This window comes from Schistocerca americana, chromosome 7 (genome assembly GCF_021461395.2).
Source record: "Schistocerca americana isolate TAMUIC-IGC-003095 chromosome 7, iqSchAmer2.1, whole genome shotgun sequence".
Taxonomy (NCBI): domain Eukaryota; kingdom Metazoa; phylum Arthropoda; class Insecta; order Orthoptera; family Acrididae; genus Schistocerca; species Schistocerca americana.
This window is the reverse complement of record NC_060125.1, coordinates 237,346,826-237,491,004: the sequence shown is the minus strand read 5'-3', so window position 1 is coordinate 237,491,004 and position 144,179 is coordinate 237,346,826. Positions and strand designations below refer to the sequence as shown.

The window sequence follows — 144,179 nt, the reverse complement described above, 5'->3', positions numbered from 1 at the left end:
CACAATCAACTGTGACATATCGCATTTTCTCGGCAGTAGCTAGATGTTTTAACTGAAATGACGAGACGAAACATTAATTTTTTCCTTCCCAGGACTCCAACCCGGCACCTATTGCTGTTTTATTCTAGAGAAAACGAACGTTAAATATGGGTTTGTTGCACCAGCAGCGACATGTGAAAATGTTTGAACTAGAAATAATACGACGAAGAGTTCAGTGCTGACTGGGAATAGAGCCTCACATATATCGTTGTTGACTACACACAAAGATACGTCAGCTACCGAATTTTTCTCCACCAGCAGCTCGGAATAACATCTTGAACTTACAGTGATCTCGCAAATAGTTCTGTGTCTCACTGGGAGTCAAAAACGTCAAATATCGTTAGTGTTGACAACGAATGAAAATACATTAAAAATCGAAATTATTATCCACCAGCAGATAGGTGTTCTCATGCTAGATCTTGATAATACATAATGAAATCTTTAGTGCCGGGCCAGGATTCGAACCCATTCACGCGCAATATGTGGAGATGTTGAAGAATCTGCAGTTTTGACAAACAACAAATTGTAGCCGAGCCGTATTGTCACAAAGGGAACAAATTCCGCGTTAAGGGCGGTCTGAGTTGCATTCCCAGTTCAGAACCAATTTTATCGACATACAGAAGCTCAGATAAAAGATGGAATAAGTGTCCTGTGAGCCTACATAGCGTTTGTTTCGTCACTAGAAATAAATAACTAGTATAAGAAAGGTTAGTGGTGATAGAGTTTCTACATGTCGCCACTCCAGATTTTATTGTGGCTCAACCTAACGCCTACTTGGTAGAGAAGGAATATCATTTTTAATGTGAATTTCAGACCACAATGCAATTATATCTTCTTCACTTGGTGTAGCCAGAAAAGAATGGAATCTGTCTCTCCCTATCTAAAATCACTGACCGAAGTTGGAATCAAACCCAGAACACAGATATATGAACCTCTCATCAGCCCAACAGACCACCAAATCCTCTTCTTAGTGGCTCATTTTTCTATCATAGCGCCGTTGTGCCACACTGGCTGAGAATTGTGGCACACAGGCTGGCTGTATCAATTTGCAGCATGTTCAGTAAATTCATTTACTTGGTTGACCGAATCACCATGAACTAGCTGCCTCGGCTATCCAGTGCATACATTCAACTTCATTTTGTAATCACCAAAAGAAAATCACTTAACCCTGCCACCAACACAGAACTGCCAACAGTGTAAGATGCAGAAATTTAAATAGGAAGTGTTCCTTTCCACTTGAGCTACTCTATTGCGTTATCTGTTTTTGAAAACGTCGTGCAGTGCAAAAGCAAAGGTATAACTGTTTGTCTCTCATAAGTATTGACCTGGCCATATGCATTATCCCACAGTGCTGTGGAATGCAGAAGTTCTGGAGGAATTGTTGTTGACTTCTGGAGGTGTTACAGTTACGTGTCGGCTAGCAGCGTAATGGTAAGTATCGCGCACGCTAGATAAGATGTCGCGAGTTCGAGTACATTCAGTGCCATAATTTTTAAAACGCAATTCTGTTGTCTGCTGAAGTTATCAATCTAATGGAACTTGTAACATAATTCCCTTCACTTCTCAACCCAAAATAGTCGTATGTGGAAAAAAGGCTAACTTCTGCGACGTTTTGTTAATTTCAGGTTTAACAGACAGCCAGACAGTAGATGCATCTCGAAACTTTTGTATTATGTATGGGTAGAGCGCATCGTGCCAAAATACGCCGGAAAAGTATTTTCTACATTAGCTGTCGTCTGGTAGTGGCATTTTATTCTTCTTCCAACCTTGTTTGAGAACTTTAACTCAGAACAAGTTTTCTACATGCATGTAATCAATAAACTGCATGTGCATTTTCAGAGTGTTATAGACAACATCAGAGAATTGGCATATATCGTTGATGATTAATTTCTCTCTCCTGTTTACTATTGTTTCACAACATTAAAGGAAACCTTACGAAAATTGTGAACTGTATTATAAAAAATGAAATAAAACTACCCACGATAACCCTGTGACGAAAGTCTGTTTTAATAAAACTGAGTATCTGTACACAAGTGTGTGTCTATCGTCACGAATTGGTAAAATACTACTCACTTAGATTATGATTGGGTCTGTGTTTAATTGGTATGCTGTGTCATACTCAAGATGTACGCAAATGTGGCATTTCATAAATAAAGTTATGTTTTCCTAGAAACCCAAAATTTGCTTGCCAGCAGCGGAAAGAGGCGTTACCTGTTGTGCAGCATTGTAAGTTTTTCACCATTGCACTATGAGCCGGAAGTACTTTCTTGCGATTTCCTTATCGATGTTTGATCTGACTGTTAGTAGCTCTTTCACAGAAGGGATAAAAACGCTGCAATAAGTGAGACTGGAACTGCGAACCACAACATACGCTGTTTTGTAGGTCAGCGCGTTACCACAGAGCGGGCGAAGGATTGTGTGTCTTAGCTTCCTCTTACGAGGCCAATAGTGGCCAGAACGCGTAAACCGCTATATAAAAGACGAGATTAGTTGCGATTTCCACGTGCAACGACTTTCCTGGGCTGAAAACCGTAAATTTACGATCTTTTATTAGACATCATGCGATAATAACTCAGAGTATTCAATGGAAATTACAGGTAAAATCAAGTGAACTTAGAGGCTTAATTTCGTGCACACCAGGAAGTAACTCGTCGATCACAGAGTTGCCAAACATACATTGCCTTGTTGCCAATTCTCAGTTACAATACCAGCAGGAAGAAGACGAACCGCTGTGATCCTACAGTGGGCTGGGAAGTGACCATAGCTGGTGTCTCCAAGTCGCGGCTGCAACGGCTTGGAATACGTAATGCGTCTGATTCGCATTTCTGTAACTAGGTTTAGGGACTGGAGCGTACTTACTAATAATATACAGAACTGACCTCATACTAAGCATCATAAATCAGTAACTCTCATGGTTGTTTTTACATTTCTTTCGTATGTGTACTCAAAACTAAGAAACTCATTCACAGACGTTTTCGTGCCTCGCCGATAGTCGAGCACAACAAACAAATAAAAATAAAAAAAGAATGTGTGTGTGTATGTGTGTGTGTGTGTGTGTGTGACAGACAGAGAGAGAGAGAGATAAAAATAAAAAAGAATGAGAGAGAGTAAAAAATTGTAAAGAAATTCAATCAAGGTATGTAAAGAAATCTTTCATTAAAATGACACGTTCCACATCATTACGAAATATCGTGTTCATGATCTATGAAACAAGAATCAATCTAACGTAATCTAATCTAATCATATCATATTGATGACTAGCCATGAAGAATCATGAATTACCGAAGTTTTTGCCAAAACCAGTAACCAAATCTAAACTTGAAAATAAAAGACGACAATTTTTGTAAAAAACTGGGACTTATGTCAAGACCCTTTCGTCCCTCTTAATTAACCACGAAAGAAGTCTGATATACCTCTATTCTGAAGTAACAAAGTGTGCATGCATTTAAAGATGAAGTGCATGATGTGAAGTTCTGTGACAGAGATACGAACCCAACACGGTTCTTTCCCTGTCTACGGATTCCTTTTCATGTTCATATCAAACATCAGTAATTACTCGTAGATTACATTAAAACTAAAGTAATTGATGAAGACGTTACTTGATAACAAAAACGCGCTGCCTTTCTTCATTTACCTGCGCCTAGAAATGGTTATCGAGTACTGCCAAACCAAAAGGCAAGAGATCTTACTGCCTTCCGATATACGTCGCTGTCAGTTCTTCCATATGATTTGGTCGACATGACATGTTTCAAGTTGTGTATGACATACAATGTTTTAGAAAATCAATTGTTTTCCTTTGCAATAAACAGAAAGATTTTCATTCTAAGTATCCAAGTACAAAATTTTCGCAATATTAGTTCAAATTTAATATTAGCTTCTATAATGTAGGAAAGTATTTCACAGTTGCAAAACTCGCATCCGACTCATTGACCTTACACTTAGCCGCTGACCATAAATTCCAGCTCAGAGTGACACCAGATTAAGTAACCTCATGTAGCGAAGACTGTTTGCCACTGCTCTTTCTCACCGGAAAACACGCGGTTCACTCATTGGGCTCCATAAGTACACTGTAACAGTAATTTCTGTGTGTATGCAATGCATACGGATTAGAATTTAGTGGTGCTCTCTCTTCCACTTCTGTATACAATATGCCTGACCTAAACGTGCCCTTTATCATTGCAGGCCCTGGGCAGTGCAACATCATACTGACAACAGTAATGTGCTTGTACTGACTGTTCGTTTTACCCGATTTTGTAATCATTTAAATAAAACAACATGGCCTTCCAGTGGTAGACATTTCGTCCCTCTTTTCCTTCTGTAAAATTTGTCAGTAAGCTTTTTGCCTTCCAGACAGCGAAATGCGGCAGAGTACGGCCGGTAAACGATTCACAAACCACGATTTAGTGCCGTTAAGACGATTTCGTTAAACATTGTCGTAGCTGAAGGAATTTAGTTTCGTCTTAATTGTCTCAATCAGCAATGTTCACAGACATCTCAAATAGGAAAAAGCTCATTATCCAGGTACGAAGGTTGTAAAACAAACTTCCCAGAGTTTGTGTTAGGTTGATCTTTTCGTCTGATAGCACTGCGTAAGTATTTTGTCTATGAGGTATCACAAGTAGTGTTCCTGTATCTGTGGGAATCATTGGTTGAAAACGACTTTACACCAATGGGTACAGTACTGCTAAATATTCTAAATGATCATCAACCTAAGTCTGAGTTCATCCGTAAACTGAGGCGAATTTATAATATTGAAACTGGATTGTGTATCCGTGTCTTCGTTGAGTGGGCATTGGAATGCGTTTACACATACGTATGCAATACTATGAATACTTCGAACGCTACAGTTAACGTCGCTCTCATAAATTACTTTTGTTTTTTAATTCTTCTGGGTCTTCAGCGTGCAATATGTGTTGTAGATACAGTCTCAGAACAAAAAATTGACCGCCGAGTCGTTCACGTAAGGTGGGCAATACAGTCGTGCTCCTCTCAGAATCCTATGTCCAGCAATATGCTCGATCTGGCAACATTGTAGACTGCGGTACTTCCCAGAGGAAGTCTTGACTTCAGTCTTAGTACATTATTCTTGACTACGACCATAGTCTTGAAGTAAAACGCGAGACTAGCTAATACATCGTCTGATAACTAAAAGCACACGTCGACAACGTTTTTATCGCCCTTTTCCTCTCGGTGCTGAAGCTATGAGTGTAATTCAAGCGAATCTACAATAGATTTCGCTTTCTGTCACACTGGTAATAACAGTTTAGTCCAACAATGTTTTAGTGAAAGATTTCTTTGCCGACCATCTGCCTCTGAACACTACATGCGTCTGAGATCTCTGGGACCCGTTTACTGCCTACCGGCGGGGGCTGAGGCACTGTATTGTCTCGCCTTCTGCCGACAACGTCTGCTCAACTCCGCACTCTCGAGCATGTAAAACGCTTTAATGTTGTTGAGTGGTGACCCATAAAATCTGTCTACGATTTGTTCAAATGGCTCTGAGCACAATGGGACTTAACATCTGTGGTCATCAGTCCCCTAGAACTTAGAACTACTTAAACCTAACTAACCTAAGGACATCACACACATCCATGCCCAAGGCAGGATTCGAACCTGTGACGGTAGCGGTCACGTGGTTCCAGACTGAAGCGCCTACGATTTGTGTTTCACTCTTGATAGCAAAGGAGGCAAAAAACCGTTTTTATTTGATAATTATTTTATTACACTAGAATGCAATACATCAATGTGGCACAGAATTAATTTCGTTGTTTCTGATCCAGTGCACTACAATTAAAGCGTCACATTCTGTTCTTCTTCCTTTCACGGGAGGTTCCTCAAATAATTTATTATTGTCATGGCTTCATATGTGTTAGTCAAGGCACAGAGAGTAAATGCAATGTAATGTATCTGATTTCTTTCTTTGATTCTCTATGGTAAATGAATGCAAAAGATTGTGTCAATACCTATCAGAACCTGCTCTATAGCTACTCAGGCAAATTGCTTGTTTTGAGGTCTATACCTTAATTGAGAAGTGAACGCTGTTCACAAGTGATATTTGAAATATTCAATTGGATTTAAGGCGACAAAATTGCCCATATGTGAAGCTACCCAGAGAAAAAGTAAGTTGCTAGAGCCGCTGTTAGCAAATGTCTGCAGGGAGCTCCTAATTGCTACTGTGGAAATTTAGCATAGAGGCCCTAAAGTAATCAAGAGGTTCATTTCCTTCATACTTATCACCCTGGCATGTGAATCATGAGTGAAGAACAATACTGAAATTCGTATCGCAGATGGTCGATTCCAATTTCTTCAGAGACGCTGGTATTGCGAAGCAGCTTGGCAGTCAGAAAGTCAAGATCTATGACCATTAACACAACTTACTGAGTCGAGCTACCAAGAGGATTTGATGTGTAAAGGTTTCCTTCCGATTTTGATACAGAATTTTTTCTGGAAATTCGCAGCTCCATAAAATATATCAGGAATTTTTTCTGGAAATTCGCAGCTCCATAAAATATATCAGAAAAAAAGCTCGCATACGCTGGCCCCTACCACGGTTAGAACTGACGACTGACAAGTGCGGTACCACCGGGCTACGGACACACTGCTGCCTGTACGTCACTCTCATCATGGTATTTGTAGCTCAGCCTCATACCGCATGGTGAAAGATAATAAAAGTTGTCACTTAATGTGAAGAATGGCATTTCTTTATGCAAAAAATTGGATTTTCTCTCTCAGTGTCATAAGTTACATGAGGATTATATAGCACTAGTCATTCAAATGGAAAGGGAATATCAAGTGAATTTAGCGAGTCAATTCAGTACCATACGTGGAAGTGATTGCACTGTCACAGTGTTGCCTAATGTTTGTGACGATGTTGCCAATTCTCAGCTGCGTTAGGAACATCTCTGTAGCGGTATGCGAGGAGAATCCCGTGCTCGTGTCATAGGAGGATATGGAGAGGAGGCGCGGGGTTTGGTTAATATGCAGCGTTTTCTCCTACCAGTTGTGTCAAACATTCAGGTGTATAATCTTCCATCACGATTACAGTTTCCTACAAAATATATACGGATAAAACACTTACCTTGTTACTTTGTGACAAAATATTGTTTCAGTACAATAAAAAGTCTTTGGAAATCGCTTATGCTCACCTGTCACAAAAGTAAGACAACAAACACTTTGCTCCTCGAAATCGATTGCACCTATGTGCAGTCTTGTGACGTTTAAATAAATCGTCTTAACGGCACTAAATCGTAGTTTGTGAATCGTTTACCGGCCATACTCTGCCGCATTTCACTGGTTGGAAGGCAAAAAGCTTACTGACAAATTTCACAGAAGGAAAAGAGGGACGAAATGTCTACCACTGGAAGGTCATGTTGTTTTATTTAAATGATTACAAAATCAGGTAAAACGAACAGTCAGTATAAGCACATTACTGTTGTCAGTATGACGTTGCACTGCCCAGGGCCTGTAATGATAAAGGGCACGTTTAGGTCAGGCATATTGTATACAGAAGTGGAAGAGAGAGCACCACTAAATTCTAATCCGTATGCATTGCATACACACAGAAATTACTGTAACAGTGTACTTATGGAGCCCAATGAGTGAACCGCGTGTTTTCCGGTGAGAAAGAGCAGTGGCAAACAGTCTTCGCTACATGAGGTTACTTAATCTGGTGTCACTCTGAGCTAGAATTTATGGTCAGCGACTAAGTGTAAGGTCAATGAGTCGGATGCTAGTTTTGCAACTGTGAAATACTTTCCTACATTATAGAAGCGAATATTAAATTTGAACTAATATTGCGAAAATTTTGTACTTGGATAGGTTAGAATGAAAATCTTTCTGTTTATTGCAAAGGAAAACAATTGATTTTCTAAAACATTGTATGTCACACACAACTTGAAACAGGTCATATCGACCAAATCATATGGAAGAACTGACAGCGACGTATATCGGAAGGCAGTAAGATCTCTTGCCTTTTGGTTTGGCAGTACTCGATAGCCATTTCTAGGCGCAAATAAATGAAGAAAGGCAGTGCGTTTTTGTTATCAAGTAACGTCTTCATCAATTACTTTAGTGTTTATGTAATCTACGAGTAATTACTGATGTTTGATATTAACATGAAAAGGATTCCGCAGACAGGGAAAGAACCTGTTCTTGGGAAACTACTTCTATAGTGACCAAAAGGCATCACATGATCTTCAAGTGCAGTGTTCCAGCAGCGGTATGAAGAAAATGATAGTAATAATGACGGTAATAATCGAATTATCCGGTAACTTCACACTTCCCAGTGGATTTTCTCGAACTAAGAAATTTGCTGAATTTGTGAAAATTTCAAAATGGCTTCACATTGAGCCTGTGATGCCTAGAAGAGTCTTTCCATCCTGCTGGCATGAGAATAACATAATCTCCGCTTCAGAAGCTTGCTTCTACTTAACCATTTAATAGACTCGCGTTTTTTCCACCATGACTAATTTTGTAAGCTAAGAACATCACCTGTTACAGCACACTCCTGGGGCTGGGAAATGTGGCCACAGTGGTTTGGCGGAACGAACTATCACAGGTGCAATGCGTGGGTTCAGGCATTTACTTTTAAGAGGCACAAACAAATTTACTTTACCCCTGGTAACATCAAGAGAAAGACATTATAATCCAGAATTCGCATTAAACATCGCGTTCCTTCATTACCAACTGGGCAGAGCCGGTTTACGTTGGGAAATGACATAGCGGAAGTCATAGTAAAAAGGAATATAGTTGCCAGTAAACTTAGTTACATTAGAAAATTTTATTTTATATGATGAACCGATAGTCATTTAAAGAACAGGGCTCTTTCTTTACTTGTACTTGATTGAACTAGAGAAGTTGAAAAATTTGGCGCTGGACTGTGATTCGAATTCGTATCTCCTCTTTCGAGGATCTGAATCTCTCGTAACAGTATAGTTCAATCATGTCGTTCCTTTTCTCAAGACTGCAATCTTCTCTAGGTCTCCTCCAAACGTAAGTATGTGGGTCCATATCCTGATCCAGTACAAAAATATTCATAATTTCATTTCAAGCCCTATCACGTGCACACCGGCCTGTTAGCGAAAATTAACGTACATTTTTAAAGTCTGTTCATGTGTTGCCAACAAGCGCAATAGGTGTCGCTATTTCTGGTCAAACATGCACACATCTTACTATTGGTGAGTAAGCAACTGATACTTCAGCTATGTCCGTGGATGCACGGTAGGAGTGCAATTCTATTGTCGCTTAGGCACAAAAGATTGTATCCTTATTTTAGATTCAAACACCCAGCGGCTGGTAAGAAAAACCGATAAGAAACATATAATTTTACTTAGTTCACAATCCGATTACGAGTTGGGTTCGTATCTCCGTCACAGAACTTCACATCATGCACTTCATCTTTAAATGCATGCACACTTTGTTACTTCAGAATAGAGGAATATCAGACATCTTTCGTGGTTAGTTAACAGGGACGAAAGGGTCTTGACATAAGTCCCGGTTTATTACAAAAATTGTCGTCCTTTATTTTCAAATTTAGATTTGGTTACTGGTATTAGTAAAAATTTCGGTAATTCATGACTCTTCATGACTAGTCATCAATATGATATGATTAGATTAGATTACATTAAATTCATTCTTGTTTCATAGATCATGAATACGATATTTCGTAATGATGTAGAACGTGTCATTTTAATGAAAGATTTCTTTACATACCTTGATTGAATTTCTTTACAATTTTTTACTCTCTCTCTCTCTCTCTCATTCTTTTACATTTTTATCTCTCTCTCTCTCTCTCTCTCTGTCTCTCTCACACACACACACACACACACACACACACACACATTCTTTTTTTTTTTTATTTGTTTGTTGTGCTCGACTATCGGCGAGGCACGAAAACGTCTGTGAATGAGTTTCTTAGTTTTGAGTACACATACGAAAGAAATATAAAAACAACTATGAGAGCTACTGACTTATGATGCTTAGTATGCAGTCAGTTCTGAATATTATTAGTAAGTACACTCCAGTCCCTAAACCTAGTTACAGAAATGCGAATCAGACGCATTACGTATTCCAAGCCGTTGCAGCCGCGACTTGGAGACACCAGCTATGGTCACTTCCCAGCCCACTGTAGGATCACAGCGGTTCGTCTTCTTCCTGCTGGTATTGTAACTGAGAATTGGCAACAAGGCAATGTATGTTTGGCAACTCTGTGATCGACGAGTTACTTCCTGGTGTGCACGGAATTAAGCCTCAAAGTTCACTTGATTTTACCTGTATTTTCCATTGAATAATCTGAGTTATTATCGCTTGAGGTGTAATAAAAGATTGTAAATTTACGGTTTTCAGCCCAGGAAAGTCTGGCTGTCTGTTAAACCAGAAATTAACAAAACGTCGCAGAAGTTAGCCTTTTTTCCACATACGACTATTTTGGGTTGAGAAGTGAAGGGAATTATGTTACAAGTTCCATTAGATTGATAACTTCAGCAGACAACAGAATTGCGTTTTAAAAATTATGGCACTGAATGTACTCGAACTCGCGACATCTTATCTAGCGTGCGCGATACTTACCATTACGTTGCTAGCCGACACGTAGCTGTAACAGCTCCAGAAGTCAACAACAATTCCTCCAGAACTTCTGCGTTCCACAGCACTGTGGGATAATGCATATGGCCAGGTCAATACTTATGAGAGACAAACAGTTATACCTTTGCTTTTGCACTGCACGACGTTTTCAAAAACAGATAGCGCAATAGAGTAGCTCAAGTGGAAAGGAACACTTCCTATTTAAATTTCTGCATCTTACACTGTTGGCAGTTCTGTGTTGGTGGCAGGGTTAAGTGATTTTATTTTGGTGGTTACAAAATGAAGTTGAATGTATGCACTGGGTAGCCGAGGCAGCTAGTTCATGGTGATTCGGTCAACCAAGTAAATGAATTTACTGAACATGCTGCAAATTGACACAGCCAGCCTGTGTGTCAGAATTCTCAGCCAGTGTGGCACAACGGCGTTATGATAGAAAAATGAGCTACTGAGAAGAGGATTTCGTGTTCTGTTGGGCTGATGAGAGGTTCATATATGTATGGTCTGGGTTTGATTCCAACTTCGGTCAGTGATTTTAGATAGGGAGAGACAGATTCCATTCTCTTCTGGCTACACCAAGTGAAGAAGATATAATGGCATTGTGGTCTGAAATTCACATTAAAAATGATATTCCTTCTCTACCAAGTAGGCGTTAGGTTGAGCCACAATAAAATCTGGAGTGGCGACATGTAGAAACTCTATCACCACTAACCTTTCTTATACTAGTTATTTATTTCTAGTGACGAAACAAACGCTATGTAGGCTCACAGGACACTTATTCCATCTTTTATCTGAGCTTCTGTATGTCGATAAAATTGGTTCTGAACTGGGAATGCAACTCAGACCGCCCTTAACGCGGAATTTGTTCCCTTTGTGACAATACGGCTCGGCTACAATTTGTTGTTTGTCAAAACTGCAGATTCTTCAACATCTCCACATATTGCGCGTGAATGGGTTCGAATCCTGGCCCGGCACTAAAGATTTCATTATGTATTATCAAGATCTAGCATGAGAACACCTATCTGCTGGTGGATAATAATTTCGATTTTTAATGTATTTTCATTCGTTGTCAACACTAACGATATTTGACGTTTTTGACTCCCAGTGAGACACAGAACTATTTGCGAGATCACTGTAAGTTCAAGATGTTATTCCGAGCTGCTGGTGGAGAAAAATTCGGTAGCTGACGTATCTTTGTGTGTAGTCAACAACGATATATGTGGGGCTCTATTCCCAGTCAGCACTGAACTCTTCGTCGTATTATTTCTAGTTCAAACATTTTCACATGTCGCTGCTGGGGCAACAAACCCATATTTAACGTTCGTTTTCTCTAGAATAAAACAGCAATAGGTGCCGGGTTGGAGTCCTGGGAAGGAAAAAATTAATGTTTCGTCTCGTCATTTCAGTTAAAACATCTAGCTACTGCCGAGAAAATGCGATATGTCACAGTTGATTGTGCTTCGATATCTATCTTATTAGGTTCTGGGTTCAGATCCCTGTCCAACACAAAGCTTTACCTCACGGCATTTCAAGTAAGTTACTTGTTAAGAAGCAATATTTAACATCTCTCGTAGTTCGTTAACAGGGACAATAGGTGCTGGATAGGAATTCGGGTCCGTTAAAAACGTTTGCGTTATGTAATTTAATGTTGGTATTTGGTAATTGATACTATCTAAAATCAAGGTATATCACTCTCTGTATGCCTAATCAGGAATGACTGTTAGTTTCCGTCAGTCACGAAAAATTTTGCTTAGTCTGCATGACCTGGGTTTGAATCCATATGTAGAACGAGACGGTTCATCGTGTCATTTGAAGTTCATACATATTCTCAAATAGTTGCTCGTGAATAACTTAAATTTTTAATGTCATTTTGTGTTAAATAATAAGTACGGTATGTTACTTTGAAGAGGAAATCATGAATACGACGAAATTACTACGTGCATTACCTATCTGACGTAATAATGAGAGTGGTGACATTTCAGGTATGTCATTTATTGTAATAAATGTGAGCTTACAAGCCCTAAGGACAGTCTTATCTGTGATAAGGTGTTCCCTGATATTTGTAGTATCGTAGTATTACTTTACATCTTGAGTTATTGGGATACAGAGAAGTGTTTTCTAGTGGTGACTGGTTGGAACCATTTTCAATAGTCAAACGACTGTACCAAGGAGCGATTAGAGGACCTGCTAGACAGCTGCGTTATGTGGATTGCATGCGAATCAGGCGAAAAGCAATTCAGGTCGTTCGGATACTTTTGAGTATGACTGTACATGTACAGACAAACAAGGGATTTGGCCTACAATTTCAGAAAAATTGAATGATGTATTCAAGAGAAAGAGCTTCATAAATTGAGCAAGTCAATAACGAGTTGTCCTCATCTGGCCCTTATGCAAGCACTTATTGGCCTTGGCATTGATTGATATGTTGGATGTCCTCTACTGGCGCGCTAGATCGCCAGAATTCCGAGATGGTTGGAGGCTCCTGTTTCAAACGATCTCAAGTGGGGAGAGACCTGACGACCTTGGCGACAACGTATGGTTTGACAAGCATGAATACAAGCAGTAGAAAATGTCACTGTTTGCGGGTGGGGATTATCTTGCTGACGTGTCAGTAAAGGATGGCTTTCCATGAAGGGCAACAAAACGAGGCATACAATATCACTGTTGTGCTGTAAGGGTGCCACCGATGACAACCAAAGGGGTCCTGCTACGAGAAGAAATGACACCTCAGATCATCACTCCTGGTAATACACTCCTGGAAATTGAAATAAGAACACCGTCAATTCATTGTCCCAGGAAGGGGAAACTTTATTGACACATTCCTGGGGTCAGATACATCACATGATCACACTGACAGAACCACAGGCACATAGACACAGGCAACAGAGCATGCACAATGTCGGCACTAGTACAGTGTATATCCACCTTTCGCAGCAATGCAGGCTGCTATTCTCCCATGGAGACGATCGTAGAGATGCTGGATGTAGTCCTGTGGAACGGCTTGCCATGCCATTTCCACCTGGCGCCTCAGTTGGACCAGCGTTCGTGCTGGACGTGCAGACCGCGTGAGACGACGCTTCATCCAGTCCCAAACATGCTCAATGGGGGACAGATCCGGAGATCTTGCTGGCCAGGGTAGTTGACTTACACCTTCTAGAGCACGTTGGGTGGCACGGGATACATGCGGACGTGCATTGTCCTGTTGGAACAGCAAGTTCCCTTGCCGGTCTAGGAATGGTAGAACGATGGGTTCGATGACGGTTTGGATGTACCGTGCACTATTCAGTGTCCCCTCGACGATCACCAGTGGTGTACGGCCAGTGTAGGAGATCGCTCCCCACACCATGATGCCGGGTGTTGGCCCTGTGTGCCTCGGTCGTATGCAGTCCTGATTGTGGCGCTCACCTGCACGGCGCCAAACACGCATACGACCATCATTGGCACCAAGGCAGAAGCGACTCTCATCGCTGAAGACGACACGTCTCCATTCGTCCCTCCATTCACGCCTGTCGCGACACCACTGGAGGCGGGCTGCACGACGTTGGGGCGTGAGCGGAAGACGGCCTAACGGTGTGCGGGACCGTAGCCCAGCTTCATGGAGACGGTTGTGAATGGTCCTCGCCGATACCCCAGGAGCAACAGTGTCCCTAATTTGCTGGGAAGCGGTCCCCTACGGCACTGCGTAGGATCCTACGGTCTTGGCGTGCATCCGTGCGTCGCTGCGGTCCGGTCCCAGGTCGACGGGCACGTGCACCTTCCGCCGACCACTGGCGACAACATCGATGTACTGTGGAGACCTCACGCCCCACGTGTTGAGCAATTCGGCGGTACGTCCACCCGGCCTCCCGCATGCCCACTATACGCCCTCGCTCAAAGTCCGTCAGCTGCACATACGGTTCACGTCCACGCTGTCGCGGCATGCTACCAGTGTTAAAGACTGCGATGGAGCTCCGTATGCCACGGCAAACTGGCTGACACTGACGGCGGCGGTGCACAAATGCTGCGCAGCTAGCGCCATTCGACGGCCAACACCGCGGTTCCTGGTGTGTCCGCTGTGCCGTGCGTGTGATCATTGCTTGTACAGCCCTCTCGCAGTGCCCGGAGCAAGTATGGTGGGTCTGACACACCGGTGTCAATGTGTTCTTTTTTCCATTTCCAGGAGTGTAATAATGCCGTGTGGGGCCTCCCGTCGGGCAGACTGTTCGCCTGGTGCAAGTCTTCCCCGTTGCCGCGGGTTGAAATGATGATGATAAGGACAACACAACACCCAGTCCCTGAGCGGAGAAATTCGCCGACCCAGCCGGGAATCGAACCCGGGCCGTTAGGTATGACATTCCGTCGCGCTGACCCTTCAGCTACCAGGGGCGGACAGCACTCCTGGTTCCCGGGCCATATAGCGGGTGACAGTTTGGTGTCCCACCACGTCTACAGTCAAAACTTCGGCCTGGAATCTCATTGACTGGAGTAGAACTGTCTTCGTTGTAGAGTCCCGCTTCAAATTTAGTCCTGATGACCAGCGGTACCCTTATCACAAAGCAGTTCCTACGCCCCATTTTATTGCCCTTCATAGCAAGCCATCCTGGCTTGCGCTTCTGCAAGATAATGGCCACCCGCACATGACGAGTTTCTACTGCTTGTCTTCGCGCTTGCCAAACCCTTCCTTGGTCAGATCTCTCCCCAGCTTAGAACGTCTGGAGCAATATGGGCTGGGCCTTCCAACCAGCTCAGTATTTTGACGATCTAACACATCAGTTGGTCAAAATGTGTCCCTGAGGAGAACGTCCAATAGCTCTGTCAATCAACGCCAATTCAAAAACTCCTTCGATAAGGACCTGAAGTGGACAATGCATTGTTGACTTGCTCAGTTTGTTAAGCTCTTTCTCTTGAATAAATCATCCAATTTTTCTCAAACTGTAATAGTTTGTTTGTTTGTACATGTATATCACATCTACCAATTTCGTCCTATTCGGATAATGCCTTCGGGGTGCATTGTCTTTTGTCTTCGCGTGTTTAACTTTTTTTTATTTTGCTTCTGAACAAAAAGGTATTTGGGTTGGTAAAGAAAAACTGGACACCTTATAGCCTACATCAATGTTGCGTCTATGTCAGTGGTTCCCAACCTGGCGGTAATTACCCCTTAGGGGTAAAATGAAATTTTCTGAAGGGTAGAAAAATTGAAGGATTGTTTTCTGTTTCAGTCGCGAAACTAAATTATTTTCAAAAGATCATTACTATCATCACATTTTGTAAGACTCTGATATTAATTATATAAGTGATCAATCATTACCTTTTCTCCATTAGTAGCATTAATGCGGTGGAGATTACAAGTTCCTCACACAGTCCACCCACTACGAACATATGTTGTGCTTTGTTCTGTACATCGTTGATGATAAAAGTGAGACATGCGGAACAAATGCTTAATATCTCAAGAAAATATCTTCTCCAAGTTTTAGAAAGTACCTGCAGCTGTCTAGAAATTGCTTTATTATTCACTTCGAGACAGTTAAATGAATTAATTGACAGCACGGCACAGCAGTAGCTACATAAAGGCTACTACAGTGCTGGACACAGTTTTATTGTTATTATTATTATTATTATTATTATTGGAGTGGTTAGTCAGAGAGCATTAATGGTTTGAAGTCGTCCAATTTCTGACAGTTCAGAAATAAGGAGTGCAGCAATGAAGCGATTTACAAACAGTACGTATAGTGCACACACCTGAACTTGTTTGATTTTAGATTGGATTGCCGCGAGCAGGTCAAGCAAGTGCCGCAACGGAGAGGAATAATGCAGAGGAAGCATATTTTGTAACGAGTGTGTACCCTCACTGTAGGTAGTTAGGTTTCTTTTCCGAGAAGGAATTGTGGGTAGCACATGCTTCGTCATTCATTCTATCACACAAACACACACACACACACACACACACGAAGTATCTTTAATCTTTCTAAATAAAAGTGTTCCAAAAAAGTCTTTCATTCTACAGTTTAGTTAGGTGTTACGTGGGAGAGGGCCGGCAACAAATGACTGTGGCTGGGCTAGCCTGTGTCTTGTCGCTCAGGTGGATGTCGCAGTGGCATCCACTTGGCTGCAGCCACAGAGCATATAAGTAAATACAGTGGCCTTCATGCCACGTAAGGTGTGTCAAGCTTACTGCTCCCTCAGGGTAGCCAGAACCACAGAGATGCTGGTTGCTCCACGCAACTCGTATCGCATGACACATGGAGAGTGACATTTCAATTCATCCGATTTGTCTAAAAAAATTGTATTATGTACATGAAGCGAAGCTACATCCATCTCTGTAGTTAGTTTCCCAGTAAAGCTTTTCATGTAAAAAAAATAAAAGCCACTGTTTTGGGATTCACGCATGTTCTCCACTATGCAGTCTTTCTCAATCATTTTGAGGAAACTCTTCGGTAAGAAAACATTTCTCCGCTACTTATACCAACATTGCCGCTTCATAATGAACGTTTTTTTCTTTTAGTTATGGTCCATAGTTATTGTTATACTTCAAAGTAAAGTACAAAAGTGTGCATAATTTGAAAAGTTTGCAGTGAAAAATGTAGTTGCACGCCAGTTTACATTTCATGCATTTTAAGGGGAGGGTAACTATCTTATCTTTTGGTTCATTGCATTTTTGGATCCATAAAAGTGTTTAAAATCCATCCCTGGGACGATTTTTCCGAATACGGAACGGAAATGTTTGTTATTCGCGGTTGAACAAAAAAATGCACCTACCTGAAATCGGCCTTTTTCACGCACCAGTTTTTTTTTCTTTCGGAGGACGAGTTATTGTGCCGGTGCTTGGGAGGAAACACACAAAATTCAAGTGAAAGTTTGAACGCGTGTGTTTGGAAGTGATCCCCCAAGCATTTGCATTCTGGTGGCAAGACTGTGGAGATTGCGACTTTCCTGGCAGTGATCAGCTTCAACGAAGGGTATTCAGCAATTCTGAAGGCCATGACAACGATGGACGTCACCCTGGGACTCTGTTCGATGCAGTTCGCCAAGCATTCGGACGACCACCGGATTCAACCGGCCGAAAACCACTTGTTACCGGCCGTACGACCGGCTATGGAGCAGCGCAGGATGGCCCACATCGAGCAAACGCCCTCTATGAGGAAGAGGAAGGACTAGTTTATGGACCTGAAATAGCAGATTGAACTAAGTTGCATAATATTGCATTTATACGTGGTCAAAACTTCAAACGCGTTTTTCTCGAAATGACTATTTTTTATCGCCCGGTATGCTAACTTCAAATCTACTGAACCGGTTGGCATGATTCTTTGTTTCCGACGAAGCTAACTAAATTGTCTGGGAGTTGAACCACTTTTATTCCGATCCGTCAGCTATGACCGAAAAAATAAAAAATTCGATGAAAAAACCCTATTTTTTCAAATGGCCTCCATTTTGTTTCCTATGTTCCAAATAACTTAAGCGAGGTACAACTCCTAAAGAATCTAATATACTTGGCTAACGTCAACTCAGTTTTGATTTCAGACGATCCGGCTGTCCTGTGACATACCGCGCGTGGAGGTCTACATCGAGATTTTGTTTCGTTCCGACGGCACTTCCGCATTTACTCTTCGACAGTTCCGGTCGAAAAAAATTCTAGTTTGTAGAGGAAATATCAATAAACATGTTGACAAAATTTGACATTGACATCTATAACATATCCCGGGAAAAAAATTCTCCAAGAACATGCTTTTTTCGGGCCAAAGATAGTAAACCTCCCCTTAAGGGTCATAGTTATTGTGACATTTACGTGAAAGTAAGACACTGCGTGATATTCGGAAAAGTGTACAATGGAAAACAGAGGTAACTTCGTTTTGCTCTTGGTGTATATTACATAATATGTTGTTGCATATGAAATTTAGCTAACATATTGAGTTGAGACTTGTGTAGAGGTATGTATCTGTCACCAATCTCGAGAAAACTGATCTGATGTAGCACATTCATTTGCGATCGTGCCGCGCCAGCGACAAAGTCAGAGTGAAATATCCACAACATTCCTCACATTTCGTAAACGGTTTCAGATATCGAAATGAGGTTTTGGCAAATGCAAAGAGGAGAGTATTTTTCCATATAATTATTATGTAAAACTTCATTACCTACCATGTTATTCGAATAACTACAGGCGTTTTCGGTGAAAGAATGTAATTTTTAAGGGCCTACCTTGTTTTGTGGCGCGAGATTTAATTTTTCTCTAATGAAAAGTACCACTTCTTCCAGCCTTGGCAATGGTTGGATTACTGTTGCTTTCGTTGCATGTAATAATGCAGGTAGACCTGGTTTGGAGTCATTTGAAACTCGTGAAATTTTGGCTTACCGTACTATACCTGTATCTGAGATTATTATCTCTGGTGAGGGTTCTTATCTTATGCCACCCGAGAAATGCTATGGGTTTTGGAACAACATGTGTGAAGACATTACGCATTTTTTTGTACCGAGGATGTTCTTTTTCGTAAGTTACTGACTTTACTTTTCATCAGTTCCTCACTTAATAAACTTCATAAACCACTATTTCAGAATTCTCGCGCATCTGTGTCTGCACATGTTAGTGGAGCAAGACAGTGTAATCTCCGCTGTGTTTTGGCAAAAGAAGCAAATTTTGACATGGCAACCAGAGAAATGTGTAGGTTTCATTCAAAATTCGCCACCCATGATATATCTCTGGAAGTTAGAAACGATTAACAAGCCAGAACAAAATAGATCGCTGCATTTTCGGCGGAATTCTTTTAAGATACTAACGAAAGTAGAGGTGACAGTATATCTTTTTGAATGCTCAGCATGTAAGCCTGGGGGTGAAGGGGCTCCACTTGATATTTACAAAAAATGTGAACATACGCTTCAATTTAGAATGGCACTTTCCCCTCCAGCGCTCAGCATTTTCCCTATAGCGTTCCTTGCGACTTCCCACCACTGCCATCTCCCCATGCTTCCCCAGCCGACTTCGCATCTAGCGGCCATGGCATTTTGTGCGTACGAAAGTAAAATAAATGTCGTATGACTAGGGCCTCCCGTCGGGTAGACCATTCGCCAGGTGCAAGTCTTTCGATTTGGCGCCACTTCGGCGACTTGCGCGTCGATGGGAATGAAATGATGATGATTAGGACAACACTACACCCAGTCCCTGAGTGGAGAAAAATCTCTGAACCAGCCGGGAATCGAACCCGGGCCTTAGGATTGACATTCTGTGGCGTTGACCACTCTTTTTTTTTTTTTTTTTTTTTTTATTCGTTGAGTTTGGTCTGCACGGACGTCACAAGACATCCATTCACATTGATCGTTGATTACTTTACTCAGTTTTTTATTACAGAGAGCGAGCACCCCTCTGACTGAACACGCTGAGCTACCGTGCTGGCATTCGGCTACCGGGGATGGACCGCACAATAGTAACGAGCTATGACTGTATCGTGATTGTACAGTGCCGACCCACGTACGTCAGTCGTGAACTGTCGAGTATTATCGTACGCCTTCGGTCCCCTCTGTACGTAAACAAAGTTGTGTCTCGTGTACTGCCATCAGCAACTGTAGAAGATGCTATTGTTAATTTGAAATCTAACAAATCTGAAGCAAGCCCGATAGACAGGTGAGGTGAGGCAGTGAGTAAACAAGCAGATAGAGATAAAAACAGCAGTGAGACAGGTGCTGCACTAAGTGCGGTAGGTACCAAAGGGTGGGGAGGGGAGTGGGGGAGGTCTGGGCACAAACCACGTCCTACAGTCTTTCATCACACAAATTTCATGACTTTTGGAGCCTCCACCCCCTTCCTTGTCCCAAGTGGTCTCATTTGTGTGACCATCCCCCTGGTGCAATGTAACGTAAGTGTAGAAATTATTAAATTACAACAGCACTCCCAAAATTATTTACATATTTCTATATAAAGTCTTTTTTTCATAAAATCAAGAACAAATCAAATGTTTTAGAAAATTTACAAAAAGTAATAAATCAAATGAATGATGAAAAATTTAATCTTCTTGTGTCCATGGACTTTGTACCCATTCCCCCATATTATTTATGGTTGGCTTTGGATAATGTTATGAACATCCTTTGTATCTACATCATCTTCCCTGGCACGTCTAGCTGCAATTCTTTGAAGATGAATCTTCCTGCTGGGCGTATGTTATTACATTTGGTGGTTAGTGTTTTTGTATGGTGAAAAATATAGGGCACAGATGCCACACGATCTTGTAACTAAGTATGCGTTGCCAGTGGGGCAACAGCCATCGTACGGATCTTGTTTCAAATCTGATGAAGCTCGTAGATCCAAAGATGTTCATTTTTATTTTTTACAATTGCCGACGGCAGAATCAACGCCACCTAGGTGACGTTGGCTGAATGCGGAACTAAGCTTTGTTTACATTCTGACGGGACAGAAGGCGTCCGGCAAAACTCGACAGTACGCGAATGACGCACGTGGCTCGGCATTGTACACTCACGTTATTGTCACAGTGTGTTACTACTGCTGTGTATTTTTAGCATTTGCTGAAACGGACAGTGATCGCGCACATATGCTTTATCGAGGAGTACGCTCAGACGGAAAAGTCTACGATAATTCAGATCTGTCGAGGAGAAAAACGAAAAGGTTTGCTAAAACCGTTAGAAAGAGCTCTGGAAACAGCAGCAGCCGCAGTAGGAAAGAGTGTAAGGACAGTGCGTAATGTTGTGCACGACATTGAGAAAGCCAGACGGAGTGGTCAGAACATTGTGACACCAAGGAAGAAGAGACTGAGGAAGAAAACGAAGTGTCTCGATGACTCTGATAAGTGTTTACTGAAGAGAAAGTTCTTGGAATATTACGACGTTAAAAATCACATCGAAAGCTTTACAGTTGGATGAAGGAGGATACAGTCATTAACTTCACGGTGAAATGAACCACTTTGCAAAAATAGACTAACATTTCTGGTTGAGAGAGTGTACATTGTAACACGGCGTGCATGCTTCCTTAGAATTTTGAGAGAAAACGAGAAAGTTGCGAAGAAGCCCGTCGTGTATACTGATGAAACATGGGTATATACACACTATACAGTCAGTAAATGTTGGCAGAGTAGCGACACACCGCCGGCGGTTCTAGGCGCTTCCGTCCGGTACCACGCTGCTGCGACGGTCGTCGGTTCGAATCCTGCCTCGGGCGTGCAGTTGGAATGATATGGGACTCCCAGCCATGAACATTATTGAGCATACCTGGGATGCCTTGAAACGTGCTGTTCAGAAGATATCTCCACCCCTCGTACTCTTACGGATTCATGGACAGCCCTGCAGGATTCATGATGCCAGTTCCCTCCAGCACTACTTCAGACATTAGGCGAGTCGATGCCACGTCGTGTTGCGAACACTTCTGCGCGCTCGCAGGGATCCTACACGATATTAGGCAGGTGTGCCAGTCTCTCTGCCTCTTCAGTGTATAATACTTGCATAAACGTAGCGAGTAAGCTTATGTTTTTCAGCGACCACGAAATCTTGATCCATTAATTTTACACGGTAGTCAAAGTGCATTAATAGTGTAACTCTTCAGGCTTTCCCGGCGAGATCTTGACTTGTGGAATAATCGGGTCTACTGCCGGATGTTTGTGTCGCTGTGGCACCGCAGGCAGCACCTGAAGAAGGCAACGAGTTACGTGGCCGAAATATTGTGCCAAAGCGACACTAACATCCGGCAGTAGACCCGATTATTCCACATGCATTAATATTGTTGTTTAAGCATTTGCAACTGTAATGTCTAATGCCATACCTGTTTTGTCATACATACATAAAAAGAATAGTTGACCAGAGCCCAAAAATGAAAGAGTCAAGGTTTGTTATAGTAGCTGTACAGAATTTGCCATTTTTATGCTTTACATGAAGCGTAGAGTCTGGTTTCCATAATTTAACAGGAACAGTTACCACACTTTTTTTTCCTTCCTCTGTATTGATTCGTCTGGGAGGTGTCTTCAGTCTATCCCTGTTCGTCTGATAGTACAGCCTAGTTTACACAATTCGGCTTGTTAGTCGTCCAATGCTTTGCAACGCATTATAATTTCACTGCGACGTCGATCATCAGGTGCACCACCAAAAACTGCAATCTCCTTTATGACTTCAAGTAAACCGGGCCTACTTTCTTCTTTCTAGGCCGACCAACAGTATTTCGAATTTTAAGAGCTGCTGCTAAGTCGAAATTACTTTCACAAATTTCTAGACTTTTTCCTGTCGCTGATATTTCTTTTCATTATGTTTCTTTCCCGTTGAATGTCTTTCCTTGATGCTGTTACTCTTCTTGTTGCTTCATCTGTCGCCATTCCAGCATCGCCTGCTAACATCATCAAGCTGTTGAACTGATTCTAGTACTAAAATTTTATTCCTAAAAGTATCCCGACTAGTCGTTGATTTAGATACTGTTTGAGGTAACGCTTTCACTTGTTGCATACCAATATCTTAAGCGTTTTCCGGTATGTGTGGTTTCTTCCTACAATTACATGCAAGCATGTAACACGTTGAATTTGGGCATTTCACACCAACATGTAGCGACTAAACCAACCATATGTATTTTTAATTAAAAACTCCAAATTTCTCGGTAAAAATTCTTTTGCAGCAGCTGAAACATCCAGTTGCAAGAAATGGCACAAGCAACATACTGAAATCAGGTGTGATACCCCTTCTTACAATTTCGTAAATAGTCCAACCATGACAGAGGCACTATCTGTAGCAGTGCCCAATACATTTTCAAGTCGCAAATCGAATCGCTGAAGTGTCTTCTTTACAGCAGAGACAATAGAGCTTCAGCATTACATTCGTGCAGTTCAGCAAGGTCAAGGTATGTAGACACTATTTTAGGTGAAACTTACTGTAATAAATTATAATCAATCCCAAGTATTTACATATTAAACAGGCAAACAAAGTTGACACTCGGCGCGGTGGGTGATGGGAGCGACTGCAAAGGCATTTCCAATTTACAGCCGCTCCCATCAGCCAGCGCGCGAAGTGTCAACTTTAGATTCATCAATTAATAAACTAAATGGTTGATCTTTGCAATCTTGTTTTAGAACGTCAGTGAAACGCGGTGCTAATACGTTTTTTATAAATGAGCTGCACTTAGATCGGTGCAGCTGAACTTTTTCGATATCTTTTTCATGACTGTCATTAACTACCTCTCCCAAATGGCCAACTACACGCATACTAGAATGCATGGCTGTGGATAATGTAAGTCTTGCTTCTTCCGTTTTTTGATTCGCAATGGGCTCTGACTTAAAAGCAATTTTAGGCTGCATAGTTGCAACCTGCAATAATTTACTTAGTCAAAGAGTGGTCAAAGATGTAAAACCTGATTAATGAATGACTAATCAATTATTGAAAAAGCTTACCTTTTTATTTTGTAGATGCATCTTTGACATCCCATGACACTTCAAATCTCCACAGTGACTCCTTAAAACTGTACCACAAAATTTGCACTTCGCTACCTGACCCGTAGTACTTTCAATAACTTGAAGCCAACCTTTTACAGGGTGTTTCAAAAATGACCGGTATATTTGAAACGGCAATAAAAACTAAACGAGCAGCGATAGAAATACACCGTTTGTTGCAATATGCTTGGGACAACAGTACATTTACAGGCAGACAAACTTTCGAAATTACAGTAGTTACAATTTTCAACAACAGATGGCGCTGCGGTCTGGGAAACTCTATAGTACGATATTTTCCACATATCCACCATGCGTAGCAATAATGTGGCGTAGTCTCTGAATGAAATTACCTGAAACCTTTGACAACATGTCTGGCAGAATGGCTTCACATGCAGATGAGATGTACTGCTTCAGCTGTTCAATTGTTTCTGGATTCTGGCGGTACACCTGGTCTTTCAAGTGTCCCCACAGAAAGAAGTCACAGGGGTTCATGTCTGGCGAATAGCGAGGCCAATCCACGCCGCCTCCTGTATGTGTCGGATAGCCCAAAGCAATCACACGATGGTCGAAATATTCATTCAGGAAATTAAAGACGTCGGCCGTGCGATGTGGCCGGGCACCATCTTGCATAAACCACGAGGTGTTCGCAGTGTCGTCTAAGGCAGTTTGTACCGCCACAAATTCACGAAGAATGTCCAGATAGCGTGATGCAGTAATCGTTTCGGATCTGAAAAATGGGCCAATGATTCATTTGGAAGAAATGGCGGCCCAGACCAGTACTTTTTGAGGATGCAGGGACGATGGGACTGCAACATGGGGCTTTTCGGTTCCCCATATGCGCCAGTTCTGTTTATTGACGAAGCCGTCCAGGTAAAAATAAGCTTCGTCAGTAAACCAAATGCTGCCCACATGCATATCGCCGTCATCAATCCTGTGCACTATATCGTTAGCAAATGTCTCTCGTGCAGCAATGGTAGCGGCGCTGAGGGGTTGCCGCGTTTGAATTTTGTATGGATAGAGGTGTAAACTCTGGTGCATGAGACGATACGTGGACGTTGGCGTCATTTGGACCGCAGCTGCAACACGGCGAACGGAAACCCAAGGCCGCTGTTGGATCACCTGCTGCACTAGCTGCACGTTGCCCTCTGTGGTTGCCGTACGCGGTCGCCCTACCTTTCCAGCACGTTCATCCGTCACGTTCCCAGTCCGTTGAAATTTGTCAAACAGATCCTTTATTGTATCGCTTTTAGGTCCTTTGGTTACATTAAACCTCCATTGAAGACTTCGTCTTGTTGCAACAACACTGTGTTCTAGGCAGTGGAATTCCAACACCAGAAAAATCCTCTGTTCTAAGGAATAAACCATGTTGTCTACAGCACACTTGCACGTTGTGAACAGCACACGCTTACAGCAGAAAGACGACGTACAGAATGGCGCACCCGCAGACTGCGTTGTCTTCTATATCTTTCACATCACTTGCAGCGCCATCTGTTGCTGAAAATTGTAACTACTATAATTTCGAAAGTTTGTCCGCCTGAAAATGTACTGTTGTCCCAAGCATATTGCAACAAACGGTGTATTTCTATCGCTGCTCGTTTAGTTTTTATTACCGTTTCAAATATACCGGTCATTTTTGAAACACCCTGTAAATGTGGGTCTTGAAGTCAAGAATCCCGAAACTTTTGCGTATATTGTGGTTTCGGCATAGTTATACGCGTATGAAGTCGTGAAATAATACCATACAGTGAGAGTCACTATTGTCAAATGCACAAGACGAACGACAACAGTCGAGTTACTTTTTCTGCGCATCTGATGTGACGCACCCCGCGTGAGCCAACTAGTGGTCAGTGGTTATTCGAAGCGACAATGAAATAAGTGAGCACCCATTGTTTGAAACCGGTTGCTGCAGTCCCTGCACCTGCGCAAGCCGCCTTCGCTCGTGAAATGAACTATACTAGGTGCTACTAAATACTGTTCATTCTACAGGGAATCCCCGCATGTAGTCTATGGAGTGTGATGGTTCGTTTGATGTCAGATGGTAATGCATCAGTGTTGTCTTCGCAGTAAAAGTTAAATGCTCCTGAAATCAAGTAAAGTAGAAATAACATATTTCGAAACATATAAATAGCTAGTGGTTGAGAGATCGCGTTTTTAGTAACTGCCGGCCGAAGTGGCCGTGCGGTTAACGGCGCTGCAGTCTGGAACCGCAAGACCGCTACGGTCGCAGGTTCGAATCCTGCCTCGGGCATGGATGTTTGTGATGTCCTTAGGTTAGTTAGGTTTAACTAGTTCTAAGTTCTAGGGGACTAATAACCTCAGCAGTTGAGTCCCATAGTGCTCAGAGCCATTTTTTTTTAGTAACTGAAGCCAAATTCTACTCAATCATTATAAAATCCACCAGCCACTAGAAGCAACATTTCGCCACTAAAAAGAGGGTGGAAACCACTAGTTTTAGTGGGAAATCCACTCAGTTGACAACACTACTTTCGGCGCATGTCAAAGACGGCCGACGCGCGAGCATGAACAACGATCACATCGCGCGGCTGCCACGTACCGAAGTCATAGAAACAAATTTAAACCTTAGTAAATAATAATGATATAATGGGTAATGTTTTAAAGTTTTCATCAGAGTTGAAGTTCAGAGTTGTAATACGAAACAAAACAAAACATTATACATGTAAAATCATGAAGCTTATGACTTCCACACCCCTTGTCCCACTACACCACACTTAGTTGCCCCTTGCTTACTTCCATGTTCTGTAGCTGCAGCCGCCAATATTTCCTAAGGCCTGTTCCCAGCCACAGCTGCAGCGTACAGTCGGTGACAGCACGGAAAGACGCTTGAAAGGAAGTAGGACGTCAAACGGGTCGGCTTGGTGCGGGAGAGGCTCCATTGGATTTTTTAATTTCCACTGTTTATACTTTTACAAATAAATTCGTAAAACTTTGTCACTGGATTAAAGTCACTTACAAAAACAGGACGCAAGAACTGCAAAATCGTGTAAACGGTAAAAGTACCGGTGACACATTCTTTGTGCACGAGAATCCTTTTGAAGTGTGTTCAGCTATAGATTGTGATATCTCAATGAGCTGCGTCAAACCACATCGAGAGATAAAGGACATCATAAAACAAAGAACGACTGAGTCGCTTTCAACCACAGGGAAAAAACAATTCAACCGTGAGTGCAGTCGCCTACAGTGAATTAAAATCAAGTGTTCCTCAAGTTGGAATATCGACTAATATGGACAAAAAATACAAAACAAACAGTGCCACCACGCAACATCCAAGTACCGGCAGGCCTAATAACAGCTATCTTCAACCATCGAAAATGTGTAACATAAACCTATTTGCAGATAGTCAAGGATGGAACATAACAGTCTAGAGCCAGTCACAATATAACTTGCATAGTGAAACTAGGCGTAAAATTTCAGGTAGTGATATCCATGAACTGGCAACGGCCTTGTCGCAGTGGATACACCGGTTCCCGTGAGATCACCGAAGTTAAGCCCTGTCGGGCGTGGTCAGCGCTTGGATGGGTGACCTACCAGGCCGCCGTGTGCTGTTGCCATTTTTCGGGGTGCACTCAGCCTTGTGATGCCAATTGAGGAGCTACTCGACCGAATAGTAGCGGCTTCGGTCAAGAATACCATCATAACGTCCGGGAGAGCGGTGTGCTGACCCCACGCCCCTCCTATCCATGTCCTCCACTGAGGATGACACGATGGTCGGATGGTCCCGGGAGACCATTCGTGGCCTGAAGACGGAGTGCTTTATTGGAGTGATATCCATGAACTATGACATGAAAACAGCAACAACAAATAACGACTTTTTTGTGTTCTTAGCGGGAACAAATGATGTAGCAAACGACGAAATGAGAGATGTAGTGATCTCACTTAAAAGAAGGCTACATGAGCTGAGAAGTTCAAATGTGATCGTATTCTCTGTTCCACATCGACATGACTTAACAGTCTGGTCGTATGTTAATAAAGAAGTGCGAAGCGCAAATAAAAATATCTTAAATATATGCACGAGATTCAAAAATGTTACATTTGTGTACATAAGCTGCGTAGGAAGAAGATTTCACACATCCCATGACTTACATCTCAACAGACTAGTGAAGGACCTAGTTATAAAATGGATCCAAGAAATAGTGACCAGCAAATTGGATGTGTAGCGTTGTGCTACCGAGTCCATCACTTTCAAGGGCAAAAATAACTAATACTTGGGAGAATCAACCACAAAATGCCAGGTCAGGCAAAACAGTACATCGGCAGGGCTAGAGCGATGTTTTTTTAAGACAACAAAACCTTCCATTCAGAACTGCAAATTAGACAGCTACAACCTAGCTATGATCCACTGCAGAACACACAATAAAGGTGGTGGTGTCGCCATCTATTCAAGAAAATGTAAGTTCATAACCACCACAGAAAGAGTGCTATGGGGGAACAATTTCTGTGTTGACAAAGATTTCTAAACTGCAATTCTTAAAATAACATTTTGCACTGTTCCTTTCTGTGTCATAGGTGTATATAGATCCCCCTGCAGAAACTTTGATGCTTTTCTGAAATCACTTGATGGAGTTTTAAGTAAATTAATGACAGGCTGTAGAATTGTAAATCTTGTCATACTGGGAGATCTGAACATCAGCACTTTACATGATGGTCAGGAAAGCAAAGGATTTACAGATTGTGTCCTGTATTATGGGGCTAAAGATCTTCGTGGATTGGTAACCACCAGAATGGCTAACACATGTAGTATAGTAGTTCAACTGAAAATGTTATCACAAATTATGACCACATGATCTCAACAGACATAATAAATGGCCACCTCTCAGATCATTTAGGCCGGACACTAGTGTTAAAATGTAATACCAAATTTGAACGTAGAAAAATGTACGAGCACAGGTTAATATTATCTGCAAACAACATTACTATACTAAGACACAGTTTAAGCCAGGAATCATGGGAATCAGTTTGGACTACCATTGGGATCAACAATAAATGGAACATGTTCACAGAATTATGACGGAGCACTTAAATACAGCCATGCCATTAAAAAGAGGTGAGACTCCAGAAAAAAAAAAACCTGTTCCATTAGATTTTAAAACAAAAGATCTTGAAGAAAAAATGGAAAACATGTATAGCTTACACAGACTGACTAACTCAGAGTTACATAAAGAACTCTACAAGAAGTACAGATATAAGTGCTGCAAATTAGTCAGGAGATTAAAATCAGAAAAAATCGGCCAACAGATACGAGGATCACATGTTTCAAAGACTTGCTGGCCAATTGCAAATAAAATCAGAAACAATAAAACAGAAACTAAAGTTAATAATGTACAATTAAGAGTGAATAATGAAGTTATCTCTGATCCTCTTCTAGTCAGCAATATTTTTAATAATTACTTCATAGATACTGTCAAAAATGATGTCTCTATGAAACAGGATATACAGCCCTCATTTGATTGACGTAACAAACAGAACTGCAGTACACTACCTGCAGGAAGCACATGTGACATTCTGCAGCTTATTGATAACGTCAGAACAAAAATCAGCAGGATTAGATGAAATTTCTCCATATCTGTTGAAGAAATGTAAACATGAACTAATGAAACCACTTTTTCATCTAATACACTGTGTTTTCGAAGATGGTGTGTTCCCTGACAAGTTCAAACTATCTGTAGTAAAACCAATACACAAAAAGGGGGAAATAAAGCATGTACAGAACTACAGACCCATTACCCTGATCTCAACTTTCAGCAAACTGATAGAGAAAATAATATTTTTAAAAAAATCTTGGAACGTTACAACAATGCTGACATATTAAGTAATTTCCAGCATGGTTTCAGAAGAGGTCAAAGTACCACGCCAGCAGCAGTACAATTTGCCCATAATGTACTTGAAAAAATAAATGAAAAATCCCAAGCAGCAGGAGTATTCCTGGACCTCTCAAGGGCTTTTGATAGAGTACATCATGATGTGCTCTTATCAAAAATTGCAAAGAGTGGTGTCACTGAAAAACACATGCAATTGCTAGAAAGATATTTAAAGTGTAGACAACAGTGCACGGAGAGTATGTACTCTAATGGAGAAATACTGGAGATGAGAAGGTGAAGTATAAGGAATATATATATATATATTTAAATCCTGTCTGCCTAATAAACTACGAAACTAGAGTGAGACAACAGCAAACGTGAAAGAACATACATATCATTTCATGTTTATATCCGTACTATTCTTATGCCTAATAGTGATACAGTCAGAAATGAAGCACAGCAATTGACTAGATTTTTAAATCTAAGATGACTAATTTCTATGTAGAATGTAATGTACTAAAGAGGCGCCTGCAAAGATTTTGAAATTGAGAAAAATTTTCTCTAAACTCTCGTTCAGAAAATCTTCTATCATACGCAGTTTATTATTTCGTTCTTGTTGATCATTATCAAAGAAAGCAGCAATGTAAGTAACAACAAATAACAGTCTCTTGCCATTGTTTCGCTAATGTATCTAAAAACAAAGATGATGTGACTTACCAAACGAAAGTGCTGGCAGGTCGATAGACACACAAACAAACACAAACATACACACAAAATTCAAGCTTTCGCAACCAATGGTTGCTTCATCAGGATAGAGGGAAGGAGAGGGAAAGACGAAAGGATGTGGGTTTTAAGGGAGAGGGTAAGGAGTCATTCCAATCCCGGGAGCGGAAAGACTTATATTAGGAGGAAAAAAGGACAGGTATACACTCGCACACACGCCCATATCTAACCGCACATACACAGACACAAGCAGACATTTTTGTGCAGTTGGATATGGGCATGTGTACGAGTGTATACCTGTCCTTTTTGCCCCCTAAGGTAAGTCTTTCCGCTCCTGGGATTGGAATGACTCCTTACCCTCTCCCTTAAAACCCACATCCTTTCGTCTTTCCCTCTCCTTCCCTCTTTCCTGATGAAGCAACCGTTCGTTGCGAAACCTTGAATTTTGTGTGTATGTTTGTGTGTCTATCGACCTGCCAGCGCTTTCGTTTGGTAAGTCACATCATCTTTGTTTTTAGATATTTTTCCCACGTGGAATGTTTCCCTCTATTATATACAGGGTGAGTCACCTAACATTACCGCTGGATATATTTCGTAAACCACATCAAATAGTGGCGAATCGATTCCACAGACCGATCGTGGGGAGAGGGGCTAGTGTAATTGTTTAATACAAACCATAAAAAAATGCACGGAAGTATGTTTTTTAACATAAACCTACGTTTTTTTAAATGGAACCCTGTTAGTTTTGTTAGCACATCTGAATATATAAACAAATACGTAATCAGTGCCGTTTGTTGCATCGTAAAATGTTAATTACATCCAGAGATATTGTAACCTAAAGTTGACGCTTGAGTACCACTCCTCCGCTGTTCGATCGTGTGTATCGGAGAGCACCGAATTATGTAGGGATCCAAAGGGAACGGTGATGGACGTTAGGTACAGAAGAGACTGGAACAGCACATTACGTCCACATGCTAACACCTTTTTATTGGTCTTTTTCACTGACGCACATGTACATTACCATGAGGGGTGAGGTACACGTACACACGTGGTTTCCGTTTTCAATTACGGAGTGGAATAGAGTGTGTCCCGACATGTCAGGCCAATAGATGTTCAATGTGGTGGCCATCATTTGCTGCACACAATTGCAATCTCTGGCGTAATGAATGTCGTACATGCCGCAGTACATCTAGTATAATGTCGCCGCAGGCTGCCACAATACGTTGTTTCATATCCTCTGGGGTTGTAGGCACATCACGGTACACATTCTCCTTTAACGTACCCCACAGAAAGAAGTCCAGAGGTGTAAGATCAGGAGAACGGGCTGGCCACTTTATGCGTCCTCCACGTCCTATGAAACGCCCGTCGAACATCCTGTCAAGGGTCAGCCTAGTGTTAGTTGCGGAATGTGCAGGTGCACCATCATGCTGATACCACATACATCGACGTGTTTCCAGTGCGACATTTTCAAACAACGTTGGCAGATCATTCTGTAGAAACGCGATGTATGTTGCAGCTGTTTGGGCCCCTGCAATGAAGTGAGGACCAATGAGGTGGTCGCCAATGATTCCGCACCATACATTTACAGTCCACGGTCGCTGTCGGTCTACCTGTCTGAGCCAGCGAGGATTGTCCACGGACCAGTAATGCATGTTCCGTAGATTCACTGCCCCGTGGTTTGTTAAATCCGCTTCATCGGTAAACAGGTAGAACTGCAACGCATTCTCTGTTAATGCCCATTGACAGAATTGCACTCGATGATTAAAGTCATCACCATGTAATTGCTGATGTAGCGACACATGAAACGGGTGACGATGCAGTATGCGCATGACACTACTTTGACTCAGTCCACCGGCTCTCGCAATGCCCCGTGTACTCATGTGTGGGTTCATGGCAACAGCAGCTAATGTACCAACTGCACCTGCTTCTCCTGTGACAGGCCTGTTACAGACCCGTTCGCGTGCTACAACCATACCTGTTGCATACAGTTGGCGGTAGATGTTTTGCAATGTGCGGCACGTTGGATGCTCTCTGTCCGGGTACCGTTCTGCATACACCCTGCAGGCTTCAGCTGCATTTCGTCGACACTCGCCAGAGATGAGTATCATCTACGCCTTTTCAGAGTTCGAATACACCATGGTCACAGTTCCTACAACACTATACTATCACAGACGTCTGGTAACATGGTGTACTACAGTTGGTCTGCATGCGGAGACGAATGCAGAATAACAATAGCAGCAAGCGCTACATGCGGACACTGCGACAGCTAGACCAAACCACAGCAGTGCACTACAGCCACACTCGTAAACACGGTCGTCATCGTAAACATGTCCCTGCAGATGCTGCTCACCGATCGTGGCCCATGTTTGTTACAACACGCAACTGAACGTCGAGGGTTTAACGCGTCAACTTTAGGTTACAATATCTCTGGATGTAATTAACATTTTACAATGCAACAAACGGCACTGATTACGTATTTGTTTATATGTTCAGATGTGCTAACAAAACTAACGTGGTTCGATTTAAAAAACGTAGGTTTGTGTTAAAAAACATACTTACGTGCATTTTTGTATGGTTTGTATTAAACAATTACACTAGCCCCTCTCCTCACGTTAGGTCTGTGAAATCGGTTCGTCAGTATTTGATGTGGTTCACGAAATATATCCAGCAGTAATGTTAGGTGACTCACCCTGTATATATATAAAATATATTCTGGTGTTCCTCAGGGCTCCGTTTTAGGTCCAGTCCTATTCATAACTATGTAAATGATTTCCCAAGTTATCGTGACAATAAGCAGATGATACATCTGGTCTCTGCTATGCAGACAATGAGCCCAACCTAGTTGAAGAGATACATAATTTTATTGAAAATGTAAGAGCTCACTTCGAAAGAGAGAACCTAAAAGTAAACATAGAAAAAACTAATGTTATTCATTTTAAACCAAGTGGTCCAAACAAACAAAATACTGTGATTGATCAAATTCAACCAAAAGCCTGTACAGATTGTAAATTTTTAGGTTTATGCATAGGTGATTGACTTTCATGGAAGCAGCAAGTTGATTATGTCTGTAAAAAAATAACATCAAGTCTATATGTATTATGAAGATTATTACCATATCTTAATTCTGAAACCCTAAGGACTGTATATTATGGATTAGTGCATCCTTTCTTGTCTTATGAAATAGTACTGTGGGGTGGGACATGCCAAACTAATATGAAAAGAGTTTTCATACTGCAGAAGCGAGCTTTGAGGATCAGAGCAAAAGTAAAACCAGGACGTTTTTGCAAACCCTTATTCATTAGACATAATATTCTCACAGTTTATGTCATGTATATACTAGATACTATAAGGCTAGTGAAAGAAGTCACCATGATCAAAAAAAGAAACATGGATATTCACAACTACAGAGCATGGCATAGAAAAGCTTTTCATATGTTTAACAGAAGATTAACTTTTTCAGTGTAAAACCCCTATGTCAAAGGAGCTGTTTTTAATAATTTGTTACCAAATAAAGTTAAGATATTAATGGGGGATAGTTTTAAAAGGTAAGTCAAGCAGTGGCTTATCCAAAAATGTCCTTACAACTTGAATTTGTCATGAATTAAAATGTAATCAGACATATAGTAAGCTAAAAAAATTGTAGCTGTAGGAACTTTATACTTAGTTGAAAATGGACGTGCATGTAAAATTATGTCTTATGAGCAATAAATTGAATTGAAAAAGTATGACCAGAAAGGTTTCAGGATTCAAACCCATAGCAGTGGAAGTTCAAAAACATCACAAAATCTTTTTTTTTTTTTTACATGTGAACTTTCATCATTTTTTGCTATAGGTACACTACTCTTCATAAGTAAGAGAGATTCCTCGATGAATTTTGCACAGCATACAAACTATACTTACAGGTGTATGAAACTCTAGAATTTATTTAATTTATGAAAAAAGGAGTGAGCTGTTACATTTTAAACTTCATGTTTAGAAAAAACTCAAATTTTATAGTTAATTGTCTCAATGTTTACCACAGTTCTTAATAGATTTGGAAAATTCTTTAGTTTCATTCACCTGTAAGTATGGTTTGTATGCAGCCAATGGTAAGTGAAAAAATGATGAAATTTCACATGTAAAAAAATTTATTTTGTACTTCCACTGCTATGAGTGTGAATCCTGACAAAGTTTTACAAAATTATTTGTAAAAGTATAGACAGTGGAAATTAAAATGTCCTGTGGTGCCTCTCCTGCTCCAAGTCGGTCCATTTTGTGTCCTACCCCCTTAAATTTCTTAGATATTTTACAATAATAAGAAGAGGATGACTCAGTTTGGTTATAAGGCTCCTGAACAAGGGGAAGAAGAAAAAGATTGATAATAGTTTTGCTGCACATGGCGGTGAAGGGTGTTATAGCATTTTAATTAACACACATCTTATAAATGACAACTAAAGTCAGGCTTCATTTTTGATTAAACATTAGTTAGTTTACAGATATTTTGCAATTTATACAAAGTGATACACAAAAAAAGATCATACAACATGTTAAAGAAACTTCTGTATTGTCTCTGGAATCAGGCACACTATTCGAAACAGTACTGTCAGTCATTTCTTCCAACAAGAGAGCAAAATATTACAAGAAAATATTTCTTGTTGTAGCTCATTAAATGTTTCAACGTAGGCCATATTTATTATTGGCAAAGCAAAGGAACAGAAACTCGTGCCAGATGAAAGAAGTGCGCATAATATCAACAAATTTACTTGCTGTCTTTTGTATTGAACTATCATGCAGAAATTATTTCTTTGGTTTAGGCACAACAAAAAGACAACTTACTTTTTAGCTTCTTCTGAAGCACACACACATTCACACAAGCACAACTCATGCACACACAACTACTGTGTCTGGTTTCTGTGGACAGACTGAGTCATATCTGCACCTGATGGGACAGGAATCTGATGGTGCGGGTAAAGTGGCCACATGAGGTGTAGATGGTAGTGATAACACATAGGAATGGGCGAAGGTATAGTGCTGCTTGTGGGGTGTGCAAGGACATTGTGGGGCCATGCTAGGTTTGCTAGGTGCAGCTGGATGGGAGGAGAAGTGGGGGGGGGGGGGGGGGGGCTTGTGGAAGAGGAGAGAAGGAAAACAATAAGTGGGTGCATTGGTTTAACAGAAAGCTGTGTTGTCCTGGAATGAGAGCAGGGAAGGGGGATAGTTAAGTGGAGGATGAGGCCAGGGGAACATAGGCTATGTTTCAGAGAGAGTTTCCCCCTGCACAGTTCAGAAAAGCTAGTGATGACAGGAAGGATCTAGACAGCACAGGCTGTGAAGCACTCATTGAAGTGACACACATTATGTTGGGCAGCAGTTTCAGCAACAGCGTTGTACCAAACTTGTTCCAAAGGAGATCTCCCCTACTTTGTCTCTCCAGTCACTTACCACCTCCCACATACCAATCATCTGGACACAAAGGAGCATTCCTCCCATGACTCAGTAGTACCCAGCACAGGAGCAACTGAATCACATTCTCCACCAGAGTTTTGGTTCCCTTTTGTTGTATCCTGAAACGAGGAATATTCTACCCATTATCCTTCCCACCCCTCCTACAGTGGTAGTCTGCCACCCACCAGACCTACGCAATATCCTTGGCCATCCCTACTTCCAACACCTTACCTCATTGTACAGCTGGACCACCCAGGCACTAAATATACTGTCTAACACAGTATTTCTCACTTCAGTGACTGCTTTACAGCTTGTGCCGTGTGGATCCTTCCTACCAACACTAGCTTTTCTGATTTCACTGGTAGGAATTTTCTCTGCAATATATCCTATATTTCTGAACCCCACTGGCCTGAATCTTCACTAGTTTCTGTTCTCCACTTACCTATCTCCTTCCCTGCTCCCACTCCAGCACAACATAGCCTTCCATTTCACTGACATACCCACTAGTCCATTTCCCCTTCTCTGCCCTCCTCCTTCCCACCAACTAAACCTAGAGGCCCCACCTACCCCCACCATGTCCCTGCACACTCCCCACAAGCAGAACTACACCTTCCCTCATCCCACTCTGCTGGGGGCCCTCATTCCTACCTCATGCTGCCTCCTTACCCCCATTGCTGGATTGCTGCTCCTATCAGGTGTACAGATATGTCTCAGTCCAGTCACAGTGACCAAAGACCATGGCCGTGTGTGTGACAGTTGTGATTGCATGTGTGTTTCTTCTTCACAAGAAGGCCTTCTGGCCAAAGGATGAAACATAAGCAGTCATTTCATTGTGCCTTACTGCAACTGAACATCTCCTCTACGTAGAGAGTAACAATCTATCCTTTTCTGTTCTGGACTTTCCATTGTCTGTCAATACAGAAAAAGCAACAGACACCTCACAAACTCAACCCTGTTAGAAATTAAGAAGGAAAATTACTTGCTTGGCATATGCTGTGACCTTGTCAAGGCCAATGGTTGTCTAGATTACAAAATCATTATTAGATGGAGGGAGCATATCACAACAGAAAACAACTAAGAAATACTACCACAGGAATAACACTAAAATAAAAGTATGTAAATATTAACTTTGATGTTCTGCAAGGTTCTTTAATTGGCCCACTCCTGTTCTTGGTACATAAATGATTTGCCAAAGACATTCACATACTGTTATGTATGCTACTGGTACAAATATACTGACAATGAGCTCAAACATATCCATACCAGACACAGTAAACTGTGAAAAATGCTTACAGCTGACTCACAGCAAACAGGTTAACTCCTTTTATTACAAAAACTCATAGTTCATAGTTCCCAAGAAATACAAATTATTTACTGGTACCATAAATAGATATCAATGGGAACATACTGAATGTACCTCCCACTTATGTAGCTACTAGGCATCCATCCAAACAGTACTGCCTGACTATGATACTACAGCAGATCCTAACTTGACGAGCACCTTCCATAATGGAAAATTCGCACAATGAGCAAAACAAATTGTAAAACAATGACTCACTTAACGAGCAATGTTTCGCATAATGGGTGGTGGTGATTTAGTGTGATGTCACCAGCCATTCGCGTGCGGCGGGGGAATGTTTAACAACATGAACACCTTTCATTGTCGGCAGCGGCATATGAACAATGTCTTTAGTACATACCGCACACTAGGTTTGTGCTGTTTCTGCCACCATCTTAGTTCAGCTTATGATCACACATTTTTCTAAACTTGTGTCGCATAGTGGTTTTTGTGTGCATATTTTAATACCCTTCGTAGAAATGTCCCCGAAGATACGGTCGCAAAAAGAAGACCATAAGAGATGGAAAACGACCTTTGAAATAAAACATAAAATCATTGAAAAATGCGAACATAGTGTGAGCGTTGCTGATTTAGCACGCACCTACAATCAGTCTACATCAACTATTTGCACTGTCCCCAAGAACAAAGGCAAGATTAAGGAGATAGATGCTTTAAAAGGGGTGACAAGAGCATCCAAACAACAGTTTCGTATTCTGGATGATGTCGAAAGGTTCCTCCTCATATGGATAAATGAAAAGCAATTGTAAGGTGAAACTATTAACGAGAACATCATTTGTGAGAAGGTGAGAATGATTTTTGCCAACCTCAGGATCATCAGCTGCCAAAGAGGTGTTTAAGGGAAGTCATGGGTGGTTTCAGAAGTTCAAGAGAACAAACAGCATCAACAGCTTTGAGAGGCATGGCAAAGCAGCCAGCTCTGATACAAAGGCAGAGGAGGACTTCATCAGCAACTTCATGATGCTCGTAGGTTCTGAGGGTAATATGCCACAATAGGTTTTTAATTGCGACGGGATGGGTCTATTCTCGAACAAGATGCTGAAGTGTACCTTTATAACAGCGGAGGAGAATGCATTGCCTGGCCACAAGCCAATGGAAGACCGTCTCACACTGCTATGCTGTGCCAATGCAAGCAGTGATTTGAAAATTAAATAGCTGCTTCACCATTCAGGAACCCCACAAGTGCTCAAGAAGCGCAAAGTCCAGAAGAATAGATTAAATGTGATTTACAAGGCTTGGGTGACATGTGATCTTTTTTGTGATTGGATCAATGAAGTGTTTAACCCATCAGCGAAAAAATATTTGCTTGAGATGACTCTGCCACTCCATGTCTTGCTTGTTATGGACAACACTCCTGCCCATTCTCCAGGCCTACAAGACCACCTTCTTGAAGAATTTAAATTCAAGATCCAATTTCTGCCTCCCAACACTGCCCCGTTACTCCAACTTACTGACCAGCAGATTATTTCTAACTTTAAGCAGCTCTACACTGAAGCACTCTTCAAGCATTGCTTTGTGTTGACTGAAGCTACCAGTCTCACTCTACGAGAGTTTTGGAAATATCACTTCAACACTGTTGCCTGTGCCAAGATGACTGAAAAGACCTGGGCAGGAGTTACCAAGAGAACTCTCATTTCTGCTTGGAAGAAGCTTCAGCTAGAGTGAGTTGTCAAATGTGACTCTGAGGCATTTCAGTCAGAATCCGTCGTCAGTGAGATTACTGTGTCTCTGGCCAAGAGCAAGGGATTAGAAGTGGATAAAAATGATATTGATGAGCTTGTGGAAGATCACAGCCAAGAAATGGCCACCAAAGAGCTTATGGAGTTGCAGTGTGTTTGACAGCAGGAAGTTGAGGAGAGGAGTTTTTCAGAGGAGGAGGAGGCAGTAACAGCAATCTTCTGGTGCAATAAGAGAAATGCTGAAAGCACAGGAATCAGTTGCATCGTACATTGAAAGATCATCACCCCCATAAAGTGATTGTTACATGTGCTACAAATTTATTTGACAATAATGTTGTGTTGCATTTTTGCCAGATGTCGAAGCATTGGCAGAAAGAAATAGGTACCAGTATAGTAAAAAAGAATTAGTTATGTATTGTGAATAATAAAGTACATAATACTGGATGTATAATTTTCTTTGAATAAATGGCATGAATACAATAAAATTTTAGTACTTTTTCTGCATGGAATACATTATCATATTTTACATTAATTTATATGGGATAAATTGTTTCACTTAACAAGTGTTTCACACCACGAGTAAGATTCTGGAGTGAATTATGCTTGCTATGCGAGATTCGACCGTATTACACTCGGCCTCCCATGACATGACCGTTATTGGGAACACATGGTGACACTACAGTAAACAAGTACAGTGATGACTAAGGACAACACATCACACAGAGAATGATTTTAAGACAGCTGTGCATATACTACCAAGTGGTTCAGCATATCATCAAATATCACAATAAACTGATCGAAGCAACCTCACTCCCAGGTGCAATAATATTGTGGTCGACTAATGTAGTCATATGACATAATAATTTAGGACCATATAAATAAATCAAACAAGTATTTATTCTGTAGAAGTGTGCAGTAAGAACATTGTGTTAAATCGATATGTGACAACTGAACACAGTCTCTTCATGGACCTTAACATTCTTGTACTTGTGTGCCAATACATTTTTTGGTACATATATTAGGATTTTTATCTGTCAGTTTCCAGTTCTTTATCTTATGGCGATGTTTATTATCGCAAAAAATGCCAAGTTGCGATGTAGTTTGGAGTCCACATTAAGCTGTAGCACTCCCTGTAACTGGCTTGATCAATCAGTTCAAACGCTGCAGTAAGGCACACCACACTTTATCACCTCCAACAGGGCCACGCCAAGTACAGCACTATTATGTTTGAACCAATATTCAAGTTGATGACAGTTTTACTTTCTTTATTTGTGGTGAAATGAGTATTTGTGAGTGAAGTCAGTATGACGTTGAAATTTTCAACCACAATTCTAGAAATAAAGTAATTTCACAATTATTATTTTTTTTCATATTGTGGGGCCACAGTCATAATATATTTCTTTAAAGTCAGTACTGCCATTAGAGTGTTGTTTATTTACAGAGTAGTATTTACACTTACACAGTCATGATTTCGGCTTCAAAGTGCCATCTCCTACACAGTATATCTCTCATGATAATGGGACTTTGAAGATGAAATCATGATTGCGTAAGTGTAAACATAACACAGTAAATAAAAAACAGTCTAATGGCAGTACTGACTTTAAAGTAAAGTACTTTCCTTATAGGCTGTGTATGTCAGCACAGAATTTTATATTTTGACACAGAAGTCTTTTAACAGGTTGCTGGCAGACAATAGACTGGAAAACCTCAGATCTGGAGTAAACAATCAGCTTATTAATATCTCTATTATTTGTAGCACTTGAACTTCACCAGTATAAAGGAAGATGACACTTCTACGTAAAGTTATGTAAGTGTTTAATCTGGAGTAACAGATAAAAACAGTGACATAGTAGTGTAAGAGTAAGAGCAGCAGTTTTCTCAAAGTATGTCCTTTTCTGCTTTTAAACTAATTCCCATAAATATTTTGCTTCCAGTGTTTGAGTCCAACTGTCCCATTCACGAACAAAAAGGGGAACATGGTATATCCTGATTGTGGCCCTACAAGCATACCCAACACTTTAAAATCACCACACACCATCCAATTGTCAAGTGTAGTAAATAATATCTTCATGATGGCATATGTTTCCTTGAGGTGCACTGAATGGCCGGCCACATACACGTTACCATTGTGCAGCAGAACTGCCTTCTTTAGATGAGTCAATAAAGAGTCTGCAGTCACCTGGCGCAATGTTGAACTGATCCATAAAACCTTGTACAATAATGCAGTATACTAACAAGACGTTTTGAGCAAAATACTGTGTAGATTAGATTAGATTAGATTAATACTAGTTCCATGGATCATGAATACGATATTTCGTAATGATGTGGAACGAGTCGAATTTTCCAATACATGACATAATTAGGTTAATTTAACAACATACTTAAGTTAATATAACAACTTTATTTTTTTGTTTTCCTTTATTTTTTAATTTTTTTATTTTATTTTTTCTTAATTTATATCTAAAAATTCCCCCTATGGAGTAGGAGTTGTCATTCAGAAATTCTTTTAATTTCTTCTTAAATACTTGTTGGTTATCTGTCAGACTTTTGATACTATTTGGTAAGTGACCAAAGACTTTAGTGCCAGTATAATTCACCCCTTTCTGTGCCAAAGTTAGATTTAATCTTGAATAGTGAAGATCATCCTTTCTCCTAGTATTGTAGTTATGCACACTGCTATTACTTTTGAATTGGGTTTGGTTGTTAATAACAAATTTCATAAGAGAGTATATATACTGAGAAGCTACTGTGAATATCCCTAGATCCTTAAATAAATGTCTGCAGGATGATCTTGGGTGGACTCCAGCTATTATTCTGATTACACGCTTTTGTGCAATAAATACTTTATTCCTCAGTGATGAATTACCCCAAAATATGATGCCATATGAAAGCAATGAGTGAAAATAGGCGTAGTAAGCTAATTTACTAAGATGTTTATCACCAAAATTTGCAATGACCCTTATTGCATAAGTAGCTGAACTCAAACATTTCTGCAGATCATCAATGTGTTTCTTCCAATTTAATCTCTCATCAATGGACACACCTAAAAATTTGGAATATTCTACGAGGGTTATTCCAAAAGTAAGGTCCGATCGGTCGCGAAATGGAAACGACTATGAAAATCCGATAAAGCTTTGCACAGATGTGTTGGGTAGTGTCTCTAGTATAACCCCAGTTAGCATCACGTCGCTCTTCTCATTTCTGAGCTCGCAGTGAGTGCGTAAAGATGTCTAGAAAATAGTGTCTGCCGCCAAGTACGAGGGCCTGGTGAGAAATTTCGCCTGAAGCTATGCAGCCAACATTACATAACTGTCGTGCTGTTTCGTCTTCACGACAATTCTCAGCCGCATCTCTGGTCACATGAACCGCTGTCTTTGAAGACAACATTTTGACACAGACAACGAGGTGTAGGCCAGCGTGGAGAATTGGCGGAAAGCACTGGCGGCTGCCTTCTATGATGAGGCTATTGAAAAGTTGGTACAACGCTATGACAAAAGTCTAAGTCAGAACGGCGACTACGTAGAGAAGTAGCTGAAAGGTGTAGCTAATTGTTACAAGTAAAACATTTCTGATGTTCACTGTGGTTTCAATTTGGCAATCAATCGGACCTTACTTTTGGAATAACCCTCGTACCTTAGCTATATGCTTCTGATTAAGGTCTATATTTATTAATGGCGTCATACCATTCACTGTACGGAACTGTATGTACTGTGTCTTATCAAAATTCAGTGAGAGTCCATTTACAAGGAACCACTTAGTAATTTTCTGAAAGACAGTATTGACAATTTCATCAGTTAATTCTTGTTTGTCAGGAGTGATTACTATACTTGTATCATCAGCAAAGAGAACTAACTTTGCCTCTTCATGAATATAGAATGGCAAGTCATTAATATATAATAAGAACAACAAAGGACCCAAGACTGACTCTTGTGGAACCCCATTCTTGATAGTTCCCCAGTTTGAGGAATGTGCCGATCTTTGCATGTTACGAGAACTACTTATTTCAACTTTCTGCACTCTTCCATTTAGGTACGAATTAAACCATTTGTGCACTGTCCCACTCATGCCACAATACTTGAGCTTGTCTAGCAGAATTTCATGATTTACACAATCAAAAGCCTTTGAGAGATCACAAAAAATCCCAATGGGTGGTGTTCGGTTATTCAGATCATTCAAAATTTGACTGGTGAAAGCATATATGGCATTTTCTGTTGAAAACCCTTTCTGGAAGCCAAACTGACATTTTGTTAGTACTTCATTTTTACAGATATGTGAAGCTACTCTTGAATACATTACTTTCTCAAAAATTTTGGATAAAGCTGTTAGAAGGGAGATTGGACGGTAATTGTTGACATCAGAACTATCCCCCTTTTTATGCAAAGGTATAACAATAGCATATTTCAGTCTATCAGGGAAAATGCCCTGTTCCAGAGAGCTATTACACAGGTGGCTGAGGATTTTACTTATCTGTTGAGAACAAGCTTTTAGTATTTTGCTGGAAATGCCATCAATTCCATGTGAGTTTTTGCTTTTAAGCAAGTTTATTATTTTCCTAATTTCAGAGGGAGAAGTGGGTGAGATTTCAATTGTATCAAATTGCATAGGTATGGCCTCTTCCATTAACAGCCTAGCATCTTCTAATGAACACCTGGATCCTACTATATCCACAACATTTAGAAAATGATTATTAAAAATATTTTCAACTTCTGACTTTTTGTTCGTAAAGTTTTCATTCAATTTGATGGTAATACTGTCTTCCTCTGCTCTTGGTTGACCTGTTTCTCTTTTAATAATATTCCAAATTGTTTTAATTTTATTATCAGAGTTGCTGATTTCAGACATGATACACATACTCCTGGATTTTTTAATAGCTTTTCTTAATATAACACAGTAGTTTTTATAATTTTTGATAGTTTCTGGGTCACTACTCTTTCTTGCTGTCAGATACATTTCCCTTTTCCGGTTACAAGATATTTTTATACCCTTAGTAAGCCATGGTTTGTTACAAGGTTTCTTACGAGTATATTTAACTATTTTCTTGGGGAAGCAGTTTTCAAATGCATTTACAAAAATGTCATGAAATAAATTATATTTTAAATTGGCATCAGGTTCACGGTACACCTCATCCCAGTCTAACTGCTGTAGGCTTTCCCTGAAATTTGCAATTGTTAAATCGTTGACTGAACGTACTACTTTGGAGGACTGTTTAGTATTGCTGAATGGAGCTATGTCATATATTGTAACTAGCTGTGCACCATGATCAGAAAGACCATTCTCAACAGGCTGAGCATTTATCTGGTTAAACTTATCTTGGTCTATAAAGAAGTTATCTATCAGTGAGCTGCTATCCTTTACCACCCGAGTAGGAAAATCAATAACGGGTGTCAAATTGAAAGAACCAAGTAATACTTCAAGGTCATTTTTCCTATTACCCTCTTTCAGAGAATCTACATTGAAGTCCCCACAAATAATAATTTGCTTCCCCCTGTCTGACAGATAGCACAACAAGGAGTCCAATTTTTTCAGAAATAGATGAAAATTTCCTGATGGGGACCTATATCAAGTCCCTTTCTTTGTAAAATGTAACAGATGTACCAGCTGCTAACAAAGGTCTTTCATATGGTCTTGATCCTAGGAGCTCTGCTTTATCCTCTATCAATACCGGATCATGACCTAAATCATTTAGATCCGGCTGAGTGAACAGAAGAGTCTCATCTATGCCTACTTCAGTCAGTATCATCTGTCTCCTACACAGTACCTCTGTCATCCGTATTTGATGCTGTGGAGTCCGTGGTACATGTATATCCACCAGGCCCAAGGAACAAGACGAAGTGCTGAGCGAATGTTGTTTGGATACTCAATAGTCTTCTTGTTGAAATGAGTAGTCTTACATGAGCAAACGTAGGAGCTGTTGGTACAATTCTGTTGCTTCTGCTAGATCATAGTGATGCCAAATTGTAATGACTTATTTCCTGCCATCCAGCATCATAAATCTTCTACACACATGCCCTGTGGAGCCCATGCTTTATTGCTGTCATCTAGTTTCACTCTGAAATAGGCATGGTAGACCACAAATATAACGAAACGTGTTAGGAGAATTAACACAGCATCAGCTAGACATTGTACACTAACACTTACTTCCTTCCATAAACACAACACAGTGATGGACAGACAGCCCCATTTGCAATGTGACAGTTTGCTGTGTGTCACTAGAGGAGAAAGTGTTGAACAGTTGAAAGCTACACACCGCTTTTGAGCTCCATTATTGAAAACGTGCGTGACTTGTGGGAAAACAATGGGTGATATGATATTTTGAGTATCATTTTAGAATTCAGGAGATCAAAATGCGCAAAGAATGCCTACATTAAAAAAAAATGGTTTTTGTGATCTTGCAGTTTGTTGCATTGTGTTATTGTAGTGAAGGTGAATGTGAAGTCAACACCCTCCACAGTTGAAACCCTCTGCAGATGATGGAGAAACTGAAATCATGTGTAATGAGAGAAACGAAATTACTCAGACAGTCAAAGGAAATGAAAATTTAATTGCAATGGGTGAATGGAATTTGATAGTAGGAAAAGAAAGAGCAGGAAGAAATGTAGAACATGGACTGGGGGAAAGGAATGACAAATGGCACTGCCAGAACATTTGGTTTAAGAACTATGAGAGAAGGTTGTGTATGTGGAAGAAACTTGGATATATTAGAAGGTTTCAGATTCATTATATAATAGTAAAGACACAAATTTTGAGACTGGGCTTTAAACTGTAAAACATTTCCAGAGGCAGCTGGGGACTCTGACTGCAATGTATTAGTTATGAACTATAGGTTACAACTAAATGTATTGCAAAAATATATCAATTTACAGAGATGGGAGCTGAATGAACTGAAAGAACCAGAGCTTCTTGAGAGCTGATGAGAGAACAGTAGCCAATGTTGGACCGTAAGAGGGGAATGAAATTCAATAGAAGATGAATGAATAGCTTTGAGAGATCAAATAATGAAGGCAGTCAGGAGCATGTGGAAAATGGCTACGCAGAAATGGCTGGTGAACAAATGCAAGGCTGTAGAAATGCACATGGCTAGGGGAAAGATAGATGGTGCCAATAAGAAAATTAAGAGAGCTTTGGAGAAAAGAAAGTGTCATGCAAAAAAAGAAAAGAAGACAGAAATACATAGAAGGGTTATATAAGGGAAACAAATTTGATGGCAATCTTATGGAAAGAGAAAAGGAAGTAGGTGAAGATGAGATGGGAGATATGATACTGTAAAAAAATTGTGACAGAGCATTGAAAGACCTAAGGGGAAAGAAGGTCCTCAGAATTGTTGAGATCTTTGGGAGAGCCAGTATTGAAAAAACCTATTTCACCTGCTATGTAAGGTATATGAATAGGCAAAATAGCGTCAGACTTCACGAAGAGTGTAATACTACGAGTTCCAAAGAAGACAAATGATAATAGATGTGACTGCTACTGAACCACCAGTTTGACAAGTCCTGGTTCCAAAATACTAATGTGATTTATTTACATAAGAACACAACTTGTACAGAAACCACAGTGCAGCTATTTGAGACAAAGGAAGCTGTCACCAAGAACGTGGTGGGTCAGGGTTGTAGCCTATTTTCCACGTTAGTCAATCTGCAATCAGTAAAGGAACCCCAAGGAGAAATTTGGAATGTGAATTATATCAGAAGAAAGATTTATATTCATATTAAAATTGTTATCTCCTGTATCTGACAACAGATTGTAGCTACCTAATATTCTTTATTTGAATTGATAGTTTTTAGCATGGCTGGATTCTGATCAAGCTGTGAGACACATCCAGTTGCAGTTTGGGACTGGAGAGGGCTACTATTTTTTTTTTTCCTTTTTTATTTTCATTTCCAGGTATGGAGCTGAATTGGGAGAAGCCATTTTTGTTATTCCCTGGTGTGTTCAAGTAGAAATTATGTTTCATGGGCGAGTCTTCTCCTTCCTTGGACAATGTCATTTCTTAGTGCAAAGAATTTAGAGGTGAAATAAATATTCTTGGGTGTCCAGTATAGCTACTAGCAAGGTTAATGCATTTTGTGTCCGGAGAATTACTCCACCTGAAAGCATATTGAGTGTATCCTTAGAAGCGTATCTCTCAATTTCTTTGAGCCAAGTCCTCATTATCGAATGATGCTCACGCTGTACAACTGATAATCAAAATACTCCGTATTTTGATTTCTCTCAGCAGATGCTTCATAGATTGCCATTTCAACAATTACAATCAAAATCTAGTTCCCCGATATTTCTGTCTTTGCACAAAAGTGAAGGGACACAATTCACAGAAATTACTTTGTGTCCTCAGGTGTGGCTGCCACTCCCTTTTCTGGGAGAAGTATCATAGAGATAACGGTACTAAAATCTTTGAAATGTTGCAACAAGATGACACTTTAAATCTTCTGAACAGTCATTGTACAAAAGCTTAACAATAGACTGCCTGTTCTGACTTGACCTGTTGTTGTCATGAGTAAAAGAACATTTACTTGAGTAGCATAGAAAAAATTGCCAAATTTAGTACTAAGAACGTCAGCAACAGTGTTGCCTCAAAAGTCGCTGCATGCTGTCATGATGTAACTGAACAAATGGCATCATCGCAAACAATCAATGTGTGAACTACGGAACATTGCATGCTACTGAATGACTAAGTTACTGCAGCAATGCTTATACATCAGGCTGACCTCAAGTGCTCACATTTGTGCAACAAGATTGAATAGAGTCATTTGTAATTGGTAGATCATAGTGTAATCCAATAAGCTCAACTTCTTGTTCTGCAAATAGGCAAGTCTTATCATATGGCAAGAAACAGTGGAGAATGAACGCATCAGAATTGCTGGTGACAGGACCGGTATGTGATTGAAATACTACAACATAGAGGCAATCTTATACCATTCTTCGTTCCCTTAGTCTGTGATAAAGTCAATTTTGCAGTGTGTACAATCTCGGCGGCTCATCTACAATGGATAGTATAAAGGGCAGTGTAAGATGTCTAAAAGAAAATGTCCAACAATTCTTGTAAGGACACAAATTATTTATTGTAATTGAACTTATTGACAAAGCCCATTGAATAAGAAAATACTGAACGGCTAATAAAGATTCTTATTTTTTCAGAACTGCCATTCCATTGAAAGCAACCGAGCAACTATATGTCAAACTTCACTGTGGCTGTTCTGTGAATTACTGAGAGACAGCCTGCCCCCTCCGTCAGCTACAGAGTGTAATTTCAACAGCTTCATTCCACATTTATTACTATTTGCCAGCAAAAAGTGCTCATCTACCTGTTGTTCATGCTGAAAACTGGGGCTACACTGTAAATTAAATAGCAGTGTAAATAATGTATTTTGACTGTGCAGAGCAATGCATTAATAGATCATGTTTGCTATTTCTACCAGATCAGGGGCTTAAGATAATGCACATGTAGCACAGTGTATTCTGTTCATTCTGACACACAACTAATCAGTACTATATGCTGACCATACAGTTCTGATTTTGCTCTCACAAAAACGAATAATAATTGTTGAAGAGCAATGTATGGAACCTGTTTTAAAATACTGATTGTCTATTAGAAGGATGGACTAAAAATCAGTGATAAGTGATGCACAATGTAGTTTCCCTAGTAACAATAATGAAGAACTGATTATCTTACAACGAAAACTGTATGAGTGTTGCTTTACATTAATTTTAAGACCACAATTCTTGTTGGGTGTGATCTCTTGAAAAAAGTGTGTGTTTCTCAGCTTTAAGTAAGAATGTTATTGCTGGCATAAGTAATGGCTCCATTGATTTGTAAATCTTCTGGGAGTTTTTTTTAGAAGGTGGCAAGGACTGAAAAAAATAAAGAACAAAAAACTGAAGTTCATTAATCCTATTTCACAGCCATCAGTTCATAAAATACAAAGAAATAATATAAATTTTTTATCCATATTCTGATGAACCTTTTCATCCTATAATTAACATTTATCTACATTTTGTACTATCTCACTGTCATTAAGGCAATCAATCAATAACCAAAAAACATAGTACTAAGATATAACATTTTCCTGGTAATATATGATTGCACACATATTAATTACAGAATACCATGCATTATTAATGTGGAAAAGGGTCAAAAGGCTAACCTTAAGACTATGCCACATCAGCGGCACACAATCAAAATAAACCAAGGGGCTAAGCTGCAATTATAACAACAAAAGCTTCTTGCCATAAAAGTCTTCAATTTACACAACAGGGCAGACATTCAAGGTGGATGTGGAATTTCAGAATTCAAAAATCATTAGTCCAGTCATATACGTGTTACACAGTTTTTTAATTCTCTTCAATTTTTTATACGCAATAAAGGAGTTGAGAATCTTCCTGACTCAAACCCAGGTCTTTGTTTATTATGGGCAAAGTAAGCAGAACTTCTTCAAAGCTTGGAAAGTATACAAGAAGTGCTGACTAAATTGAGCCTAAATAAAAAGGCAGTGAGTTCTGCCTGAATAAAATGATTGGTAAGAGCATTATCCACAAAAGCCAGGGGTCTGCAATCTAGTTTCTGTTTGACATGCAGTTGTATGTAACAGGAAGTTCCACAAATCTCACCCTCTGGTGCAGACTGAAAGATTAATTTTGGAAACACAGGAGATGTTTACTGAATATTTTACAGAAATTATAAATCACACCAGACCATCGCAAAACAAATGGATTTCATATTATTGTGCACAGTGAAAAGCAAGTGGTATTACATAATTTTATAGTTGTAAAAGAAATCCTACTCACAAGTAACAATTCTACAGAAAATTATCAGTGTCCACAGTTTTTAGAATCTTTTACCACATTTTATGAGTTATTTTAACCCTGTCATCAATCTGAAAAATAATAAATCAACTATTAGGTACAAAAATAAAATATGTGAAATGTGATCCAAACAGGTATCCTATTGTAATTATTTTCCATTCAAAATTAATTGCAATACTGTCATGCTGCACTATGAAATTCATTTTGTTTATCATTCAGTCCTAATAAAGTGAGTGTATACCTCTTACCTGCAATGTCAGTAATATGTTCATCACAAAAAGGAGGGAGATAGGTTGACTGTAATGGAGGGCAGGAAGAACAAAAGCAAACAGTTTGTGCAGATTAACATATGGAGGCACTGTAAATCAACTGAGGCAGCTACATACCAAAAAAATTCTTCCACTTGTCATTTTTTCTGATGCCTGGCAAAAGTTTCATATATTACTCTGAAAACAAAGTGTAAGATACCAAGTTTTTTTTTCATTTAGGTAATAAACTACAACTGTGTTTAAAAAATATTTTATCTTCTAACACCTGTATCACAGGTGCAGAATGCCGAAATGGAGTTTTTCACAACATTTCAAATGTATTCACAATATATTTACACAAAAGTAATGAAAATAAGGAGGTAATTAAAACTCTCTAGTTTTTGGCTGCCAAATGCAGCCATATTAAAAATGATAAAATTCGTGATCTGTCCGTGTATGACAAAATTACTATACATTTCAACAGTTGTCCGATACGAAACATTAATACAAAGATAATTTTTGATTCATCACAAATATCACAAATACAAAAATTTCACAATAATGACAAGGTGGAAAATGTACTGTACAATTTGAACAAGAAAAATTTCACTGTAATTTTTCCTCTTACTAAGTTAATATTTACAATAATTACACTGTAATAAATAGAGCTACAAGTTTCACACGGCAAAGAAGTTAACAAAGTAGTAAGATCATATAAATGCAAGGTATGATCTGAATAACTTCATTTTATACAATTCTCTTATCTCACTTGCTATGAGTTCATAAGGAAATATCCAACAACTAACACAGTGCAGATAAGTGACAGTTTTAACAGGGAAGGCACACAAGTTGCACTGATTTTTTTATGATGATGCCCTCTCATTTTTATTCACATCTCAGTGGAATGCACGATTCTCTTGTGTAACTCCTCTGTCTTAATGTTACATGCATCTTTATCACAATTTAAGTTTCTCTTACGACGTTTACTTCTATTTATTCCAAATAAAGATAGAATTCTGCACATGTACATGTACATATGTAGCCTTGGAACCAGTCACAGTTTGTGAGGTTTTATCTGGAAACATACTGACAAGGTAACGCTTACTGACAGCATGTTTAATTTTTCTTCATAAAATGCTAGACAGTATAGTCTTGAATTATCTTATTTCCATAAGATTATTAGCTCTTACCTGTCAGCAATGTTTAATAAATATAAACTACATCGTGGAGAAATTCTTTATAGCAGCAGCAAAAATCAGGATCTAGCACGCTAGTAAAAACTACTGCATTCTTATTTACTGCTTTGCAGTCCATGCGAACTGCACCCGTATAATAACATTGTTAAAAAAAATATTTGCAATTTCTTCAGAAGCTCAAGTTCTGAATTTAAAATGGTGCTACTTTTATTAAAGCTTGCCAAATGCTATTCCACATTCTGTCAATCAAGGCACTTGTAATGATTATTTATCTAAAGGGAATAGCTGCATGCAAATTGTGACTGTTCACATACATGTTTCAAACTTACAGCTTATATTGTTTCCGTGATGAAATGTTTTCAGTCAAAATTAACAGCACACTGAACAGCATCATACTCCAGACAATGAAATGAGCCACTCTAAGAAGAGTGCTTGACAATGTAAATATATACAATAAACCACTCTTCATAAAATATAGTCTATGTTCACCTAGTAGAACAACACTACAAGGTGCAGGAATGAATGTGTCCTCTGGAGTGGCAATATTTTCATGCCAACGTTCTGCCGTCATTAAATTGTAACTATAAAATCTGTTAACACTCTGAACACCAAATCCAGTTTTTCACTCGCACGTTACACATAAACAAGGGTCAATGTTGTTGCCGTCTGGGTCCAAAACAACACTAAGACATGAGGGTTTTCACTGACACACGAAATGGTCAGTTCATTTATTTACAAAAGTATGTTACTGTACACACGATCAAGTTTACCCTGCAAAACAACTCGGAGAGGAAGAGCACCATAAATCTATGCCCATCAAGAGAATATGAAGTCATAATAATACGCCCTTCTTTGACAACACCAACTTTATGGTTTGCCCACCAATTTGTCAGTCATATAGAAGGGCACCATTGAGGTTCTGTCACCAGCTCCAAACACTTTGTTCACCATAACTGTGCGGTCAGTCACTGTCCGAGCCTACTGGGTTAGTCTTTTTCCTCTTTTTCGCTTGCTTTGGCTTCACCACCTCCTCTTCCTTTATAAATAAAACAAAACAAAAATCAATGCATGCATTAAACACATTTAGTGAAGAAATTATGTTTTATTCTACAAAGCTTATTTACAATACCAGGAAATTGTTAATAAATGTGCTATTGCAGAAATTGTTTCATTCATTACTTGATACACAATTAACTAGATCATATGTCAGTCTACAGCAAATGAACCTGTCTTCTATATCTGGCAGGTCATCATTTATGTCATATTCTCTTGTTTCTTCTATTTTCTCACTCTTAATCAAGAACACTGAAACACAAAAATTTTCCTTCCCATTCTATCTAAACATTTCCTGCATCTCCTCCATATTCAGTTACAAACAATGACTTTTCGATGATCCTAGTTAGGCAGTCATAGTTTCTATATTATGAACCTTTATATGTTTGCAGGCCTTATGCTCTATACTCTACTGGTCTTAATTATTTCTGTTACTTTGCTATACAGAAACACAAGTAGTATGAAGCTATATTAGGATTATTCTGATAACATTCAGTTTATTGATCTTTAATTTTTAAAAATTTAATTCTTGGAATAGAGAGACAGCCTATTCAGTACCCCTGAATGTTAAAAAACATGGTTCAAATGGCTCTGAGCACTATGGAACTTAACATCTATGGTTATCAGTCCCCTAGAACTTAGAACTACTTAAACCCAACTAACCTAAGGACAGCACACAACACCCAGTAATCACGAGGCAGAGAAAATCCCTGACCCCGCCGGGAATCGAACCCGGGAATCCGGGCGTGGGAAGCGAGAACACTACCGCACGACCACGAGCTGCGGACCTCAATGTTAAATTCAAATCACTTTTAGCCTCAGCCAACCTCCATCCCCCCTCCCCGCTTTTCCAGTCCAGGCCTTTTGTGATACCTTCTTTACTTTTATTTATACTAGCCACCATAACACCCTCCCCCCCCCCCCCCCCAAGTTCTTATTTGCGTAAGCTTCTACTCTCGACTTTTATCCATTTTCCTGTGTAGTCTCATAGAAGATTTTCAGTTTTATTGCACCACTCTGCTCCTAAATTGCTACACTCTTGCTTATAATGAAATCTTTTAGTCAATGAATATCATAAACTATTCTGGAATGAATATTACAGTTTTTGCGCCAGTAACTGACCTATATATACCACCATTCCACACCTTCTTGGTATATTTCAACCCAAAGTGCATCTAGTTTAAAGTTATGTGTTAACAAAGACATTATGAAACATGTTGTCTCATGTTCTACACATGGAATACCAATACCTATCTAACATACTGACAAAGGCTGATTTCTAACCAAGAGAATTTTGTATGAAAGCAATTAAATTATTTAATCTGCAGGTGTGCTTAGAATATTCCCTGCAGAGGTTTCAGTATTCTCCTTTTGTATTTTGTCGGCATGTTACATAATGCCTGTCCTCCTCCAGCTGAGATTTTTGAATGTACTGACAGTGTGTCAGATTATAGCACAAGTGGCTTCAGTTCTCAGTAAAAGTTTGGTTGCAGTAGTAGCAGTCCTACCTGTGGCTCTGCAAGAGTGACAGGCAGTCGCAAAAAAAGAGGAGACACTTTACAAATGAGTAAACAAGTGTGTTACATAACTTGGCAAAGCAAGCTGTACTCCTGGCCATGTCAGGAACTAACTTGGTCACATTACTAGGCACAGCCACAGTCTGGTTCAAAGAAGTATCTCATAGCCCAAGTACAGACTGCGAGCTCAGGAAATGCCTTCATGAGCAGCTACAACGCGCTTGCTGTTAGCATCATAAATTCACTGATAATGTGATGGAAGCAAGAGTGACAGCATAGAAGGAAAAAGTGACAGAATGTGCACTCAAATGGAGTAAGTCAATGGTGTGGAAATTACAGTAGGAAGGACATGACACTGAGCATAATGGAATTCAGGTATCTAGAAACGAAGTCCACATAATAAATATTCCACTGACAATATGTTTAACTGTGTTATTAGACAGCAGTTTCTGTATATTATCAACAGTGCGAAAAGGAAAGCCACCTTTGAGAATAATTGACGGCCAACAATTCGAAGTCAACAAGGAAACTCTGAAAAACAAAATTTTCGAATCTATGGGACTGGGTTTTAAAGACGTTACAATAAACAAGTCTTCATGGGTGAGCAATATGACATACTTTCCTAAAAGCATATAACATTAGATTTTTATACAAAATGAACCATCATAGTTGAAGAGGTCAGAGGTGTATATGTGTAGCGACAGTTCTACACTAGTACAAATATTAAAATGTACACTATTAATATTTTCCATCCCATTTTTCTTAGGCATGGAAATAATACACATGTAGAAAAAGGGTTAGCAAACTTCCTAGATGAAAACAAACAAGAAAAAATGATATGGGTATTATCCAGATTGTAGGATAAAGTACTTCTAATTAGTGAAAGTAGATCTAAAAATTGTCTTCCACCATAATATATAAAATATATTTCAGAAAACATATATTTTCTGCTTACTTACCTAAATACAGTAGCGAATAGATATTTTTAGTATCTCAATAGAAATAAAGGCCATTATACTACGAGGGCGCCCAGAAAATAATGCCACACATTTTTTCCTCAGCACACAACAATTTTGTTAAAATGAGACATTACGTATGAATTCTTTGAAGCTTCCTTAGGGTGAAAGCAAAATTTCCAGTTCCTCTGACAAACACTGTAGCTGCAGCAATGACACTGGTTCAAGATGTACACGCAGTATGACATCATTGAATTTCTCACTGCACACAAAGAAACTGTTGCGAATATTCAGGAACATTTGTTTTAAGTCGGTGGAGCATCTGCAGCCGAGAGGAGTACAGTGAGTCATTCGATACAGGGGGGTGAGACCATCAGAAGGCAGTTTGCCAGAGTCCCCTGATTCACAGCAACCAGAGAGACCGTCCACAGCTGTCATGCCAGACACATAACAGACCAACATGCTGATGATCTCATTCTCAAGGATCACTGCATCACGTCTTGGCATTGGGTGGTGCTGCTGCTGCTGATCAGCAAATTCTCGGATACTCAAAGGTTTGTGCACGATGAGTTACATGCTGTCTTGTGCAACACAAAACTCAGAGAAAAAACATTTGCTCCGAGTTGTTGCAACATTTTGATGCTGAGAGGAGGCTTTCTTGCTCCAGACTGTGATGGGTGATGAAACCTGGGTTTACCATTTTCAGTGCAAAAGAAAACTCAAAGCTTCTGTCAGTAAGACTGTGTTTTGGGACTGTGAGGATGTGATTCTCATTGATATGATGCCACAAAGGCAGTACCAACAGTGCAGAAGCATATGTGAACACATCAATCACACTAAATGTTTATACTGACTTCAGTGCCATAACCACCCTGTGAATGTTTCAGTTCAACACAATTATGCTTGGCCTCACACAAGTTTGAGGACTTCTGAACATATCGCGAAATACTGTTGGACTGTGTTTTACAGCCCACCCTACAGCTCTGACCTAACTGCCTCACACTTCCACTTTTCATACCATTAAAAGATAGCATTTGCACAAGACTTTTTGAGGGTGACAAGGACATGATTTGTGCAGTGAAGAAGTGGCTTCGTGACCAGAACAATGACTGGTACCAACGGGATGTACGTTTCCTTTTGTCTTTCTGGAAGATAGTCATAGATCTGGAAGGAGATTACATGGAAAAATAGGGTGGGTAGATAAAACAACATTACTTCAAGTGTGTAATATATAATTGTATAACAAAAAAATGTCAGACATTATTTCCTGGGTGACCCTAATATAATGAAGACAGAAAAATGTACTACACTTTCAGGCCATTAGTAAGTTAAAAAATTTCACATGGAAGTTCAAACAATGGAAACTGCAGATTGGAATACCAACAACATAAGGAAAAGACAGATTGTTACTCACCGTAAAGATGACACATTGAGTTGTAGACAGGCACAACAAAAAGACAGTTACACATCATCTTTCAGACAAAGCCTTCTTCAAAAAGGAAACACACACACGTTCATTCACACAAGCAAGTACATCTCACACACACGACTGCCATCTACAGGAGCTTGGACCCGTTCAAGCTGCTGCAGATGGCAGTCATGTACGTGTGAGATGTTCTTGTATATATATATCTGTGTGTGTAGCAGACTATCTTTTCCTTATACTGTCATATGGACATTCATCTCCCACCACCATGGTGAGAACTTTAAGAGCAGTGTACCGGGACAACTACATTAACCACAGTATTCTATGAAAAACATGCTGACAAAATCAGTTCCAACTCCAATTATGTGAGCACAGTTGTCTAGATTCACACATTAAAAAACTTTAAAATGTACAAGGTCTGACCACTTTCTTACCTCACTAGAATCTTCTGAGGAATCAGATGGTCGAGTTGCTTGCCTCCCTTTCCCTCTTGGTTTACGACCACCCCCTCCCCCACCTCCTCTCCGACTCCGGGGTTCCAGTTCCTCTACTTCAGCAAGGGCAAAGAGGTCAGAGAAACGTTTCCTCTGTGGATCACTGCACTGGGACTGTGCCTGCAATTAGAATATAGCACTGTAGTGTTAAAACTTCAACTGCATAAATAACTAAAACAACTATTGGATTATACGCTGCTCTAAATTTCTGAATACAAATTACACTACAGAAAATTTGTATTTCTTTTTGTTAAATGTGCTAATCATTTGGTAAGATTGAATGCAACACAAACAATAAACACAGTTTACTTGGTATCATCCATGTCAGATATGAGGTGGTGGTTGTTAAAATCAATCTTAGAATGTGTGTTCAACAACCTTTCAAAACGCAAAAGCACTAAAATTGACGCATTTCAAAAGAGGAAGCCTCTATCATCAGAATTATTTTGCAAGAATCCTATGAAAGCAATAAGGATAAAGATTTATCACTTTTATTGGATACCAGTGGAATAATTCTGACTTGGTGGCTAGCCCCTTTGAAATACATCAATTTTGGTGCTTTTACATCGTGAAAGCTGGTTGAGCCTACATTTTAAAATTAACACCGTTTATTCTTAATCATAATAATCATAATAAATAATATTAACTACACACCACTGGAAAATGTTCATTTCATTGTATTTTAAGTAGAGCTGATGAAGTTCATGATGAAACCAAACCCAGAACTTCATACATGATGGTGAAAAATTATCTGAAATATTTATACAATGGTCATGGATACAGATAACATCGGAGTTAATAAGTGTCTTCCCACAATCTTCAATGTTGTAGTAATGTTTGTCTCCCTATCTTGGGAAACAGCAGTGTCTTATAACTGAGCCCTGTTCACTCCCCAAGCTGTATAGGAAGTGTTACTTTTGAGCAAAAATGTTTAGAAAGCAGAATTTCAGTAATGCTGAACTGCAAAGTGGTTTCATGTCTATCGGTTGTGCAACCAATCTATAAGGGGCAGTCAAATGAAAACTGAATACCCATCACAATGGGCCATGGAATGGTTCCATTCACATGTAATCACCACATGTGTAACGACATCCACAACCTCACCCACTCTCGCACTTTCTTGTCCAAGTGAAACTGACGTCCACTCATGTCTTTCTTCAGCTCGCCAAAAGTATGAAAAACATATGATGGAAAACACAGAATATATGCAGGATGTTGCTGTGTTTTCCAATCAAATCTCTAAATTATAGCCTTCATCTGATTGGCAGTGTGGGAGAACGGGCATTATTGTGCAACAGAAATGGTTCCATCTGACACCATTCCTTGGTGTTTTGACAGTGCACTGACAATGGTTTCACGCTCAAGGAACTCAACAGCTGAGGACCCCTGCAGTCAAAGAAGAAAGTTATCAGGGTCTTACTGGAACTTGTGTGAACAGCTTTGGATTTGTTTGGTGGGTGAGATGTTTCCACTGCTGGCTTTGCTGTTTGCCCTTAGGCTGTTGGAATGCTGTTGGATGGAATCATCCTGTTGCATGATAATGCCCACTCCCACATTGCCCATTAGGCAAAGGCTACACATGAGGGATTTGGTTGGGGATCACTTCAACATCTTCCATACAGCCAGGATCTTTCACTGTGTGTTTTTCACTTCTTTGGCAAGTTGAAGACAGACATGCATGGATGTCGGTTTCAGTCTGGCGAGGAAGACAGGAGTGGGTGCAATTGTGGATCTGTCAGCAGCAAACCGTGTTCTACAAAACAGGAGTTGACTGTCTTTTCTCCCTTTGTGATAAATGTCTTAATGCATGTGGTGATTATTTTTGAATGGAATCATTCCATGGTTTCCTTACAGCAGGTGTTCGGTTTTCATTTGACTGCCTTCCATAACTGTGACAGTGACATGCACAGGTGAATGTGTCCACAGTAAAAAAAAAAAAAAAAAAAAGATATGGAGTGGAATAGTGCATATAAGATAAGCAGAATTTAAATTCATTACACAATTTAAGTGAAATCGAATATTTGCCATGTATGAGCCTGGTACACAGCAAACACAATCCTTTCTACATATACATTTCATGCAGAGAAGAACTAGTTCACTGTGGCCAATAGGAGATTCTGATTCCAGTCAGGTGATTTCCATTTCAGTCACAGTCGACATTCCCACACAGAGGAGCAGTTAGGATCAGTTTATACTTCTTTGCTCCCTCATAATAATACTGCGTAGTACTAATATTAACAATTACTATTATGAGGACATAGTTATTACCTATTGACTGCAATTTTGGTAGAGTACTGAAACTTCTATACAAAGGACAATTTTTGTAACATAAGAGGAATGTAATGAGCTCTACCAGTCAGTGGGTGAAGTAAGAAACCTTGTTAAAGAATGGAGAGCAATAGACATTAAATTCCTATCAGAGGGCCTATGAAATTTAGATCACAGAAGTGAAAGGAAATGAATTTTCACATACCAGTATGATGCTATGTGAAACACTCATATTGATATGGAAGTGATTGCATCCTAGAGGTCTCAGCATTATGTACAAGGGCAAAAGTCTCTTTAGAAATGCAGATGGACACTTACAAATTTCTTCTCTTAACCACGAGCTGCAGTACTTCTCAGCCACACAATCTCAGATGACAAGAAGAAAGATGTTGCTAGCTTGCTGTAAACTATTTTTAGAGATGACTGGCAAAAACAACAGGACATAAGTTGGTATACATCTATCATTTACAATAGTCCCATGTTGTTCAATACAGAGATAGAGAATATTGCTTGTGAATATGTAGATGCTTTTGGTTTATATGTTTAAGTGTAACAGTTACCACAAAGAATTGTTCTAATAACAGGAAATGCCACTGTTACATCACTGTATTCTGTTATAGGTGATTTGAAACATTTTAAATAATTGCGAAGGAACGATAAAATCAGAACTTTTACTAAAACACTGAATATCAATGTTACAGTTGGCAGTTTATAATTTTACAGTTGGCAGTTTATAATTTTTTCCCATGATATCACATACTAAATTGTTACAAATATGATGTAGTGTAAGAAGCATTATACAATAGGATTTAAGTTGTTTTCAGAAAACAACACATTCACTTTTGGAAATCATTCAGCATTGAACATGTCCAAAATGTTTTGGCAAATGAGAATATGTCCATATTTAAATGTACTTGTTAAAGCAATATTTTCAGTGTAGACTTGGTTTACAGATATGAACTGCCTTTTAGTACAAAAGTAAAGGCATTTGCATTGCAATATGTTGTTATTTTCATTCTTACATGTGCCTCAAATAAGATTTATGTTGATTGTGTAAAACTGCAGTTAGTGGGCATGTTCATCTTTGCAGGTCACTTCCTCAGTTACAAATAGGTTTCCTGTATTACCTTACTGGATTGTAACAAAGGAGATCCATAAAAACAACAGTAGAGGGACGTTTATTACACTATATATAGTCCTACGTGGATGCATCAACAAAATTGTCACCTTGGCTATGACTTCCTGAAGTCCCAGTACCAAACTAGATCCTTGCTACACATTATTTTCCTCCGATCAACTCTTATAGCTTTTCCTCACTCTCTAAATCCATAAAACCTTAAACTTCTTCTCAGTCATTCCTATATTTCTATGACTATCTTCAAAGCGCAACATCTCCTAGGCTACCTGCTATCAATGTCTACTCCCAATTGACTCTAAATGAGCAGAAGCTGTGATTACTTCAAAATGTAGCTAGTTTTTTCCTGCATAGAAAGTACTCCAGAATAATAAAGGAAAGAATAACCTTAGCATGTGCCTGTAACTGTCAGTCATTCAGCCCTAATTTGTGCCTGTTCCTCCTGCTGCTGTCTATTTCTTTCTCCCTTTTCAGTCCCATCTCCCCTTCTCTAATTTATTTCCTTTGCAAACTTCCCTCTCCTCTGCTATCTACATCTCAGATTTTCCAGTCTTATTTTTGTGACACTTTATTTTTTATGTTTGTTTTTGGTTAAGTGACATCCAACAATAAAAAAGGGACCTGATAACCCTGGAGTTAACTGGTACCCCATCCCATCCTCCTGTGTCTCTGTGTTTCAAAACATACTTGACATCACTGTAAAATTATTGTAAGTGCCATTTTTCTAATAAAATCAGAAGGAACCTGAATTTCATAAATAACTTTCAAGCTGTTACTACACGATTAAGTAGGTCTTAGCTATTAACAGTAGATCTTACTTATACACAGAATTCATTGAACAGTTGACAGTACATAAAAATAAGTGATTATTATTGCTAAGCTGTCATACTTAGTTTTCCAGCAGCTAAGTAATTACCCAGTAATACTTCTGTAGAATGAGTGTGTGCTAGTCTGCATACATGATTTTAATTCTTCAAATATTTATGAAACAAGACATACTGTTCATAGTGTCGGTGATTATACACTGACTTATACCTGCTTCTTTTCACAACCACAACTAATAATTTTGCAGGATTCACAGCTTAAATTTACTGCAACCATCATCAGGTCTGTACAAACAGGGAAAAATACATTACTGACTAGCCCATACTCAGAAAAATGAAGCTGTCATATAGCACAATCTGTACGTAATGTTATGTCATGTTGTGCTACATGACAGCTTCATTTTTCCTTCTCTGGTGCCAGTAACACTTCAAAGTTAATTATATCACAAGGAAAATTCAATTGAGAAAACTATTAAACGAGACAGAGTTTATGGCCAGCACTTAGCTTCAGAAGGACAGCTACAGTTGCATCCTCCTCTTCCTGGAGCCTGAGTAGCTTGCCCTTTCGCAACCTATTCTTCTCTCCTCCCCAAGGAAGAAACTAATGGTTCTGAGAGCTCAGTGCAGCATCATGTACTTTTATTTTTATACATATCTACATCAGCAGTACTAAATATTTTGCCCCCTGAAGGTACATACTGGTCAGCATTCTGTCTCTTACATTACTAATTGCAGTTGAGACTGTGAAAAATAAAAACTTATTATTTGCAAAACTTGAATTGGTCGAACACCAAAAGTCTCTCACCTGCAACAGGGCTCTTTGTACCACCTCTGACCCATACAGTCGGCAACCATTTTGTTTGCAGGATTGCCGTAAATGGTCGAGATGCCCGAGTACCTGCTCTACAGGAGGGGTACCACTACTCGGTGATGGTTTTCCTCCTGGTTGCTGATTCCCACCACCACGTTTTCGTTTCCCAGGTGATGAATTTGTTCCTCCAACTGGTGTCAGTAGCTGAGCAACGAGACGACATAACAATTCCTCGTGCTCACGGCACCAACATCGTAATGCTGACACAACAAACATATCCCCACCTCGTACTTCTCTTGACAGAATTACCCGAAGGAGCTCTTCTGTTGGCCTGGAACAATGTGAGTACAGATTATCTTCAGAAAAAAAACAACAGAATAAACATAACACTCAAATTTTATTACATAACTCATTTACACAACACACAGTGTTCAAACAGAAGAAAAGAAATTTTAATTGTTTTCTTCTGTAAACTTAAAAAATAGTTACAGAAGAATAGGGAACTGAAAAGAAAAAAAAGAAAACTTTTTTTGCAACTCTTGTCAAAAGCAAGACAATATAATTAAAAATGCGAACCATGGCAACACTTCAACAACATATTTGTTGCCTTTTAAAGAAAAATTTTGGAGAAGAGCAAAGCAGAAAACTTCAGATACCAAGTGGCAGAAAAAAGAAGTCTGAAAGGTGGAAGGAATGTATGGGAGGGCTATATAACAGAAAGTAACTTGAAGACAATATTATGAAAAAGGTTGAGAAAATAGATGAAGATGTGGTGGGTGGTGCAAAACTGTGAGGAGAATTTTTGGGTAACTGATACATCCAACTTAAGAAGGGGTGCAATACAGTTCCCTGGGACATGCCTGAAGTTACTTCTACACCTGTCAACAATTCTCCATCCAAATAACAAGTTATGCCCTCACTAGTAATGATCCAACCTTTTTTAAAAATAAACAATGATACAGTTCTGAATCAGATGCTTTTTGAAAATCAAGAAATACTGCCTTGAGTCCACAATCCATCCAACCTATGAAATGTCCTTATCTCTCTTTGCGTTACACCTACTCCCAACCTTTTACCACACGGGTTATATCCCTGTGGAAGATCCAAGTGCAAGATCTGTCCTATGCACCTACCCAGCACATCCTATTTCAGTCTTGCCACAAGTATATCTTATCCCAGCAGTAGCAGGGAGAGACCTGCGAAAACAGTCATTTCATATTTGCAAGGCCTTTAATGTGGGCATGAATACAATACGTCCACCAGAACGAATGTCCACTGCCAAACTATCTGACACCCAGCAGTAACACACAATGCTGAGCACAACATGGTCAACTTCAATGGGCACAACCTGTGCCATATGGAACACCCTCTCCCACAAAATACCAGCTTCTATGAATTACAAAGATGGTAATTCACTCTCAAAATCTTCCTAATATCTAGCTCCACAAGACTCTACCCCTCTCACCTACCTCCACATCTGTGCCCCCAACTCTGCCCCATTCCATTCAGCCTACTTAACACTCACGTATCACTCTCCACATTCTCCCTCTTCTTCTGTTCCATCCCCCTTCCAATCCACTGTGTGCCACACCTGACTCCCTGTCCCAGCTCGTGAGTGATCTGACATGTGACACATTCCTATCCCATTCCTTTGCTGACTCTACCTTCCAGCCCTCAGTCACTCTGTTCTCGTGTGCTATGGCTGAATAGTTACTTTTTTCATCATTTAAATCATTAGTATACTGAGTCAATACATGGCTAACATTTCAACTGATTTCTTTTCAACTGTGGAGCTGTGTGTTTTTCTTCTTGATCTTGAGAGGCTTTCCACTTTTATACTCAGAATGATTATCTTATAATTCTGCTCTGCTTGTGTTTTGGTTAAGATGTCTTACTCAGAACTATCAGAACACTGGTCATTTATTGTTTTCTGGAATACACTTGATTGCCCCTTCAAGAATGAATAATAAAAAACCTGCTAAAACTTGAAAAGTATCTTGAGGAAAAGAAGCATTGATCCCTGTCTCTTTGAATCTTCAGGGGATGCATGGAAATGATAAATCGGAATTTGAGACTGGGACAGAAAATTGTTTTCATTACTTTAGCAATGCTTTAAGTCATTTTGATTATCAGCAGCCCTGTTTACGTCAACACATAATTAAAGACAGTAGTATTCAAATACCATATTTCACTGTTTTCAAACTCTACTTTGTGAGGACCTATTGGTTCTAGAGTAGTTTCGTCTCCCATCCATCTTCCTAGATTTTCTCTCTCACTTCTTTCCTTTGTAGAGAGAGGTGTAACGCTGTTCAGAAAGGTTAAAGGTAAATAAATAATATTTCTGAAGAAAGGTAAGGGCCCTTGTTTGACTCCTGTGTAGCTTAGCTTAAAAAGTGGATTCTCATCTACTTACTTTCAATATAAAGAGAAAATACAAATCCAAGGATCTCAGTTAGAGCAAAAATGTTGAGCTTTTATTTTGATAAATTATAGTGCAAATTATCAACACTCAAATTTTAAGTTAAGATGTGTTTTTGCTCTATGCCCAAGTCATTTTATGTCGAATACCAATAATAAAATAAGTCTACACATAAAAACAACAACAAAATATCACTGCAACCGTGTTTTGAAATGAAAGCCGCTTCCACCATAAAGGAAAACAAAGTTATTAAAAGCTAGGGATAAGAAGCTGCTCTATCCTCCTACTAGTGCGTGTGTATGTGAGTACGCCGAGTGTAGTGTCATCGTGAGTGTGAGTGTGTGTGTGTGTGTGTGTGTGTGTGTGTGTGTGTGTGTGTGTGTGTGTGTGTGTGTGTACTTAAATCAACTGCCAAATGTATTAGCTTAGGCTGGCCACTACAGGCTGCCTTCTGTGTATCGGTTATGTTGCACCTTCTGTGCAATTCTTTTGTCTTGTTACATGTGGAGTCACAAGAGTCTCATTTCCATTACTGATCAGAAGTTTATGATTAAAGCCATATTTGTGTTACTTGGCTATGTTTCGTGTTCTACTTGATTACTACAGATGTGTTGATGGGTTAAGTCACATATGACCAAGTACTGAGCTGCTTCAGGTTTATGGGACAATTTAAATCAAAAATTAGATGGGGCCAAAACTACTTACCTCCACCTTTCTATTTTTTCAGAGTTGTTCAGTTAACCATAAACTTTTCACATTCCAAGTTGGCACTCATCTTATTAATTTAATTATGAAGACTCCTTTTAAAATGAAATCACAATATGTTGGTAAGTATTGTATATATAAGCTCAACACTAGTTGCCTTCATTTGGAACAGCTGAAGTTATTTCTCAAATTGCTCTTTTGCAGACATGTTTATGATGCTGTACAGATAACAATGAAGCACAAAAGTTTGTTACTCTTTCCCCTTCCTTATTCCTTTTCCTTATTTTCTAACATTTAATAGAGAGTGTTTTACATACAGCATAAGCACTGCATCCAAAAGCTCTGCTCACTACCTATGCTTCAGCTGACTCCTCAAAGTTTGGCAGGTGCCATATTAGTTTTAGCTGAACTAGACAAATTAGGAGCAGCCCTGGAAATAAGTTTGAGAAAAACATTGTGCCATGTAATACTTCAGACTGGTGTGTAAGTAGCATCTGCACACACAGATGAGACAAAATTGAACGGAAATGTAATAAAGAAATGGTAGTGCATTGACTGACTAATTGAGATTCTGTTGCTCAATGCCAGTACTGCAACTGGCTATTGCAGTCCATTTGTGACAGAGAGGTTGAAACAGAAAGGCTTCTTTCTCCTGATAAAGCATTACTTTATTTCGGATCGAGACTCAAACTCGGGACTTTTGCCTTTCATGGGCAAATGGTCTACTGCCTGAGCTATCCAAGCACAACTTGCAACACGTCCTCACAGCTTTGATTTCACCAGGCAGTACCTTAGATCCTGCCTCCCAAACTTCACAAAAGCTTTCCTGCAAAACTTGCAGAACTAGCACTCCAGTAAGAAAGGATACTGTGGAGACATAGCTTAGCTACAGCCAGGGGGATGTTTCCAGAGTGAAATTTTCACTCTGCTGCAATGTGTGTGCTGATACAAAACTTCCTGGCAGGTTAAAACAGTGTGCCAGACTGAGACTTGAATTCACAACCTTTGCCTTTCATGGACAAATGCTCTACTGACTGAACTACCCAAGCATGACTCATGACCCATCCTCACAGCTTTAATTCCATTAATTCTGGCATTACCTTGTCTTACTTCAGAGAAGCTCTCCTGTGACACTTGCAGAACTAGCACTTCTGGAAAAAAGGATATTGTGAAGACATGGCTTAGCAACATCCCCCAGGCACCTCTTGTGATACTGCCAAAGTCCAAGAAATGAGGTAGAGTGTACGTGACGATCAGAGTCTGCCTCCTCAGTATTGGTTCCCAAGCAGTAGCAGGCACCAGCACTTGCATCATACATGAAACATCCTGTACATCTGGCTTTTATCTTTTCTATCATATTATTTTTGTGACATGGTTATCTTTTGGGCAAATCTGAATTCCAGTTATTAACCAGCAATAATCTGTAGTGTCTCAGTCCCACTTATTAATCGTTTTTTTCTCTACTGCTTCCACTTCTCATTGCATTTTACCACAATCACATCAGCAAGGATTTGACAAAATCTAGACTACTTTTATGTTTTTGCAGCTACTGCAGATGGTTTGTCTCAAAAGCCTAAGATATCTTTCCCTCTTCACTGTTACATTACATAAGGTTTCAATACATTTTTCATAGTTACAGTACAATAGAAGGACTAGTCATATGGGTTGATAAGAGCATCCACTACGTACTAATGGTGAGAGCCACATAACAGCTGATGTTTCTGGATGTGTGTAAATAATATATAAACCAAGTTTTGATGTACAATATGTAAAAAAATACAGAAACAAATAAAAAAGTGGCTGCGAATTTACAGAAAATGTGGGAGATTACCTTTCCTGCTTCAGCATTAAAAGAATAGAAGTCAAAGCCTCAGCGTGTCTTGTGAATTCCAGGCGTGGCAGAATGGGTAGTATGTAATCAACTGGAATGCCATGTGCTGCTACAAGCTGCCACAAACAGTACTGCTCGAAAGTCTCCCACGAAAGTGATGCAGAAAGAAGAGCACGAAATCCATCATGTCGAAACATTACGAGGCGTCCTTGGAGAATATGACAGACAAGTTCCTGTAACTGCAAGGCATCTACTGCAGATACAACTAGTTGCAGCAGTTGAGCATTGCCCACGGCGACTGCAGGAAACTGTGCATATACCTCAGGCAGCAACCACACAAGTAATCTCACATCTTCTTCCTGGCATAACTGTAAGCCACCAAGAAATCAAAATTAATTGCAAGCAACAAATATCAGAAATAACATTTAGAGTAATGTGAGTTGCTGATACAACTCTGAAATCCGTCATTTACATGACAGTTATCTACAGTAAACTACAAACATGGGTACATTTCTATACAAAGTATTGATTAGGTTTCAAAAAGTATTTTAAGAAATAAAAAATTCTATATGAGAATCAAAATAATTTACTCGGTATTTATATTTTCTTCACAGTGCTATATTGATAGTGGAATTGTTAAATAAGTAGTAGTAATAATCAATACTGTTTATTAGAGTTTGCCTGAATAGGTTACTTTGGGTAAAGTGTAAGAAGGAAGGACTGTGGTGAGTGAAAAGACATGTGCAGGGCACTAGGAGGTGGTGGGAAGCATTGGGAAGCAGCAGAGAGGGAGATAGATGGCTCACAGCAACCAAATTATGATAAATTCAGTAAATACTTGATAAAATCAATTATAGCATAAAATTCATTAAGCAAAAACCAACTCACACATCTAAACCAGTGGCAGCAGAAAGAGGTCCCATTTGTAGGGTCCTAAGAATGTGATGAAGCATACAAGGAGATTAAATGATAGACCTGGTGATCTCACTCAAAAGAAGGCTACATGAGCTGAGAAGCTCAAACGTAATCATCATCTCTGTTTCACACTGACATGACTTGCCAATCTGGTCATGTATAAATAAAGATCCTAAATATGGGCATAAGATCCAAAAATGTTACATTGTGGACATAAGCTGCGTAGGAAGAAGACTTGACACATTCCATGGCTTACATCTCAACAGACAAGGGAAAGATTTAGTTACAACATGGATCCAAGAAGTAATTAACAGCTAAATGAATGTGCAGTGTGCTACAGAGCCCATCTCTCTCAAGGATAAAAATAATGAATACTTGGGAGAATCAACCATGAAATGCCAGGTCAGTAAAACAATACATCAGCAGGACTAGAGCAATGTTTTTTTAGTACAATAAAACCTTCCACCAGTGCGACACCAGATGCAAGAGTAAGTGTTTCATATGTGTCTCAAACAGACTTCAGTCCACACAAGAATAATTTATCACTTTTACATTATAATGTACAGGGTTTTAGGAAACAAAATAGATGCTTTTGAATCATTTATCACAGTACTATCTCCACATGTAATAATAGTTACAGAACACCAGAAAACAATGGACAACATTCAATATTGCAAATTTAAAGGCTGCAACCTAGCTACTTTCTACTGTAGGACACACAATAAAGGTAGTGATGCCATCTACACAAGAAATTGTAAATTCACAAGCACAACAGAAAAAGTGCTATGGGGGAACAATTTCTGTGATGACAAAGATTTCGAAATTGCAATTCTTAAACTCACATTTTGCAATGTTCCTTTCTATGTCATAGGTGTATATAGATGCCCCCGTGGAAAGTTTGATGCTTTTCTGAAATCACTTGATGGAGTTTCAAGTAAATTAATGTCACACTGTAGAAGTGTAAATCTTGTCAAGTACCCACAAGAATAGCTAACACACATAGTAGTTCAATTGATCATGTTATTAGACATTATGACCACATCATTTCAACAGATGTCATAAATTGTCACCTCTCAGATCATTTAGGTCAAACACTAGTGCTAAAATGTAAAACCAAATTCAAACCAAGAAAAATGTACGAGCACAGGCGAATACTATCTGCAAACAACATTGCTACACTAAGACACTGTTTAAGCCAGGAAACATGGGAATCAGTTATGACTACCATTGAGGTCTACAATAAATGGAACATGTTCACAGAGGAAGGGCCAGAGCTGGAGTTTACAATGTCTGTCCAATTCCAGGACATATTTAGCAATTTCAAAGCATTGCTAGGTTTGCTAGTAGATTAAAATGTTTACAGGTGAAGCATTGACAACTGTAGTCACATAAAGACTTATTTTTAGGGCTGGGCAAACGATACCTGCATTCAAACGGGATTGAGATTTTCCAATAAGCCACAGTGCTCTATACAGTATTGAGTATTCTCATACAATCACTTGACATTTGATGTGGTGTCGGTGACCAGGAGGGAAATTACAAACAAGCCACAACAACAAGCTATAGCTCTGCTTAAAAATGGACAGTTTCACAAAACACAGTTGGAAATAGCACTAAATCCTATCACCTGGATTCTCTTGTACTTGAAGAAATCCCCAAACAGTGTTGCCATGTATGCAATTATAAATAATTACGCTGACTTTTAAGTAAAGCTACCAGTCAAAAGTAACGATGTTGTTCTTCGAAAAATATTACGTGACTATGAACCCGGTGCTATATTTTATTTAGTTATGACAGACTGTAATAATTTACCACATGGACTGAAAATGAATATTTCAATCCTTTTCCACATTTTATGTTAATGATTAACAATGTTACCACTTTTAATCAATTTAGAAACAAAATTGTAAAATTTACATGAAATAAGAAAGAAATTTAATCAAACAAGAAATCCCTAACAAACAAAATAAATCATATTAAACTGACAGTAATTTCTATCATGAGAATAAATTACAGCAGCTAGACCCATGCTAAAGATAGTAGAGTGCCAGATGTGCAAAAGACTGGAAAGTTGCACAGGTCACACCAATACTCAATCAGGGAAGTACAAGTAATCCAATGAACTACACATCCATATCACTGACGTCAATTTGCATGATTCTGGAACATATACTGGGTTCGGACATTACGAATTCCCTACAGGAAAATGATCTGGTGACACATAGTCAGCACAGATTCAGAAAATATCATTCTGATGATATACAAGTAGCTCTTTATACTCACGAAGTAATGAGTGCTATTGAGAGTGGGTCTCAAACTGATTTGATATTTCTAAATTTCCAAAAGGCTTTTGATACCATCCTTTGCAAGCAGCTTCTAATCAAACTGCATGCCTGTGGAGAATAATCTCAGCTGTGCAACTGGAAAGTCATTGAATAAAACAGAAGTGATATCTGGCATTTCCCACAGAAGTATTATAGGTTCTCTGCAGTGTCTAATCTATATATATGATTTAGGAGAGAGCAGCCATCTTACACTGTTAGGACATTATGCTGTCATCTACCATCTAGTACACGCATCAGAAGACCAAAACCAATTGCAAAATGATTTAGACAATACATCTGTATTGTGCAAAAAGTGGCAATGGACCATAAACAATGAACAGTGCAAGGTGACCTACATGAATACTAAAGGGAATCCTTTACATTTCGCTTACATTATAACACATACAAATTTAAAGGCTGTCATTTCAGATAAATACCTGGGAATTACAATTGCAAACAACTTAAATTGGAATGACCACATAGATAATGTTGTTGGCAATGCAAACGAAAGAGGTTTTATTAGCAGAATACTTAGAAAATGTAACAAGTCTACTAAAGAGACTGCTTATGCTACTCTTGTCCTGTTATTTCTAGAGCAATGCTGTGTAGTATGGGATCCTTATCAGATAGGATTGATGGAGGACATCAAAGAAGTCCAAAGAAGAAGGGCAGCTCACTTTGTATTATCGCGAAATAGCGAAGAGAATGATACAGATATGATAGGCAAGTTGGGGTGGCAGCTATTAAATCAAAGACGTCCTCTGTTGCTATATGAATTTTTCAGGAAATTTAAGTCTGTAACAATCTCCTCCGAATGTGAAAATATTTTGTTGACACCCACCTACACAGGAAGAAATTGTCACTGTAATAAAATATGAGAAATCAGAGCTCGCACGAAAGATTTAAGGGGTTGTTTTTCCTGCACGCTGTTCGAGAGTGGAATGGTAAAGAAATAGTGTGACAGTGGTTGGATGAACCCTCTGCCAGGCACTTAAGTGTAAACTGTACAGTAGCCGTGTACATGTAGTTATTATTGTTACATATGACCTGCATCCGAGACACTGCAATTTGTGTTTAATACAGTTATTTTTGTTAATAAAATCCACAGTATGTTAAAACAATAAGACACGTCTTGATAGAGATAATACCAACAGAAGTCACTAGATCGCAAAGTGATCAAAAGATTTGAGCAGAAAACAAGACTTGTTGAACTGTGAAGAAAATTACTCAAGCAGCCAAATGAAGCTAAAAAACACCACTATTTATTTTAAAAAAATTGTAAGGGAATGAAGGGGGAACAGTGATACCAGCTTGCCTGAGAACTTGGAAGAATGTGGGGAGGGGAGTGGTGAAGCGGCACCAAATGTCATCAAACTCCCAACCAAGAGAATTTGTACCATTTACCTCAGCTTTTTATGAATACCTATCAAGTTAAAACTGTAGTTTGCCTGACCCCATTTGTAGTCTGAATTGAACTAACCTTAAAATTGGACGAATAATCAGCTATAGTATGCATTTATTTCTACAGGAGACTGTGGTGTATTGCAGCAACTAGAGTACTTCAGGAGGAGGTCAAACAGACACAACACACTAACATGGTAAATACTTAAATTTGGAAACAATTAGTGGTCATACAGATGACATGTATTTGATTCTATCGCTGACACTTATAACATTACCATGGCATTCACCGCAGAATCAGAGAATCACAACAGAGTACAGCTGTCTGTAACATGATATGAAATTCAGAATAACTGTTCTATCTGCAAACAGCTGGATCTGTGCTATGAAGATACTGTCATCATTAGTGATGATTACTAGTATGTGCTGATTACATAGACACAGGGTGAGCAGCACTGCACTCGGACATAAATACTTTCCAGCCGTGGCAGCGTAAGGAAGCGCATAGGGGTATGTCTACGCTGACGTCTCTGATTGATTGATGCATCGGCAATGACTATCTTTACTTGTGGTGCCATTGTGAGGTACCAATTTTCGCGAGAGACATTGTTCTGTGGGTGACACCACAGAGATGGTAAAAGTCTAGATAAGGGCCAATTGCATACTTATGTATTTTGTGCAGTAATGTTGTCAAGGTATGAAAGGAACAAAAGGGGTTGTATCACCTGCTGGTTCTACATAGACAATGAGAGAGCAGCAGGCAGATGACATGTTTGGAAGCAACAGACGAAGGAATATTGTCACACTCTCATATCAGTATACATACAAAATACCCTACGTATTCAGTGAATACAGCTGTTTTCTCACAAACTTAATCGTAATGTCGGAAATTGAAACATATTCAGATGTAACAGCTGAATATTTGTGACAACAGCAAAGAAAGGAAGGGTTTGATTTTCACCGTTGAAAATTCACTGCCTCTTTTCTCACCTCTTATCAGTTACATCAACAAATGGCATAAGTTTGGAATGGATACATTGTTAAATTTTAGGCAGGTACTTTACATCAACAAAACACTTTGTAACTTTGACAATATTATAAAAAGGATAGATTGCTACTCACATAAGATGGTACGCTGAGTTGCAGACAGGCACAAAAAGGTGGGAAGAGGGAGGAATATCAGGGTACAGGTGGGGGAGAGTTGTCAGCATCATCACTGGCTGGTGGAGCATGCAGAAACTGGGTGACAGGACAAGGCTGCCAGGTGCAGAGTCTGATGTCTGTAGGAGAGGGAGGGGTGCGGTGGGGTGAGGGGGCGGGGGGGGGGGGGGGGGGGGGGAAGAGAAAAAGAGAGGAGCAAAGAAGGGAAAAGACCGGTTGGTGGAATGGCAGAGAGCAGTGTGCAGGGGCGCGAATTAGGAGGAGGTGATAGGACAGAGGAGATGGGAACTGTTGGGAGTAGTGTGCAGGAACAGCAGGTTACCATAGGCTGAGGCCAGGGTAATGTGTTGTAAGGATGAGTCCCATCTGCACAGCCTGCTACAGTCATCGCACAGATTTTTTATATTGATATGACTACCAAACTGCTGTCCACCAGGACAATGGCCACTACCAATTTCTGGCCAAGAGTAAAGTGGACAACCCCGGGCCACAACAGGCAGCTGAACATAACATGCTTAATTTAAATGGCTGCTTCATGACCCGGGCCATCTGGATCCTCACCTCCATCACCAGCTTTTCTGAACTGCGCAGATGGGAGTTAGCCTTACAACATATTCTCCACTCCCCAAATCATACCGACCTCAACCTACAGCACCCTACTGTCCCCATGCCCTTCACCGAACAGTTTCCGCCCCTCTGTCCTATCAACTTCTCCCATTTCAAGTCCCCAACCTCTCACTCTGTGCTGCTCTCTGCCAGTGCATTCACTGGTCTTTTCCCCTCTTTGTTCTTTCATTTTCCGCTCCCTGTTCCTTCCCCCTCCCTTCCCCACAGCCTGCGAATCCCATGCCTGGCAGCTTTATCTTGCCACCCAATCCCTGCACACACTGCCAGGCAGTGCTCACTCCTCTGACCCCACCTGTACAATGCTATTCCTCCCCCTTCCCCATTACACTCCGGATTGTTGCTTCTGCTTGACGTGACACAGATGCATTCTGGTCAGAGCGGCTGGAGACAGTGATTACATTTACTTGCTTGTGTGAATGAAAGTGCATTTTCCTTTCCGAAGAAGGCTTTGGCTGAATGTGTAAAAGTCTTTTCATTGTGCCCGACTGCAACTCAACGTGTCATTTTTACAGTGTGTACCAATCTATGTTTCATAATACTGTTGATATTCCGACATGGACTTCCCATGTTTTGAGACTGTAATTTTGATTAGTCAGAATATGTTAGAAAATAAATTTTCTCAAGCAGCCTCTTAAGAAACAGGGGGTCATCTTATGCTCAGGTAAATATGGTATTTAGTTACTCTATGCTGTGTCTTCCAGATGTTACAGGATACAGCTTACATACAAGACTGCCAAGCTGCCTATGACTCAGGTGCAACATAGTTATGGTTGGACTCCAGAGAGGGTACACATGACAGGGACTATGTTACACATCTGCCTTACATCACACAAATAGTTCCCAACTGGACATCCACCTGGCCAACATGTGCATACATTTAAATAACAACTCTGCAATTCACATTTAAGTGCCTGGCAGAGGCTTCTTCGAATCATCTTCAGGCTGCTTCTCTACCATTCTACTCTCCAATAGCACATGGGGAAAATGAACACTTAAATCTTTCTGTACAAGCTCTGCTTTTTCTTATTTTATTACAATTTCTCCATATGTAGGTTGGCAACAATAAAATATTTTCACATTCAGAGGAGAAAGTTGGTGACTGAAATATTATGAAGTCACCTTGCCATAGTGAAAAATGTCATTGTTTTAATGACTGCCACTCTAATTCGCTTATCATAGCCATGACACCCCCCCCCCCCCCCCCCCAAATTTCACGAAAATATAAAATGAGCAGCTCTTGTTCTTTGGACATTTTCGATGTCCTCCATCAATCCTGGTAAGAACCTAATACTGCACAGCAATGGTCTAGCAGAGGATGAATAAGTTACTGTAAGCAAGCTCTTTAGTAGACCTGTTGCATCTTCTAAGTGTTCTGTCAATAAAATGCAATATTTGTTCTGCCTTCCCCAAAACATTATCTACTTGATTGTTACCATAAAAGTTGTTTGTAATTGTAATTCCTAGGTATTTTGTTGAATTTACAACAGACACACAGCTCCACTAAGTAGCATGTACCACAAGACAGTGTCAGGACAGAGTCTCTGCGAGCGTCTCAGTTGTCGCAAAGGAAGATCAAAACTGAACATTATGGAAGTGATGTTTGTCATCGAGCATTGGATATAGGACTTTATCGGTAGTTAAAGACAGATCAGTGCAAGTGAAAATTGAATCTTATTGTCATTTGAAATATTCATATTCCAGTAAAGTATGGTAAAACTTCTTTCAATAAGTCACTGCAAATTGTTGATGATTTGGATTACAATCTATGTTTTTGCTGTAGCTGTTGTCTAACCCTGTTTGGTTCTGTTACAAAGCTGTTCAGTTGCTGTGTGCAAGCAAGCCACCTCATATAACAGCAACTACTTCGATAGTAGGGGGTTCTCCTCCTGCCTCATTTATATGTTGACGTCAAGCGAATTTGGAGAAAACAAAGCTTTACCTATCTGTTTACTCTTCAGCAGTCTTCTGTAAGACCATATTTTCAAACTCATATTCACCTCTTATCTGTACAGCTTATCGCCCACATTTTACTTTCACGTAATGCTACGCTCTGGATAAATACTTCCAGAAAACACTTGCTATGACTTAAATTTACAGTTGATCTCAATCTCTCTTGTTGCTACTGTCAGTCTGCCACCATATCCTATTCACTATGACCATCATCAGTTATTTTGCTGTTTAAGTACCAAAAGTCATCAAATACATTTAGTGTCTTATTTCCTAATCTAATTCCCTTGGCATCACCCAAGTTAATTTAGCTACATTTAATTAACCTTGTTTTACTTTCAAGACCCTATTCATTCCATTCTGTTGATAATATAAATCCTTTGCAGTCACATACAGAATTACAATGTCATCAGCAAATCAATAAGTTTTTATTTCTTCCTCCTTCACCTTTCATTCCTCTTCCAAAATTTCTCCCTGGTTTCCTTTATTTGCTTGCTCAGTGTATATACTGAATAAAATGGGAGATAGACTGCTACCCTGCTTCACCTCCATTCTGATTACTGCCTCTCCTCCTTATCCTATGACTATACAGACTGCACCACAGTTTCTGCAAAAGTTGCAGATAACCTTTGGCTCCTTGTATTTTATTATTGATATCTTCAAAACTTCAAAGTAAACATTGTGAAAACATTAGAAATATGTACATATAATGATAAATGTGATTAAAAAATTGAACAGCAACATTAAAAAGATTATATAGTTTTGGCCTCTGTTCATACTTCAGATAGGCTCCTTCCACAATTGTGTGTCTGCAGAACAGATATTTCCATCAGTCAACCACATGAGTTCATGACAATAATGAGAAACATATCTTAAATTCACTGAAACTTTCTCAGTTGTTAACACATTGTTCATTTAACTTTAGAGATGCATGTACATATCCAACTGAATGAACAATTCATTATTTACAAACATTAAAATCTAAAAAGTGTAAAAATTGGTTGTGTTATTGAACTGTTGTATTACCCTAAGATCTTCCAGGAGGCAATCTTCGAGTTTTTTGTCCATGGTCTGGCAGAAATCCTTGTAGACTGATGCCTTTCCATCATTCAGTTTGCTAGTAACATATAAGAAGAAAATATGTTATACATTACACTGCTTCATTTCATAAAAACATTACAGTAAAACAATTAAATATTTCATAACAATCCACAGAGACTAGCACCTTTAGATACTGAAGAGAAGTATTAAAGACAATGTTTTGGCATTTTATGGGACGTATATAAATGTAATCATCTATTTTATATTCTGTTTCACTACACAGTCACACTTATTTAAACTACATGTATTTTGCTGAAGACTGTAATTAATGCTGAATTAATTTTCTTCGTCAATGAAATGTGAAAATTCCAAACAATACAATTTTGCTACTAAAAAGAGATCACAAATAACATTATGCAAACCAAGCAGATGTATGTAATCAGGAAAAAAAGGCCAGACCTGCAACTTAAAGCTTTCTACTTCAATAATTATGCTTTTGTGGACAAATGAAACAGAAATTGCACTAATATGCAAAGAATTAACTCGATTATAAATCAAATCATGTTTTGTGCTTTCTGTACTCAGTCCAAAAAGAACATCTGAAAGCTGACTATTCAGAGCTATTTAATCATGATCTATCTCACGCCATTATATGAATTCTGACCAGAAACCACACTTGGTAGAGCATGTTTAACAGGATGGAAATATTTGGTATTTTCAGTGGAAATGTTGGCTTGTGCAGACTGCTTATATAATCAAACTGAAATTACACTTTAGTGATACTAAATGTGCATCTGTGGTTAATATACAGCATTGTTAACAAATGATTGAAGTGGTATCACCAATGTACCATAGCTATTTTTTTATTTCTTTGGCTTTATATTGCAAAACTTTGCAGTCACAGTGAGAAACTCAATAAAGTGTGTCGGAGAGCAATTACGTGTAAAGTCTGTTGGAAGTCACAAAGTGTGCTCATTCTCAAATATTGGATGCATAAAGTCCAGTTATTTCTGCACCATCAGTTACTCTGCTTCAAGAAAGAAAAAAAGAAAAACACATTTTCTAACAGCAATACTTATCTTACTGTGTTTAACTTTAAACACAAGCTTATACCTCTTACTGAATAGATTATGATAGCATTTAAAATTTTTAAATTTGATCATCAATTATGCAAAATACTGAAAATCAAATTTCTGTTGCCCCTGGAAGCTGTTAGACAGGCAACCTACAAATGGTACTGGGTTCTGGGATAGTCACTTAGTAATATGGCTATGTACATATAAAAAGAAACAGAGAGATAATTTACTAACAGTTCACTAAAGAAATGGTCAAGAGACTTGCGTAAGCAAGTAATACAAAACATTGAGAAGTACGAATATATACAGTTCCCATATGGCAATGTTTATCCTAACAGCTGGTGAGAAAACAAGGAATTGGAGAGCTGTACTATGACCACAGATGAAGGAGCAGAAGTACTGCATTATATGCCAGCAAAATTTTAAAAGTTGTGAATTTCTGGGAAAGAAGTCCTAGAGGATTGCTCAAACTATTGGAAGATTTGGAGCTTTCTGGCAGATTAAGGCTGTGTGTTGGACTTGAGACTTGAAGCTGGGACTTCTGCTCTTTGTGGCCAAACACTCTACCAACTGAATTATCTCGGCATGACTTATGACTTGCCCTCACAAGAATACTAGTCCCACAAGGTGAGCAGGTAAACTTCTGTGAAATTTAAAATGTAGGATAGCAGTCAGCAGAGAATTTGCCTCTGAAAAGCAAGTTCTGGTCTGATGAACAGTTTGAATCTGAAAGGAAGTTTTAAATCAGTACATATTCTGATACAGAGTGAAAATTCATTCTGTTGCAAGGTTATTCATATTTTACATGTAACTAATGCTCCTTTTACACGTTCAGCATCATGTGTAGACTATTGAAAGGTAAGTGTTAAAAGTACAAGCATTGGAAATGAAAATCCATAATACCAATATTCACTGAATAACTCAGAAATCCTAAGAAAATTAAACAAATCTCTACAAATCTTATAGGTGATTTTCATTATTTATATACATGACATGTACAGAGAGGCTGGTTTGACTAGTCTCACCCAGAAATGAATAATGATTATGAGAAACATTAAGGACATTTAATACGTTTAGGCAAATTTCCTTAGAGAAACTAAAAGAGATGAAGTGTCTCATCACAGTTACAAAGGCAAAGTAAACAGAGCATAGCCATAAAAATTCAGATTCACAATGAATTAATCGAAATAGTTCAGGACTTCTCATTCCTTGGCTGTAAAAGTTACTGCAATGGGAATGTAAAATTAGAGAATCTTTTCATCTGTTTAGCCGTAATCAATTTAGAATACACAATAAAAAGTAAGGAGATCAATAACTGATCCATGTACTTATTAATCAGTTCTATCATTTGCAGAATGTGAAGGTAGAAGAATGCTAATAGATAAAATATTAATGCATGGAACTTGGTTCTTCGTGATTTTGACTGGAAGCAATAAGGGTATCCAAAACTTTTAACAAACACATTTAAGAATAGATCACACAAAATACTATTGCTGAAGGTAGGACAGTGCGACTGAAGTCCTGCTTTTGCTACTTCATAAAAAAGTTTTTCACTGTAAGGATTTCATGTTAGACATAGGAGTGGAAGAAAAAAGATGTGGTAGACACCTGTAATAAAATATAAATTCCTTGTGTAATTACAATTCAGGGCATGACTATCTCGTGTTGGACACTTGTGTGGAACTTAAAAGTTGACTAATAGTAATAAATTCAGGATGGTCAATGGGCAACAGTAGAAACTTTAGGGAAGTGAGGTTCAAGGTGCATTACCCATACTTTGATGGAAAAGTCTACAATTCTCAGCTGAACAAATGCAAGGACATAGTGTTTCGTGTATCTGGGATTGTAAAACAGTTACGATCCTTAGATGCCACGAAGGCATCTGGCCCAGATGGTATCCCCATAAGATTATATGTTGACTTTGCTACCAATATAGCACCATTCTTATCCATCACCTATCAGGTATCATTGGAACAGCGGAAAGTTCCACGGGACTGGAAGAAGGCCCAGGTCATAGCAGTCTATAAAAAGGGTAGAAAATCGGTTGCACACAATTACTGGCCAATTTCACAGACATTGATTTGTTGCAGAATCATGGAACACATTTTGTGTTCAGACATAATGACCTTTCTAGACTCTGAGAAGCTCATCTGCAGAAACCAGCACAGTTTTAGGAAACAGTGGTCATGTGAGACACAGCTGGCTCTCTTTGTGCACGATATACAACAGGCTCAAGATACCGGCTCCCAGGTTGATGCCATATTCCTTGACTTTCGAAAGGTGTTTGACTCAGTTCCGCACTGTTGCTTGCTCCAAAAAGTGCACGCTTATGGTCTATCCGATGACACATGCAGTTGGATAGACAGTTTTTAACAGACAGAGAGCAGTATGTCATTCTGAATTGGGAGACTTCAGCAGAAACAAGCGTAACATCAGGTGTGCCCCAGGGTAGCGAATAGGTCCGCTGCTTTTTACGATTTACATAGAAAAATCTAGTTGCAGGTATTGACAGCGGCATTAGACTGTTTGGAGGAAAGTACAAGATGTACAACTTCGCTTCCACTGTTTGCCGATAGGTGGCGACAATGGTAAGTAGTGGTCGAAAGAAACAGATCACAGACATCAGGCAGTTTGCTTGGACTTCAGTCAACATAACCTCATTCAAACATTGTGTTTGCATCATAAAGTTGTTCTTGATTGAAAATGTCAGTTTATGAGCCTAATTCTCCTCATTTGCAGGAGGTGTTCCCATTTTGTTTCAATATGAAGAAAACAGCAGCTGAGTCTCATCGAATGCTCTCAAGTACGTATGGTAAGGACGCTATTAGTGAAAGAACGTGTTGTGACTGGTTTCAATGCTTCAAGAATGGTGATTTTAACATTGTTGACTAGCATAGGGGTGGAAGAGAGAATGTTTTCGAAGATGCAGAATTGGAGACATTGCTGAGTGAAGACTCGCATCAAATTCACAAAGAATTGGCACAATTAGTGGAATTGACAAAGCAAACCATTTCAAAATGTCTCAAGGCTATGGGCATGATTCAGAAAGAAGGAACTTGGGTCCCGTATGAGCTGAAACCATAAGACGTTGAATGGCTTTGTGTGTTTGTGAACAGTTGCTTCAGAGACAAAAACGGAAGGGATTTCTGCATGGTGACTGGGGACAAAAAATGGGTTCATTGCAATAACCCCAAATGCAAAAAATCGTGGGGATATCCCGGTCATGCTTCCACATAGACGGCCAAACTGAATATTCATGGCTCCAAGATCTTGCTTTGCATTTGATGGGACCAGATCAGCGTCGTGTACTATGAGGTTTGACCTCACGTTGCAAAAGATGTCAAAATGTACTTGGAAATGTTACATTGGGAAGTCCTATCCCATCCACTGTATTCTCCAGACATTGCTCCCTCTGATTATCACCTGTTTAGATCCATGGCGCATGGCCTGTCTGACCAACACTTCTGATCTCGTGAAGAAGTCACACATTGGATTGATTCGTGGATCGCTTCAAAAGATGAACAACTTTTTTGACACGGGATTGGTACACTGGCTGAAAGATGGGAGAAAGTAGTGGCCAGTGAATGAAAATACTTTGAATGATACACGTGTAACCAATTTGTTTCATTAAAGCCTTAAATGTTGGGGGAAAAACGGTGGAAGCAAAGCTGTACACCTTCACACGAAAGTATCACACGAAAGTTGTAAACAAATCAATGAGGATTTGCAGAAAATAAATGCGTGGTGTAATGACTGGCAGTTATCTCTCAATATTAGCAAGTGTAACCTACTGCGTATAACAAAGCGAAAATCTCCATTAATGAACGAGTACAAAAAAAATGCCCAGTCTTTGGAAGCGGTAACATCAGTCAAGTATCTGGGTGTGACTATTCGAAATGATATCAAATGGAACAATCAGATTACACAAGTAAGGGTTAAGGTGAACTGTAGATTGTGGTTTATTGGTAGAATCGTTAAGTGATGCAGTTCTTCAACAAAGGAAATTGCTTACAGTACTTTAGTTTGTCCAGTCTTAAGAGTATGGGACCCTTACCAGTTGGGTCTGATTCAAGAAATTGAGAAGGTCCAACAAAGAGCGGCAAGATTCGTGACTGGTACATTTAGCCATCGTGAGAGCATTACAAATCTCATAGAAAGTTTGAAGTGGGACACACTTGCAGATAGACGACACGCTAAACAGAAGGGGCTGCTCACTAAATTCCAAAATCCGATCTTCGCCGAGGATGTAGAGCATATGTTATTACCACCAACTTTCAAATCGCGCTATGGTCGCCATTCAAAGATAAGGGAAATTGGAGCTTGTACTGAGGCATTCACACAGTCGTTTTTCCCACGCTTGATCCGTGAGTGGAACAGAGAGGGGGGGGGGGGGGGGGGGAATTGGACTTTGGCACAAATAGTGCCCTGCGTCGCACACCGCTTAGTGGCTAACAGAGTATATATGTAGATGTAGAATGGATGAGATAATGACATATCTTTCACACTGCAATTATAAGATCACAACTATCCTCATCACCTACTGGAAAGAAATATACTCTGCACAGAAAGAATGTAAATTTATTCGAATTAAAAATGAACAGGTTTGTACTACAAATATTTCCTCCTTTGATGTCCTCTTACTTTTAAATTCTTGAATTCAGGAGAACACAGAACAATAACTGAAAATGAAAAAGCATTAATCAAAACTGTTATAGTTGTTGACTGTTAAAACCATAGCTCATCTGAGCCCATAAGGTTTTATTAAAAGACAAAACTCATTAATTATGATGTAACAAAATATTTTTCGTTTTGAAAAAAAAAAAAAAAAAAAAATTTTAAAATTCAACAAGTTCATAGCAGCTGTGCAACTAAATTACTTGTTGATTACCAAGTATACATTTAGCTAAAACAGCAAATTTACATTATTATAAAGAAGAACTTTTAGTTATTACAGGGTGTCCCAAACCTTAATGATCAACTTTATATAGATAACAGAGGATACAAAGATGAGTACTTTGGAATAACATGTCAACACTTGGAAATAAATAAGAGAGAACTGCTGGCCAGTACTTATCTTTACGAGGCAAAATTTGGAGTATTGCTGACACACAGAAAAGTAAAAGTGACACTCTGCCTAGCTTTCAACAACTAACATTTTCTTCCTCGGAGAGAAGAGGGAGAGAGTGGAGAAGGTTAAAAAGGGCAGGTTACTCAGGCTTGAGTACGGGAGGTGCCCACCTGAAATTAAGAAGAAGGCAGACAAACATTAAGGAGGAAGTGTCAGAGAAAGGAGGTCAGAGATGCTACACTGTTAAGCAATGTGCCAGCTTCTGTCTAGAAACAATAAGGACAGAGTGAGAAGTTTACTTCTCACTCTGAGAAATGAACAGTGGAATTAAGAACTGGGGAAAATTTCATAATAAATACAAAATATATAATAAAAAAGTGTAAAGAGGGGGGATATGTAACCAGAGATAAGTCCAGGAGGATGTCGGGCTGCAAGGATGTGTTGGAGGGAAAGTTCCCATCTTTGGAGTTCACGGAAACCAGAATCAGGTGGGAGGGTGCAGATAGCATGCATGGTGTAGAAAGTATTCAGGGCTTGAGTCACGCTGCAGAGCATGTTCACAAGTAACTGGGTGCTGACACTACTTCTATGCCTATTCATGCACTCAGTCTGTTTAGCAGTGGTCATGCCTAGATAAACTGAGCAATGGGCTCAAGTTAGTTCATAAAAACATGCACTGTGTGGGATTTACCCACTAGTAGGCAGGAGCAGGTGGCAATGGGTGGTGCATGGTGCAGATTTTACAGCAGCGTCAATTGCATGGACAGGAGCCTTAGGGTAGGGTTGATTAGGATGTTACAAAGGTTAGGAGGACAACGGAAGGATAAAGTAGTTGATGTGGAGAGGATATCGGGGAAAGAGGATCTCATATTTCGACTTGAGTTGAGGAAGTAACCTTTGCAGAGTAAAGTTTCAAATGAATAGGCCTAGTGTACTGGGTGACAAGAGGGTGTTTCTGAGATTTTTGGATGTGGAAACTATTAGTTGGAGGGTGAGAGGAAGCTGTTGCCAGGGAGATTTGGTAGTAATAGGAGAGGAAAGCCTGAGGGATGTTGTTGATTCTTGTGGTGAAACTTTTCTCTCTCAATGTGTTTTATCTTGTTGAGGGATTCAGTGTCACAGTAGGTATATGTGCTGTGCATGTCTGAGCTGTTTGGAAGAGATTGTTGGATGTGTAAGGATGGCAGCTGTCAAAGTGTAGGGATTGTTGCTTATTGGTTGGTTTTATATGAACTGAGGTCTGGATGTGGGTTTCAGTGAGGTGGAGGGTAACATCAATAAGATTAGGTCTGAGCAACCTGCCCTTCCTTTTTGACCTTCCCCATTCTATCACTCACTCCTTTGCTGGGAATGAACTATTAGTTCTGAAAGTCAGGTAGCATGTCACTTTTTATATGTATCTATTTGTATTAAACATTTTGTTTCCTGAAAGTACACAATCGCCAGAAATTCTGTCTCAATAAATCAGTTTTCACGATTAAATTTTCCTTTCATACAAATAAATATGAAGTTTTTAAAAGAATGAATAACACACATTCCAACAAACTTAAGCTCATAGCAATTGCTCCAAGAGGCAAATGCCAGTCTCAATACATACCTGACAAAAACCCCTAAAAATTTCCTATAGTCTCTAAGATTTCCCTACTGTATAATGATACAGACAGCTAGGACTCTTAATAACTAGTTCTTCTTCAATTTTGCTGGTTTTTCACACACCAATGTGACTAAAAATAACCTCACAGCAAAACATCCATTGCACAGCAATTCAGTGATCACACTAGATGTGGGACAGGACCCCACCCTCCAAACCAACAGTGAGAGTATCTTTTCTTCAAATGCTCCCAGATATTAATATCAAAATGAGATAGTTCACTAGCATATTGAAACCACATCATCTCCTGGACAAAAAGAGGTCCAGACTTCAATGACTGTGGCAAACATATCTAATGAGCACCTGGTAATGTGCTCCATTGCAACGGAATGGCGACAAGTAACTTTCTATTATTTTCTATTCACTGTAAAAATGTTTCTTACAGTAAGGATGATGCATGTTGTGAAACTTTTCCTTCTGCATTTGCTTGATTTTTTTTGAGCACTTCATGCTGCTGCACAATACATTAAATACAAATCAGCAAGTTCAAGTAATGAGTACTAACTATCATTGACAGCCAGTCATGAATTGTGAACAATGGTACACTTTACTGAACATATCACAGAAGACTGTGTACTGTTTTTCAAGTATTGCTACCAATGTTGATGCAGCAGTAAGAAAACATAAGCAGGTTCCACACACTGACTTCAAACACACTGCTAAGTCATTATCTTGTACCAACCTTTTCCCCCCACTTCATCTCAAAATACTCAGTTTAGGAGCTTCTGTTGCATGTACCATTTTCACTCTATAGCTTTGGTATAGTACAATATAACTACAATCTTCCATTAAAAGCCAGAGCACTATCATCAGCATAATTTGATTACTGGAAGTGGATATATATGATAAACACAACTGTTTCAAAGATCACTGAACTCACAATCAATCTTTGTCACATCACTGTCTCACAATTAATATAACAACAGATGGTTGCACTCACCAGGCCTTCAGGAAGTACAGGAGTAAGTAGCCAACACGTTGTGCTTGGGGTGCCAGTTCTGCAAGGACTGCTAGCAATGGTAACCGCCTGCTATCATCTTCAGGCAACTGAATAAGATTCCGTAATAGTACAAATAGTGGCTTCCCAATACTGTCCTCTATGTTCCTGTAATGTCAGAATTACAACAGTCAATTTAATGTAAATAAAGAAAAGAACATGCAACCACAAAATTATTGTACAAATTTATTACTTGTTCATGGCTGTAATTTTCAGCATTTGTAGTATTATTTTAATTTTATCCTTTAAAAAGAAACTGTACAAATAATTACGATTATTACGAGCATTCATTACACACTGAATACTTACTCATCATTGACTTCCTCAGGGAAAACTGTTCCTTCAAATTGCTCTTTTAATACAACAGCAAGACACTGCCCCAGAACAGCTGTGGTTTCAGAATCAATGTCATCTTCCTGGACTATCAGCTGCACCAACCGTTCCATTGCCTGGCATCTGCAAAAATATATTTTGCACTTTTGGGTTCAGGAAGACAAGGGTTATACTGTATTTACTCGAATCTAAGCTGCACCTGAAAAATGAGACTCGAAATCAAAGGAAAAAAATTTTCCAGAATCTAAGCCGCACCTAAAATTTGAGACTCGAAATTCAAGGGAAGGGAAAAGTTTATGGCCGCACCTCCAAATCGAAACAAAATTGGTCCATTGTAATATGAGACACAATTTAGGTCGAATGAATGACGACACAGCTGCAGTAGTTTGGTTCGAGTCGTAAGCTTAGCAGTCAAGCTTTACCAGGTAGCCATTGCTATGCTTCAGACGCGTATTTATACGGGTACCGGTATCCTTCCTTTTTCAAGTGCTTCGTCTCGTTTGAATTCATTACTTAACAAAGATGATTTGACTTACCATATGAAAGTGCTGGCAGGTCGACAGACACACAAACAACCACAAACATACACACAAAATTCAAGCTTTCGCAACAAACTGTTCCCTCATCAGGAAAGAGGGAAGGAGAGGGAAAGACGAAAGGAAGTGGGTTTTAAGGGAGAGGGTAAGGAGTCATTCCAATCCCGGGAGCGGAAAGACTTACCTTAGGGGGAAAAAAGGACGGGTATACACTCGCACACACACACACACACACACACACACACACACACACACACACACACATCCATCCACACATATACTGGAGTAGGTGGTGGTGGGAGGGTGCATGGGACAGGTTTTACACTGGCGGCGGTCTGCTTGTGTCTGTATATGTGTGGATGTATATGTGTGTGTGTGTGTGCGCGCGCGAGTGTATACCCGTCCTTTTTTCCCCCTAAGGTAAGTCTTTCCACTCCCGGGATTGGAATGACTCCTTACCCTCTCCCTTAAAACCCACTTCCTTTCGTCTTTCCCTCTCCTTCCCTCTTTCCTGATGAGGCAACAGTTTGTTGCGAAAGCTTGAATTTTGTGTGTGTGTTTGTGTTTGTTTGTGTGTCTATTGACCTGCCAGCGCTTTCGTTCGGTAAGTCACATCATCTTTGTGTTATATATATATAAATATATATATAAAAAACAAAGATGATGTGACTTACCAAACGAAAGTGCTGGCAGGTTGATAGATACACAAACAAACACAAACATACACACAAAATTCAAGCTTTCGCAACAAACTGTTCCCTCATCAGGAAAGAGGGAAGGAGAGGGAAAGACGAAAGGAAGTGGGTTTTAAGGGAGAGGGTAAGGAGTCATTCCAACCCCGGGAGCGGAAAGACTTACCTTAGGGGGAAAAAAGGACGGGTATACACTCGCACACACACACACACACACACACACACACACACACACACACACACACATCCATCCACACATATACTGGAGTAGGTGGTGGTGGGAGGGTGCATGGGACAGGTTTTACACTGGCGGCGGTCTGCTTGTGTCTGTATATGTGTGGATGTATATGTGTGTGTGTGTGTGTGTGCGCGCGCGAGTGTATACCCGTCCTTTTTTCCCCCTAAGGTAAGTCTTTCCACTCCCGGGATTGGAATGACTCCTTACCCTCTCCCTTAAAACCCACTTCCTTTCGTCTTTCCCTCTCCTTCCCTCTTTCCTGATGAGGCAACAGTTTGTTGCGAAAGCTTGAATTTTGTGTGTGTGTTTGTGTTTGTTTGTGTGTCTATCGACCTGCCAGCGCTTTCGTTCGGTAAGTCACATCATCTTTGTGTTATATATATATAAATATATATATATAAAAAACAAAGATGATGTGACTTACCAAACGAAAGTGCTGGCAGGTTGATAGATACACAAACAAACACAAACATACACACAAAATTCAAGCTTTCGCAACCAACGGTTGCTTCATCAGGAAAGGGGGAAGGAGAGGGAAAGACGAAAGGATGTGGGTTTTAAGGGAGAGGGTAAGGAGTCATTCCAATCCCGGGAGCGGAAAGACTTACCTTAGGGGGAAAAAATGAAAGGTATACATTCGCACACACACACATATCCATCCGCACATACACAGTCACAAGAAGACATTTGTAAACATTTGGCGTTTACAAATAACGCAAAGAGTTTCCTTTGTGTTTACAAATGTCTGCTTGTGTCTGTGTATGTGCGGATGGATATGCGTGCGTGTTCGAGTGTATACCTGTCCTTTTTCCCCCCTATGGTAAGTCTTTCCGCTCCCGGGATTGGAATGACTCCTTACCCTCTCCCTTAAAATCCACATCCTTTCGTCTTTCCCACTCCTTCCCTCTTTCCTGATGAAGCAACTGTTTGTTGTGAAAGCTTGAATTTTGTGTGTATGTTTGTGTTTGTTTGTGTGTCTATCGACCTGCCAGCACTTTCGTTTGGTAAGTCACATCATCCTTGTTTTTAGATACATTAGCGAAACAATGGTAAGAGACTGCTATTTGTTGTTACTTACACTGCTGCTTTCTTTGATAATGATCAACAAGAACGAAATAATAAACTGCGTATGATAAAAGATTTTCTGAACGAGAGTTTAGCGAAAATTTTTCTCAATTTCAAAATCTTTGCAGGCACCTCTTTAGTACATTACATTCTACATAGAAATTAGTCATCTTAGATTTAAAAATCTAGTCAATTGCTGTGCTTCATTTCTGACTTTATCACTATTAGGCATAAGAATAATACGGATATAAACATGAAATGATACGTATGTTCTTCCGCGTTTGCTGTTGTCTCACTCTAGTTTCGTAGTTTATTAGGCAGACAGGATTTAAATGAGATAATAGCAAACACGAAACAATACATGGCAAAATGTTTATATTTGTATTATTCTAACGGTGAAGAGAATACTGCATGTGATTCACAATTCATAACAGTTCCTGTTAGCAACCATCTCTTCTCACAGGTAGGAAAAAATTCAGAACGTAGAGTTGGCCATTTTGATTGACAAACATCCCAAACGGTCTTGCCAGTGGATTTTCGTAGTACATTAAAATGCTGCTACATTCGACGATGAACAATGCGAAATTTGTATTTACTTTGTTGGATAATGCATGAAAATGCAGTGGTCGAAACTCGGCGCGGAGAAAAAAGCTCGTCTTCCACCTTTTTTTTAAATTTATTTACTGACGCACAGATTTTGGTGCCAGTATTTATCTTTGTGCCTGCATAGCATGCCTGTGTAGCGCTACATATATTCGACGGCAGAAGTTAGTTGTGGCGGCACCTACCAACATTTTTCAGAACTTCCGTTTGATTTGCACTCGATTCTAAGCCGCAGACAGTTTTTTGGATTACAAAAACCGGAAAAAAAGTGCGGCTTAGATTCAAGTAAATACGGTAGCAAAAATTGGAAAAAATGGAAAATTAGACCAACCTAATAAAAAGCCCAGTACTTCTGTCTATACCTACAAACCTAAAAGAAACAGAATATAAGCTGCTACATCCCGATCACATGCTGTATTGCCTGTGTTACAGCTGAAAAATTGCCCGTCTGATCCTTTCTTCTACCAACTGTAACGTTAGGTCAGTGCTAAATTTTTTGAGATCACTAAACTTACCACATACTGAATTCATTGCCTGATCTGTGAGGTGTATGGGCTAAACAGCATAAGGAGTAGATTATGCATTGCTCCCTCATTAATGACAACCTCAAAGAGAAGACATGACACTGCATTACGGAAGGCCATGAATTATGATTACAGAACCCTGGAACCATTCCCTACAGGGTTCCCAATCCTTGTTGCCTATTGAAATTTTCCATTAGACGATTATTGCAATATCAATCAAAAAAGAGTTGGCACGATCCACATCACTGCTCACAGCATATGGCTCACAGAACAATGTTTTGCACTACTTATTCTGGAACCCAATAAGTACCATATTTAGCCAATTATAAGACAAGGTTTTTTGCCACATTCATCATTCGAAAAATGATGCAGATCAATCTACTGCTGCTGTAGGCAACATTTTTACATTATTTAACAGACTGATACAGCGGCCACCTTACATTTATAGATGGAACTTTTGCTACTAAAATCACATGCAGATTTATTTCGAAGAATTTGGATGGGTAAGTTGGACAAACGATACCCGCCCATGAACAAGTTCGAGATTTCCCGATATGCTGAAGCACTCAACACGGTATTGACCTTCCCTGAACATTCAAGTGATATTTGACTAGCGTGGCACTAGCGCAAGGAATACGCAAGAAACTATGAACAAGCCACTACAACAGTATACTGATCTTATTAAAATTTGACAGTTTAGTGAAACACAGGAAGACTACATTAAATTCTGTCATCTTACGAACTAGTGTTGTATTTGAGTAGTTTTGCGATAAAATTTCTCATACAAGTACGGATACTGTATGCAAACATTTATACTATTTCTTAAATAAAGGTTACATTGGAAGGTGAAAATTTTGTCCTTCAAAAAATATTAATTGATTGTGAACCTAAGTCAATATTTTATTTGGTTAGAAACTGTAATGATTTACCAAGTAGGTTGCAAATGAGAAATTTTGTCACTGTCCACATATTATAATACAGGGTAAAAATGTTACCAACTTTTAGCCAACATTAGAACAAGATGATGACATTTAAATGCAAAAGACAAAAAATTAATGCAAAATTAACTGTCTAAATATGGAAAATGACTGTAATTGTTGTTGTGAGAGCAAATTTCAGTGGCAAAACCTGTCATGGAGACAGCACTGACAGACACCACTGGATCATGGGACTTTTCAGAATTGGCCTGAATCATGATGGCAATCTTTTATTTATGTATTAGTTGGTGTTGCATATGACCTGTACCTTAGAAGATATTACAGTCCATGTTCCACAGCTGCTCAAGCACAGCACTAAGGAATGGTTGGAGGGGGAACAATGATATCAGCTTTGCTGAGAAATACGATGAGTGGGGGAAAGGGGGTGGTGAATAGGAAGCTAATTTCATTGTGCTGCCAACCCATGGACTGTATACCGCATATTTTTGTTCTTTATGAATGTCTACCATGTCTAAACCAGTTTGCCTGAATCCATCTGAATTGACTGGACAAATATACAATAGTATAGATTTCTGCAGAAGATGGTAAAAATCTGGATAAGAGCCAGTGACATGCTTGTTGTCGACACTCACTATGAGGCATGACGGGAACGAATGGGAGTGTGTCAGTTGCTGATTCTATGCAGCAACGAGTGAGCAGTGGGCAAATGATATGTTTGGAAGTAAGAAACATTGTACCATTCACATGTCGGTATAGAAGCTAAGTCTGCTACATATTAGACAAAAAAGAGCTGTGTTCTCAAGTACCACCATAAACACAACCTCAGAAACAGCAACATATTTGGCAGAAAACAGCCAAATGTTTGTGACGACAAAGATATAAATTTCACAGCTGTGCTCTTAGGTTCATGGTGGTGATTAAAAATATTGATACCGCAGATGACAAGTATAGTAAGCAAGTAGGAAAGTGAAGATAAAAATTAATGTAAACCACTTATTTTTGTTTATTTTGTTTCTCTCCATATCATCAAAATACCACGAAAACTCTATTTTAAATTTTTGTGTGGTCCAGACCTAAAAAACACAAAATCGAGGAAAGTGTAGAATCAGGGAAAACATTGAAACCTCCTAAATATGAGAAAAAACATATGTGATGGTAATATACGATTAAAAATTGTAATCATCACCAATAAACTGTAAAAAATCTGTATAAAGAAGGAAATTAAATATTCAATAGAATGATTATACGTCAACAGCCTTTCCACAGTGATAACACTGACTCATGTCGGATCACTGAAGTTAAGCACTGTGGGGCTTGGTTAGCACTTGGATGGGTCACCGTTCAGGCTGCTGAGTGCTGTTGGCAAGTGGAGTGCACTCTGCCCTTGTGAGGCCAAATTGAGGAGCTACTCGACTGAGAAGTAGCGGTACCAGACACAATAACTGACAATGGCTGGGAGAGCAGTGTGTTAACCACATGCCCCTCCATACCTGCATCCGGTGATGCCTAAAAGGCTGAGGATGACACAGTGAGCTGTTTTCAAATGTGCTGCAACCATGAATTATATATCAAAAAATGCATTTTTGAGAGATGTTTCCTTTGTGCTCACCCAGAAAGTAGCCATTGGCAGTGCAGCATACTCTGGTGATGCGAGTGCAGTGACTTCTAGTGTACTGCTTGTAAACTTTTCCTTGTTGATTGTGCTGAGTAGCTGAAGTGGCACATTTTGCAGTATTGCCAATGTGTGCCATTTGCACTTCGAAATCATCGCTTGCTGTAGTGTAAACACAGCAGGTTTCATGAAAGCACATATATACACACACAAGTTTTCCATCACACATGGTATTTATTTATAGCAATGAATATGAAATAAAGTTAAGCCTGTAGTGATTTCATAGTTACTCTGTTCCTGCAATATGTTACATTTATAATGCTCTGTCTGTACTATCAGAATGCATTAAACACCACTGAGGACTGCAACAAAGACGAACAAGCCATCACACAACTGTTCACTGAACACATCCTGTTAATTACGGTGCCCCACAAAACAAATGGAGTAGCCTACATTGGTTGCAGTCGGTAGACAAACGATATGTTCTGGATTCAGTCGACAGGTTCCAAGGAGAACTATTGTAATTAAAATTAAAGCACAATAGTGCAGGGCTTATGAGGTAAAACTCCATAAACTGAACCTATGTGGAAGCCGTGATCATTCCATTTGCTACAGACCGATCACATCAGCAGTGGTTTGGAACAAGCCCCCAAGTAAGCTGGTTTGGAACAAGCCCCCAAGTAAGCTTGCTGTTTATCACTCTATATGCTAGAAGCCACTGCATTAGTGTGACGTCACCATTTGCGTGATGTCACCACGCCATACAGCTATTGACTGCAAGTGGAAAACAAACATCCAAGATGTTACAAACATCCAAAACATTGTAATCTCGCAGTTTTCACTGTATTTCACAGTTTTCATTTCATTGCACCATGTAGGCTATAAATTTTTGCTATTTTCAAGGAGAACACAAAATGAAAGAAACCTCAAACTGCATGTTTTAAGGAATAATTTGTGGCAGTACTGTGTTTGGAAATGGCTCAGTTACCTCATACATCATTAGCAAAAGTCATAGTCGTTTAATTTACATGCCCTAAAATATTACTAGTGGCAAAACCCACGTTTTTTTCCTAGTAAGTCTATTACAAGACATAATGTTTTAAAAATTATTTCTTAGTTGTTCATGGATCTGTGATTTGGTTATGTTGGTTGGCATTATGAGTATTGGTAAAATTGCTACCTAGGAGGAGAAGAATGAAATTCTCGACTTTGATTTGTATCTTGTGTGCCTGTTTGTACTTTATAGTCCAGTACTTTAGGAACTTCGAATGTTTCAGAGGCTACGTTCTGTACACGTATGTATGTTATTGTGGTGTGGTGGTTGTGCGGACTGTTAGGTGATGTAACAATTCAGCAGCCAGCTTCTAACCAGAAATAGCTGTTTCTTTGAGCGTATTCTTTGAGACTCTGTGGTTGAATTTAAAAGGTTGATGATTGATCTTGTTGCTGAATACAGCATATCAGAAGTACACGCAAAAAGACAAGACTGGATTATAAGATGGTAGCTAGTCTCCTTCATCACGTATTAGCTCATTCTGGAGCACTTCGTGTCAACTGTCCTGTTTTTCCAATGCTGTCATAATCTAGCAGTAGTTGTATCACAATTGTGTGATGAAGCTAAACACTGTAAGTTGCTCTGGCAATGCTGATTGTGGATTACGTCAGTATTTCCTCTGTCACAGCTTCCCTCTTCGCAACAGCTTAAGATATGTTCTTAACTCCACCACCAGCCTTCGTGCAAACAGTATGTCTTTTGAACCACTTTTATAAATGTCAAGTAAGAATGCAGAACTGAGGTAAACCTTACTCGGAAGAAAAGTAAAATCAGGGAATTTTTAGCATGGGTTTTTCATGAAGGCTATTACTTTATGGTTTAGAATCATGAAAAATGTAAAATCTGTGAATGTAACATCAAAGTTCCACTGTATAGACAAACAATAAATGGTCTAAGTTCAGAATAAGTATAACGTTGATGTTTTAGGTAGATACTTTGTCAATAAAATAATTTGTAACTTTGATAAATCACAATACGTTAAAAAAAAAAAAAAAATCTCTCAAGAAGCCTTTTAAAAAATGGAGGGTCGTCTTGTGCTCTGGTAAATATGGTAAATCTTGCTCCCATTAATTTTCACATTTTCCAACACCCTAAGAAATTACTGTCTAGTCCCAACACACACGCACACGCACACGCACACGCACACGCACACGCACACGCACACACACACGCGCACACACACACACACACACACACACACACACACACACACACACACACACACTGGTGCATTTTATCAACAAAGTTGGCCAAGGACTATAAGTAAGAGGAAATTATTTCCATTTCCCATCTCAGTGGCTCGGTGGATGGAAATAGGTGAACCATTAATTACATTTTAATTCAACAATCCTTTACCTCATTCTCAACTGCCCAACATTCAATCTCAGTAACAGAAATCAAACAGTATAGCAGGGGACAGTACAGCGCCTTACAATGTGTTTACTGTGAAGACGACTTCTATGCATTACTGGACTCTCCAACGCTAGAAGGGCTCCCTTGCTATGTATTTGCAAGAGAAGAAGACATTTTTAATGCTTTGAAGTATACTGTCAGTGTATTATGAGTGACTGAAGGGTAATTTTGCCACAGTTGGATTTTTGTCTGTTCTATTGACTGCTCACAAGCTGTATGTATTAAATTACCAGAAAATTATAACTTGTGGATACATTTGTCTCATATTTAGACAGTTTACAACTACATCACAGTAAAATCATACATTCACCAACATGTATTAATGACAGTATAGCACATTTACTATATTCAAAAATTTGTTTACCTGGCTTCGTTGTCTGTCTCGGTATGTAGAGACTCTACTGCTAACCGGAAATCTCCATCCAACTGCTGAATGATATCTGCATCTGCATCAGAATCTGCAGTTGGCTTCTCTTTGAGACGAACTTTTGCTGTGAAAAAAGTATTCTCAAATTTAATGTCCAGTGTGATAGTTCTAAGTGCCTTGTATAATGAAGAAAATTAAAGTTAATACACTACTGATTTTTCAATAGTATTTTAGTGTCTGAAATTAATATATCAATGTATATAACATAAAATAGAAAATCCAGGATGGCATGATGACAATATTATGAAAAGGATAGATTGCCAATCACTATATATAGTGCAGATGTTGAGTTACAGAGAGGCACAACAAAAAGATTGCTAAAAATGTAAGATTTCAGCCAAATGGCCTTCTTCTGAATTAGACACACACACACACACACACACACACACACACACACACACACACAGAAAGTGGCCATTTGGCTGAAAGCTTGCTTGTTTAGAAGTCTTTTTGTTGTGGGTGTCTGCGAATCATCATCTCCACTATTTGGTAAATGGCAATCTATCATTTTCATAATATTGTCATTATATAACATAAAAGTAAGGGAATTGTACAAGCAAAGTAAAGTAGAACAGCATGCAGCAGACTTAATGCTAACCCACAGAAAAGATGGTTGATATGCCTATGCTTAATCAAAGCTATAGACAATATTTTATTACTTTTAGTGTTTCTTGTTGGTAGCTCAGTTGTGATTTTCAAGTAGAAGTCAGAAATTCCAGCAGGTAGAATATGAGATGAACATTTTACTTTTGAACTAACTGAGAAACAAAACCAAACATCAACAGCTCTTCTAAATTTATAGTAGCAATAACTGGTGTTAAGTTCACAGATAAGTTTAAAGTTTCATTTTTACCAAGGGGAATGTCATCGTCATCTTCTTCGTCCAGAGAGTGCAGACGTGGTGCATGTGTACGACTGAGAACTGTGGCAGGTGTAAGTACTGGAGCAGAACTAGAGCCCTGTGGATCCTCATCATCATCACTAAAGGTTGGTTCAGAGCTGTGCTGGACGCTACCTGGAGCAGTTGGCCCATCACCATCCACTGCATCATCGTGATTAGTATCCTGGTCTGTCACGGTAGCTGGCTCATCCTTCACATTGACTCCAGGATCTTCTAACTTGACTCCTGTTGTTAACATACATTTTTTTTTTTAAATTGTGATGTTTTCTATTGACTGAATGCATAAATCTAATGTTAAAAACCGTGCCATAAACAAGTTCTGAATTAAGTGGAAAATGAATGTAACAAGGAGCCAGCATAAAATTTGAGGTATATCAATGTTATTTTTGATGATGTCAAATTTAAGCTATTACAAAAAGCCGTTCTGAACACTATAAATGGTTATTTGTCTGAACGACGTTATTCTACGTTACAAGAAAAGCTTTTGTCATCCATATACATAGCCTGACGAAACATGCGAAGAACTCAGAAGGCATGGTCAGATATGAATGTAACTTCATACACAACAGCACAGGGTATGTTAATGATCACAGCTGCAATTCCGTGTAACACATACAATGGTCACCAGAATGCATTATTGTTGTTTGTGTTTAGTGTTGTTACCAGACCAGGTATGATGTATAAGGGCCATGAACAGCATCAGATGTAAAGCGATTGCGGGGAAGGACACGGAGATGCCGCCTACTCAAATACAACAGCGTCATCAACATCTGACAGAGTTTGGAAAGAAATTCATCATTGTGGGTCTTCATTCGGCCTCCTGGTCGATTTGTAAAATACCAAGATCTATGGGGCACTCAGATGTGGCTGTGACCCAGTGTTGACCTGCATGGGAATTTGAGAGCAGGCATACATGTCACCAAGGTGCTGGTCGACCATGACTGACCACCAAAAGAGAGCTCATACCCCACACCTAGTACAATGTAACCTTTTCACATCTGCACCTGCCACCCGACATCAATTAACAGACTCCCTGCAACATTCCGTGCCATCCAACATCACTGGTCACAGACCTTCCCACGCATATGGTGCCATTAACACCACTACAAAAACAGCTGCATTTGCACTAGTGCTACGACTGGAAAGTACAGATTGCTGATGAATGGCTTCACATTGTGTTCAACAATGAATCACAGTTCTGAATTTCCCTGGATGATCACTGACAGCAAGTATGGCAACAACCTGGGAAGAAGTCGCATACTTCCAATGTCTTGGAGTAGCACAGTGGTGTTTACGGCTGGTTTCATGGTGTACAGGTTTGACTTCCCGTCACAACTGGTAGTAATTGAGGTAACTCCGGAAACTCAACAGTATGTCACAGATATCCTGCATCCTCATGTGTTACCTCTCATTTGACAGTGTCATGTCATAAATTTCAACAGGACAGTGCTTGTCCACACACGACTAGTCTCTATGAACTGTCTGCGTGATGTTGAGGTACTCCCATGGTCAGTAAGAACCCCAGATCTGTTCCCTATAGAACATGTATAGGGTTAGCTTGGTTGTCAACTCTGTCCCAATGCCATTATCCAGGATATCAAGGGTCAGTTACAACAATTGTGGGTCACCTTGTCTTAGGATAGGATGCAACAACTTTGTGACACCCTTCCCAACAGAATTAGTACATGCATCCAGGCCAGAGGTGGTCATACTGCCAAGTTCTTTGTAAATTTGATTCAGTTTTGTATTTGCTAAAATAACATCACACCCCTCCTCAAATTGTTAAGTTTAAATTTGTTTCTTCCTCTCCTTCTGGGTGTTTCACTTTATTTGTCAGGCAATGATATTTCAAGAACTGTGTAAGGTAGCATGCAGGAATATCTGACGTGTATTAAAAATGAATGCAAACATCCACATGCCAACCTGTGCATGATTAGAGAATGGGTAAATTTAAGTATAGCAAAGAGGGAAAAAATCAAATGGGTGAGGTCTCTGAAAGATAAACTGCAATAATGCATACATTTTTTTACACGGTGGCAACTGGAAATTTTTTGAGTTCACACTTGGTAACTATGGAGTATTTAAAAAAGTGTTTATTTAATAATTAATAGACATCTCATCAAGACAGGCTTAAGTGAACTGGGCGGAAGAGTGAGGTTTAACACCCCATCACCAATGGGGCCATTAGACATGGAGCCCAAGTTCAGATTAAGAAGGCAATTGCCTATGCCCTTTCAAAGAAACCATCCTGGTATTTGCCAGTTTATGGAGATCTCTGTATACCTATATCTGGATAGTCAGATAACAAGTCACTGTCTTCCTGAATAAATTCTGTGTCTTACCACTGTGCCATATCACTCACCGAGTGAGTTTGGAAAAAACCAACTATGACAGCTTAATGGAAAATATAAGGTTACATAATATGTTGACAAGAGAAGTAAGGACCAAGAAAGTTTGGAGCCTGGTATAGAAAAGATTTGTAATGTGTCTGTGTGTTGTAGTATTTGAAAAATGTGAATTAAAAATTGCTGAGGCAAACAGTATCAAGATGAAAGAAGTATTGTTTTATGTCTCTAAACAAATAACAGAAATACTGATGGATTTGGAGAAAAGAAAATGTGTGTGATAAACTGTTGGTTAAGTAATGGAAACAGTATGGCACTGAACTTAATGCAAGTACAGAAGGTGAAGAAAATAATCTTTAATAACTATACCAGAAGAAACGGAGTCTGAACAACATAGGACTTGTGCTGAGGAGCAGTCAAGAGCAGATCCTAGCTGCAGTTACACCATTGGAAAGAAACAGAAGTGTGTGAGATGGAACTTAATGGAAAAAGATGTGGATATCTCAAAATAATCAAATCAGAGGAAAAATTAGTACATGATCAATACTCAGAAAAGAACAGTGAAATAAACTAGACAGTGCACATAGGTATGAAACAGATGTGGGAAACTGGATAGGATAGCGAATATAAAAGTGTTACCAACTCACCACTTTCTTGAAACATACCACTAAATGCACTCTTTTCTTCTCAGTGTTCCCCAAATGTCAAAAACAGCAATTATAGAACTATTTACTGTAGCACTAGCACAGAGACAGCCACATTAAACAATGATACACAAGTCTTCTCCACACAGTTAACATACCAGTTTGAAGTTCCTGGCAGATTGAAAGTCTGTGCCAGAGCAGTACTCAAACCTAGATCCTTGCTTTTACTAACTGCCCTCTCCAGACACGAGTCACAACGTATCCTCACAACTTTACTTCTGCTAACAGAGCTTTCCTACTTTCCAAACTTCACAAAAGCTCTCCTGCATATCTTGTAGGAGAGCTGGGCCAAAAGCTACAAATCCAACTCCTTGCTTGTGTGCCTGTCCGTTGCTTGGCACCTCTTCAATACAGTGAGTGGTTATTGTCAGTCACTGCACTGTTTATATTGGACCCAGAATTTCCATTGTAATGTATTAAAAATGTTCACATTTAATTTTTCTAGTACAGTTTGAAATATTACTGGGGCTAAAAATAATAACAAATTTTAAAACTGCAGCACAGGTCAAAATGATGTATTTTATAATATACACAACACCATTATATATATATACATAGTTAATATTCTTTCCAATAAGACTAGTGTTTCTCAAACTGAATTGTATATGAACGAAAAAAGTTTCCCCACACCCACCCTCTACACTTTCATTGTGTATTCCATTGAAGAAGAGAAGGAACCCATGTCCAAACGCCACTAATAACATTTCCTAATTCAACATGGCTAACACAACACTGGCATAGCATTTTCAAAATTCATATACTTTCATCTTCTGAAAATGACCCAACAAAACACACATAATAAAACACAAAACCTGCAGCAGACTGTAGGCATCATTTGACAGCAGTCTGGATTGTAATAAATAAATTAAAAGCATAATTCTGAAGCCTGAAGCCTTCTCGGTTGTCAACGCGAGCATCTCACACAGCAGATATACCACTTGCCTGGCTGTATCCATGCACGCCTAGAGACAGAGTACAAGGAACGTTCTGAGCCAATACCTTCTGAAGAAGGTGGCAGGCAGAACTCCCTGAAGACATCGTGGACCATAGCACGCAGCTCTCCATCCAGTTTGGGGTTATCAAACAAGGGAAACAATGATGGCAGTACTCGTTTATCTAGGATCTGACGGAGGGATGCATAGATGCCAGCACGCACTTTCTCTGCCAGTGCAGGATAAAAGTTGGGCACAATCTGTAAGTAATCACAGAATATTTAGTAAAATTATATTTCACAAACAAAGAAAATTAACTTCAAAATAAAGGCAAAGAGGTAGATGACGAGACAAGAACAGATGACAAAAATGCTAGCCTTCAGAACTTGTGATTCAGTCATCTGACAACTATAAAAGGTTTAAGTAGAAAACCCTAGTTAAAAGGTGTAAGCTAGCATTGTGGTCTCCTACCGTTCATCTGAATGTTTCTTGTCAAGTGGTAAGTATAAGGGGCAGTCAAATAAAATGAGAGAGATTGAAAAACAAAGTGAGTAAACTATTTATTATTTCTAAAGTAATCACGACAATTGTTAATACATTTAGCCCACTGTGAGACAAGACGGTGAATGGTTCATGAAATAATATTTGCGGTTGCCTATGGAACCACAACTCTACCCAGGTTTGCACCTCTTCATCCAAAACAAGTTGACGACCATGAATGTCTTTCTTCAGTGCTCCAAAAATATGGAAATTGCATGGGGAGAGATTGGGGCTGTATGGAGAATGTGTAAGAACTTCCCAACAAAACATGTTGGTGGGCCTACATGTTGTCAATATTGTTTCGAGTACACTACAGAAGGTTCGCTGGAAAGCAATTACACATTCTTCATACAGTCCCAATCTCTCTCCCCATGTGATTTCCACATATTTTGAAGCCCTGAAGAAAAACATCGCCGTCAATTTGTTCAGGATGAAGAGATGCAAGCCTGGGTAAAACTGTGATTGCGTAGGCAACCACAAACATTTTTCCATGAAGGTACTGTCTTTTAACACAGTGGGTTAAGTATATTAACAGTTATGGTTATTACTTTATAAAAATAATGAACAGTTTACTTACTTTTTTCCATCTGTGTTGTTTTCACCTGACTGTCCCATATAGATGCCTTTTCTATATTTATCTGACTATGAATGTATTGCTTTAATATTTTCCATGGATTGAAATGAAAAACAAAGTTCTAAAAAATACTTTTTGTAACAAAGTAATTTTTTTCAGCATTTTACATTAGGACAACATTTCTTTATTTTCATCTTTTTTAAATTTTTGTCGCGCACACTATTCTTCAAACACAGCACCCTTTAACAATAATATGTATTTGCATTCTGTTCACTGAATAAGTTGTTTGTTATGTACTACAAGAGAAAAATGTGTTTGAAAATCTAGCACATGGAAGAAATTCAATTACTTATTACATTAATAAATTAACCCTGTATCAGGTATGGACATAGAATGTACAACCAAACACATTGTAAAAATAACACAAGTAACAAGCCAAATGTGGGCGGATATCAACTAAAGAGACACAAAATGCAGACATTTTCTTTCAGAGTTGTTATGTAGGTGGCAGTGACCTGCAGCATTTCAGTAACATTTACAACATAGCTATGTCAAAAGGCAAAGATATCAAATAATCAAATATAAACCAAACTAATCTATTCTCAAAAGTGTAAGGCTTCCTACCTTTAAATGGACCATCACATGAAAAATACATAAATTTACTTAAAAGAAAGGGCCCTAGTAGGGGGAAATGGGAGAGGAATGGTATGCAAGACTGATGGAAAGACGGTCGTCTATAAAAATGATGAAAGGCAGTAAGAGAGGCAAGAAGAGAGACTGAAGGAGAAAGTAATGTTGAAGGAAGTGAGAAGGAAATCAAGTACAAACAAAATATGCGGAGAGAGAGATGCCTAGGAAGACTGGCAAGAGATGGACGAAAGGTAAGTGGTTAGTGTCTGCATCGGAAGGGGAAGCAGGAAGAGAAGTGGGAGAGGGTTATTAAGGTCTTGCACCTGGAACTGATTGAGATGGGGTGAAGGGGGAGAGTGTTGTGTAGCAAGCAAAATCTACATCTGACACGATATACTCTGATTATTAACTTTTTGCCTGGCATATAGAAGTGGCATGGGAAAGGTTGGGGAGGGGGTCTATGTTGACGGCCTGCTGCTATCCATGCCCATGCTAGACAAGGCCCTATGTGTGTCATTTGAGAAAGAATTATGAATACTTTGCAAAATGACAGTGGAGGTCAGTTCCTGGCAACACTCACTATTACAGACTGACAGATTTGAGTAATTATTCAAGGAAGCAGTTGAACATTTCACACCAATAGTACATGTTTTGGATGTTATTGCCAAACAGTACCTGCAAGAATAGTTCACATACACTTTCATAAAGTTGGTTTTGCATGTCAGGTCAGCATAAGCCTAACACTTACAAACTAGAGATGAAAATCTTTACAGTAATCATGGGTGAACGAGAATTTAACTTATTAGATATGTAAATCCAACTTGTCTGTGTGATATCGACCACAGCCGGTTGACTGCATTTTGAAATATGTGGGATGCTAGTCGCCACTGTGCTTCCTAAAAGCACCACTGTGGCAAAAGGGGTGCTACGTCAACACTGTTACACTGTCGCCAATAATCTGCAAGGGACCTACCACGCCGAGGTCCAGTGGCAAATATATTTAAGTACTAAATGGCTTCTCCTGTGCTCACTTGTGACTTCTTCTTGTATGTGCTATTCATTGCCCTTATGTACTTGTTGACCAGGGCTTACAGACTTCTGCAATTATCATTTATAACATGAAGTCTGACTCATAATTCAGAACTTGTGCATATGTCTTCACAAGGAACGTTTACAGTCAACTGCTACCAGAAAGATACATATTCATTCTTTTCTTAACGTTACAAGTACTTAGAATAAAAGATAACTGTCTGTGTTTATGCTAACAATGCATTATGCTCTATGCTCCCATCAACCAATTGAGGACCCACATGTGCATAAGACGAGATACAACAGTCTGCACACAAGTCGTGTCTTCTATGTGCAGTGGGCTGACAAAAAACAGTGTGGTTCCCCACCCATATAATATCACTGAAATGGCATGGTACCCAAGTGGACAGGTGTTTGTATAACGTGATATCACTCTTGTAGAAGGCGTAGACGTACTTTCACTTCTTCATGGGACTGTGACTGACAAAGGCCAGAGAAATAAGGATGATATCAAAGATCACTATGTTAGACAATTTACACAAGAATGAATATATCAGTTTGTCTTACAACATGACAATTATGATACACACAATGAAGATCTTGTCAGTCAATGTTTGGAGGTGCACCATAAGTAAAAAGTGGTGTGCTGGCAAATTCTCCCAAGCTTAATATTACATGACATGAGAGACATTCCTAATCTATCTCCTGCTAGCCTTGTTCTTTCTTCTCAAATCCTGTAAGATCTCCAGAAAGCTTTTCAGAGACAACTGTTGTCAATACAAAACAAGTTGCATCACACCGATTCATAACATGCAGCTGCTGAGAGGCCAGATTACAATTCTGTTCGATTTTGCAAGAACATTTGGTCCATTTTGACATCATTACCATCAGAGATCAGGTTGGCAAGACACTGTATTCTTTGGTAAATTCTATATGGTTATGTTGTTTAGACTGATGCACTGGTTATCCATCACTTCTGTCTAGCTATAAGAAAAACCAACTGAACTAACCTTTGTCAATTTTCAGTGCATACTCTTATTTATAATTATTTGTTCTTTAAATCTTGAGAGTTTTAATGGATCTCTGATGACAAAAGTTTGGTGACAACTGTATAGGGCATTTATTAAGAAATATGCTTCAATGATCCACAGGCAGCAAGATCAGATTAATTTTGAAAAAGAAAAGACAGGATTTACCATTGTTATAAGGCCACTGAGTTATGTAACATATTGAGAAACGAAGTTGGGGGAAAAAATAAAACTGAACAAAAATGTGGCCCATATTTACTAAGTCAACATTCTACTACTGTACCACTCACACAGTGAATTAAGCTTTCATCAAAAGAATAACCTGTATATATTCATAAGTAACTTCACTAAACACAGGATAAAATCATCTTGGTTTTCAAGCCGCATCAATTCGAATAAAATTCTCGAGTTTTCGAAAGGAAGCAACAGCAGATGCTTACGCTTGCAGGGAGGCAGGATCAGCAGTTTCAAATGTGGCGCTGGCCCCTTGCACCACGTGACATCACTCGGTCCTGTGGCAGGCTGGAGCTGCTCAACTTGCCTTCCAACACTCGTCATTTCAGCCCCCTCGGCAGTCAGTACTTTTACTCCTATTGACGAAGATGGAGCTAGCCATCGAAAGCTTGAGAATTTTATGGGAATTGACGAAGCTTGAAAACCGACAACATTTTATCCAGTTATGCTGCCATGAAAGACTCTGAGGATGCATTAAACAAATCTACCTAGTAGTGTATATAACCCTTTTTTGTCTTGATTACAGCAACAGCATATGGTGTCTCACAAACTTCACAAGACAGTGAAACGATACACAGACATCCTGATATGTGAATATGTAATCACCACCCACAACTCATGAAGACTGCCTGAGCTGGGTAAGAGCTGTGCCTGTCTGCCTCAGTGGCATCTTAGATATGCTCAGAGGTAACGTGTGGTGGGGAGTAATACAACACACTCAAACCACTATAAAACAACTTGGGTGCAATAGGATAATGCATTTCTTGCAGAAAGTACATGTCAGCTGTAGAATGCTGTAGGTGAACAAGCAAATGTTGATGATCAGGTAGTAGGGTCTTCTATCATTCACTGGTGCAAGACTATGGCAGACGTACGAGTAGCCCATTTCAGTCCCTGTAAACGTCCAAGATAATACTAGCATCATTTGCTCAACAATATTCTCTTGGCAAGTAGAATACATTGTCTTTGGTATTTTTCAATATGCACCCCACCACTGATACACAACAATGCGTAACATAACTCATCAGTTCATGTGACAGTTCTTCATGTTTCGGGTATCCAATTGGAGTGTTCCTGCACCACACTAATCTCTGTGCCTGGTAAGGTGCGTAGAGTGGAGATAAACAGATGGTATTGTGACTTCTACATCCTAAAGCGAGGTGATGGTCCTGGTTGATGGTTCAACTCCTCACCAGTTTTTCTCTAGCACTGGCAAGTGACAGAGTTCTGTGGCCCTTCCATCAATAGTTGAAAACTGTAATAGTAAATCGTGACTATCGAACAACATTACTTATGGCAGTTAACTTGAGTGGCAGCTGTTTTACACACCCAAAGTGATGTACTCACAATATAACATCAAGGCTGCCAATTTGGCACTCTTAAGATCACACCGACAGCCTGTACAAGGCACGCTGACACGTTCCATCTGTTGTGGTGTGAGGAGGGCTCTCTCTCTTCCCATCATAAATACAATTAAATTTGTTGACAAATATAAGAGTTCAATAATTTAGTGATCTTCCCCCTTGTGGTATTTTGCTCTGAAAGGGAAAGCAAGATAGAGAATTAAAACACATTATGTTTATTTGTTACCAGTGTTCTTTTCCTCTTAAGTGACCAAATGCATTTCTGTCTTAAGATGATTACAAGTTTCGCTTAACTTGTATCCCCTCCTCAAACGCACCTCATGTTTGGCATCACATTTGTTCCTGGCCTTCCTTTTTTTACAGTTTTGTTAATTTTTTATTTAACTTTGCATGTTGCATTTTTTGCTCTTTTTCCTCCGACTTACATTACTTTTCTCTCTCTCTCTGTCTAATATAATGAGTTATTATTTACTAATCTGGAGCATGAGTTTTTAGCTTTTCTTTAAATTATTACTTTCAGCTTCTGTTCTGTATTGTGGGAGACCTCCTTAAGTTACTGCAATTAAACACTTATCCTTCTTTTCATTGTCTTCACATTAATATTGACACTTCATCCAGCAGTTCCTTCCCCTTCATACCTCAGAGAGATGCACTGTAAATTGTGTTACACTACTATTAATCAAGTCAAGTCTTCTATCCTCTAAACTGTGGATTTATTATCTAGAAGTACATATCCATCCTTGAAAAAGGAAATGTACAACATGGAATGTTATGATTTAATTCCAAGCAGAGAGGTAACAAAGAACTCACCCTACACAGGAAGTCAAGTAGAGTTGCAGTTACAGCTGGATGGGACCGCATTGAGTTGTTCATTACCAAAATTGCTGGTTCTGCAGAAAAAAGACAACAGATTAAAGAACTACAGATGTAATCAAACAACATTATAAGAATTAAATGATTAGAAATACAACATTAACTACAAAAATCACCTGTACATTATGCTCATCAAATAACTGGTCACAGACGAGCACAAATGGATAGCAAACCAGTGATACATGACGAAATACATCTAATACAGTAACAGGCTCCAAGCAGCAGTGAATAATGGGTATTAAGAAACTCTGACAAGTAACTTTAACAATTATGTACAGAAACAGAAAATATTCACAATAGGATCAATCATGTCACCTAAACAACAACAAATGCAAATACACCAATACAAAGCACAAAAAATGCAAAAGATTAAGAAGGAACACAAATACTTAACGGAAACACACATCGAAACATGAACACAAAGTGACATGACAAACAGGAAACCCTTTTAGTGCTCTCTATCGCAGTCATGACAATCAACACATTAAAAAATGAACTAACCAAAAAAGGTTTGTGTGTTAACTGAAAGCCCCCCCCCCCTGCCACACTCATAAGTTGTTGCGACTTGGCTGAAAGAGCCAAGCTCTGGAATGGGTCAGTGGATTGGATTCCAAAACAGATCATCTAGCCCTTGAATAGAACACTAACAAATAACTGTGGTATCTCTATTATCAGTATATCAGTTTTGTAAAATTATTCACGGGGAAAAAACGTTAAATACTGAACAACTACTAGAATAAAAATAAATACAAATTAAAAAATAACCACGTTATTTGACAAGTGATATAATTCAGAAATGAATGTCACAAAAAGAAGCATGTGGACAGAGTGAAATATATACAGAGGTTCAGCCACACATCAGTTATTCACAACTTATCTAATTTTGGTCACACACTGAAACAGACATACCTATATTCATTATATTGTCCTTGTCCGAATCAAAGAACAACCAGTCATAGAATAATGCCAATTTCGTATTCGAAGCAGTCACAACAGATGTGCATGTTGTAAGTAGCCAACCAATGACAGCCCATCGTGGTATGATATCAGAACACAGTAATTCATTTGTCGGATGAATAACACCAACAATAAATCGGATAAGGTCACAGCGTAAAGACTGTGATTCAGGTGTTGCCAGGTACTGAAACAAAAATTTACGAAGATAAGTCCAACGAGCCACAGTATTCTTCTCCTTGCCTTAAAAACAGAACCTGCTAATTTAGGTATCACCAATAAAAAATGGAACAAAATTAATTTGTGGTATTTACAGTTCTATTAATTTTTAGGATTTTTAATCAATAACCTCAATAATAAACCTCTTTCACCAGCCTTGCTCTCCTGTTTCTCCATTTTTGTGGCATACAGGTATAAATGAAATAAAAACCATTTAACAAAAGACAAGAAACTAAAGTAAAAAAAAAATACATATATTACAAAATGAATGATGATAACTTTGAAAGCAACACCAGAAACAAATATCTAAATACAAAAGAGGAACCAACTGTCCTCAATAACTACAGCTCAAACTGGTTAAATGTTATTTGTGAATTTTGTCCCTGTGTCCTACTTCGCCTGTGTACTGCCCCATTGAAAATAGATCCGATAATAGAAATCATTATCAACATGATTCCTCATATATCAAACATTCAGTTTTAATGTATGCCTTATTTGGACTCTGAGGATGAAACCTCTTTCCCATTTCCTCTTATTTACATATTTTCTTCTCATTTCATTATTCAAGTTTCTTTATTAAACATTTGTCTAAAAAATGTGGTATTTTTCAGTTCCTAATGGACAAATCCCACAACCAAGTAGGTTGATCGATAAGATTTCTGAGATCTTCCCAGAGCATCTCTATGTGTCAGAAATTATTGTATACTACACTAGGAACTGACTACTATGGAACTATTGTACTGTGTGTGCTTACATATGCTATAAATGAACATAACTGAATTAGCTGGAGAGCAGTGACCATGAGCGGAAAAAAATGATGTTTCTTCTGTTCTACTAACAAGGGAACCTCCCAATCGCACCCCCCTCAGATTTAGTTATAAGTTGCCACAGTGGATAGGCCTTGAAAAACTGAACACAGATCAATCAAGAAAACAGGAAGAAGTTGTGTGGAACTATGAAAAAAATAAGAAAAATATACAAACTGAGTAGTCCATGCGCAAGATAGGCAACATAAAGGAGAGTGTGAGCTCTGGAGCGCCTTGGTCCCGTGGTTAGCGTGAGCAGCTGCGGAACAAGAGGTCCTTGCTTCAAGTCTTCCCTCAAGTGAAAAGTTTACTTTCTTTATTTTCGCAAAGTTATGATCTGTCCGTTCGTTCATTGATGTCTCTGTTCACTGTAATAAGTTTAGTGCCTGTGTTTTGCGACCGCACTGCGAAACATGCCTCTCCAATGGGAACCGAAAACATTTGATTTGCAAGGTCATAGGTCAACCGATTCCTCCACAGGAAAACACTTCTGATATATTCTATACAACACTGGTGACGGCATGTGTGTCGCATGACAGGAGTATGTTGTCGACCTACCTAACTTGTACACTTGGCGAATGGGTAAAAAGATTTTTCTACCTTGCCCGATTTAGGTTTCCTTGTGGATGTGATAATCACTCACAGAAAAGCGCTGTAGTAGACTGACGATGTGTGTTTCGATGTTTGTTTAGGTGTAGCGTCCCCATACTACGGCGCAGTTACCTCGCATCGGATGGACGGACGGACAGATAATAATTGTCTGAAAATAAAAAATTAAACTCGAGGGAAGACATGAACCAAGGTCCTTTCGATCCACAGCTGCTCACGCTAACCACGGGATCACGGCGCTCCAGAGCTCACACTCTCCTTTATGTTGCCTATCTTGCGCATGGACTACTCAGTTTGTATATTTTTCTTATTTTTTTCATAGTTCCACACAACTTCTTCCTGTTTTCTCGATTGATCTGTGTTCAGTTTTTCAAGGCCTATCCTCTGTGGCAACTTATAACTAAATCTGAGGGGGGTGCGATGGGGAGGTTCCCTTGTAAGTAGCTACTGGTTTACAGTTAGCTTAATGTTTACAGGAGAACACTGATACCAAAGAACATAATTTATCTATATGCTGTGAGAACAGATGTTCATCCATTTTGGAAATTGTTACTTTTCAAGCTACTAACAGATATTTCAGATATTTTTGCTCCTGGGATCTATATAACTTAGAGAATTTGTGTGGTTAGTGAATGAGATTTTTTAAAATTGTATTTTGGATTTGCTGGAATTTCCAAATGTTTATTTTGTATAGTCTGTTAAAGGTCTTTTCTTGAGAACATATGTCTCACATTAAACCCCAGACAAGCAGAGAAAGTGTACTTGTATATTATTTTTGTGCCTTATATTGTGAAAGTGTTAATAATTGCCCATCTGAAGCAGCTTTTTATTATTAGCTACAACAACCATTTAGCAGGGAACACATTGCGTAGTGAGTGTAGGAATCCCAAGTTCCTTGAAGACACCATTCCAAGACGTCCATTTATCTGCTTTACACAATATCAGGACTGCTTCATTTTGCTAAATAAACATTTCATTCACATCAAAAAGGACACTACCTAATGCTTTTGGTTTCTTAGGCCAGCTTCAGGTGACAACTGAATGTCGTAAACACAAATAAACATGATGTGCAAGGTACATTTTTGCATCCAACAGTGATTCGGATTTCCCACCTAGCACGGATGTGGACACATCAGAGGTACTAAGGCCACAAGTGGCAGCTGCGGACCACTCCTGTAAGCAGAGCAACTGCCGATGTATTCACCTGACTTGGCACTGCATGGTAGTGACTGCCGATGAACCTGTCGCCTGGGCTTGTGGGTCACTGCTTGTTGCACTCTGTAGCTGTTTGTATCGTGCCACTGCACAGCGAAGTTGACTTAGTTTGTTTCTGATCTACAGTGCTTACTGATTTGGACCTGTCATACTGGTATGTCAACTTGTCAGTGCTTCATTCACTTCATGAACTCAGACTCACGTGGACTTACAGGAACGAGTGTTCATTTCCCTGTGGTTTGTTGTAGCCTCCTCAGCAAGTGACTATAAATAGTTCCTACCTAAACCAAGCAGGATAGAAAACTGATGACCAGGAACTTTCCGACTGTGCTGTTTCGTTTAGTGACCTATGGATGCTGAGGCAACAGCTGTTGTTTCTAAGTCTTCCCCTTCTACCATTCGCTTCTTTCGACGAGGCAAGCAAGAGTTAGAATGTCTATTTATGACACTTCGAACTACACAGCAAGGCAAGTCAAACAGATGATCCTGAATGCCGTTGTGCACTGTTTCTGTCATCTAGTAGTAAACTGCATGAAGTGGTGCAAAAATTAAGTGCATCCTAGTAGTTTGAAGTTTTCTGAAGTTAGCAGACTGAATATTATAGTCATCAAACACACATTGTTGTGGCTAGCCTCAAGTTCAATCAGCGTGTTAAGCAAAGTAAATAATCCTATGCAGCATGGCTGTCAAAACTGTGATATGTTTTATGCAGATTCTTTAATTTGAGACATTATAATCTGCCTGGCTCCAGATCTTGCAGTTAGTACAAAGGCTTTAGAAACTTTATGATTCTTCTGGTTTCAATCTCGGTAGCAGTATTACTTGTCATCATACTCTTCGACCAAGTGATGACTCCCAGTCACGGTCATCATCTGATTTGACGAGTTCTTGTGCGTCTGGTGATACAGGATTCAGTAGTTAGTCACCGTTGTGCTCACTGTTCGTCTCCTGGCTCTCAGTCAGCGTCATCATCTGATTCATCAAGCTCCCATGTGTCTGGTAGTCCGGTGCCATGGGATTCAGTAGTTACTACTTCCTCACCCTCCCCACTGATGATATGCAAAGACAGAAGTGCTTAATTCACTGTTGGCATGTCCCAAAGTGAGCTATGGCTCCTGAAGAATTTTTCTCCAGTCGTCGTATGAGAACCCCAGCACAAGTTTTGATGGCAAATCGTGTCCCGAGTGCAGCTCTCATCATCACTAGCATCACTGCCCAGGTTGGTGGGTGTCAACTTCAGCTGCTAGCATGCTATCCTGCCGCTGCCAGGGACAACATCAGATGGGATGCAGTATATCAAGCGACGGGGTAATGGTAGTTTTCCAGCTGGACACCAGCACAACTACCTCCATAATTAATTGGGATATTTACTGGTGCATTGGCTCCCTGCCACTGCATGCACTGTAGTGCAAAGTGCTGATGTACAACGGCCATTCAGTTCCACTATGGGGTGCAGGCTAAATACAGAAACATAGCTCAGAACTAACCTTGCCTGCAGTTAATTCTTGGACAACTACTAACATTTTTGGTCTCAATTCTTTCGCGCTTTTCGGGTTCCAAATTCAAGATCAGGCGAATCAAATTTCTAATGCACTTCAATTCGGATCTGCATGTGTTGTGTGAAAATTTCAAATAGTTGTTTGAACCTACCTTAGGTTGTGCTACGAATTTTCAGGCACACATGTTGTTGTAGCATTCGGCTGTGACTAAATTCTCTAAGAGCTCATCTGATACCTTTTACCATGAGCAAACAAGTTAAGGCATAACTAGACAAGCTGTAGAATATGCATGTTATCTCTCCAGTGTCGTCTAATCAATGGGCAATGCCTATGGTTATTGTACAAAAGCTTCATGGGTTACTTCATATCTGTAGCATTTTTAAGCTTAACTTTAATGCACAAGCAAACGTTCATTTGTACCCAATATTTTCCAGAAGTTAAGCTCACTGACACATATTTTCAGTTACCTATTGGTTAGCCTACAAAACAGTTTCTGGTGATTAATAAGCCATTTGGCACACACAGATATATCAGATTGGCTTTTGGGATCACTAGCACTCCAGCAATTTTTTAGAGGTATCTAGAACAACTCATCCAGAGTATCCCTAATTGTGTCAATTATTTGGAGATTTGTTAGATACGGGGGCCATAAGGGAGCAGCACTTGCACAATTTATGACTGTTTTTTGAGTGGCTGCAAGCCAATGACCAATGTTGTTGTCTTGCCAAGAGTAGTTTCTTCCAGCTGGCACTCAAGTATTTGGGCCACATTTTAAGTAAGACAGGCTTACATTCACACAAGACCACGAGACTGCCTTTATTAATTTATTGGTGCCTTAGAATCTTTAAGAACTGCAATCCTTTCTGGGTAAAATCAATTATTATGCTAAATTCATTCCAAGTGCTGCTCTTATTTCTCACCCACTTACTCCAGTTACGTAAAAAAAGGTGGTTTGTTTATGTGGTCAGAGGCGTGCCAACGGGCGTTCGTGCGATTCGGAAAGAGCCTCAGGTTGGTCCCTTGATTGGTGAAGTTCCAACCGGGTGAATGGTTAACACTGGCCAAGGATGCGTCTGATTGTGGTGCTGGTGCTGTCCTGTCACATAAATTTGCCTACAGCACAGAACAACCTTTCCAATTTGCTTCTAAGACACTGAACTCATTAAAGTGAAATTATGCACAGTTGAAAAATAGGTGTGGCCATCATCTTTGGTGTAGAGAAATTCCCTGTCTACCTCTATGGTACGAAGTTGCAATGATTATGAACCACAAGCCTCTCTTGTCATCATTTGGGCCCCAAGGTAAACTCCAAACAAAATGGTTGCAGCGGTGGGTGTTGTTTCTTAGTAACTACACTTATGACACCTAGCCCTCTAATGCTGATGCCTTGTCTCATTTGCCATGTGGTTCTGACGCCAATTTTGACAGACATGAAATGCTGTGTTTTGCATTGGACACAAAGCAACAGCACAAACTTGATAAGTTCCTTATTAAGGTGGGCAATGGGGCGGAAGAGACAAGCTGGGACGTGCTCCTATACAGGGTGTCATCCACAGTGCAGCAGGGCTGGTCTGAACATTTGCTTAAAGACACGGACCCAGAATGGTACAGTTACTTTTCCCTCAGGCAAAGACTTAATGTTACAGACAGGTTCTTTATGTTAGCCACAGACAATACAGAATGTTGGGCTGTTATCCCTCCTGTGCTCCACGAATGTGCCAAATGAAAGCAATAGTGCAGCATCTCATGTATTGGCCAGGCATTGGTGCCGCCACTGAACATTCCATCTGAAACTGCTACGCCTCTGTGTATAGCCAATTGGCCGCGGCACAGCAGTTTAACTCATGGCGCCACCCTGACCACACATGGCAAAGAGAACATGCAGATTTTGCCATTCACCAGCCCTATCCAGGAAGCAGTATTGCTCTTGTTCACTGATGCATTTTAAAATATCGCATATGTAGCGTGGCAGTCTAAAGGCTTCCTCCAGCTCCATGGCCTGGCCTTTATCTACTACCTTTGCTATAGAAGGAGCCCTAGCTACAGTGGTTTCTGACAGTCCACAATCACAGTTTCAGCTGTCGGGGATTTTTGTAGATATAATGGTGCTGAACATACTGCCACTGCCCTGTTTCACCCAGCATCCAGTTTGGAATCCAAGCTGCTGTTCAGGACACTCAAGTCGCAGAGGTGAAAACATTTTGAAATCAGTGAACTCAAGGAATGCACTCAGCAGCTTCCTGGCCATGCCTGTCAATGGACATAGTCCAGCCATGATTTTGCACAAGCACCTACCACTTTCATCTGGCAGTGCAGCCTCTCTGCCCCACCACATTACTGTGCTGGCTCTCGCATGGGGGCCTGCACATTTGGCCAGAATCCCAGGAGGCATCTTAGTGGGCATAGGGGGCGACAGATGTTCAAGATGGGGTCAGCCAGTAGTGGCTAGTCCGTCACCGGAATCAACTCCGCCTACAGTGTTATGTGCCAATCCCGAATCGTCCTCAGCACCACTGGACTTAACCCAAAACCGCACCAGCCTCTGGGTCTGCTTCTTTCCCCTCTACCCTCTGACCAAGTGCAAGGCATCAATGAGAAGTAGATACTGACAAGTGATGGGGGTGAATTGAGAAGGATCACCTCCCTCTCACCCTATTGGGTGTGTGGTTCCTGTCCCTATAGCGGGCGGGCGCCACCTGCTCCGAATGATCACAGGATAGTGCGTGTTCTAGGGACGAGGTGCTGATGAGACCGACCCATTGGCACCACCCTGTCACACACGCAACTTCCACTTCCCTGTGGGCCAACATGAGCTGCACCCCAGAGATTATTACTGGCCTCAATCCATGTAATTGGTGTCACGTCCCATTCTGTCCGTGGGGGTCGTGCCACTCAAACCATTAGGGGAGATTCCAGTATTGCCCCACTGTATCTGACACAGATGCTTCCAAGCACAGATGCAGACTTGTCAGTACTAAGGTTGAGTGGCGGCTGCGAGCCACCATTGAAAGGGGAGGCACCACCGATATATGTGTGTCTTGTGGTGCTACCTGGTGGCAATTGTACACCGCTGAGCTTGTGGCCTGCACTCATGGCATGCGTCATTCCTTGTAGTACTTTGTAGCTGTTTGTATTGCACCACTGCACAGCCAAGATGACTTTGTTTGTTTCCAGTCTCAAGTGGTTACTGATTTGGAATTGTTGTGTTGCTATGCTGACTTTGCTAAATCCTGGACTTGTTAGAGTGTGTTCATTTCATGAACTCAGTCTACTGGTGACTTATACGAATGTGTGATCATTTCCCTATGGTTTGGTGTACTCATCAGAGAAAGTGATGATAAATGGTTGCTAATTATGCCACACAGGAAAGAATATAGACAGATATTATTTGTACACAAGATACAAAAATGACGCAGAATGTTTACATAGGAAAACATTTAGGAAAATATTACACTTTTTGTCATGTAGAATGTTTTCCCATGTAAACACTGGTGTCCTTTTCGTATTTTCTGTACAAATGATACCTTTATACATTGAGTATCTTGCTTATCTGTGTTTGTGACATGTACCTGTCACCTGAACATGGCCTTAGAAGCTGAAAGCCGGTTTGTGACTAAATAAATATAATTTTGCAGAACATTAGGAAGTTTTTTCCTCTTTTGACATTATCATCATTTTCTGCCATGCACCAACGGAAAATTCAGTTAAATATTTCATTAGTTTTAGCTACACTTTCCAGAAGATAATTCCATGTGACAATAAAGAGTGAAAATACGTGAACTACTTGTTTACCAGTCAACACAATAGCAGACATTTCAAAAGGCAAAATAAGCCGAACTGAATATATTCATCCACTCATCAATGAGCTGAATCCATTTTTGTTCATTATACACCTGGAGAACATGAAATTTCACACAGTTTTTCATTTAGTAAGTAACAATTAATAACAGCTATTTACAGAAGGATGGTTCTGAGCAAGTAAGACTTAAAACTGGTATTGTAACCCATTGTAGGTGATCTGGCTCCGCCTACACCAGAAGGAAGCCATTAATTCCTCAATACATAAGTTTTCAGAGTAAATTTTATGATCCACACAAAGTCTTTAACTAGCTCACTGAAAACAATAGCAGTACATTTGTTCTTGTTAAGCTTAGAGTTTCAAGGAGAGCATAAGGGAACAATTGACAGGAATGTGGGAAAGAAATACAGTAGAAGAAGAATGGGTAGCTTTGAGGGATGAAGTAGTGAAGGCAGCAGAGGATCAAGTAGGTAAAAAGACAAGGGCTAGTAGAAATCCTTGGGTAACAGAAGAAATATTGAACTTAATTGATCAAAGGAGAAAATATAAAAATGCAGTAAATGAAGCAGGCAAAAAGGAATACAAACGTCTCAAAAATGAGATCGACAGGAAGTGCAAAATGGCTAAGCAGGGATGGCTAGAGGACAAATGTAAGGATGTAGAGGCTTGTCTCACCAGGGGTAAGACAGATACTGCCTACAGGAAAATTAAAGAGACCTTTTGAGAAAAGAGAACCACTTGTATGCATATCAAGAGCTCAGATGGAAACCCAGTTCTAAGCAAAGAAGGGAAAGCAGAAAGGTGGAAGGAGTATATAGAGGGTCTATACAAGGGCGATGTACTTGAGGACAATATTATGGAAAATGAAGAGGATGTAGATGAAGATGAAATGGGACATATGATACTGCGTGAAGAGTTTGACAGAGCACTGAGAAACCTGGGTCGAAACAAGGCCCCGGGAGTAGACAACATTCCATTAGAACTACTGACAGCCTTGGGAGAGCCAGTCCTGACAAAACTCTACCATCTGGTGAGCAAGATATATGAGACAGGCGAAATACCCTCAGACTTCAAGAAGAATATAATAATTCAAATCCCAAAGAAAGCAGGTGTTGACAGATGTGAAAATTACCGAACAATCAGTTTAATAAGTCACGGCTGCAAAATACTAACACGAATTCTTTACAGACGAATGGAAAAACTAGTAGAAGCCGACCTCGGGGAAGATCAGTTTGGATTCCGTAGAAATATAGGAACACATGAGGCAATATTGACCCTACGACTTATCTTAGAAGCTAGATTAAGGAAAGGCAAACCTACGTTTCTAGCATTTGTAGACTTAGAGAAAGCTTTTGACAATGTTGACTGGAATACTCTCTTTCAAATTCTAAAGGTGGCAGGGGTAAAATACAGGGATCAAAAGGCTATTTACAACTTGTACAGAAACCAGATGGCAGTTATAAGAGTCGAAGGACATGAAAGGGAAGCAGTGGTTGGGAAGGGAGTGAGACAGGGTTGTAGCCTGTCCCCAATGTTATTCAATCTGTATATTGAGCAAGCAGTGAAGGAAACAAAAGAAAAATTCGGAGTAGGTATTAAAATCCATGGAGAAGAAATAAAAACATTGAGGTTCGCCGATGACATTGTAATTCTGTCAGAGACAGCAAAGGACTTGGAAGAGCAGTTGAACGGAATGGACAGTGTCTTGAAAGGAGAATATAAGATGAACATCAACAAAAGTAAAACGAGGATAATGGAATGTAGTCGAATAAAGTCGGGTGATGCTGAGGGAATTAGATTAGGAAATGAGACACTTAAAGTAGTAAAGGAGTTTTGCTATTTGGGGAGCAAAATAACTGATGATGGTCGAAGTAGAGAGGATATAAAATGTAAACTGGCAATGGCAAGGAAAGCATTTCTGAAGAAGAGAAATTTGTTAACGTCGAGTATAGATTTAAATGTCGGGAAGTCGTTTCTGAAAGTATTTGTATGGAGTGTAGTCATGTATGGAAGTGAAACATGGACAATAAATAGTTTGGACAAGAAGAGAATAGAAGCTTTAGAAATGTGGTGCTACAGAAGAATGCTGAAGATTAGATGGGTAGATCACATAACTAATGAGGAGGTATTGAATAGGATTGGGGAGAAGAGAAATTTGTGGCACAACTTGACTAGTAGAAGGGATCGATTGGTAGGACATGTTCTGAGGCATCAAGGGATCACCAATTTAGTATTGGAGGGCAGCGTGGAGGGTAAAAATCGTAGAGGGAGACCAAGAGATGAATACACTAAGCAGATTCAGAAGGATTTAGGTTGCAGTAGTTACTGGGAGATGAAGCAGCTTGCACAGGATAGAATGGAGAGCTGCACCAAACCAGTCTCAGGACTGGAGACCACAACAACAACAAGCTCAGATATAACTTCATTCGAGAGGCATCACAATCCTGTTTACTGTTACAACTCCAAGAGCATAAATTCTTAAAAGTGTGGACCAATAATTGCTTCTTCCAATGTATATCTCATAAAAGCATGAAGGTAAAATTGGAGGGATTCCACCTCACTTGGAGGTTTGCATACAATAAGTCTTCCCATGGAACATTCACAACTAGAACAGGAAAGAGAGAATGGGCAGTTCTAGACAAATTACCTTTGCTACTAACACCAGAAGATGGTTTGTGGAGTATAAACAAATGTGAGAGTTTTTACATGGATTTCTCTTCTTCCACTGTAGGCAGTTCTTTATGGGAGCTGAAGAGCAACTAACAATGAAACTTGCAGGATAAGTAACGTTATCACCCCCCCCCCCCCCCCCACACACACACACATGAACACAATATTCTTTCTTTGATTCTGGAGACAATAAATAGTTTATCTGATCACAATAGCCAAACATTAAAGATAAAACTTGTCAAGAAAAATACTGTGTAAAAGGATAGACATTAACAAATTAGACACAATATTTAGAGAACTTATAAACTGTGTCAGGAAGAAAGACATCAACCTAATTCAGAAAACTGGCTATAAACAAGACTCACCTGCCTTTGAAACCATTCTTGATACCGTTTGTGATAACCAAATCTAACTTGTGAAGTGAGGAAGACCAGCTTTCTCTCCATATCAGGTGTAAGACGTGACTGTAAAAACCTCCTTGAAGTCCTGGACTGTAGCAGCTGAAGGACACCTGCCCAAAAATCCAATAATTACTCACAAATTTGTGTACAAGCAACACACATATGAAAACTGAATATTAACTGTTTTTTACTCTGGCACAACAAAGCAACACACAAAACATATGTCTTTCATGAGATCACATATCATGACAAATATAATTAATTTTAAAATGAAAGTTCCATTAGTCTTAAATGTTATAAAAGCAAACTGTCAAATATGACTGTTAATGAATCCCACTAACATTTTTCTGAAATTTGTGCGATTAATTGGGGATTCCTTTTTATCAGATCATATAGGTACTATATCCACATCAGAGCTGACATCATCATCACATTACCTGAGGACTCATTTGGTCTATCACAAATGATCATGACAAACTGATACATATTTGTCTTCTATAAGTAACTTTATAATGGGAGATAAAAACCTTATGGCAAAGGAACTGAATGTATCATTATACCACAATGTACTGCTTAGTAACTACAAAATTTGTTCTAATTTTCTTTTCTTTTTATTTATCTTCATACTGAAGATCCTTTTCAAACACAGTCACCATAACTGTGATACCTATTGAACAAGAATAAATTCAGTATACTACCATCTCATGCTGTGTTCACATACCCTTTAGAAAGGCACATTTATTACAGATATATAATTGGAAAAAAAGTGTTTCTCATCTCAAAAATGTGAACAAGTTTATGAAGTTCAGTGAATCATTTTTTACTCCAGTTTTGTTTACACATTCGAAAAAATCTTTCAATCATGACCCAAATATTTTCTCTAACTGCAACACTGCCAATTTCACATTTGTGTTGTGTGCAGAGTTTTCCACATTTTCACCAAAATGTTATGAGACATACTGGTGAATAATTGTGTCTTAGTTCAAGTTTGTTTGTGTAACCAATAGGTGACCATATTAGCAAGACGAGACCAAGTACATGTTAACTCTTTGATTCTCTGATGCTGGGCTCAACAAAAGTATGTATAAGTCCCTTTTTTATTATTCTTATATTAAGAAACTAGCACTGAACTTACTAATTTCTAGATGTAATCTAATATACCTTCTTGAGTAGTATTTACACATTTTTCTTCCTTTAGAAGATTACACTGCAGATAAAAGTATACTTTATATCTGGGTAACACTTTATAATTGCAGCTGTTAAGTCATATACTAGTGTGTGTGTGTGTGTGTGTGTGTGTGTGTGTGTGTGTGTGTGTGTGTGTGTGTGTGTGTGTGAAAAGGGGGGGGGATGGGTAAAAAACACTTAATTGAACAGGACAAACATCTACATGGTTGCTTATGGGTCTAAACATTACCAACTCATAAAACATTTTTAAGCAAACAGCGACTGCTGTTAAACCATTGGTAGGTTGATTTGGGGGAAGGGACCAAACAGCAATAGGAGTAGGTAAGAATGAGGAAGGAAGTCGGCCTTGGCGTTTCAAAGGAACCATCCAGGCATTTACTTGAAGTGATTTAGGGAAATCACGGAGAACCTAAATAAGGATGGCCAGACGGGGGTCCAGTGTGCTAACCACTCCGCCACCTTACTCTGTGTGTTAAACAATTAAACAGGAATATATTGAAGAGTGGAATTAAAGTGGCTGTGGGAATAATTTAATTTTTATCTTATTTCGGACAAGAAGAAAGGAAAAGCTGTTCTACAGACCTGTGAATGTTGGGCACAAAGAGCGTGGGTTCAGCAAAATATCCTTCCACAATTGCTCAACTTCTGGAATTCGTGCAACGTTTTGAAGCAATCGTACAAGATCACGGCCAATGGCCAGGCAATCCGAGAAACGCTCTCGTAACAATGTCACAACGAATGTAACTTCACGCTGCCGCAGGGCAGCCAGTGATGGTGAGAAATGGTCCTCTATAAGGCGCAAAAATGTGTAAGCAGCAGCAGCAGTCAGCAGCGGAAACTTATCCAGCCATGCCCTAAGGAATGAAAATATAGAATTTATTTTAAGAATTACCAACAGAATAAGACCACAATTTGCTGCCTTAATGAGAAGTGAATACGAATTTCTCAGTATATTTCAACTGACCACATTGTTTTAAAGTTAATGTAAAGCATACGATTTAATATTATTACAATATTTTTTTCCCTTTTGATTATTAAACAAGAGAATGTATCTGTTGCAATGAACACAGCTGAAAGAAAATGAACTACAGATTTAAGGCAACATGCATAAAGCACATTATTCAGACATCATCTTTACAATCTTAGGATGAAAATCATTACCTCCCATACTGTGGTACCAGTGATGTCTAAACTAGATGTAAATGACAAGGGTAATGATTAAACATTCCTTAGTGGTTTGACATTACTATCTTTGGTATTCATTTTTACAACAAGGGGGGGGAAAAAAAAAAAAATTCTTTTCGCTTTTCAGGTGCAACATGAAATCAAAATGGTTTACATAATAAGCTGCAGCTGATAAATAACATACACGAAAATAAGCAAGGAGGTACAAAGCCAACGCAATCTTTTGGCCTAATAAATTGTGTATATACTCTAACTTACAATTTATTCATTGATACGTTTTGTGGAAACAGTCAGCATTGCAGACTGGGTTCTACAGCCTCACGAGGTACATGGCTTTTTCATACTACAAGCAAAATATATTTCTTACAAAATAGATGTTTTTTCCTCTCAAATGTCCTAGGCCTAAGCTATAAATTTCAGATGCAGAATCAAGACTCTTCTAAGTAAGTTTCATTTCTATTTCTGAATAATTACTTCAGATCCTACTCATATCACAACCTGCAATCGTAAATATTCACAAAAGCCGTAAGGTATTTGGAACTAAACATACTGGCATCAGGACATTTATAACTTCAGAAGAAACAGAAAATATATTAGAGAACATGATATGTAGGAGTTCCCACATTAAAAAATGCAAGAGGCAAAAATGATACTGGTACCTCACAAGCAGATTTTATGACATGGGGTACATAAACCAGGAAAACTCCATTGTAGGCATATAGTCACAAAGTGATAATTGACAAAATGGTAATAATCCTCTAAAGAGTAAAAATATTTTTTGCCACATCACACCAGACAACAAATAAAAAATCTGATAGGTTCTACTTACAATTTGACAACAGTGACAAATAATTACTTGTGATATAAACAGAATAAAGTGCACTATACAAACACACACAATGCTGAAATAAAAGCTCAAAATCGACACTGGTTCAATATAGAGACAAAATATCTGATAAAAATGGTCTTTAAACAAAACCACTCTTCTGCTGTTACTTCACCATATTTTAAAACGAAAGTTATATAAGTATTAAAAGAGGTAGTGTTTAGAACCAACTTTACAGTAATCGCTGTGATATGCCTCTTACTTGGTTATGAATTTTAATTTTATCATTATATTTTTAACTTTTCTATAATACAATAGTAATCAATATGGTCATTAAAATAGTAGCTCGCAGTACCTGTTTTCGGTGTAGAGATCAAGCAGAGCTTCAACAAGAACAAGGTTACGAGGCGAGACATCTCCTCCTGCAGCATGCCTCTGCAAGCTCCAACAAAGTGAATCCACATTAGCAACAGAAGCACGGATCATTTCTCGAACAAGCCACAAAAGTTGGGAACGCGCTCTATCAGTAAGTCTGAGGTATCGTTCCATAACAAGATGAGTGAGACTAGCAAGCACATGTGCCAGTCCATCGCGGGTAACTAAAGTAAGATCACGATACCATCGAGGTGCCCGTTCAGGTTCTGTTAGTATTGCATACAGCAGGCCCAAAGAAAGCTCTTCATGTACTTTATCCTTGCAAACAGCTGCATTAAGTGCATTTTGTGCTTCCTTCTCAGAAAGACCAGACACCAGTGACTGCAGTGATGCATAGCACTTCTCATATTTCTGGAAATAAAAGGAACATACTGAGAATGTGCACATAACTACTTTAATAGAGGGGCATCAAATCTACTGACAACTCAAAATCAAACTCAAAGTACTGGTAACAATGTTTGTTGCATGAATTATGCTGTATAAAATAACAGGTGGATATAAAGTTTTAGCCTCTCATTTATGTAAAAACATAAAATTTATCACATATTATCAACTATTTCTATTATTGTACTAGAAAATAGTTTTGTATTACTAACAAGAAAGAAAAGCAATTTCTTTTATTCTAATAGCAGTAAAACAATGGGATTTGCAATTGGAAATGATGACTTCAACATAATACACACCTTGGGAAAACTTTGTTTACATAGCTTTACATTGAAACGTATCCAATACTAAATTGAGGTGGTCTATATTCTGCACTATTTTGAGTCTTACATTAATGTGTCTGATACTGGTTAATTCAATGAAGCTTATGACTAAGAACTTACTCCATTTAGTGGCAGCTAAAATTCTCAGTTTCTTAAGCTCAGAACCCGAACAAAATCAATATTATAGAGGCAAACACTAAAAAGCATTTACAGTTCAAGTTTCAGAGTGTTCACTGGAGTGTGTACACATTAAAGCAACATATCAATGAAGGTGTCACACGAATTCCATCACTTCTGCTATCCACAATAACAACACTTACTGAAACAGCCAAACGACACAAGTTTTATAAATTAATTTCACGTACTCTGTGGTTATTGGCTGTTTATTTTTCCCATTCAGTAACCACACATAAATGTAAATTTTCAGAAGGCCTTCCAAAGTGAGTATTGTACTAACACGCATACATAAAACTTTCAAATCTAAAAGTTATATTGTTTCAACTCAAAATTTATATTCTTATCAATAAGTACAACATTTCACCATGTAGCAGTAACACAGCAGATGCGCACACACTTTTTTTCATTTATGGGATTTCATTCACAGGTATTCAAATAGCCCTCGCAAAGCACTACTAGCGCCATCAAACGACAGTTGAAGGAAGTAAAACCAGCAATCCATTATGGCCGCCTTGTACATTCTAACATGAATAAAACATGCAATTATTTTTACCTCCTCTAATTCATCCTTATTTTCCAAAACAGTAGAAATGAATAGCTTCTGCGGCAGCGGTTTAGTTTGCTCCATGCTTTTAAAAACGAATCACTGGGTCTACACAGCTACGAGCAATTAAGGTACGGTCTCTGCATTCTACATCATTTGCCTGCCCTCGAAACGCGTTCTGAGGTTAGCGGATGAATACATTCAGCTTGTCAGCTTGTAAACTTATACTTGAGCCAAGAGAAGTAGTGCGACGTATAGTCGTGGAATTATCAGTGTATCACCATCACACAACAGACGTGTTGGAATTGTGAATATGTTGCCGCTTATGGTCTCAGTAAAAATAATGATATTATTTACTGCGACAAAAGCAGCTCTGCGGCAGACTATGTACCCACGACTGTCAGATATATTTACGTATGCTCGACACAAATGTAATAGACTCGCTCGTCTCTTGTGAACACTGCAACGACATCGATTTGAAAGAGAATGTACGAACAATTACGAGTGGCGTGTAAAATAACAGCGGTAAGCTCAGTGTGAGCTAGGCGATTGCTGGAGGTGGGACGACAAGGAAAGGTTAAACTAAAGAGATCAGTGTTCCAGTGAGGTGTGGTACGAGTCTGTAGACGTTGAGAAACGCGTTTTAGCAGACATTGCGCTGATAAGTGTATCAAATGAGAAAGCTGTAAAGCCATGTGTAACCAGTTTCGGTCCCCTGCGTTAGATATAACAATATTTCTTGTGGAGAATAGCTGTGTTACGCACATACATTGAACATAATTTCTTAAGCTGTGTTAGAGAAATAAGTTTTTAATTTTCGTTGGCACGCGTTGACTATAACCTACATAACTTTGTTTATATGTGAGAAGAAAGAAATGATTGGAGGCGTAGGTTTTCGTGCGTGCTGTAGAAGAGGTGACGTATTAAACGTGGCATTGAAATTGTTTGTACATTTACGGGAGACAATTTTCCGTACGGCATAGAAAACGTGGGCTATTGAAACTTTTTCTCGCGCAAAATCAGCAGACTATCCGTATATAATTTGGATGGTGAATTCGATTAGGTAATATCAAAGGTGTTTAGTGTGTGATAACACGTAGTTCCGAACGAACACAATTTTAGATTGCATAAAGTTTTACTCCGTAACTTCCGTATACATTCTGGCCTTCTGTGGGTGTGAGTTTTCGTTCTCTGTGTGTTTTATCAAAATTAACGAAGCTGATACGAAAAAGATAGATTCACATAAAAAATTACAACAACGATTTTGAGTTGAATCCATCATTGTATGATGCGAGTTTTCGGAGGAAAACAAGTTTAGGCGGTATGAAAATGTGTTAACTTAAAGGCAACATATTAAGAAAGTAAGAGCGTACATTTCAGTATTATGTCATTGTTGAAGTTTTCTCCAAATTAAATCTTGTGGTTGGATGGAGTCAGGTTGCTGCCAAATCGGTGGCAACTGTTATTAGGAGAACTATTAGTAATGTAGAATTTCATTTGACGTCTTACCATTTAATAAAGTCATTATGCTTGTGCAGTCAAAAAGGCCTGTATTTAAGAAAGAGTGTGTGTGTGTGTGTGTGTGTGTGTGTGTGTGTGGAGGGGGGGAGGGAGAGAGAGGGAGATTGAAATTGTGTATATGCTAAGTATACATTGAAGGATGTTTTTTCCTAAAAAATTGCATTTTTGTTAACCCGTGTGAGTGTCGCTAGGAAGCTGCAGCCAGCTGTATTAAAATGTTCAAAATATATAAAAACTTTCCTTAAGAGTAAGGGTATTGAAGTGGAAGTTGGAGAGAGAACTCACTTTTAAGTTTTGCCGCGCTTCGTTTCAAAGTTTACTGCGTCGTTTGACATAATTTGGACGGAAATATGAACATAAGAATAACATTACTAAGAAAAGTATTGTCGTCTATCGACAGATACGTTTTATGGTTAATATTTTTCAAAGCAATGGCCTCGTGAAGTATATCTGCAACTAAACAAAGCCACGTTGCTGCATGTTGCAATGTGCGTGTAATGTCAGAGTGAAGAGTTAAAAAGTGAACAATGGTTGTATTGTTTCTTGCGGTTTGTTGTCCCACAAGACACGTCTGCGCTTTCTTTCATTTCATCTTCTAAGATAGATCTCTTGCATAGATTCATGTCAGTCAGGGTTAATTTCATTTACAGAAAACAGGGAGTGGGAGAGAGATGATAATATTAGATGTGAACTTTAATGTTATGATCATTTCAATCAGTTTTACGGTATTTCAAGTTAGTAGTTCCAATTTATACGTCTTGACGTTTTTACTAACTATAATTAACTACTTCTGCCACTGAATATGAGTATCCTTTGTGAAATATAGGCAACAGGATTTTACGAATACATACGTACCACATTCTTCTGTTTCGTTTACCCTCCCCCTAAATTGGTAGCGTTCAAATCGTGCAGATAAACATTTATTGAAGGAAAGTTTTGAAGAGTTGATTTGTGATGCGTTCCTGTGTAGGGTCGCATTCATAAAGCAGCTTGGTTAATAAATTCTTCATTTACGGAAATGAAATAGAGAATACGTTGCAACGGGAATGAATATTCGCATCCGAACCGGTGATTGCCACTTTTCCCGTTTACATGCTCAATTTTTTCACGAGCTGCGCGTTGTATTGTTGCCACCAGTTTGCTCATTAATATGTGCTCCACAACTAAATACCAAGTTTTCTCTTGGGAATATATTTCCTGCAGATTTCTTTTTAGGCGACTGAGCTTTCAGCAAACATTTGAGAATGCGTTAGACGTGGGGCTGTTACTAAGAGACGAGCGATAATAACATTCCGCATACCGAAAAATGAGTCTAGTTTTAGTGTCTTAGGCATGTGAAAGGGGTCTGTTTGCACAGATGATGCGAAAGTTAAAAAACAGTGGATGTTTGAAAGTCCTTTAGTCTTAAAAAGGGCACACATCACCTCTTGGAAGGACGTTTTACGCAAAGAAAAAGTAAAAATGGAACGTAACCGAGGAGGCAGTTTTCGATTGCAGAAAGAAATGGTGAGGATACAGAAAATTTATGGAGGGACTGTTAAGTGGGAAATCAAAAAGGTCAAGCTGAAACATTCGAATAAATAGTTAAGGAGCGCATGCTTGTGCGTAGCGTACGATCAGTACAAAAAGTGGTGAGAGAAAAAAAAGCTTTTGTGTTTCTCGCAAAGTTCGTCAGGTTGACGAAGCATAACAAAGCTGTTAAGCCTGCAAATTATTTGGTTCCGAAATTTCTGACAAAAACTCTGCGGGACCGGGACTAAAAACATGTTGCCTTTGTCTGACGCGATGAGCGTACTCACCTTTCACGATTCTACTAAACTCGTTAGGGATAAACGGCTGTATCGACACATTGAATCAGTGACTCGGGACATGGAGATCACTAGAGCTTGCGTTAATGGCATAATTTGTAGAATTAAAAATGCCTGGATTTACAGACATTAAAACTGTCGAAATGGTTCACACACACACACACACACGGCTGCACGAGGACTTACAATCTACATCCACCGTATTTGTAAAGAAGTCGCAGATCGGTATCCAGTATTATACCATTTTTGCAGTGGTCGAAGAGAAAAGTTTGAAACAATAGCGATTATTATCGCAGCAACTAGAGGGTATGTCAGATTGCATTGTATTCTGTCTCGGTATTTATGTTTTGTAGCGATAAAATTGAGTCAAATCAATTTCGCGAAGTGCACACTCGCGCTTAATGTGCTGCCATTAAGCGACCAATTAGATACATCTACATTTATACTCCGCAAGCCACCCAACGGTGTGTGGCGGAGGGCACTTTACGTGCCACTGTCATTACCTCCCTTTCCTGTTCCAGTCGCGTATGGTTCGCGGGAAGAACGACTGTCTGAAAGCCTCCGTGCGCGCTCTAATCTCTCTAATTTTACATTCGTGATCTCCTCGGGAGGTATAAGTAGGGGGAAGCAATATATTCGATACCTCATCCAGAAACGCACCCTCTCGAAACCTGGCGAGCAAGCTACACCGCGATGCAGAGCGCCTCTCTTGCAGAGTCTACCACTTGAGTTTATTAAACATCTCCGTAACGCTATCACGGTTACCAAATAACCCTGTGACGAAACGCGCCACTCTTCTTTGGATCTTCTCTATCTCCTCCGTCAAACCGATCTGGTACGGATCCCACACTGATGAGCAATACTCAAGTATAGGTCGAACGAGTGTTTTGTAAGCCACCTCCTTTGGTGATGGACTACATTTTCTAAGCACTCTCCCAATGAATCTCAACCTGGTACCCGCCTTACCAACAATTAATTTTATATGATCATTCCACTTCAAATCGTTCCGCACGCATACTCCCAGATATTTTACAGAAGTAACTGCTACCAGTGTTTGTTCCGCTATCATATAATCATACAATAAAGGATCCTTCTTTCTATGTATTCGCAATACATTACATTTGTCTATGTTAAGGGTCAGTTGCCACTCCCTGCACCAAGTGCCTATCCGCTGCAGATCTTCTTGCATTTCGCTACAATTTTCTAATGCTGCAACTTCTCTGTGTACTACAGCATCATCCGCGAAAAGCCGCATGGAACTTCCGACACTATCCACCAGGTCAACGAGAACAATGTTGTAACTCAGCCGTCTTTCGCTGTTATGGATAATAGTGATTAAATGCTGATCATACACTATCTGATCAAAAGTATCTGGACACCCAGTGGACATCAGTATGGCGCGTATCCACCCTTCGAATTTGACAGCTTGAGCTCTGCTGGCATCACTATCAATAACGTGGCGGAATGGTAGCAGGTTCTTCCTCAAGAACCGAAACCAGAGAACATAGGCTTCATTGTAGGCCGCTGGGGTGTGGAGCGACGTTCTAATTCAGTTGTCGTCAAACCTTTTTGCTTAAGAGCCAATACTGGCGTTTTAGGGCGACACGTCGGGCCGCATAAGAAGGGGAGGGGAGGGGGGGAGGGAGTGTGAAGTGGTCACTCAGACATATTCAGTTTTCACCAAACCATGGTTACTGAATGAAGCTTACCACTTTCACATTTTCAATCTACATATTGTAAGGTATCACACCAAATATAAAAAAGAAAATATTTCTGAATTACATGCGTTTTTCTCAAGGTTTACGTAGTGACAAATATCCGTACCTAAGCAGGTACTGTGGCCAGTGCCATCGCAATAGGATCTCATGGTTTTTTTTCTGATTCCGGGTACGTTCTCTAAGCATCTTCATACCCTAGCGTCTGAACGAATACCGAGCGTCTGTTTGCAGCAGACCGTTTACAATCGGCGTATTGTATTAGGCCGAAAATAATAGAACAGAGACGGTTTTAAGTAATATAACTTAATTAATTCAAAGGCAGACGATAGCTTTGTATATGAAATGGTTTTAGAAGTCAGTTTTATCCACGGTATTGTTTGCTTTTTTTGAAAGTAACCAACTTTTATTGGGGTGAACACCTTGGCCTCCAGAAGTGACCGAAGTGGCGCTGCAGTCTGGAACCGCGAGACCGCTACGGTCGCAGGTTCAAATCCTGCCTCGGGCATGGATGTGTGTGATGTCCTTAGGTTAGTTAGGTTTCAAATGGTTCAAATGGCTCTGAGCACTATGGGACTTAACATCTGTGGTCATCAGTCCCCTAGAACTTAGAACTACTTAAACCTAACTAACCTAAGGACATCACACACATCCATGCCCGAGGCAGGATTCGAACCTGCGACCGTAGCAGTCGCGCGGTTCCGGACTGAGCGCCTGAACCGCTAGACCACCGCGGCCGGCAGTTAGGTTTAACTAGCTCTAAGTTCTAGGGGACTCATGACCTCAGAAGTTGAGTCCCATAGTGCTCAGAGCCATTTGAACCATTTTTGCACCTTGGCCTCTTTTTCTCGATGCGAACTGTGCCTTCTTTTCCCAATCGGACGTCATGTCCTCATGAGTGATCCACAGAAGGACCTGTCAAATTGAAATAAATAACAAAGAACTACATGTGCAAGCCAAAAGGCGTTATTTAATTATTGATATGTTAACAAATTATTACTCGCCATGAAAGTGAGGTAACGAGAATAATATAAATGACTTATATCAGGCAACTAAAAAATAAAATCGTTTTTACTAAAAAATAACTGAACAAGCTTCGTCTGTCTGTGTCACTGACAACAATGGCGATGTATATTAGAATTAGTTTGACCACTTCCTGGTAGGCAGCAACGCTGTGGGCAAAAAATAGGTATTCCCGCCGTGGTCACTTTACCACCTTCTCCTACCATTCTTACTATTAACCGGTAACCTCCACAAATTAACTAATAACAGTAACTGCAGTTTGAGAGACAATCACAAATCCTTACTAAATGCTTTGAATGACATTTTTCTTTTACTCATTGAAGTGTATTACAGGATCCCTAATTTGATTGCATATTATTTACTATAAATACGTACCACATTTGAAGATGATCGTCTGTATAATGCGTATTCACGAATCCATGTGATTTCCGCTTGACATTTATACCATAGTAGTTGATCGGTGATAGTTGCACACGCTCGTGAATCGTCAGCACTGGAAGACAAACAATAAAACATTCCCCCTCTCACTTCTATTAACCCTGTAACGGCCGCACTGCATATCATTCTGCCCCTGACGCGCAAACTTTACTTAGCTCACGGCCGAATTCACCGACGTCAATTAAGACTGAATCTCATCTTTAAAATATCACTCTAAGTATTTTGTTCGTTACTGGGCAAGAAAGGTACACTCTTAAGAAGCTCTGAACGTTAGTTAACGTTTATGGATTTGGCTGTTAGTTGCTAGACGGATGTTACAAAATACGCCTAAGAACCTCTGGGCTCTAGACTTCTGGAGGCTGTGCGGTTCTACGCTCTACAGTCTGGAACCGCGAGACCGCTACGGTCGCAGGTTCGAATCCTGCCTCGGCCATGGATGTGTGTGATGTCCTTAGGTTAGTTAGGTTTAAGTAGTTCTAAGTTCTAGGGGACTGATGACCTCAGAAGTTAAGTCCCATAGTGCTCAGAGCCATTTGAACCATTTTTGAACAAGCCATCGCCTCACAGACGCTGCTTAAAAAGAGTGCATTGTCACTCTGATACAGTCATCGACTCCAGACTGTTGCTCTACTGCACGCAGTTCACAGTGCCGTAAAAAGTGTTCACACCCTTTCGTATTTAGCGTTTTCTTAAGCACAACGAGTGAACCACACACTAAACACGAAAAGCGCCTTCATACCATAACACCACCTCGTCCGTACTTCCATGTGGCACTACACATGTCAGATGGCATTCTCCAGGCTTGCATCAAACCCTTCCATCGGACTGCTGTAGGACAAGGGTTGCCAAACTTTTCCTCTGACGGAATGCTGGTACTTCGCCAGAACGCTGTATTTTCAAGGTTGGCCAAATTTTTAAAAAAATGAGGAAAAGTTGTTTAATGCAGTGATTTTGAATCGTAACTAATAGCACAGAAACCACAATAATATTTTAAAAAATAATTAGTATCGTCAAATTGTGAAAAAGAAAGGCAAAGGTCCGGAGTTCGAGTCTCGGTCCGGCATACAGTTTTAATCTGCCAGGAAGTTTCAAGAAACGCGATGTTATTAATAGCACTTACTCACTTCCTGCGAAACACACTGCTGTAGAGTAGACGGTAATTCAACACTCCAGATCACTCGTATCCAGTCATCAACTGCACAATGGCGTCGTTCTTTATGAGGGTGGTCGAAAAGTTTCTAGCCTAACAAACAAAGACTGACAGAAATTTCATAATACCAATTTATTTTTAAATATAATACTCGTGTTTACTTATACAATTGCGGGCAGGCTCAGAAACGTTCTGCGAACCATTCAAATAAAAGGTCTTCGATTTCGAGTCCAACCAAGCGTTCACAGCATCAACCACTGCATCATCATTGTCAAATCGTCCATTGAGGTCTTTTTTTTATATTTGGGAAAAGAAAAAGTCTAATGGAGCCAAATCAGGAGACTATGGCGGATGACGTAATTATTTGAACCCGCAGCCACGCAGTTTTTCCAGTGTTGCGAGGGCTTTGTGCGCCAGTGCATTGTCCTGATGAAAAAGAACTCCACGCGCCAATTTTCCGCGCCTATTTTCCTTCATCTCTTCACTCAAACAGCACAGAAAGGTGCAATAGTATGATGCATTGATATTAACTACCTTTTGCACCTTACCGGCTGATTTTTGCACCAGGAAGATTTTTGGAGTAGGGGATGAAGGATGTTTCCATTGTTGTGAGGCCGGCCGGTGTGGCCGAGCGGTTCTAGGCGCTTCAGTCTGGAACCGCGCGACCACTACGGTCGCAGGTTCGAATCCTGCCTCGGGCGTGGATGTGTGTGATGTCTTTAGGTTAGTTAGGTTAAAGTAGTTCTAAGTTCTAGGGACTGATGATCTCAGATGTTAAGTCCCATAGAGCTCAGAGCCATTTGAACCATCGTTGTGGTTGTTGTTTTGTTTCAGGAACAAAGCCGTGATCCCACGTTTCGTCCATTGCCACATACCTTGCAAGAAAACCGTCTTCATCCGTTTCAAATTGTCGTGTGATTTCTTCACAACAGTTCGCCCCGATAGCTGAGTGGTCAGCGCGGCGGTTTGTCACACCAAGGCGCCTGGGTTCGGTTCCCGGCTTGGTGGGGGATTTTCTCCGCTCAGGGACTGGGTGTTGTGTTGTTTTCATTATCATTTCATCATCTTCAGTGGAAGGCAACGGGAAACCACCACTGGAATCACTTCCCTAGACGCTCATGCGGTGGACCTCTCTGACGAGGCCTCCACCATGGCAAGACCTACCGCAAGGCAGAACACAAAGTTTCAAAGTTTCTTTTCTTCACAACACTGCAGGCGCCCCCGTCTCTGACCAGCATTAAAGTCTTTCGGCACCCACCAAGACGAAACTTTCCACATTCCAAAAATATACACAATAATACCATGAGCACACCCATGGGAGATTCCAAATGCGGTTTCAATGTGCTGAAACGTTGTTTTCACGATCCTGCAAAATCCTATCGTGTATTGCAGTCACTGTTTCCTCATTGACAGGTCTTCCGCTCCTTGGCGCATCTTCCACATTCGTTCTTCCACGTTTGAAGTCGGACACCCATTTTTTAACTATTGTGTAAGACGGAGCACTGCCATTAAATGTATTCCGCATGCCCTCCGCAATTTCCTTGGGCCTCATTCCCTTCAAATAAAGATATTCAATCACAGCACGGTTCTCCATTCTCTCGTTATTCGCCATTTTGCTTGCACGATGGTATACAACGCATCCTAGCGGCAAGACTAACGAAGCTGGGGCCGCGAAATTTGACTTGCTTAGGCCGGTATTACACTATCAAATTTCTTTGTCAAATATCTTTGTCCAATATCTTTGTCAAAGATATTTGATGGTGTAATAGGGAATTTTGTCAAATGTCATCCAATATTTGATCAAATCTAGGGCCTCGCTGTAGATTTGATCAAAGAAGTCACTTGTCTTCTGTTCACTGCAATGTGACATGTTACCACATGCATTCTGTCGTCTGTAGTGTTTTTATAAACATTGCCGGTAAATACAATTGGTGTGTGCTGATAACTACAAAATTAACAGAGATGTATGAAGTTGATGAGGCGCTTTACAACATGAGGCACGACGAATACAAAAATAGATTAAGGAGATTGCAGACCTGACCTGACCTGACCTAACCTAACCTAACCCAACCTTCTCGGAATTGGAGTGTTACAGTGAGCCTGTCTTCCGCAGATGTAGCAGTTCTTAAGTGAATATTGTGCTTTGTGATATGAGGATACACTTCATTGAGCACATACAGAAATATATGCTCATCCATTGTTAAGTAATTGATGTACGACTTCACATCCTCCACTATAAGCTCACATAAAAAGTTTTGTTGAATGCTTTTATCGTGTCGTCGTAAAACCCTCGGCTTCACCCAGGTATGTTGCCCCCCCCCCCCCGCCCCCCCCCCACTTCTGTTCCGCATGTGCACACAGTGCAATTGTGGTACATGCAACTGCTGCGGTTAATAACAAGCTGTTGTCAGCCATCTTGATCTTTGACGAAAAATATGATGACAGTGTAATACCCCTTCTAGCGCAACGTCAAAGATATTTGTCAAATATATTTGACGGAATATTTGATCACATCTTTGACAAAGAAATTTCATAGTGTAATACCGGCCTTACTCACAAACCCATAAAAGTAGGTAGTGATGTTTATGCGAGACATTACGGTAGCTATGTCGGGGTAGAAACTTTTCGACCGCGCCTCGTACATCTCCTGAAGTCTCGCTTAGAACTGACTACAGAAATGTGTGGCTTATGAGGTGCTGCTGGATCATTGTACCCCATTCTTTTAACTCCCAATGTAAAGTCAAAGTACTAGTTGAGCTGCAATTTGGAAATCACTTATTTGTTGAGAGTCTTGTTCTTCCGCCCTTTGTAGTGATCGAAGGTCGCTGTCCGTCAGTATATGTTGTCTGCCTAATGTTGGTTTAGTTTCGGTTGTTCCTTCGCATTTCCACTTCACATTCACAGGACCAACAGTCGATTTGGAGTGTGGTGGGCAGGGGCACTACAAATGTTGTGTGGACAGCAAGTTGAAAATGTGGGTCTCACGGGGAGCGTGTCAAAGATAAGTCCCTGCAGTCGCACTATCCTCTCTGTCCTCGGTGGCTCAGTCAGATAGAGCGTCTGCCATGTAAGCAGGAGATCCTAGGTTCGAGTCCCGGTCGGAGCACACAGTTTCAGCTGTGCGCGTTGATATTTATCAGTGCATGTAAGCAGCTAATTGTCTGGATTTCATTGTCAATTCATTCTTCGAGAGCTGCAAGGTCACCAATAGTATGTCTGAAAGAACAGGTACCATCTTCATATACACTACTGGCCATTAAAATTGCTACACCAAGAAGAAATGCAGATGATAAACGGGTATTCATTGGACAGATACACTACTGGCCATTAAAACTGCTACACCACGAAGATGACGTGCCACAGACGCGAAATTTAACCGACAGGAAGAAGATGCTGTGATATGCAAATGATAAGCTCTTCAGAGCATTCACACAAGAATGGCGCCGGTGGAGACATCTACAACGTGCTGACATGAGGAACGTTTCCAACCGATTTCTCATACACAAACAGCAGTCGACCGACGTCGCCCGTGCTGAATCCCAACGGCCTCGTATCACTAGCAGTCGAGATGACAGGCATGCCGGCTGATGTGACCGAGCGGTTCTAAGCGCTTCAGTCTGGAACCGCACGACCGCTACGGTCGCGGGTTCGAATCCTGCCTCGGGAATGGATGTGTGTGATGTCCTTAGGTTAGTTAGGTTTAAGTAGTTCAAAGTTCTAGGGGACTCATGACCTCAGATGTAAAGTCCCATAGTGCTCAGAGTCACTTGAACCATGACGCAACTTATCCGCATGGCTGTAACGGATCGTGGAGACACGTCTCGACCCCTGAGTCTACAGATGGGGACGTTTGCAAGACAACAACCATCTGCACGAACAGTTCGACGACGTTTGCAGCAGCATGGACTATCAGCTCGGAGGCCGTGTACTCAACGACGAACCTGGGTGCACGAATGGCTAAAACACCATTTTTTCGGATGAATCCGGGTTCTGTTTACAGCATCATGATGGTCGCATCCGTGTTTGGCGACATCGCGGTGAACGCACATTGGAAGCGTGTATTCGTCATCGCCATACTGGCGTATCACCCGGCGTGATGGTATGGGGTGCCATTGGTTACACGTCTCGGTCACCTCTTGTTCGCATTGACGGCACTTTGAACAGTGGACGTTACGTTTCAGATGTGTTACTACCCGTGTCTCTACCCTTCATTCTATCCCTGCGAAACCCTACATTTCAGCAGGATAATGCACGACCGCACGTTGCAGGTCCTGTACGGGCATTTCTGGATATAGAAAATGTTCGACTGCTGCCCTGGCCAGCACATTCTCCAGATCTCTCACCAACTGAAAACATCTGGTGAATGGTGGCCGAGGAACTGTCTCGTCACAATACGCCAGTCACTACTCTTGATGAACTGTGGTATCGTGTTGAAGCTGCATGGGCAGCTGTACCTGTACACGCCATCCAAGCTCTGTTTGACTCAGTGCCCAGGCGTATCAAGGCCGTTATTAGGGCCAGAGGTGGTTGTTCTGGGTACTGATTTCTCAGGATCTATGCACCCAAATTGCGTGAAAATATATTATACTAGAACTGACATGTGATTACATTTGTCCAATGAATACCCGTTGATCGTCTGCATTTCTTCTTGGTGTAGCAATTTTAATGGCTTTAGTGTAATATCTTCAAGGAGGGGTTGAGGCTTTTTTGTATGTCCGATGCACACTCTGATTTGCTGACTATTGAGATCGCAGACGAAGGCGATACGTTGGGTTTCAACAGGAAATTCATCCGACCACAGCGTAGTAGCCAGGAATATACAGGGTGTTTCAAAATGAATATACCGGTTTTAAGGCTTGGTAGCATTTATTTAATTCAATTTATAGTTTTAAATAACGCATCAAATGAAAGAGCAACTCAAAGGGAAGAGTATGGAACGACCATGAATGAATGAAACTCTCTCTTGAACGAATGAGAGTCTATCACGCGTAGTCCCAAGGAACAGTTCGTCCTTGTCGTTCGCAGTTGTGATAATCACTAAAGCCTACATACTACGGTTTACATGCCAGCTTCGCAAACGAAATTTCACTGCAGTGGCGAATCGACATTTCACCTAAATGGGAATGTGAACACACTTAATTTGTGTATCTGGGTTAAGCAAATCCCCACCAGATGGTAGAGTTGCGACGAGACTCCTCTCGACTTTTTCGGTGAAGCAATTACAGCTGGTGTTTCTCACCCGGAAAATGGTGCGCCATATCACTGGCATAACTCAGCACGCGACTGGTTAAACGACGTTGTACCCGACCGCTGGATTAGCTGCAAGGCGCTGGATGACAGAACTAGTTTTATATGAGCTTCATGTTCACACACGATCTGACACCATGCGATTTTTGTCTTAGGGGGTTCATAAAAGGATAATGAGTGTATGCCTTCGCTACCAGGTGATGTATCCGACTTCAGAAATAGCACTGTTACAACAATTTCTATAGGCATAGTGATCAAGGTTTTGGAAAAAGTTGCCTATCGACTCGATGTGTGACGATGGTGAGCACATTGAAAACTGCTATAGTTGCTCTTTCATGAGATGTATTATTTATATTTTTAAGTTAAATGTAATAAATGCTACAAAGCGCCGGCCGGAGTGGCCGTGCGGTTAAAGGCGCTGCAGTCTGGAACCGCAAGACCGCTACGGTCGCAGGTTCGAATCCTGCCTGGGGCATGGATGTTTGTGATGTCCTTAGGTTAGTTAGGTTTAACTAGTTCTAAGTTCTAGGGGACTAATGACCTCAGCAGTTGAGTCCCATAGTGCTCAGAACCATTTGAACCATTTGCTACAAAGCCTTAAAACCGTATATTCATTTTGAAACACCCTGTATATTAATAAACAGTTGGAGTTTACGTTTTAAACCAAATGCTCAAATGGTTCAAATTGCTCTAAGCGCTATGGGACTTAACATATGAGGTCATCAGTCCCCTAGAACTTAGAACTACTTAAACCTAACTAACCTAAGGACACCACACACATCCATGCCCGAGGCAGGATTCTAACCTGCGACCGTAGCAGCAGCGCGGTTCAGGATTGAAGCGCCTAGAACCGCTCGGCCACAGCGGCCGGCAAAGCCAAATGCGCAACATCTCCTTAAATACTGGTGAGCCCGTGTCTCGTGACATCTAATCTGCCAGTTGCGCATTACATAAGACTTTCTTGATAAATTTGATCATACTGTATGCCGAATATATATTAAAGGTCGAATGAGTAAGGGTATCTCTGCTTTGTTTACCTGGTCTCTAGCCACTAGATTAATAAATAATACAAGGGCGTGCTGAACATTAATGCCTCTGAATTTTTAATGTGAAAACTCTTAAAGCTTGTTTAATAAAACAAACGTTATTAACGTTCAACATCTTTGTTCTTCATATCTACGTGTTTGCAGCGCTCTGCCGCTAGACTCCGAATTGTTGCGCAAAACAGGGCGGTATGTAACGTAACTGTGAGTATGCGTGATCCTTCAGCATGACAATGTCAGACTACACATGAGCGCGACATCTGCAACAGCCTTGGGTTCATTGTCATCGATAATCCTCCATACAGTCCCGACTCGGCGTCATCCGATTTTCATCGTTTCAAAAACTTAAAGAATGCCTTCGAGGGCTTCACTTTGGTAGTGATGCAGTGGTGCAAGCAGAGATAAGGCTGTGGCTCCGTCAAAATACCCAAAACATTCTACATTGACGGTACAACGAACTGGCCTCTCGTTGGGAGAAATGTGTTCGTCGCCAGCGTGACTATATTGAGAAGGCATGAGAAGGCATGAAGAAGAAAGATGTAGAATAATTGTTTCTTCTACAATGACGGAAAAATAACACCATGAAGGAGTTCTGCGATGTAAACGAAAGTTGGTAGGCCTGTTTCCCCTCGTCTATTCAGATTTGGCGCCAGTCACGTAAGAGTGACGCTAGTAGCACCACTGTGAGGATGCAAATTAGATTTCCTTTCGAAACACGCTGTAACGGACGTGAGCGTTAGTTACCTTTGAGATTCGACGTGGGGAGTTGATGTTAGTCAAGAATGTCTTTAAGGCGACAAAGACGCCATTTTCAACACCCCACTGAGTTTGAATGAGGTCGTGTGATAGGGCTACGAGAAGCTGGATGTTCCTTCTGTGGTACTGCAGAAAGACTTGAAGGAATGCAGCCACTGTACATGATTGCTGGCAGCGGTGGTCACGAGAAAGCACGGTCGCAAGAAGACTGGGCTCTGGTCTACCATGTGGTACCACCGGAAAGGAAGAGTATGGTGTTCAGCGTAAGGCTCTGGCGCATCGTATTGCATCTGTAGCAGCAATTTGAGCAGCGGTTAGCACTACAGTGAGCACAACGAACTGTTACAAATCTACACTACTGGCCATTAAAATTTCTACACCAAGAAGAAATGCAGATGATAAAGGGGTATTCATTGAACAAATATATTATACTAGAACTGTCATGTGATTACACTTTCACGCAGTTTGGGTGCATAGATCCTGAGAAATCAGTGCGCAGAACAACCGCCTCTGGCCGTAATAATGGCCTTCATACGCCTGGGCATTGACTCAAACAGAGCTTGGATGGCGTGTACAGGTACAGCTGTCCATGCAGCTTCAACACGATACAACAGTTCATCAAGAGTAGTGGCTGGCGTATTGTGACGAGCCAGTTGCTCGGCCACCATTCACCAGACGCTTTAAATTGATGAGAGATCTGGAGAATGTGCTGGCCAGGGCAGCAGTCGAACATTTTCTGTATCCAGAAAGGCCCGTACAGGACCTGCAACATGCGGTCGTGAATTATCCTGCTGAAATGTAGGGTTTCGCAGGGATATAATGAAGGGTAGAGCCACGGGTCGTAACACATCTGAAATATAACGTCCACTGTTCAAAGTGCCGTCTCTACGAACAGGAGGTGACCGAGGCGTGTAACCGATGACACCCCATACCATCACGCCAGGTGATACGCCAGTATGGCGATGACGAATACACGCTTCCAATGTGCGTTTACCGCGATGTCGCCAAACACGGATGCGACCATCATGATGTTGTAAACAGAACGTGAATTCATCCGAAAAAATGACGTTTTGCCTTTCGTGCACCCAGGTTCGTCGTTGAGTACACCACCGCAGGCGCTCCTGTCTGTGATGCAGCGTCAAGGGTAACTGCAGCTATGGTCTCCTAGCTGATAGTCCATGCTGCTGCAAACATCGTCGAACTGTTCGTGCAGATGGTTGTTGTCTTGCAAACGTCCCTATCTGTTGACTCAGGGATCGAGACGTGGCTGCACGATCCGTTACAGCCATCCGGATAAGATGCCTGTCATCTCGACTGCTAGTGATACGAGGCCGTTGGGATCCAGCACGGCGTTCCGTATTACCCTCCTGAACCCACCGATTCCATGTTCTTCTAACAGTCATTGGATCTCGACCAACGCGAGCAGCAATGTCGCGATACGATAAACCGCAATCGCGATAGGCTACAATCCGACCTTTATCAAAGTCGGAAACGTGATGGTACGCATTTCTCCTCCTTACACAAGGCATCACAACAACGTTTCACCAGACAACGCCGGTCAACTGCTGTTTGCGTATGAGAAATCTGCTGGAAACTTTCATCATGTCAGCACGTTGTAGGTGTCGCCACCGGCGCCAGCCTTGTGTGAATGCTCTGAAAAGCTAATCATTTGCCTATCATAGCATCTTCTTCCTGTCGGTTAAATTCTGCGTCTGCAGCACGTTATCTGCGTTGTGTAGCAATTTTAGTGGCACTATTGTATTACTTCAAGTGCAGCTCCGCGCCAGACGCCCTGAGGCGTGCATTCCATTGACCCGAAATCATCTCCATTTGCGACTTGAGTGGTGTCAAGCGAGAGCTCATTGGAAGGCAGGATAGAGGTCTATTGCCTTTTCTGATGAGAGCCGGTTCTGCCTCGGTGCCCGTGATGACCGTGTGTTGGTTATCAGGGGGCCAGTTGAGGGCTTGCAACTAACCTGTCTGCTAGCTAGACACACTGGACCTACACCTGGAGTTATGGTTTGGGGTGCATTCCGACTGCAAATTTGTATGCCAGTCTGGTTAGTCGACCTGTTATGTTTCCATTCGTGAACAGCATCCCATGGGGTCTTTTCCAACAGGGCAATGTTCGCCGACATATCGCTGTTCTAACCCAACATGCTCTACTGAGTGTCGACGTGTTGCCTTGGCCTGATCGATTACCGGATCTATCACCAGTCGAGCACGTATCTGACATCCTTGCACAACTCCAGTCTCATCCACAACCAGCACTAACCATCCCTGTATTCACCGACTAAATGCGACGGGCATGGAACTCCAGCCCACAAACTGACATACAGCACCTGTACAGCACAATACATTCTGGCGGTTATATCGGCTGTTAATGTACCAGCATTTCACAATTGCAATGACTTATCTCGCGCTTACATTAACCTGTGCTATTGCAGTGTTAATCATTTAAATATGTTACCGAGACAAATGTATTCCCGAAATTTCGTTACTCTACGTTAATTATTCGATTTTTTCCCCACCAGTGTATATTAAAGATTTAAGAATTTTCATGTAAAAAATTCGGAGGCATTGCTTTTCAGCACGCCCTCACATAATTTTTCTTGGGGTTGTAGCTTTTTTCTGAGACTGATTGGCGTCAGTGTGAGTAGGGCAGATGTGTTGTTGGTGATTGATAACACTGGAACTTTAGAAATGTAATCCCATAGCTTTGAGACAAGGATGTGGCGGTTATTTAGAAATATCACAGAAAAAAAGAAAATCAACTATTGATATTGATATGGCACAGTAAAGAGTCAGTTTTTAGTTGTTGGTAAGGAAGGCCACAATAAAATTTACGAGGGCGTTTGAAAAGTTCGTGCAAAAATAAAAAGTACTTACGTGCTTGGGGTAAACTTTTTTTATTTTTCGACATAGTCTCCTTTTAGACTTATACACTTTGTCCAACGCTGTTCTAATTTTTGATCCCTTCTGAATAATAGGAATTGTCAAAGTCTGCAAAATAGCTATTAGTTCCTGCAATCACCTCCTCATTTGAATAAAATCTTTGTCCCGCCAGCCATTTCTTCAAATTGGGGAACAAATAGTAGTCCGAGGGAGCCAAGTCTGGAGAATAGGGGGGATATGAAACGAGTTGGAATCCTATTTCCAATAGTTTTGCGACCACAACTGCTGAGGTGTGTGCTGGTGTATTGTTGTGATGGAAAAGGACTTTTTTTGCGGTCCAATTGCCGGCGTTTTTCTTGCAGCTCGGTTTTCAAACGGCCCAATAAAGATGAATAATATGCACCTGTAATAGTTTTACCCTATTCCAGAAAGTCGATGAGGATTATCCATTGCAAATCCCAAAAGACAGTCGCCATAACCTTTCCGACTGAAGGAATGATCTTCGACTTTTATGGTGCAGATTCTCCCTTGGTAACCTTTTGTTTAGATTGGTGTTTGGTGTCAGTAGTAATGTATCCATGTTTCATCCACAGTGACGAAACGATGCTTAAAGTCCTGCGGATTCTTCCTGAACAGTTGCAAACCATCCTTGCAACACTTCACACGATTCCGTTTTTGGTCAAGCGTGAGCAATCATGGAACCCATCTTGCGGATAGCTTTCTCATGTCCAAATGTTTATGCAAAATATTATATATCCATTCATTCTAGATGCCCACAGCACCACCAATCTCACACACCTTAACTCTTCTGTCATCCATCACCATATCATGGATTTTATCAGTGATTTCTGGAGTCATAACCTCCACAGGGCGTCCAGAACGTTCAACATCACTTGTGCCGATATGGCCACTCCTAAAATTTTGAAACCTCTTACAAATTGTTCTAATTGAAGGTGCAGATTAACCGTAATGTTTATCAAGCTTCTCTTTAGTCTCATGAGGCGTTTTGCCTTTCATAAAGTAATGTTTAATCACCACACGAAATTCTTCTTCGTCCATATTTTGACAATCACTCGACTTCCTTGATTCACACGAATGCCAAACACAAAGAAATAGACCAATATGGCTGAAACTTGGTGTGCGTTCTTTCCAAAGATGCTGCTAACTAAACATGACCTAAATATACGCCGGTGGTGCCAACTCTCGGACTCTGCACGGATTTTCCAAACGCCCCTCGTATTCTTGTGCTGAAAGACATGTTCTTATTTACAATAAGGTATCTCACAGCTATAACAAACCCTTTTATACAGAAGAGACGACTGTTACCAAGCTATCTGATTTACACAAGTGTTAGGATCAAAACCTAGTAACGCCTCAGGGTAATACGTGTAGAAATCGTTTAAAAATTGCAATATACTGTTGAAGTTACTAATTATGAGTTGAAAAAAAAAACGTTATTGAGAAAGGCACTCTCATTTGGATTGTCCTACGGGCTGCTATCAAATCCAGGGCTGCCCCTCTCTCCCCACCACTGTTCTCCTCACCGCGCAAACGATGTGCTCATATAATGTTTCTATGCTTGAGTCGCAAACTCTCTGGACCAGTGGCCGTCAAACATTTTAGCCCAAGAGCCAATACTGGCTTTGTGGAGCGGCACGTCGGGCTGCATATGTATACAGATATTTTAATTAATACGTAACCTAAATAAATTAGTATGTTTTGAGCCCCCAATACACTAGACATAGCAAGGACGCGATAAGTTGGCTGCTGACCCCTTAGTACTGATCGTTAAAAGTCAGCGCTATTCGGAACACTTTGTCTCGACTGTTCTCTGCCACCCTCAATGATCCCAAAGTTGTGACGCCGTTAAGTGCCTTGGCCTGCCATCACTTAAATTGCCGACCCCACACGAAGACTTCGAGAACATAGACATTTAGTTCAAATCGGATTTTTTTCCCGGACACATGCAGTCTGTCGACGACAAGTTCGGCGATTTCCACTGTATGTCGCGCTACCCTTATTTTCAATGCAAATGGTTGCTGAACAAATTGTGCAGACTGCTTCCCTGTCATGATACCCCTTTTTAACACTGGATATTTATTCTGAAAATCACAATTAAACATGAATTTTCATTTTGGCTTTTCGCATCTGGAAAGAAGATTAGACCGTTGTTATTCAGGTTTTAGGGCGCTTAACCGCGTGATTATTAACACGCGTACAATTAAAAGAAATAGGCAAATGAAATTATGACGAGTAAAAAATCTTAACGAACATAAATGGTACAAACTTACGTAAGTCGGAGTACTGCACGCTCTCGGTTGAGGCACTGTGTGTTGTACTGGGAGCTTTCCCTATGGGTACTATAATTCGCCACAAAGCAGCGGCCTAATGGCTCGAGAGAGGAAGACACGACAAAATATGGGAAATAACTGGACAAGACATAACCGACAAACGGAAATTAGACAAGTGAAGAACAGACATACGGCAGGCAGAATGGGACACAGCTGACAAGGGAAGACGGGTCTACTTTCTTCCCCGGTATTCGAGAGCGAATGAATTTGAAGTACATAAACTCAACACGCGGCATGGTGCACTTTCTCACGGGCAATGGCCGGTATTCTGTACATCTCCACAGGTTTGGCCTAAAGTGGACTCACACTTGTGCCTGCTGGTGAGTATGGCTCACCTGAAAACACAGTGCTCATCTGCGATGCCCTAGGTTAGGGAACCAATAAGGCGCTGCAGTCATGGACAGTGCGGCTGATCCCGGCGGAGGTTCGAATCCTCCCTCGGGCATGGATGTGTGTGTTTGTCCTTAGGATAATTTAGGTTAAGTAGTGTGTAAGCTTAGGGACTGACGACCTTAGCAGTTAAGTCCCATAAGATTTCACACATATTTGAACTTGTTTTTAGGGAACCAAGACATAGGACAGTTAATATGCAGACAGGATGACTGGAATTCTATAAACAACATCGCAGATGAAGTATCGCGTGCACTACGTACGGTGTACAAACAGGGGAGATCATACTTTAGAATAAGACAGGCTCCACATCTGACAGATCTTCAGTACATAGTAAACGACTCAGATCCAAACACAGACACTTACTCAGATGCTATATCACACACAGGATGTTAAGACGAGACACACATACAAACCTAGTAAAAATAAGTTAAGGTTTTCCAACATTAAGCCGAATCAGTCCGAAAGTGTAACTCTCTTAGTACTTGTTTGTTATACCATTTCATAACATGTAACAATGTCTGAAGATATAACATATCTTCTTCCTTTGCTACCTCAGGTGTGACTGGCTCGAAGTTTTACCGAGCACTTGCGCCTGACGCAGCTGAGTATGACATATTAAATCAATTACAAGTCTCCGCTGTTATCTGACGTTCGGATGCAGATTGTAACCTAATTAATCAATACTTTATTAATAAATTATTACCACTCTCAAGACAACGTATGTAACAAATGTATACCAAACACATAGAAGGTATAAAAGGAAGAACTGTCACATGATATCTAAGTAAAATTTATTGCCATCTCTCATATTTTTCGTTAAATACAATTAATTTTAACTTAAAATACATTTACAACTCATCATACATCTTATTTATTATTGTTATCTATGTTAGCAACAAATTCAGATAAAACTGTATATCGGGTGGTCCATTGATAATGACTGGGCCAAATATCTCATGAAATAAGCATCAAACGAAAAAACCACAAAGAACGAAACTCATTTAGCTTGGAAGGGGTAAACCAGTTGGCGATATGGTTGGCCCGTTAGATGGCGTTGCCATAGGTCAAACGGATATCAACTGCGTTTTTTTTAAAAATAGGAACTCCAATTTTGTGATAGATGGCACAGTAATGGT

At 39.9% G+C, this 144,179-nt stretch overlaps 1 protein-coding gene and 1 pseudogene across 3 annotated transcripts; one reads left to right on the top strand and one right to left on the bottom strand.

The window, feature by feature from the left end:
* The first annotated feature begins 27,444 nt into the window (after positions 1–27,444).
* LOC124623466 lies at positions 27,445–27,562 on the top strand (annotated as a pseudogene).
* A 21,397-nt stretch (positions 27,563–48,959) lies between these two features.
* LOC124622216 (integrator complex subunit 3) lies at positions 48,960–122,873 on the bottom strand. 3 transcript variants are annotated; one of them, XM_047147864.1, is made up of 16 exons: positions 122,713–122,873; positions 121,196–121,626; positions 119,412–119,683; positions 117,606–117,751; positions 106,379–106,610; positions 105,407–105,486; positions 99,208–99,457; positions 95,169–95,441; positions 94,253–94,379; positions 85,190–85,336; positions 84,824–84,988; positions 76,074–76,164; positions 66,673–67,040; positions 61,712–62,048; positions 56,620–56,799; positions 48,960–52,269 (listed from the first exon to the last, which is right to left on the bottom strand). In XM_047147864.1, the coding sequence occupies exons 1-16, from the start codon at positions 122,785–122,787 to the stop codon at positions 52,195–52,197; spliced, it is 3,249 nt and encodes a 1,082-aa protein (XP_047003820.1). In that variant the 5' UTR covers positions 122,788–122,873; the 3' UTR covers positions 48,960–52,194. The 3 variants fall into 3 exon arrangements, with proteins under 3 accessions (XP_047003820.1, XP_047003821.1, XP_047003822.1); XM_047147865.1 differs by having other exon boundaries at positions 99,265–99,457; XM_047147866.1 differs by lacking the exon at positions 122,713–122,873 and adding an exon at positions 122,103–122,225.
* Positions 122,874–144,179: the final 21,306 nt, after the last annotated feature.

What these genes read in the sequence shown, in the direction of transcription:
- LOC124622216 (XM_047147864.1), bottom strand. Translation starts at nt 122,787, where the DNA reads ATGGAGCAAACTAAACCGCTGCCGCAGAAGCTATTCATTTCTACTGTT. An exon ending in CCTGAGGAAGTCAATGATGA is followed by an intron (nt 84,989 to 85,189) that starts GTAAGTATTCAG and finishes CTGACATTACAG; the next exon opens with GAACATAGAGGACAGTATTG. An exon ending in GCCTCCTGGAAGATCTTAGG is followed by an intron (nt 67,041 to 76,073) that starts GTAATACAACAG and finishes GGTGGCTTACAG; the next exon opens with TTATGCCAGGAAGAAGATGT.